Source organism: Chenopodium quinoa, unplaced genomic scaffold, assembly GCF_001683475.1.
Source record: "Chenopodium quinoa cultivar QQ74 unplaced genomic scaffold, ASM168347v1, whole genome shotgun sequence".
Taxonomy (NCBI): Eukaryota; Viridiplantae; Streptophyta; class Magnoliopsida; order Caryophyllales; family Amaranthaceae; genus Chenopodium; species Chenopodium quinoa.
This window is the reverse complement of record NW_018743518.1, coordinates 837,562-952,070: the sequence shown is the minus strand read 5'-3', so window position 1 is coordinate 952,070 and position 114,509 is coordinate 837,562. Positions and strand designations below refer to the sequence as shown.

General features: G+C 37.8%; 5 protein-coding genes and 5 pseudogenes across 7 annotated transcripts; 5 read left to right on the top strand and 5 right to left on the bottom strand.

Moving 5' to 3' along the window:
* The first annotated feature begins 631 nt into the window (after positions 1 to 631).
* Positions 632 to 8,086, top strand: LOC110740029 (probable protein S-acyltransferase 23). Of its 3 annotated transcripts, XR_002514971.1 has the most exons (14): positions 637 to 1,191; positions 1,548 to 1,688; positions 2,388 to 2,500; positions 3,371 to 3,450; positions 3,987 to 4,150; positions 4,588 to 4,726; positions 4,816 to 4,915; positions 5,160 to 5,217; positions 5,512 to 5,589; positions 5,685 to 5,783; positions 6,824 to 6,902; positions 7,001 to 7,149; positions 7,394 to 7,740; positions 8,009 to 8,086. XR_002514971.1 is itself a non-coding variant. In XM_021920510.1 (13 exons), exons 1-13 carry the CDS (start codon positions 904 to 906, stop codon positions 7,580 to 7,582), a joined length of 1,677 nt encoding a protein of 558 aa, XP_021776202.1. In that variant the 5' UTR covers positions 637 to 903; the 3' UTR covers positions 7,583 to 8,086. The 3 variants fall into 3 exon arrangements, 1 of the variants encoding a protein (XP_021776202.1); XR_002514972.1 differs by lacking the exon at positions 8,009 to 8,086 and having other exon boundaries at positions 632 to 1,191; positions 6,824 to 6,906; positions 7,394 to 7,584; XM_021920510.1 differs by having other exon boundaries at positions 7,394 to 8,086.
* Positions 8,087 to 8,924: 838 nt separating this feature from the next.
* LOC110740027 (L-galactose dehydrogenase-like) lies at positions 8,925 to 11,465 on the bottom strand. Its single transcript, XM_021920509.1, has 5 exons — positions 11,083 to 11,465; positions 10,366 to 10,594; positions 9,975 to 10,274; positions 9,757 to 9,885; positions 8,925 to 9,286 (listed from the first exon to the last, which is right to left on the bottom strand). The coding sequence occupies exons 1-5, from the start codon at positions 11,259 to 11,261 to the stop codon at positions 9,155 to 9,157; spliced, it is 969 nt and encodes a 322-aa protein (XP_021776201.1). The 5' UTR covers positions 11,262 to 11,465; the 3' UTR covers positions 8,925 to 9,154.
* Positions 11,466 to 16,714: 5,249 nt separating this feature from the next.
* LOC110740143 (transcription factor bHLH25-like) lies at positions 16,715 to 19,277 on the top strand. Its single transcript, XM_021920638.1, has 4 exons — positions 16,715 to 16,750; positions 16,946 to 17,437; positions 17,818 to 18,174; positions 19,203 to 19,277. The coding sequence occupies exons 1-4, from the start codon at positions 16,715 to 16,717 to the stop codon at positions 19,275 to 19,277; spliced, it is 960 nt and encodes a 319-aa protein (XP_021776330.1).
* Positions 19,278 to 24,201: 4,924 nt separating this feature from the next.
* LOC110739941 (transcription factor bHLH18-like) lies at positions 24,202 to 32,292 on the top strand. Its single transcript, XM_021920417.1, has 5 exons — positions 24,202 to 24,356; positions 24,732 to 25,198; positions 30,843 to 30,978; positions 31,064 to 31,459; positions 31,606 to 32,292. The coding sequence occupies exons 1-5, from the start codon at positions 24,321 to 24,323 to the stop codon at positions 31,669 to 31,671; spliced, it is 1,101 nt and encodes a 366-aa protein (XP_021776109.1). The 5' UTR covers positions 24,202 to 24,320; the 3' UTR covers positions 31,672 to 32,292.
* A 20,576-nt stretch (positions 32,293 to 52,868) lies between these two features.
* LOC110740026 lies at positions 52,869 to 66,172 on the bottom strand (annotated as a pseudogene).
* LOC110740025 lies at positions 53,871 to 57,031 on the bottom strand (annotated as a pseudogene).
* On the top strand, positions 61,371 to 63,889 carry LOC110740024 (annotated as a pseudogene).
* A 4,413-nt stretch (positions 66,173 to 70,585) lies between the features above and the next one.
* Positions 70,586 to 71,990, bottom strand: LOC110740142 (40S ribosomal protein S23-2). The gene is made up of 2 exons (XM_021920637.1): positions 71,880 to 71,990; positions 70,586 to 70,994 (listed from the first exon to the last, which is right to left on the bottom strand). The coding sequence occupies exons 1-2, from the start codon at positions 71,988 to 71,990 to the stop codon at positions 70,854 to 70,856; spliced, it is 252 nt and encodes an 83-aa protein (XP_021776329.1). The 3' UTR covers positions 70,586 to 70,853.
* A 6,840-nt stretch (positions 71,991 to 78,830) lies between these two features.
* Positions 78,831 to 86,611, top strand: LOC110740023 (annotated as a pseudogene).
* Positions 86,612 to 87,106: 495 nt separating this feature from the next.
* LOC110739940 lies at positions 87,107 to 90,050 on the bottom strand (annotated as a pseudogene).
* Between the last annotated feature and the right edge of the window lie 24,459 nt (positions 90,051 to 114,509).

Below are 114,509 nucleotides of genomic sequence, written 5' to 3'. Positions count from 1 at the left end.
GTTACTGTCATACCCTTTACTCTTTTCAACAACTATCTTCAACACGCTTATTGTCACTGTCACACCCTTTACTCTTTTCAACGGCTATCTTCAACTTCATTCCTCTGCCTCTGATCTCCTTTCAAAATACAGCTTAAATAAACACTTGATCTTCCTAACTTCCTCCCTGAACGAGAGAATTCTGCGATTTTGCCACCAGTCACCAGTGATCAGGGGCTGTTTAACGTTGTATTGTTCTTGCACTAAGAGGATAAAAAGTATGCCATTTGTATAATTTTATGTATTATTGTCTTTATTTAGGAGGTATTGTATTGGAGAGTGAAAAGGTTTGGTTCCATAATTACAATTATGATATAGTTTTAAGCTTTTTTTCATTTAGCATTTATAGTTAAATTGCATAATCATTTCTCACATGTGTCATTCCTAGTGTCTGTCTTAATATTATATATTGATTGATGTGGTACAAATTTTAGTTAAGTAATGGTGTATAAGGTAGAGATTCTCTTATCCTTCCTTCTAATTTCAAGTGCTTGACCCGCAATATTTAGCTAAAACTAAACGAAAACAAAACATATAATTCGATCCATTCTTATTTACAATTACAAGTACTCCGCATTTGCTTAAATAAGTTGAATGGAACATAATTCATTCATGTTGACTTGTTTTACCTCTCTCCCCAAATAATTGAACCATCTATTAATCCATGTTCCATCACTTCACCAACTCCATCACTTGGCTGCGCCATTTCTCTAATCCACCGACAAAATCCCCAATTTCGAATCTTCCAACTAATTTTAACTGAACCCCTTTAACCCCAATTAAAAACCCCAGAAAATCCCAAATCCCTAATTTCCATTTTCCCGATGATATCAACCCTAATTTCAATGTGATTCAAAAGTTAAAATGGTATCATCTTCATCAGAAATTGAAGTTGTTTCAGATTCAATCTCATCGAATCACATCAATCAACAACAACAACAACAACAGCAGCAACAACAACAACAACAACAACAACAAGTGATTGTTATTAGTGATGTTTTTACTGCTTCAGTTCATGGCGATTTGATTAAACTTCGTAAATTTGTTGAAGAAGATGGCGCTTCTCTCTCTCTTCCCGACGCTAATGGTTACTACGCTTTGCAATGGGCTGCTCTCAATAATTTCCCCAATATTGTTCAATATATTATTGAGGTATTTTTTACTGTATCAATTTTTGTCGCTTTTTTTTGTAAGATTAAAGCTGAAATTTTAAATTTGCTGCTCTTTTTTATGACGTTTGTATTAGAAATTTGCTTAATTATATTGGTTTCACAGTTATTATACCTTTAACAAATACAAATACTATATACTGGATATGTGTGTTGATTGTGATTTTCTGTAATTTTAATATGATATAATCTTGATTTGTGTATATGCTTTGATTCAGAATTATATAATGAGGTTGTTGAAATTGGGATTATAACTGGAAAATGAGCTTGTTTTATTGAATGTCTTTTGCAAATAGGGTGCTATTTGTTGAGCTTACTATTGTTTGTCTGTGATTAAAGCATGGTGGAGATGTGAATGCCACAGACCTCAGTCGGCAGACAGCGTTGCATTGGGCTGCCGTTAGAGGTTCTATCGTGGTTGCGGACCTGTTGTTGCAGAATGGGGCACGTGTTGAGGCTTCAGATGCTAATGGGTATAGGGTAATTGCTTTGCTGAATTGTTTTACAAGTTAGTACATTATTTGTTTGCGAGTAAAGTTTATATGAATGTCGGTTTGTGTCATCTTTTGGGTATAAGCTGAACTGCTTCCAGAACTAGGCAGTTCTTCGTGACAAAACGTCTATATTTGCAAGGCTAGGTACTTGCAGTTAGGGTGTTATGCATGTCATAGTATACTTTGCAGAATGTTGTTTTGACTATATCCTTTTTCCGGCTTTAAGAGATTTCCTTGGTGTTTCCTTAGTGAAGCAGTGTCGATCTACTCTTTTGTGTCTATAAATTAGGACTCCTATTCCTATAATATGGATAATATTTTCCCTTGTTTGAATTGAAATTGGTACTTTTTGAAAAAAGAAAAAAGAAAAAAGAGAGTGGGTTTAAGTTGAAGGTTCTTACATGTTTCTAAGGAGAGTGTTTAGGCCTAATATCAGATGTTCTGCTGTTGATAAATTATTCAAGCATCTACAAAGAACCTTATGTTAACAAGTTGTTGGAGAATGGCATGTGTATTATTGATATTTCTTCTTGGCTCTCATACGTTTTTTCTTGTTTGTGAATGCTCCATAATTTCTTTATAGTCTTGGTGATTTCTGCAGTAAAACACCTTAAACGTAAAAGCAGATTTTCTATTTCTGTTTGAGCCTAACTTTTGAAGCTTTTGACAATTCTACATTTCACAGGCAGTTCATGTTGCTGCTCAATATGGACAAACAGCCTTCTTAAACCACATTATTGCAAAATATAATGCTGATTTTGATGCACCAGATAATGATGGAAGGAGCCCACTGCACTGGTGAGTTTGAGCCTTGAGGCATATATATGGGAGTTTACTTGGCATGTTTGATACAATATATCAATGTATAGTGGCCTTCCATTTTATTTCTTCTTTCTTTACTCTATAAAGCATCATCAGCAGTGTATATTATGATTGAATTCTTTGCAAATCTGCAATTATTTGGCATATAAGGTGTGGTTTGGTTAAGGGCTGATGGTGCCACTGGTCTTTGTTCAGAATATGAACATAATCCTAGCTCTTGTATCGTCCTCTTGTGATTATTGTTCAATTTCCTGTATAGTTAACAACAAAGCTTCAACCTTGTGGTTCTTGCTGAATTGGAGTTGGCTATAGTAAGATGTGCTTTTGCATAGGCACAGATGACCCAAGAAAAAGGGGTGGGAGAGAAAGTGTGGGGGAGTTTTATTAGACCTAGATACACCTTAAGTACTCTTTCTTGAGTTTATCATATAGGAAGATCTGCGCATCAGTTGCCACCCCCCCCCCCCTCTCTTTTAATTTTGGGTTAGATTAAATAATGCATAGTTCATTAGCTTGAAGGCTCCCTAAGGTCTCCTTTTGCAAAATTCTATTTCACTTAAACTGTTGTCTGATGAGCCAAGTGGGATCTGTGGGTTCTATGTCTTGTCATATCTATTGCCAAGCGTTAGTTTAACTCCCGGCAAGCCTAATTATATCTTTAATCTTATTTTGCCACATTAAGGGAGCTCAGTTGGCATTTGATTTGAACTCGCTTGCTCTAGATTTTTCTTTGTTGCCATGATCTAATATTTGTTTATGATTGTAAAAAATTTATTGTCCCCTTTGATGAATTAAAAAAAGTGTTTAACAGTTTTTTAACCAGGGCTGATAATTTCCTTTGACCAGGGCTGCTTACAAGGGATTTGCAGATACAATCAGATTACTTCTGTTCAGAGATGCCAACCAAGGAAGGCAAGATAAAGAAGGTATGTCAATCATAAACTGTTCTGTTGTTATTTCATTTCTTGGTTTAAGGTCGCTCACTGATGCTACATATTAGACTAATCTTACTCTCTGGAGTATGAGCAATATCGGATGCTTAGTGTTATATTTGTACATTATGTGATTTAATTACCAATCTACTTCTGGAAAAAAGAAACACATCCCAGTTAACATATATCATATAGGTTAATACATATGTGAATGTGTAATTACACATACACGTATATCACTGTAAAATTACTTTAATAACTCTAACAAAGCACTATTATAGCTGGATAGTGGTAGTTGTATGTAGCATTGTTGTAGACGCAGTGGTACAATTTATAAGAAAAAGTGCGTAGTTTGAGAGACATTTTATTTCCAAAAGTGCTTCATCCTCTCCATTTTTTTCCTGCTCCCCAACATGTTAATAAGCTTTTATGTTTATGGTGATATTGATCTTATTCGCATCTTCGCCGGCTTTTATGCGTTATTGTGGACTTTAGATTGTCTAATTTGACGACTTTCTTTGCGTTGTTAGGTTGCACCCCTTTGCATTGGGCTGTTTTAAGGGGACATGTTGAGGCATGCAGCATACTCGTGCATGCTGGCACAAAAGAAGAATTATTGGTGAAAGATAAAGCTGGATTTACCCCAATCCAGCTAGCATATGATAAAGGTCATCGGCATGTCGCCCTTTTGCTTGTACGTGATAACAAGGATATAAATGAGACTGTGGCCTTTTTTTTTTAGAGCTTAATCAGTTCTCATTATTGTTTATTCTCTGCTCTTTTTCTTTTTATCCTCTGTAATAGTTTTCTAGCAAAGAATTTATGTTCTAAATTTCTAGTTCACGTGGGAATATCATTTGTCAAAATTCAAACCATACTGAGAGGGCTAAGAATGTCGTGTTGTTTACTTTCCCATCTCCTGACAACAAAATCAAACAAATGATGACTTCATTATAGTATCTCCTCCCCCCTTTTTTTCTTGTTTATTTCTTGTGTTTGGGAAAGGAAATGGTGAATATAATTGCATCATGCTTTGAGAAACTCTCCACTTGGGAAAAGATGACTTCAATTTTGTAGAATATAAAGATTGCTGTTTTGTTGATTTGGTGACATTTATGTTGTTCGTTTCAGTCTAAACTTCAGCGGGCTCATAATAAGAGTCTAAAAGGCACATTTTTTACTGGGAAGATTGTTGGATCTGGCTATGCTCCGTTCTTGTTTTGCACCATCTTCTGTTGCATGATCCTTTTCATTAATTCAGTTCTCTTAGGTGAGTAAGATCCATTTTTCCCACTTGCATCGGTTGAGTTTTAGATGACCTATTGCTTATCATAACTGACTTATCATAACTCAATCTAGCTCCAAGTCTTGCGAAGGTTACTGCTGCTGTTGCACTCTGGGGATGGACTGCTGTAACTCTATGTATATTTGCATTGATAATGTTTTATCGTTGTAGCAGGTATCTTCTTGATCCATTGTTTGATTCTATTTTATCATTGATATTCTAAAATGGAGAGAACATAGTTTAAATGAGAATCATTATCTTACATATGGAACCCCACTCTCTGGGCTTTTTGCTGCACATACAGGGATAGATTTGATATGTGGTTACAATATCTGTTTTATAAGTCAGATATAATACATATTCATGTTGGCTTTCTTGTTATGCTCAATTCATTAATTGGATATCTGATATATTGCAGTAAAGATCCAGGATACGTCAAAAGATCTGATAATTCTGGTGATCTTAGGAAAGCACAGGTACAATAGTTGTTTGTCATGCAATTATTATATAATAATTTTCTTTTAACATTTATAGATATTTTGATTCAAAATACTCCCTTTAATTTTTTAAACTACCCACTTTATGTTTTATTTCTGCACACCACAATATTTACACCATCCACTCACTCTGAGAGGGTAGAACAAAGCAGTCAGGGGGTATGTGGATTAAATTCCTTGAAAAAAAAAAAAATCTGAAATAGCTGTTTGAATATGAACATGGAGGGAGCATGAAGACTGAATTTCTTTTTCCTTTTTTCTGGGAATGTTCAGGATCCTTTATTGAATCTTGATATGATAGACTCCTCTGTTTGGACCGGAAATTGGTCTCAGCTTTGTCCAACATGCAAGGTAAATTTCATTGGAATTTGATTCTTTAGGTTTGATTTGTTTGCTAACTTGTTAAGTTGCTTCTGATATGTTTAGCATCTCATTTAATCTAACAGATTATTAGACCACCCCGTTCAAAGCACTGCCCTACATGTAAACACTGTATTGAACAATTTGATCATCATTGCCCTTGGATTTCCAATTGTGTGGGGAAGGTAAGTACAGTCGTACAGATGCTGGCTTCTCTTATTTTAATTTGATCATTTGTGAGTCAATTGACACTGTCTTTGTTTAGGTCTCCATTATCATGTGCTCTTATAAAAAAACTATTACCAATTGTGGGTATGACAACATAAATGTTGTGTTTATTATCTTTTTATGATTGAATTCAAAAATCATTGAACAATTACTGTTAGGCTCATTTTAATCCCTGGATGTTGCAGAATAGTGCGAATTTTCCATTTTTTATCTCATGTAGTGGACCAATCTATTCTCTCCAAATTAAGCTTATTAGATCTGAGATGGAAAAGTTGCCGTGGGATGTCATGCCATAGGTGTTATTTTTGATGCCTTGATGGTGGGTGGATTGGTGGAATATATTATCTATTCAAGATTTGGAATAAGTCAGAGAAGATAACTTAAGCTGAATGTCATGATTCATAATTTATTAAATGAGTGAACACATGGGCAAGAGAGAAAGGGTAACAATTTAGTTCATGCTGGAGAATCCTGATATTAGCTGAAAGTTGTTCCTCACTACTGTCATTTGGCCTCTGAGAGTATATCTTATTGTTGTTTATGATAGAAGTTTTATCATACTTCAATGTCCTGGCTTATTTTTGCACCACTTTCAGACTTAGAATAATTTGGTTTACTTGTGTGTTAGCTCAGTGTAATTCATGCTTGTTACGGCATAAAAAATTATGTGCGCAAATTCACTGCAAATTTGCAATAGAATGAATAGATAGTTGTTGGTTAAGTGCTCAATTTTCTTTTTTTATACTATAAATTGGTGTCATTGGTACATGGCTTTGTCTGATTGTGGGGAACTTGGATAGAAAATTAATAGTATTATTTCAAAAGGGAGGATGATGCTTACATGCTTTAGTCATCATTTCAAGTACTTCTTTTTTGTAAGGTTTTGGCTATCAGTGCTTAAAAATATATAACAAGTGCATATGTATGATAGAAATAGGATTCATTATTTTACTTAATCTTCCGCATTTTGATTCTCTATGGTCTGTCTGTGTTGCAGAGGAACAAATGGGATTTCTTTGTTTTTCTGTGTCTTGGAACAGCAACATCGTCTATTAGCGGAGTGATAGCTGTTTTAAGTATGTGAGTTTCAGTTACAATGAGCTTTTGAATATCTGCTGTACTACATTATGATGCTACATCATTCTTGGATCACAGATGTATATTTATATTACAGGAATTTGGACTGCTGTACCCGCAATTCCAACTAGTGAAACGTGGACGCATTATGTGATAACTCATTATTACGGAGTTACGGTCTTCTTGGTGATAAATTTCTTAATATTCGTCTCTGCAACAACTCTGGCAGTTGCACAAACAAGCCAGGTATGGTGATGCATAAGGCATACTTCTTGAAGCAGTCATAGCTTTATTAAGCAATTTGTAATGTTTGTTAAGAAAAAAAATTCTGTCAATTACAAAATTTTGATCCAATTAGGTGGCCCAAGAGACGTATGCTATGTCGATTACAAAATGTTGATCCAATTAGGTGGCCCAAGAGACGTATGCTATTAGCCTATTAGTAATCTTTCCTCAATATATCACAAACATCTTTCCTTTCTTAATGCAGATAGCTCGGAATATCACCACAAACGAATTGGCAAATGCCTCCCGCTACTCATATCTTCGCGGTCCGGATGGCAAGTTCCGTAATCCTTACAACCACGGATGCAAAAAGAACTGTGGTGATTTTCTTATCCAAGGCTACACCGACGATAATGAGGTCCCGTGGCTTCCCTTACATGCAGTTGCCCGGTAAAACAAGTCACTGTATCTTTACACTTGCATCCGTGGCTTCCCTTACATGCAGTTGCCCGGAAGAGCTCCTGCTGGTTCACGTTCACCAAGCACTTACCATTCTTGCGTGCGCAACATACTTCTTTACACTTGCAAGATGTCACCGCATATTCAAATCCTGTAACTTTCTCATGATTCATTCAATTGCTTTTTTTTATTTTTTATTTTTTATTTTATTTTATTATTATTATTATTATTATTATTATTATTATTATTATTATTATTATTATTATTATTATTATTATTATTATTATTATTATTTTATTTATTTTTTTAAACAATTGATCCAGTGTACAGTTGATATGTATTTTCATGTCATAAACTGATAAAAGGGAAGAGAATATGAGATGCCATGAAATTTGATTCTGCTACTTTTTTTCCCTTTCAGTTTCGTGGGGGAGAGGATTGTAACCTGTAATAAACTGTAAAGCAAGGAAAGAGAAAGAGATTTTGGACGTTTTTGCAATTATGCTGGTTGACTATGGTTACATAATTCGAGCTGTAATTTATTTGGTGATACTTTTTTTTCCTCTCTCAATTGTTAGACCAAGAGGATATATTCTATGTAAAAGTTTACAGCATGCTTTAGCTGGTAACAGGAAAGTGCACATATATCCCAGCTCCAATATATAGAGAGGTAGATTCAGACCTCGTATTTTCGTTCCAAATGCCAAGAAACTTTTCAAAAACCTTAACAACGTAAAGATTAAAGGAAGGTTAAGCCCAGTAGAAAGTGTGCAATGGAGTCTATACGCGCTTTTTAAAACCTTAGAAGATATCGTTTAATTAAACAGGAAAATACCTATCTTACCCCTCTACAAAGGTCATTAGTTGCAAATTAATGCTTTTGTGAATGAATGAAAGCAGTATGTTCAGAGTGTACCTATGATGATATTGAATGCTAAGTTCAAACCCTAATCACCAAGTTTAAGGTTTGTGTCTTCGGCTTAAAGGACAATAATCACGAAAGCAGATGGTCCTTTGAAAAATGAAAGGGACAAAAGCGAGTTTGAATCTTGAACTCCTTACAGCCTTTCATGGTGGGCAGGGTCCAAGCTTTATATTATGTATGATTATGGATCTAATATGGTCCCAAAGACCTGTGAGACTCTTTTGGCATCTAGGTGAAATTCAAATCATATATTGGTGATAATTTCGGACAATTCCAACTTGGTTTGGGTAATTCTGTTTTTTTAATCGAATACAAGTTTGTTTTTCTAGGTTTATCATGAAGCTTTCAAATTGTGGTAATTAACTAATTATTGTAAAAATATAGTGTGTGTTAGTTATGATCAAAACTGTTGGATATAAAAGCAGAAGTAAAAGTTATTGCTCCTGCAAAGGTCATAAATAACCTCTTGGAATTGTTGGGGTTTTACTACAAAAAAAAAATCATACATTTTTCTGAGTCCAAACATGAACTTTTACATGAAACAATTTCTCCGAAGATTTACACAATGCCTTCATTATTTGGTGGCGATAAAAATGAAATTCACAAGAAAACACATCTACTGCCTGCAAAGTGCAAACAATCTCAAGTTTGTTGTATACCACTGGGCCAAGTTTGATTCTTTATAGGCTTCAGGATGTTCTCTATTTCTGCAAAAGTTTTCTCATCCTTTCCTTCAGCTTCGAGTTCTAAAGCGGCAGCAACATTTTCCTCTACCTGAAATGTCAACCAAGAAAACAAGCTTACAATCCACCGGCATTTTCATGAAATGTTAAGAATCCAAGAGAATGTCATTCAGTGAGAGATTTTTCAAATCAGACTAAAAACTTATAGTGTATGTATATTTCAGGACGGCTAACAGAGTGTAATATGAAATTCTAAGGGTATAGTGTTTTTGCAATAGACTCCATACTCGAGCTATTCAGAAAGCTACAACTGGTGTTATACAGCGTTCTTCTCTGAGACTACCTTGGAAAATTACTTGAAACATCTATCTCCTAGATGATTGTTGATGATTTACTTGTTTTGTATATTGATATCCTTCACAAGGTGGCTATGCAAGACAACCGTTTTCTAAAGAACTTCGCAACCTATAGTCTTGATTCGAACAGTTCGGGAACAATAAGAAACATTAAGCTTCTCTACTTGAATATAGATAGGATGATAAGGCAAATAGGAACACTGACCTGCCTAACAGAGTTCATGCCAACAAGGGTAGTAGAAATGTCTTTGTTTGACAGGCTGTACTGCAAAGCCAACTTTGAGATATTCTTTCCATTCTTCTTACAATAATCAGCAGCAGCTTTACATGCAGCCTGCAAACAAGAAATCACAAAGATAATATGAATAACAAGGGCATAATATCTTGGGCCGATTACCGAATACTGATGAAATAGATATATACCTTAATCTCTGTTGAAGCTGGATGCCACTCTGGGGGACCATTTTCGGTATGAAGCCCCATTGAAAGTGGAGAAGCATTGATCACACCAACACCTTTGCTCTTCAAATACGGAAGCAAATCTTCTAAGGTTGAGTCATTGATACAATAGTGGCAATATGACAGAACAACATCAATTGTCCCAGGTGGAACTCGGTCAAGAACATACGTATATATTTCCAATGGAAGTCCAGTTATACCAATGAACCTAGTCTTCCCAGATTCTTTAATTTTCTGAAGGGCAGGAATCGTCTCATTGACAATCTGCATACGGAAAAACAAATGAGCACAAAGTGAATGCAGATAACACTTGTAAACCAGGTAGATGAATGAAAGAGTAACCCTGAACTCGAACCTGATCAAGAGAACCGAATTCAATATCATGACATTGTAATATATCAACATAATCAAGTTGCAACCTCTCTAGGCTTTCATCAATGCTCCTAGTCACCCTTTCAGCACTAAAATCAAAGCCTTCGGCATAACGGCCGCACTTAGTTGCAACAATATACTGATCTCTAGGTGCACCAAGTGCTTTCAAACACTTCCCAAGCACCTTCTCTGACAATGTGGCACCATAGTACCTAAACATAATTAGGTGAGATCAATTGACAAATCCCACAAAAAAAGATTCATCTTTACACTTTATCAACTTCAAAAAATGGGCCTGGCTGCAATGCGCCAGTTAGGTTCCATCCTAAAACTAATCGGACGTGTCATACATTAGCAATAATCACTCCACGTCTCCAATGTAGGACAACTCAATGTTGCATTAGATAAGTCAATAATTTTATTGCATAGAAATATAGAATAGATACCTACACTATCAATTGGTTTACAAGAAATCAAATACTGATTAATTCTGTCAAAACCATTTTAACCCTTGAACAAAATTTCAATTTTTTTAGACAAATATAAAGGATTATGGAAAAAAATTGATGCCCCAAATAAATATCACCAATCAAAATTCCAACCATTCCAAATAAATAAGCTTCAAGATAGCAATAAAATTGGGGAGAAAAACAAAAAAGGGTCATTAATATAAATGAAATTAATAGAAAGATGAACTTACGGAGAAGTGTCAAAGAAATTGATACCCAAGTTAAAAGCTTGAGTAATAGTAGCAATGGATTCTTCTTCAGAAACATCACCAAAGACTTTGCCAAGAGGAGAAGCGCCGAAACCCACACAACTGAGATTGAGGCAAGTTTTGCCCAATTCTCGGCGCTCTAATTTTTGGTGGGTATTCATTGCTATAATATGGGTTTTTGGAAGGGATGTTTTTTTGGGATGATGAAAGATAGGTGAGATCAAATTGGAATTATTCTGGTTTGGTTTTAGACCGATTACTTCAATGTGCAGCGAATTATTCGGAATTCTGCATGATTAATTTTGGTAGAAACATAAATTGTTCATTAGTGATGAAGAGAAGTTAGAGAACTAGTGGTTGTACATAGTCCAGTACATATTGGGCCTAGTAGCTGCTTCAATTGCATAGATATCGAGGTTTCATGCGATCAGCCGGCCAACCCAACACACTTCGAACTTTGTAGTCCAAACTCTTTTTTCTTTCTATTTGAGACTAGATTTAAGCAGTGGGTTGCAAACATGAGTTACAACGATGAAGCTGATGTATCGAACTATCGAAGACAGCTTAGACAAGGTGTCGATATTAAGGTCATGGGGTGTTAAAAACCATACTAGACTGGGTCGTCTTGGATAGTTTAAGGGTTTTGTACTATTTTTAAAAATTGGATCCTTATAATTGAGATAAAAATGTAATACGAGTATACAAAGCAAAAAACATGCATAGCACTATTAAGCGTTAATTAAAAAGATTGTTTCCTTGATTACGAAAGGTACTTGTATGTAGTAATGTAGAAGCTAGTTTTGTATGTTGAGTTTTATTAAAGGTTAGACTAAGCTCACTTTCATGTATGAGAGGCCAAGTCACCATACTTTTCAAAGATGTAGACGAGTTTTGATCTTATTAAATATCACTCTCAAAACTTTATCAACTAAGGTAGCTGTTATCTACATTTTAATGCAGTTTTGTGCTACCCCAATTAAATACATACGAAGTACATTTATAAATACCTAAATTTGAAAATTAGATCGATTCATATGATATCAGGGACGAAAATCAAGTCATATCAATCGATAAAGTTAAACTAAATATAACCCTTCTAAATTTGTCTATATATAGATTTATCTTTCTTCGCGAGTAAGGTGAGACGCCTAACTGCTATAGGTTACTAAACCTATCACAGTTGGGTGTTAAGACTTCCCCCTTTCTTGGCAGACTCAAATTAAATTATACACGCAATTACATGATATACAATTTGTTATAGTAAAAACATACTACAATTTATGTACTGTAAGTCAAAGTACAAGAAACACCGTTAAAAATATTACATGCATTCATAACTATATCATGCATGCATGTTCTTTAATTACAGTTTCATGTTCCTTTGTTCCAAATTACTACCTCTGTTTTTTTTAGTTTACACGTTTTGACTTTAACATTATTCACACAATTTTTTTTAACCGTGTTTTGTAATTTATACGTAATGAAAAATATAGTCATGCGGAGTCTTGTTAGATTCGTCACGATATATATTTTCAAAATATCAACTTCTTATAATTTTTGATAATCGATAATTAAAAATATTAACGGTTAAATTTATGCATTGACAAACGTGACTAATTAAAAAAACGTGTCAACTAAAAAGAAATGGAGAAAGTAACTACGGATTAGTTTATAAAAATAATTCACATCATGCTATCAAGTTTATGTCTAAACACTTTGGTATACCTATCGATATTAGAGTTTTGTTCCTCAAAGCATTCAAATCAAGATGCCAATGACAAGGATCGACAACGTATATTATTTGTCATATTTATTATTAATTTATTACATATAAACCTATTACAAGTTGCAAATGTATATAGTACATTTTTAATTAAAGTTTTTATTTTTAATACTCTATGCAAATGAATTTACGGGGACCAACCGACCAATAATGTCTCTCAATAAAATAATGTTTCGATATTCTAATTAAAATGTGCATAATTGGTACGTGGTTGTGTAAATTGATTGATGAACAGGTGATAGCGTGAGGGAAATATCCACTTTGGGATGTATGTCGTCATCTTATAGCGTGAGTTTGACTGTTTGAGAGAACAGTATCTCACAAAATCAGATGTAAATTACTTCCTCCGTTCTTTTTTATTTGACCCGTTTTGACTTTTACACTATTCATCACCTCTTTTTTGACCGTCTTTTATAAATTATATATATGTAAAAACATATTCATGTGAGATCTTGTTAGATTCGTCTCAGTAAATACTATCATAATATATATTTTCTATAATTTTTACTTATGGGGAATTAAAGTTATTGATCGTTAAAGTTATGCATTGGCAAGCATGATAAATAAAAAAGGTCAAGTAAAAAAGAATGGAGGAAGTAATATTTAATAAATAATAAATTAATAATAGTATAAGTATAATACATTCACAAAATTATGGTGGTTTAAAGCTAATGGTTAGAGTCCTAGAATTGGATTTATAAATTTATAATAGTCTATCAAAATTCGTAGAGGCAAGCTATTAGCAATTTGTTTGTTAAAAAAACTCCGTAATTGCCTAATAAAGTAAGTATTTTATATTAAGGCGATAATTAAGAAGATTAAACACAATCCAGCTTAATGTGGACTATGTGGATTATTGTTGAGCACTTTCTCTTGTGGAGTACTTTTTGAGAGGAATGGGCTAAGAACACTTTTAATTTATTTGCCATAATTTCCAAAAAAAGACATGCATCAAATCAACAAATTTTATTCCATTCCCAAATTATTTCAATTTAGAGAGTGTATATATTTTAATTAATGAGTAAATACAAATATGCTTGCTTAATTTCAAATAAATTTAGATTGATGATTCCATATAAATTCATTCTAAATTTCTAATAAGTTCAATTTCTCTATTATACTGAATGTTGCACTACTTTATATCTTAATTTTTGCTTATGTAATCGTAATGCCTTGTTGGATAATGTGCATCCTAAATTTAAGTATTAATTTGGAAATTTTTACACTCCGTACAAAACCTAATTTGCTCGTTTTATTCCTACTCGACTTCCTATATCCCTTGTCAATTTCACCAAAGGCCGATCTATCTAGTCAACGGTAATTTTTAAAGTTTGATAGCATGTGTTTTCCTATACATAGATTGTAGATTATTTAAAGAGCGTAGTAGAATATATATAAAGTGTACTTACTAAGTTACTATACAAAAAACCCTACTTATAATAACCATTGTTACCAAGCTAAATTTGGTTTACTGGTTAAGTTTGTATTTCACAATCAAGAAGTTGTGAGATCAAACTCCACTAGAGACATTTTGGGGGTGGAAATTCCCTTATCCTACCAGTATAAGAATACAATAAAAAAAATAACAGACGCTAAATACCGACTGAATATACCTGGTAGGAGTAGTAATCTTTGTTGTATTTAGTGGTCATCGCATGTAAAACAAAAGGCCAAAAAAAAAGTCAAATAGAAAGGAATGGCAACTCCTAATGTAAAGGAAATGGAAGCAATATAATGATACGTTTTGCATGGAGAAAGTCGAGAAACTTCAACATCCGAATTCACACACGACAGTCCAGATATTTCAATTCTGTTTGACCATTTCTTCACCAAATCTGACTGACTTTTTTTTTTTATTTTTATTTTTATATCAACCTTATTTATTAAGCTTACTACTATATAGCATATACTTTGTATATAATAGGATTATACTATATGATACAAGTATTTTCTAGCATTATTTTGTGTGTATGCCGGCCAAAATATGGCAGATTTCGGCTGGATTTTAAATTCTAATTACTTCTTAGCTTCTAGAAAATTAAATTAACAACTGATTAGTTTTTGATAAATTTGCCACTTTCAATTCTTACTTTCAGACTATTTTTCTTCTGTTTTACTTTTTTAATTAGACCATATTTTCATGTACGTAAATTAAAGTACGGGTTGTATTCAAGAAAAAGGTGAACTTTATTTTTTTCCTCTTCCAATAGTTTAGGATTGGAACAATTTATAAAGGTGGTATTCTCCTACTTTGATTTGACAATTTGATAAACAGTTGAAAAATGTTAAAAAGAGAGATTATAATAAAATTATTTCCTTTTTATTTTAATAAGATATTTCTTCTAGTCAAAGAATGCATAAATTATTGTCACTACCATACCTTATCCTATTTTGATTATTCTAAGTATCAATATATACAAGTGCAAATTTATAGATTTGGGAAGATCATGAAAATGAAATTATTTTGTGTACTTGTGTTTATTTAATTGAAGGAAAATATTGTCTAAGAAAAAAATACACGTTTGTTAGTTGTTGAAAGCGAAATATATAATTTTGACTACTATAAGAAGCTAAGACATGTATGTCATGAATTATTCTCACCTTAATAATGCATATTTTGGGAAAAAATAATAATTTCGGAGTGACACGTATCCATTGCATACGGCATACCCCTTTAATTTATACAAAATCCTAAGTTCGATTTTGGTTAGTTGATACTTCAACTCACAATTCACAAGGAATGTATGTTCTTCAAATTTAACTCTTCTAGAATTGATTGCATTTTTGGCTGGCCAATAAAATGATCGATGAGTTTTTGACTTGCATGTTACAAAATTATATAAACTAATCCATTTTTTATAACATAAATTGAGTTACCTAATTTGGATACAAACTTTAATTGAAACTAATATAAGTACCTTGATTAAGAATCGACTTAATATAAAAAATAAAAAATACTACGTCATTCAGTTTACATAAAAAATGTGTTTTAAAACCCAAATATGACCTAAGCACACTGCAACTAATTCATCACATGATGTGATCTCAACTGAACTAATTAACTAACTATTGTGCATACTTCACATTTACACATTGATGTGATGTTATTCTAATTTAAGAGATATACATACACATAATAACTATTTTTTCAGTCCCATTTTACTTGTTCAGATCCATTTGTTAGTCAAATGAGACAAATAAATTGGGACTTACGAGAAGGCCATAGAAAATATGTATCATTTGATGTCCATTGGCTTTTTTTTTAAATTTTTTGATAATGTGAAAGAGTACCTAATAACCAATCTATACTAGTGTAAAATACTAATGGTATATATTACTGCAACAAAAGATAGCATAACCTAATAAGAACACAATTGTAGAGAAAGACAAATATTTGGCGCGTGTCAACAAAGAGTAACTAGCCGCGTACGTTATGACTTACGACTTGTCAAACCTAAGTAAAATTAATTACTTTAATTAGCAACTAATTCAACGTCTATCTGAGTAATCATCATCTTAATTTATTATATCACACACATTAATCATATGAACCCACTCAATATACTATATTTTACTCAATATGTCCATCTAATAAAAATTCAATTAGATATATAAAGTATAACATATTATATAATCTCCATGATTTATGGTGTACCCATTACTAATAATTGTGCAAATTATAACCCATGTTCACATTATTTCGATATGTAACCCATTATATATAACAAGGTGTACGCATTAATTTCTAATCAAGATTATTATTAAGTATTATTAGCAGATTTTAAGCTTGGAAATACAATTTGTGTCAAAAAACTTGATCGAATATTATATATGGAGGCTTCCATGATTACAGGCTTCACTGATATGGTAATTAATTATAAATTTATAACTATAGCTATACAAAAAGTTAATTTATTTGTTCGTTTAAACATTTTTAATTTTTTAATATATGTCTCTAGCATCTATCTAGTCCAACCGTTGTATATCCAGCTATCCTATACATAAGACGTAACCATTTGTATGTTTGTGTGTGTCGTCTCATGCTTTGAATTTGTTTTTCAGGAATTGGATGATTTTAGCTTTATTGATCATCTGCTGCAAGTCAACTCATCATCACTTGAACAAATAGATTTATTTGGACCACCATTGTTACCTTCTTATGAAGAAGATACTTATAAAAAAGATACAAATTACAACCAATTGCAAGTTAAGAGATCTCCACAAATCGATCATCATACAATCGTCGAGGAAAAACCTCTCATCAAACAACACATAACAAATAATTGGAACTCATCATATGAGATTGATCATGCATTCACTTCACAAGATGATGATTATTCTAATATGAACATGTTATCTTTTTCATCATCAAGTTCTTCAATTAATTCACAAAATTGCATTCCTAAAGCCACTCAAGTTGCTAAGAAAAGTAGCGCCGCCTTGGCTAGCTTGTCACAACAACCTAAGGATCACATAATAGCTGAGAGGAAACGCCGAGAGAAGCTTAACCAGAGGTTCATTGCCTTGACAGCCACTATTCCTGGACTTAAGAAGGTACACATTTTATATACTCAAATTCCCTAGTTAACCCTATTATTATTTAGTTATTCGCGATAATAATATATATATATATATAATAAGGTTGTTGTTTACGTGCTCTTCCTATATAGGTAGAATTTCTCATAAAAAGTACATAATTTTCGCAGTTATTATCCAAAATGGGTTTTACCACTCTCATGAATTGAAATAAAAGTGTAAATTGTAAAAAAATATGGAAGTAATACTTAGCTTTCTAGTTTAATTTATTAGTTATACATGCTAGCTATTCGACTTGCTTCTTCTTATATGATTGTATGTCAAAAATAAAAACCCTAATTATTATTATATGATGTCACGTCTTTTTAAATATATTGGAGTGATTATTCCATGGACAGATGGACAAGGCTTCAGTCCTTGGAGATGCCATCAAATACGTGAAGCAATTGGAGAAGCAAGTGAAGAAACTCGAGGAGGTAACTAAGACAAAAACAATAGAATCCGCGGTGTTAGTGAAAAGGTCTAGGGTTTTTGAAGAGGAAGAAAATGATCAGTTTATAAAAGAAGGTCCATTATATCCAGAAATCGAAGCCAAATTCTCAAACAAAGATGTTCTTATAAGAATAAATTGTGAGAAGAAAAATGGAGTCGTCGAAAAGATCATTTCTCATATTGAAAACCTTCATTTGGTTGTTATCAATAGTAGTACCTTGGTTTTTGGATGTTCATCTATTGATGCTACAATTATTGCTCAGGTATGGTAATCACTTCTTTTTCTCCTTATGAAAAGAAATTTTCGAATTTTTCAACTGCTTACTTCCTCCGTTCCAAATTATATGACACGCTTCTTTTATCACGCTTGCCAATGCATAAATTCAACCGTAAATATCTTTAATTCTCGATAAGTAAAAATTATAAAAAGTTGATTTATTAAAAGTACACATTAAGAGGATTGTAACAAGATCCCACATGACTATGTTAAAAGCTTGTCAATGTTGCATTGTGAATAGTGTCAAAAGTCAAAGCGTGTCATCTAATTAGGAACGAAGGAAGTATTTGTTACCTCGGTTAAATTTTGTAACACCTATACATAACATATAGATAATAGAAATGATAATTTTCTAAATTAAAGTTATTTTGAAAGTAACCCTAATTGGATATTTGGATAGATGATGCACTACTATTACTATGTCTAAATAATTATTTAGACTTATCAACTTTATAAATAAGAGAGTGAGGGATATCTCAAGTGGTTTTTCTCCCAATTTTAGGGGATCTTGAGATCGATTCTCATCATCCGTCCTTGTAGTTCTCTAAAATAACAACAACAACAACAAACAAAAAAAAAAAACTTTATAAATAACTATTTGAATTAAACTGATTTTTTTATATTAAATATCCTAAATTTATTTATTTGATTTCGTTATATATGTCTAAACTTTATTTTTTTCTCGCCTTTAAAAAAAAAAAATTTACTAGCATCATCGGTGTTGTCATTATTCATAACTAGCTTAGAGGCACACGCAATGCGTGCGCGATTATCTTTTTAATTTGCTCTAATAATTAGAAAATATAACACGAAGGACTAATAAGCGAATATTACAAAATAGTGATATTCCCTCTGTTCCTAGCTAAAAGTTGACTCACTTTGCGTTTGACTCATATTTTACCTTTTCTAGTTTTTCTAAAGTATATTAAAGCGAATCAATGGTAATTAATAATCATGATAATTAAAATAAACAATTTTCAATGTCTCACAATTTTTTTTCCCTGATTAATTTAGATGGATGCTGAATTCAGTATGACAAGCAAAGATCTAGTCAGACATTTACATGCTGCTCTTAAACGTTTACTGTGACCGAATCACTTCTTACACACACAAGGAAGACTCAGATTTGCTGCTTAATTTTTTTAACTGCCTCTTTGGACTGTATTACGGAATACGGAATATACTACGAGTAGTATACGGAAAAAGCTCGAATTCTGTCGGTCATTAATAGTCGTGTGGATAATGTAATTTAGACAAGTAACGTCATGAGTTAAAATTTAATTTCCCTATAGACTTTGATCATATTTCTCTCTTTCACCCTAATTTATCGTTAAGTTTCATATTTGTACTTAATTTGCCATTTAATTAAAACAATGGTTCCGCAAACTCTAATGCTAAATCATTTTTAATTAATGATTTATCAGATTGCTAAATTTATACACCGGTAACATACATGTAAGACTATGGTTTATTTCTAAAAAGTTTTCTAATTTAAATTAAGCTTAAATAAGTGTTTTACAATTTTACTTGTTAAGTAATTTGTAACGGTCAAATTAGGCTTACAGTAATCTATCATTCGGAGTAAAACACTGGCTCATGAAATTCGATCATCAAATTGATAGAAGTCACTCTTGTCTCACAAGAAAATTAATTAAATCGTCTCATATAAGACTTTGTCTACCTATTTACAAATCTAAGGAGGATGTTTGAAGATCGACGGTCAAGATATTCTTTTAATTTGTCAAATAGAGTAGGAAAGTTGGGCCAATAATATACAACAAATGCTGAAATAGACGAGCAAATAAGGACCAAATTTAGTTAAATATTGTAAGAGATCAAGCCAACATACAAGATAGGAACATTTTAAGAGTTTCATCATATTTTTAATTTCTCTTTTGACGTTTTTTTTGTCTCAAGTGTATTAGAAGTTCTTTCACAAAGACAAGCCAAATTTTGTTGGAAAAAGACCTCAAATTTAATATAATTAACAAATTTGTTTTTTCTAGCTAATTTATGTCCTTAATAAAAAATATCGTTTACTTTTTTTTTTTCCCTTTTACCTTATGTTTCGGGTAAAAACAATAAGAATTCTAAAGAAAGTCCTTAGTCAAATGGGGTGAAGACGAGCTCGGTCCAATTACAAATGCTTAAATTATGAGGATGTAGGAGATGGAGGGATGATTAGTCCCTCCATCTCTCCCCCCCCTCCCCCTCTCCTCCCAAAGTGGTTGGGGATTCGACTCCTCATCCCCCCGTTCCTATGATAGGATGGGGGGCACTTCCTCGTATACCTTACTGATTATAAAAAAAAAATTACTAGTGCTTATACTTTGACATTCATAATTTACTATCACTCTTTTTTTGCCGCATTATTTAGCCCCAGTTATTACTAATGCTTATACTTTGACATGCGTAAAAATTGTTCACTTGATTGCCGACTTGACGACTTCCATCAATTGGTAGACATAATACACACATAAAGACAGTACATAATGTTATCCAAATGAAAATGATAATTGGACTTTACTAAATGATAGAACATAACATTAATTAAACTTCTATATTAATATTTGCAAATTGTAATTATTAGATTAATTAATAAATCAATGATATGCCCTAGTTGAGGAAGATCGATGTTAAGGGACCCAACTAGATATTGGTGACCGGATGAATAAATTAACAAGTATACATATAAGTCCATTTAATTTATGTTAGAAGAACCTAAAAACAACAAATCAGTTTAATTAATTAATTTATTTAATATTGAAGACAAATCTGCGGAAAGACAGTGGAATCTTTTGAAGCCCTTCACAAGAATACTTATCACTGCCTATATACTAAGCATATAATTAATTATATTGTATATCTGTATGAACTAAAATGATTAATTTCTCAATTTAACACATGGTAAGATAGGAGCAGTACTAATATATGTATATAAACATGCATGATCGAAAATTACAACTTTATATGACGGATTTTAGCCTTGTTACATGATGACTTAATTGAGATAATCGAAAATTACAACTTTATATGACAGAGTCCCTTCTCCCCTCGATCTCAAAAAGTGTTTGACCCGCAAATATCGGACCAAAAAACCGTGAAGGTTGAGGTACGGTCAGGGTCCTTCTCCTTACCTTTAAAAAAATACAAAGTAAAACTTTAGAGCTACAGAGTACATTAGGCATTTTTTGAATGTAGTTGTTGAATATATACATCAAATATGTTACTATGTATAAAGACTAGATTTATGTTTACAAAAATGAACTTTTATTGTATATAAGGCTGGGTAACTTTAAATAATTTTAGGGTAATTTTTAGCCGTCTTACAATAAGTTAATGAAAATCCGTTTTATTCAAGAATTTGTGTTAATTTTATTTTCTTATTGCTAATTGGGTCTATAATGACATATCGTTATGTAAACCTCGTTTTAATTTCTCATGTATGTATTGATCTTTTTCCTTCAAACTTCTTGCATGTACGACAACTCGTGTAATGAATTTTTCATTTGTTTGACTTAATTGTAAAAAGTCAACTGGAGGTTTACCTACTTGGTTGATAGTTGATACGTACATACGCTTGATAGGCTCTCTAGAAATTAAACAAAAGTATATACCATAGCGTGGTCCTTTGTAAGTAACTTAATTCCTTAATTCTCTATGAATAATGGGTACGAACATAATTAAAAAAAAATTGTACTAAATACTTCTAAATTTGTTGTCAATATTTGTAACATTCTCGAGTTTGATCTCAGAATGTTAAGTTTCGATTCAAGATGTAAATCTTACTTTTATCAATACTGAAATATTTTTTAGCACACATCATATTCTTCTAATGTGTCTTCTGAATCTACTTTCTTTTTCATTAATTACCAATAAAAAATGCAGTTCTTTTCAAATAAACAATGATACTCAAATTGCAAATAAGAACGTAATCTGAATCTCATTAAGTTAATTTGACAAAATAAGTTAAGATAAATTCCAAGTAATATCCTTACTTAACCTTTCTTGGATGGAGAACTTCTTCCTCAGTTCCTCCAACAACTCCCACTTATTTTCTTACAATTTTTAGGAAAGGAAAATAGGGGGGGGGGGAAGTAAGATAAAAAAATTAAAAAAATCGATTGTCTGTTGATATGAGAATTCAAAGTCAACACCGAGGTTCTAACCACATTATCCAACAAAAAAGGCAAAAAAGAGTGACTTTATTTGTTGCTACAATTGACGTATCTGCCGGCCTATTATTGGAAGACTTGCTCTTAATACTCGTTTTTATGGTTTGTTATACTTTTAGACGATTCTTCTTATTTTTAGGTTCCATTTTCATGTACTAAAGTTTTTTTTGGTGAAAAGGTATAATATGATTTACCAATATTTAATAAAATAGTTTCGGTTTTAGTACGGAGTATATCTTCTTCCAATATCATAATTCAATCAAGGATGTCTAGGATTGAAGGAGTACGTGAAAGGCATATATGTAACTATATAAGGACTCTGTAGTTGTGTTTTAATATAATGTGATAGCTTTGCGTACTTCCTAATATAGTATGCACACGAGCTAATCATAATAATAACAATTATTATTATTGTTTGTAAAAGTTAAAGACACTACATGTTATCACGCCTGCTTGACACATTATCTTTATCTTAGTTAAACGTACTATATGCATGATGCCATACCTGATCCAAGTTGTACAATGATGAGCATGAAAATGGCCTAGTTGGATACAAACACAACATCATATGTATGTAATACTATTGTAGTTAAAAATGGGGGATACGAGTACTATATAGAGTATGAATTATATTTTCAAAATAAAGATTTTATGAAACTCAATACGGAGAAAAATTTACTCTAAAGAATATTCAAACAATCAAGATGAAAAAATCATAAAAGTAACATAATTGAAAAAAAAGTTAGTCCAAAACGTAAAGTAAAAAAAAAAAAAAAAAAAAAAAAAAAAAAAAAAAAAAACTCAAGTAACAATATACGGAGTATCTAAGGATTCGACTTCTATAGTGTACGTACTATCATACTCTGTGTTCGATATAGATACGATGATCAATTGAAGTAACTCATGCTTAATAGCTTCACATAAATGATGACATAACGGCACCAACACACTATTATGGCTCACCATAACACAGAGAAATAATCAATATTTAATTAGTATACTTGAGAAGCATAATAAACTCATGTTGTTTAGCAATTGAGCATTCACACACAGTCGCACTACTCTCTTGGTTATGAAGTAGATATATTAATGCGCGTTTCAACTATGTATGATCAGCGCGTAATGACTGTATTACTTACTAATTACGTTAATAATTATTAATTATTAATTATTAATTACCACATCTCATAATTACAAACATTAGAGCAACTTCAATGGTCGTAGCTAGGGACTTGCTTGCAATTTCCAAAAGTCTCTAGCTATTAGCTTCACCATTGGAGCTAAAAAATACGCCGACTAATTTGCTAGAGAAAAAAGTTTCTAAAATTTTAGAGATTAATATACTAATATAATTAAACTTTTAAATATAATTTAGAAAGTTAAGCTCATTTGAATAGCAAGCCATTAGCTAACCATTGGGGCACAAAATAGCTACACAAAATTAGCTTAAAATCTTATGTGGCATGACAAGCTTATTTGAGAATTAGCTTACTATTAGAGATGCTCTTATCATCAACCAACCCTGAAAATAATAAGTACTTGTATAATTAATTGTATATTTGTGTGTATTTCAACATCTAGCTGGTATAAAATAGTATTTAAAGTTCAACTTTATATACACACATTAATCATATGAACCTCTTTTAACCAATTAGAGTGTTAATAACTTTATTAATTTGGATCTGATCCTTCAAAGTGGGACCTACACTTGTATATTTAATTTAATAAAATATTAGTAACATTATTATATTAATATAACCTCCATAATTTATGATTAAACTCTCACCAATTCAATAGCATAAAACCCAGTTCACATTTCAACTAAAGAGTCCATAAAAATCCCAACAATATTTGCAATCATATCACAATTTTAGCAGCTCACTTCTTTGTCTAGTTCTTTCTCTTTCTCTCTCTTCATTTCTTGGCCATTTTTAGTTAAGAATTAAGCGCAAATATTATGGAGGTCTCAATGTTTTCTGGCTCTCCTGATCTGGTAATTATAAATCCATTTTTCTTGTTTAAATTTTTATTTCTCTAGTAGTACATTTATTTTTGCCTATCATATTATCGGCGTTTTAAAAATAATCATTTTGTTCGAATGTTAATTACTGTATATATGTACTCAACTTGACCATCCTGAAATAAATGTTCATTTTTCTTTTTTATGGTTTCAAAATAAAAATAATCGCTAAATACACCACAGACGATCTGGCCTTATTATGGGTGTTGAACATGGAAGCTAAGGGTGTACGAGTTACCACCCTTCGCTTCCACTTCATGATTAATATTCATACATATGTCATACAATATACATCTCTAGTTGCTATTAGTATATGATTATTAATTTTGTTACATACAATTTTTGCAGGGAACGTTGAACAATGATCTTAACTATTTCCATAATCAACTACAAGTCAACTTACTCGACGAGCTATTAGGATCATCTCTACTACCTTCCTATGGTGATAATATTTTTTATCAAGTCGAATCGAATCAAGGCCTAATTAGCTGCAAGAGATCACCACAAACTGATCTGCATCAAGCAACCATCGTCGAAAATCCCATGAAAAAGGCCAAGACAAACAATTGGGACTCTTATGATCATCAAATGAATCATGTATTGTATTCACAAGATCAACATGACTCCAATTCAACCATGTTGTCTTTTTCGAATTCTTCCAACTCTTCTATTAGCCAAACTTCAAGCCTTATTACACCCAAAGAAGAAGCCATCTCGAATAATAATGTTAATAACTTCTCTTTTCATCATGAAATGATTGTTAATCAAGCTTCTAAACTTGACAAACAAAGTTGCATTTTCGAGTCCCGGCCTCATCAAGTTGTTTGTTGATAAGTATATTAGGTGACTCGTACTTCGTAGCTTTGTCCGCCCGATCGGGCGGACATTGCCCGGTCTGACCGGGCGGAAGAAGAAGAGGTGCCTGGCAAATTCGTTGAAGAAGCTGCTCTCGCGCCCGACCGGGCGAGCCTTCGCCCGACCGGGCGAGCCTTCGCCCGATCGGGCAGACCTTGCCCGGTCTGACCGGGCGGTGGGGGTTGGATACGTTGAAGCATTCGTATGGAGTTTTCTTCTCGCGCCCGATCGGGCAGACCTTGCCCGGTCTGACCGGGCGGAGAAGGAAAAATACGGAACGCGGATTTTGCGGTTTTAGGTTATCTTATTTTATTATCTTTTTGCCCAAGTATCTTTTAATTAGGGATTAATATAAAACCTCCCTAATATCAGTATTAGGGTTAAGAGAGATAGAGTGAGAGCCGTTCTTGAGAAATACAAGAATCATCTTTGTAATCTTTGCAGTTTATAGTGAAATCATTCGATCTCGGTGCCCGTGGACGTAGCTATCACATCGATAGTGAACCACGTAAATTCTTGGTGTTGTTCTTATTGTTTGCATTGAATTTCTTTATTGTTTTCTTGTTTGTTTTCGACCTTTGCTTCCGCTGTCGCACAACAATTGGTATCAAGAGCTCAGGTTCAATCCTTGGATAGTTTCTTGAAGATAACAATGGCAGGAGATTCAACAATAAGAATTGAGAAGTTTACCGGGAAAAATAGTTTCGGGCTATGGCAAATTAAGATGAAGGCTCTGTTAAAACAACAGCAGATATGGCGTCCGTTGGCTCCAAAGAGTACTACTTCGGAGTCAGGAGACGGACCGACTGACTCGCAGTTAGAAGTTATGGAAGAGAAGGCACACTCTACCATATTACTTAGTCTTGATGATCAAATCATCACGGAGGTGGCTGATCAGGAAACGGCGGCTGGATTGTGGCTGAAGCTGGAGTCATTGTATATGACTAAGTCGTTGACCAACAAATTATTACTGAAACAGCGGTTGTTTAGCCTCCGGATGCAGTCAGGTACTTCCTTACGGGAACATCTAGAAAAACTTAACTCTATTTTGCTTGATTTACGTAATTTAGATGTTAAAATTGATGATGAGGATGCTGCGTTGATTTTACTTGTATCTCTACCGTCTAGCTTTGAGAATTTTGTAGAGTCTTTTGTTGTTGGTAAGGATTCTATAACCTTAGAAGAAGTGAAGGCAGCACTTCATACTAGGGAACTCAGAATGAAAGCTACGAGTGATAATGGGGATAATGGTAGTGGGTTATTTGTTAAGTCCGGAAAGTCTAAAAAGAATAAGGGGTTTAACAAGGGGAACAATGCTGGGTCGGGTGCTGGAAACGGCAAGGATGGATCTAGTAAAACTACTACTAAAACATGTTATTACTGTAAAGAACCGGGTCACTTTAGGAATAATTGTCCGGTGAGGAAAAACAAGTCCCAGGCTGCTGTAGTTGAAGAGAAACCGAATGAGAGCTATAATTCAGAGGAAGATTTAGCATTAGTCAGTTCTGCTAGGTCTGATGATTTATCTGATAACTGGGTTCTAGATTCGGGGTGTTCGTTCCATATGTGTCCACGTCGAGATTGGTTTGATACATATGAACCTCGCAATGGGGGTATGGTTATAGTCGGTAACAATGCTCCATGTAAGGTCACAGGTATTGGTTCCATGAGGTTGAGGACTGTTGATGGGCGGAGGTTAACTTTGACTAATGTACGGCATGTTCCTGCTTTAGGAAAGAATCTGATTTCATTGGGTACCCTGGATGACTTGGGGTACAATGGTGTGTTTTCAGATGGGGAGTTGTGTATTTTCAGAGGTTCTGAGTTGGTACTTAAGGGTATCAAAAGGAACACCCTCTATGTTTTTGAGGGTGTTACACTGCCTAGTTCTGCGGTTTGCGCATCTGTATCTCACCAGGAGATGACTAAGATTTGGCACATGAGGCTTGGTCATATGGGGGAGAAGGGGATGCAGCTATTGTCCAAGAGGGGTCTTCTATCCGGGGTCAAGGTTGCCAACCTTGAATTTTGTGAGCATTGTGTGTTTGGTAAGAAACACAGGTCAAAGTTCAGCAAGGGTGCTCACATTACTGATGCAGTGCTCGATTACATCCATTCAGATTGCTGGGGTCCATCTAGAGTTGAAGGTATGGGAGGTTACCACTATTTTGTGTCATTTGTTGATGACAAGTCCCGATACACATGGCTTAGGTTGCTTAAGTCAAAGGATGAGGCCTTCAAAGTTTTCAAGCAATGGAAAGCTTTGGTGGAAAATCGACAAGGAAGGAAGATCAAGAAGCTACGAACGGACAATGGGCTAGAGTTTTGCAAAGACGAGTTTAATCAGTTCTGTGCAGATGAGGGTATAGGTCGGCATCATACTGTCAGGAAGACACCACAGCAGAACGGTGTAGCAGAACGGGTTAATCAGACACTGCTAGAGAGAGTTCGATGCATGCTCTCTAATGCAGGGCTTGGGAGGAGGTACTGGAGTGAAGCTGTGTTAACAGCTTGTTATGTCATTAATAGGGGTCCTCATTCTGGAATTGATTCCAAAATTCCGTTTGAGATCTGGAGTGGTAAGTTGCCTAATTTTTCGAATTTGAAGATTTTTGGTTGTGTTGCTTATTATCATGTTATTGAGGGTAAGCTGGATCCACGAGCCAAGAAGGGGTGTTTTGTTGGGTACGGGGATGGTGTGAAGGGGTTTAGAATTTTTTCACCTTCGGAGGGTCGGGTCATTCTTAGTAGGGATGTTACTTTCGATGAAAACACCATGTATTCAATTAAAAATGCAGAGATTTCAGATTTGAGAAGGGAAGGAGACAATTTATTACAGACAGATGGGGTACTTGAGGTACATCAGTCTACCATTGCTGATTTACCTCGGGTACAATATATTGATGATGATGCTGATGTTCCAGTGCCGGGTACTCCTGAACCTGAGATTACTCCTACTCATTCTAACTCTGGGGATGAGGTGGAGCAATCTAATCAGGGGTCATCTAGTCAACCTGACACCATTCTTGAGATGCCTAAACGAGTTATCAAGAAGCCTGTTAGATTGATTGAAGAGATGGAGGGAAGAAATTACTGTGTTGATGCGATGACAGGTTATGCATTGAGTGTAGCTGATGATGTAGAGTCATTTGAACCTGCCACATATAAACAAGCAATTAGTTGTAGTGAGTCTGCGCAATGGCTTGCCGCAATGGGTGAAGAGATGCAGTCTCTTTACAAGAACAGAGTGTGGGAACTGGTAAAGGTACCGGAAGGGAGGAAGCTTGTGGGTTGTAAATGGATTTACAAGAAGAAAGAAGGGTTGTCGGAAACTGAGCAAATACGTTTTAAGGCTAGGCTAGTTGCTAAGGGGTTCAGTCAGGTAGAAGGGGTTGATTTTGTTGAGATATTCTCACCTGTGGTTCGACATACTTCTATCCGTGTGTTATTGTCAATTGTAGCACATTTTGATCTTGAGCTGGAGCAGTTGGATGTTAAAACGGCTTTCCTTCATGGCGATTTGGAGGAGGAGATTCTGATGAAGCAGCCCGAAGGATTCGAAGTTCCTGGAAAGGAACACTATGCCTGCAGATTGCTAAAGTCATTGTATGGACTTAAGCAATCCCCCCGACAGTGGTACAAAAGGTTTGATTCTTTTATGGTTTCACAAGGTTTTGACAGGAATTCATATGATTGCTGTGTGTATCATAGTAAGCTGGATAATGGTTCCATGATTTATCTTTTGTTATATGTTGATGACATGTTGGTTGCCACAAAGAATAAATCTGATATTGCTAGATTAAAGGAGATGCTTAACTCGGAGTTTGACATGAAAGACTTGGGTGCAGCTAGGAAGATTTTGGGTATGGAGATCTACAGGGATCGGGCTAGAGGTAAGCTTTTCTTGACTCAGAAAAGCTACATTGAAAAGATTCTGTCTCGTTTTGGGATGGAAAAATCGAAGCCTATAAGTACGCCAACTACTGTTAGTTGTAAGTTGTCTTTGTCTATGTCACCTCAATCAGAGGAGGAGTTGTCTTATATGTCTAGAGTTCCATATGCAAACGCGGTTGGTTGTTTGATGTATGCTATGGTCTGTACTAGGCCGGATATTGCGCATGCTGTTAGTGTTGTAAGCAGGTTTATGGCTCGACCTGGGAGGGAACACTGGCAAGGGGTGAAAAGGATTTTTCGCTACCTGAGAGGGACAGCTGATATTGGTCTTGTGTACGGGAATGGTAAGGAATGCTTGGTCACTGGGTACAGTGATTCTGATTATGCAGCTGATGTGGATACCAGGAGGTCTGTGACTGGTTATGTGTTCACTTTGGGTGGTTCTGTGGTTAGTTGGAAGTCTACATTGCAGTCATCAGTTACGTTGTCAACTACTGAAGCTGAGTATATGGCTCTAACTTCTGCAGCTAAGGAGTCTATTTGGCTCAAAGGCCTAGTAGGTGAACTGGGTATTGCACAGGATTTTGCTACAGTGTATTGTGATAGTCTAAGTGCGATTTGCTTAGCTAAAGATCAAGTACACCATGATCGGACGAAGCACATTGATGTCAGGTATCATTTCTTACGTACTGACAAGAGGATTAAGGTGAAGAAGATTGGGACTGCTGACAACCCGGCTGATTTCTTCACTAAGCCTGTTCCGTTTAGCAAGTTTAAACATTGCTTAGACTTGCTAAATATTGATTACTACGTGATGTAGTAGGCCCTGAGGGGCGAAGTTGGGGAGCTCCTGGTGTAGGTGTGTTGGCATTAAGGTGGAGCTTGCCCGGGGCTTGTGATGCAGGTGGAGCATTATGAGTTGTTATACTTGGAGACGAGTATGTGATGGGTCTTGGTTGAAGACTTATCGGGATGTATGGCTTATGCATGAGTCCTGCATCGGGTTTGGCTTGAGATGTTTTTTCACTATGTCTTGATGGGGTCGTTTGCTGACTACGAGTTCTCGTCAAGGTGGAGATTGTTGATAAGTATATTAGGTGACTCGTACTTCGTAGCTTTGTCCGCCCGATCGGGCGGACATTGCCCGGTCTGACCGGGCGGAAGAAGAAGAGGTGCCTGGCAAATTCGTTGAAGAAGCTGCTCTCGCGCCCGACCGGGCGAGCCTTCGCCCGACCGGGCGAGCCTTCGCTCGATCGGGCAGACCTTGCCCGGTCTGACCGGGCGGTGGGGGTTGGATACGTTGAAGCATTCGTATGGAGTTTTCTTCTCGCGCCCGATCGGGCAGACCTTGCCCGGTCTGACCGGGCGGAGAAGGAAAAATACGGAACGCGGATTTTGCGGTTTTAGGTTATCTTATTTTATTATCTTTTTGCCCAAGTATCTTTTAATTAGGGATTAATATAAAACCTCCCTAATATCAGTATTAGGGTTAAGAGAGATAGAGTGAGAGCCGTTCTTGAGAAATACAAGAATCATCTTTGTAATCTTTGCAGTTTATAGTGAAATCATTCGATCTCGGTGCCCGTGGACGTAGCTATCACATCGATAGTGAACCACGTAAATTCTTGGTGTTGTTCTTATTGTTTGCATTGAATTTCTTTATTGTTTTCTTGTTTGTTTTCGACCTTTGCTTCCGCTGTCGCACAACATTGTTGATAGGAAAAATTTCAAGGTTGGAAGCGTGCCGTCACAAGCTATGGATCATATTATTGCTGAGAGGAAACGTCGAGAAAAACTTAGCCAAAGATTCATTGCTTTGTCTGCTGTTATTCCTGGCCTTAAAAAGGTAAGCGCATGATTTTGTCATGAATTCCTGACTTAATACTGCAATCGCGAAACCTATCTTACACCTGTGATTGACCTTTCTACAGATGGATAAGGCTTCAGTACTCGGAGATGCAATCAAGTATGTGAAACAAATGCAAGAGAAAGTGAAGAAACTCGAGGAGGAAGCGAAAAAGAAATCAGTAGAATCAGCTGTTTTTGTGAAAAGATCTTATGTTTCTGCAGAAGAAAATACTACTGATGATCAATTATCAGCAAAATCAGCAGTTACTGATGCTGCAGGTTCCTGTTGTGAAGGTTCATTACCCGAAATCGAAGTTCGATTCTCAGATAAAGATGTTCTTATTACAGTTCACTGTGAACAAAAGAAAGGAATGTTTGAAAAACTCATTTCTCAGTTTGAGAAACTCAATCTAGCTGTTATCAGCAGCAGTTCATTAGCTTTCGGAGGCTCGGCTCTTGCTGTAACAATTACTGCTCAGGTAATTAATTCCTTCTTCCCTAACTAAATTATTAGCCTTTAATAATATTTTGCTATAACTTTTGATCAAAAATTTCTGATACATAAATATTCTGAGTATACATGTATCTGACATGAAATGTTTATCTTCCTGTAACTTTTGTGCAGATGGAATCTGATTACAGTTTGACAGCAAAAGATCTTGTCAGACATTTACACTCTACTCTCAATTGATGTTTCATATGAACAGTTTAGCTAGCTCTTTTCCAGAATCTGTCACTAGCCATGTACAAATTCGCGCACTTTACACGTCGTCATCAGATAGTCCACCAGACCATCATTTCTCTGATCCACCCTTAACATCAACCGTCTGTTTGCTCCGAGGTTCATTCAATTTGCAGGAGGGTTTTTTTCCAAGACAAATTTTTTGCATGGTTTTTTTGGTAAATCATGTTACAAGTTAATTACCCACTTGTTTTTAGAAATGATCTTGAGCTTTATTTTTTAGACATAATTTTATGTTTTTTTTAACCCATAGTTTATTTTGGGTGTTGTTATTGTTATGTAATTGTTGTTTTAGAGGTGATTAAGTAAATTTCCTAGCCTCTTTTCTTTTTTTTTTATTCAATAGTGTAAAATTTGGGAGACATAATATTATAATGTAAAATATATAATTAAATATATATATCGGAAATTTCACCATATACCACTGAGTTTAAGCATAATTCACCGTATACCACCAAAAACTTTCTAATACACCATATACCACTCAGTTATTGTATATTAACACAAAATGCCCTTTTTGCTAACTGCCGTTAGTCTGCCGTTTGGGGGACTTTACTAATTCACCATATACCATTAATATATAAGTAATTTCACCATATACCATGTAGTTTAAGGTTAATTCACAGTATACCACTTTTTTAAAACGGTAACTTTTTTTGAAAAAAAAATAGCCGTTGCACATTGATAACGGCTACTTTGTCTATATAAAAGCTGGGCGTGAGGGATTCGTGTTTCAGGTCACTCTTCTAAACACATTTGCAAAGATTTCCACACACTCGAAATCATCGTCGTCCGGATTTGTAAGAGTGCCTAACAAAGCGTGTTCTTGTGGTAGGAAGTTTGCAATACGGAGTTCTGAATCGGCAAAAAATCCGCAACGATTGTACTATAAGTGTGATGTGTGTGACACATTTAGATGGTGCAAGGGCAATGTCGAGCAAAATGTCCAATCGGGTTATGAAAATCAAAGTAGGGGAGGGATAGACACCCAATACTATGGAGATGAGAGGTTGTTGAAGCAAGAGTTGAAGGACCTCAAGCGAAGAGTAGTAAGGCAGCAAAAGATAGTTGATCTAGCAATAAAAATAGGAGTACTTATGTTTTTGTTAATTGTATTTGTAGCCTTGAAATGATTAATGTAAACAAAGTGCATTAGTTATATGTAGCCTTGAAATGATTATTGTAATCAAAGTGCATTATCATTCCAAAAATTATGGCCACATAATTGTGCATTAACACTTAAGGTCAAATAGTAATCCCTAAAAAACAACCAAGTACTTAACAGTTTGTTGAGCAAAAAACCAGAAACTTAACAAAATTTTTTAAAAATTATCCTCAAACAAAGTTGACACATCATGCATGGCAGCTTCAAGGTTACTGACTGTCAGCCTTTCTCTTCCTCTCCCTTCCTTTGGCTTGCTGTGAAGAGGTTGCTGCATCTTGTGCCTTTTTTGCTGCTTCCTTCCTTGCCTTACAGGTTAAGGCATTGTGTCCTAATTCCTTGCAAACACTGCATTTGTTGTTCTTGTGCCTCTTTCCTTTCCTTGCTTCATGAGGGGCTCTTCTTCTCTGCTTAGCTGGTCTGCCTGCAGTTCTTTTGACAGTTGGTGGTAAAATTTCAGGTACATCAAATGCAGGCCAATGAGTAGGATCAGCCATAGGGTGGATATGGTCTCCATAAGTCATCTTATACGCAGCCCCCTTGTAGTATGGTGACACAAAATCTGTTGGCTGTAGTCTCTGGCTGTAGATGACCCTAAGACCATGCCTGCATGGTATCCCTGATCCCTGCCATTTCCCACACCCACATGTCATAGTCTGGAGTGTGACAGGGAACTTGACATGGCCATCCCTGACTTCAAACTCTCTCCCACCAGCTGCTGTTACATGGCACAACCTTGACTCTTCACTTCTTGTCTCCAAAACCTCTTTAGCATGTTCTGTCAGCTCATTAGGGTCCATGTCAATTGCTTTGTCAAACCTGGAACCTATTCTTTTTATGCACCAATTCCTGACAGCTGGTTTAGTTTTTGAAAAAAAAAACAAAAAAAAAAAAAATACAGCACAAACAAATTCACAGATATCAGAACAAGAAATAAAGTACCAACTGAACTCATGAAATAAAGTGTCAGTTAATACCTTCCAGTAAAGTGAACACAGGCATGTCTCTGTTGTCCTTTGTAACTGAGTTGAATGACTCAACAAAGTTTGTTGTGTTATGATCACAACAAACAACTCTGTCAAACTTGTGCCTAGTCCACTGCTCTTCAATATTTGTCAGGTACTCAAATGCTGCTGCATCATACTTCTTTATCTTTGATATTGCTTTGTCATACACATACTCATTATAGGCATTGGCTGCAATCCAAAATAGCTTATGGAACTCTGTCCCACTCCATCCAGCAGTCTTGCAATTTGAGTACAGATGCTAACAGCAGACTCTCCTTGTTGCCCTTGGGAACACTTCAAAAAGGGCTGGTTCAACACCCTTCAGGGAAGATTAAACACTTGGTTAGTGGTCATTCACATAAGAGAAGCAAAGTTGAATTACAAAAAAAATCAAGACACTAACCCTCATCCTGTCACTTATAAAAGTCCAATCTTCCTTCTGGCAACCATTCTGGGCAAATAAGTGTCTTAGGTTTCTGAAGAAATAAGACCAGCTGTCTATGCTCTCTGTATCCACCAATCCATAAGCTATTACAAAAATTTCATTGTTACCATCAATGCCTACTGCAGTGAGCATAATTCCTTTGTAATACCCACTTAGATGTGCACCATCTATCCCTATAATGGGTCTGCAACCACTCAAGAACCCTTTCACCTAAGCTGCAAAAGAGAAGAAACATGCCTTGAATTTGGTACCATTAACCCCATTGTCAGTCCAAGTGATCAGAGCATATGAGCCAGGATTTGTGGCTTTAATCATCTCTGCATATTTTGGTAAAATTGCATAAGACTCTGCAAAACCACCATGAATTTGCTCCCTGGCTAAACACTTCACTTTATAAAACAATCTGAGCTTCACTTGGATCCTAAACCTTTCCAGGCACATTCTTTGTAATGATTCAACTGGAGTCTCTGGGTTTGCCTCTAAGTCTTGCCTCAACTGTCTACAGAGCCATGCTGAAGAGATCATGGGGTTCTCTTCCAGCCTCCCACAAGTACTATGTTCACCTTCTAGCTTCTTAATAGCCTAGCTCACCTTATCAACAAGAACTGCTGCATGAATCCTCCAATTGCAGTCACTGATCAGACACCTAGCTGTATATCTGTAATTATCAGCATAGTCAACTGACACTGCAAAGCCTTCTTGTATGCAAAAATCTCTGAATACCTCATGAAATTGTGTTTTGTTTTCAAAGATTAACCAAGGTTCTAGCTGAATTGACCCAAATGGTAAGTTAGCCCAAACCTTGCCACTTTTGTACATCTTGTCCAGAGCATGAGATCCATCTAGGTAATCTTCAAATGTCTTCTCTGGTATGTTATCAGCTAGGTCATCCTCTTCCATAATGTAGTCATCATCAAGGTTCAAGTCCATCTCCATATCACCCTCATCTTCAGAAAATTCATAGTCATCATCATCACTATCATCAAATGGCCATGGATCAGACTCACTGTCAGTTTCTTGAACATGCATAGGTTTTTTGCTCCTAGTATTGATTTCCCTCCCTCCTCTTTTGTTTTTCCCAACCTCAACACCATACTTCTTTGCTGTGCTTCTAGGCACCCTCCATTCAGCTGGTTTAACCCTTGTTTGTTCTTTGGGCTTTGCTGCAGAACTAAAAGCACCCCTAGTTTGGGTTGGTTGCCTTGATGCAGCTGTATTTGGTTGAGGTGGTGGTGGGGGTGGGGGTGGTGTAGGTTGCCTGGGTGGGGGTGGTGGTGTAGGTTTCCTGGGTGGGGGTGGTGGTGTAGGTTGCCTGGGTGGGGGGGAAGCATGGTGTGTTGGTGTTGTTGGTGGAGAAGGGTGCTCTTGAGAAACATTGGTGGAGATGGAGGCTGAGTTGGTTGAGTAGATTGTGAAGGTTGGGTTTTTTTCTTCCTTGGAGTTACTTTTTTCCTTCTAGGATTTTTTTTGGGTGGTGATGGTGTCTTACTTTTTTCATTTGAGGGTTGACATGGTTCATTTTGTGAAGGTTGAGGCTGAGAATCTCCTGGAAATGACTCATTAGCTGTTGTAGTGTGGAATACCCTCACATATTCAAGCACATCATCTTCTGCATTCACAACAGGGACCTCTACAACAACAGTATATGGTACTTGAGCATTAAGCTCCTCCTCAACTTCTTTAGCCTCTGCAATTTTCCTTCTCTCTTCCTCCTTCTGCCTAATTTGGTCAGCCCTATTCTTCACAGTTCTAGCCCAACTAGCTTCTGCAGACTGAAAGACAACAGATGGGTTTTGTGTCTCTTCTATGAACACTTCAATTTCATCCTTCCCTTCATTCCACTCCCACATTTTCAACATTTCCCCATCATCCACTAACTCCAGCTTACGATTAGTTCTAGGTTTACTCACAAACAAAGAGAAGTACTTAGTGAGGAAAACATTCTGCTTCACTGAATCCTCAAACATATACTCAAATAACTCCATCAAATTTGTCTTATCAGTATCATCTACCCTAACATCAAAAGTACCACCTGGCGAACGAACTAACAGCCAAAGTGCACTCATCCTATTCATGAATAATACACAACAAAAATTAACAACACACACCAACACATCATACAAAACACATCATTCTTAACAACAAACTTACTTATAAATCGCATGCAACACATCATTCGCACATAATAACATAACAACCACACTCACATAATCAATGTCGAACAAACCCTAACCCTAACTCAATTTCGCAATAAACAGAAAAATCAGGCCTCGAAAAACAAATTGAAAAGGATAATTTTACCTTTAGAAAGCTTGATCGAGCCCAGGTGCGAATTACGACCGAAATTCAGTCAAGAACAACTTCCTCTCTCTCAAACTTCACCAAGTTCGTTCTTTTTCCAATCACAAGCCCCAAATTGAAAACATACTGGCAACGTCGACCTTGGATCGATGAAAGTTTGAAGCTTTTTGATTGATTTTGGGGTTCGATTTTAATGGAGAAGAACAGAGAGAAGCTTCAATGGAAAGGGGAAATGGGGGGTCAATTTTTTCAAACTAGAAAAATTATGTTTGGGGGAGTCAACCCTATCAATGGCGCCAGTTAGATGTATAAGGGCATAATGGTAAAGTCCCCCAAACGGCAGACTAACGACAGTTAGCAAAAAGGGAATTTTGTGTTAATATACAATAACTGAGTGGTATATGGTGTATTAGAAAGTTTTTGGTGGTATACGGTGAATTATGCTTAAACTCAGTGGTATATGGTGAAATTTCCGTATATATATAGACACGTTTGGAATTGTTATTAATACTAATCAATCTTACTCAAAGTGATAAAATTAATAATTAACTAACATTAGTAGTTATCAATGTGTAGCATTATTATCGTAAGTTGCGGCCTTCATGTCCACATTATATATATTGTTATTATAAGTATATACATCAGTGTTTATATATATGCTTAAATTATTAAGAAGAATAAACATAAATCATGGTGACATAATCTTAGACGTCCATATTGCTATATCTCTCCAAAATATTTAAATAGTGAAGTCTCAAATTTCATAACTTATAATATAGATTTTTTTTTTATAGCTTATATTATAGGTGAACTTAAGATTACGATGTCTTTGTAGATTTGATTGGCTCTTCCCATATGTTTTATTCCGTCAAAAAAGCTAGTAAATTATAAATATATTGAGCAGCTACCAATTCTAGTATAGGATGGATGTGTTGGGTAAGTCGTACGACTAACTAAAAATTACTATCATATCATGATTGAGTATATACCACTCTATTTATGAATTAAAGTCATCCCGACCCATGCATATATGTAAATAAAAAATCATCGCATATGAAGTTAAAAGTAAATGTTCTCTACAACGAACTTGTATAATGTCATGGGTGGCCCATCATACATATATATTAACGTATACATCTAAAATTATCTCCAAAATTTGTTATGGAGTATGCAGGAATCAAAAGATATAAACGTACTATATATATATACTACAAGCTTTTATCGACCTTGCTTCTTATGAGGCAACTCCATTTCAAAATAGGTATATATCATCATATGCATTGGAAATTCTTTGTAGTATGTATCCATGATGTAGCATAAAATTGAGTGCTAATCAATTAAATTACATTTTTTTGACAAGGTGATAAAGCTTTAAAGGGTTTTGTTATTAGAAACAGAAATTGGAGTCATAGGATAAGAATGGACTTATTCAAGACACTATATATAGGTGTGCCACAATGGCTAACCAATACCATCATATGAGTAATTAACATTTCAACTTTTAACATCTTATTCGTGGTCTAAGGATTATTACATGCCTTTGTGTAGCAATATCCATTTTAATTAGATCAGAGATACATTGAAATTATATTTTTGGATTTATACACTCACTACACGATGCATGTGTGAAATTTCACAATATATATGTACATCAATATTTAAGATATTGTGCTGTACTCTTAATTAGAGAGTAGAGAAGGATCGGACATTTTATGTAATTCAAAAGACGATCAAGATAGATGTAATAGGAGGAAACTTTTAGTTGTCTTCTTGAGCATGTGAAGGGTCACCTTAGCTTAGGCCCCTAAGAGTCAAGGGGATAAGGGAAAATCCTTAAGAATGAGCTAGTTGAGAGTTGAATTCGAGCCTCACGTATATACGTCGTAATTCAAAGAGGTAGCCATTAGCTAATTGCTCCGATCCTACTTCCCTTCTCGATTATTTTAGTTGATTTACTATTTATAAATACAAATAGGGTTAAGTATTATGATGCATACATGATTGTTAGAAGATGCTGTGATTCTATGAAGATTTCATCAGATTCATGAGATTTATTTGATCTATAAAATGACAACAACACGTACAAAATTAGAATCTAATCACTAAATTATTATCAAAATCATGAAGACAACTCGATAATAATAGGATACATGAACTACAATTAAAATAAAAAATATACAGATAATACAGCCATGCACAATTAATTATTAAGTGGCCTTAAATTAATGGTTTCTTGGTTGATGTTTAGTTGTCAGCCAGTTGTTAAGAAGAGAATAAGCGACCTTAAATTGTAGGGTACATTGTAAGAAAATTTAAACAATTTAGGTTTGAAATTCTATGATATTAAGAACAAATCTTCTAAAGATTCCAATTGTCTTTGACCAAATTATTTGTCTTTGTCTTCCAATTTTCTTGTCTTCCAAATTTGTTGGGGATATATTTTTCAAAGGTAATCATCATTTTGTACTAATATACTGTGTGAAATTTTTCAGCATATTTTTGAACTTTGACGGTGGATTGACTTTCTTAGACAAAAACACGTTCGTAAATGTTCCCTAAAGGTGTTAATTTGTCAAAAAGTGTACCAAAAGTGATAGTGTGGATTATCTAAGTCTTTGTACCGACCTTTATAATACATTGACTATTAAATAAAATAAGTGAGGAAAATTGAGGCAAAATTTACTAGAAAGTATTTTTTTTCTTTAGAAGGTACTACGTAAAAGATATTAGTGGAGTGTTTCATAACGATGGAATAATGTTGAGAGACATATATATAGTTTTTTTTTTGTTGGTAAGGAAAAGGATTTTACCGGGTCGGAATCTCTTACAGGTCCTCCAGACGAAAATATAGTTGATGACTATAGATTCAATAATAAGATGATTTGCTATTTCGCTACTCTTTTAGCTGCTCTATTTTGTTCTTGAAATACATGTAGAAGAATATAAGAACTACTTTAACTAAAGTATCAATAGTCCACTATAATTGAATTGAACTTCCTGTTGACAAAGTTAATGACAACAGAAGATCCCATTTATGATTTATCCAATCTTTTATGATAAACGAAACTCATTCAGGAAAAAAATCTAATGTAATCTGTTTCGGGTGAAAACAATGGGACCTTGCCGAAGGTCCGCTGAAACGGAGAAGACTGGATTCGGTCCAAGTTATGTTGGGCCGAAGGTTTCCTGCACAGTAAACACACGTAAACTAGCCTCGGGGGTGTTGCCGAGGAAGGCCCCTCCGATGCTAAAGTCAGTAAAATGTGTAGAAAGAGAACACTATGCAAGAGAATTAGTTGCTTGAGGCTTTGCTTGAATATATGAGAATGTATGAATCTATGAATGAATCAATCTACTGAATGTATGAATATTGATGGCTTTTATACCTCTTCATACATGGAGAAGTTGGGCCTTAGCCCAATTGGCTTGCTTTGAGGGCTGACCTTTGACTTTAGCACAATTGGAGAGTTGAACCTTGACCTTGGGCTTTTAATTGGATCATTTAATGCCTAGGCCCAATTGGACTAAATTGGACCCAAACAACTTGCCCCCCAGACCCGATTTGGAAGGATGACGGGTCGGGTTTGATTTAATTCAGAAAAGGAGGGAATTAAATGATTTAATTAATCCAAAAATTTGAATTTAAACCGTAATTAATGAGATAACAACGGTTAAGGCGGATGATTGTGGAAGTTGGACGGATAATGGGCAGTTTAATCACAAGATCATGTGTTTAACGGTTACTTAGTGGGGTATTTTAAGAGAAATTGAAACGCGGACTCCCCGTATCCCATTCCTGGAGATATAAACAGAGGCACGTCATCTCTCCTCACTTATTCACCAACACAAACCCAGAATTCTCGAGAGAAACCAAGAACCCGCATCAAAACTTCGCAAATTCCCCGAGCATTAAGCTTAGAAACTGAGACTTGCCACTACGAACTCGTAAATCGGCAACTTTCGCTTCAGATTAAGGTAAATTCCTTTGATTTCAGTTTATTTTTCTTCGAATTCGAACTCCTTCCCTTTTTTTTCGACTTTTTTCTTCGAAATAATCAATGGCAAGAGGAGTTAGAGGTAGAGCCCGTGCTCCAAGAAGAGCAAGGCCAATTCCCGATCCTAGGAACAGGATTGGGACCTGGAATGGACAAAGGCCAGAGTCTGACCCTGCTGAAGGGATTAGGGCGACTCCAATTTCCTCGGCTCCTCCTCAGAGAACGGAGGGGCCGAGCGCTTCTGGACGGGACGATGAAGTTCCCGCTGTCCTTTGGGATATCCTCCCCGGGTTTTCAGAGTGGGAGAATGCCGAAGTAGCTTCGGCCATGATAAAGAACCGCCCCTACTCATGGTGGGTGGAGAATGCCGAACAATATCGGTTTGCCGAGCAAATTGAGTTGCATTACGACATTTTTGAAGCTGATGGGTATTGGTGCCGAATGCCCGCGGCATCCGATAGAATCCATCGTCCACCCCCGGGGTATGTGGGGGTGTACACAAGACAGCTTCAGTACGGGCTGAGGTTCCCTTTGGACGTATTCGTCCGAGACTTGCTGATCCATTACAATATCTCCCTATGCCAGTTAACGCCCACCAGCATCCGAAGGGTGATGACATACTTATGGGTCTGCAAGTTCTTCAAGTATGTGCCGAACCTGCACTGCTTCAAAAAGCTTCATCGGCTAGTGCCAAATATTCAAAGTGGGCACGGAAGCCATGGTTGTGGGTGGTACCGGATTGAGTCCCGGCCCCAGTACCTAACCATGTGGCCGAACGACTCTTCAGACAAGGACTGGAGAGGTCAATGGATTTGGGTTAGGGCACCCACAGATCCGGGCCACCCTTGCATCTTCAGCGCTCCCCGGTACCTTGCTGAGCCTGATCCCGACATGGGAAGTCTAGGTCCCCCCGCAGATAACGGGCCGGATCCGAACCTTGATCAACAACATATCTTCGGCAAGCTGCCGAACCGGGGGGGCAGCGGCCGAATGCAGCATATCCCGGAGACTTGGCTCCCCGATACGCATTATGTTTTCCAAGAGAACATGCTAGCAGCTGTTGGCCTCAGCCGAAAGTTTAAGGATGGTAAGCTTCTTCGGCTGGGGCCGAGGCTTTTTAATTATCTCTTTTTCTTCTCTCATTTCGCTTTTTTATGCTGTGCCAACCTATCTGAACTGACCTTTCCCCTTTTCTTTTTCAGAGCGGGACGAGACCAACGTTGGCATTACGCTCGTCTTGGTGTCAACCGAGAACGAGTTGTAACTGAACGGGCCCCGTCTATCACTGAACCGAGGCATAGGGAAGTTCATCTAGACTCTTCCCACTTCCAAATTGAGGTTGTTGCTCTGTATCAGAGGCAGAAGCCTTGGTGGAAGAAGAGAGACCCCTGGTTTCAGCTGCTGGACGAAGAAGCTGAAGCTGCCCGTACAGCCGAAGAGGTTGCACGGGTTCTCGAAGCTTGCGAAGGAGGAGAAGGGTCCTCCAGAGCTGCTGAAGAAGAAGCTGCAGCTAGGGCAGCTGAAGAAGACGAGGCTTTGCTGAAGACCTCGGTGAGCTTTCGGACTTAACTTTGTCTTCTTCTCTTTTTTTTTTTTTTTTTTTTTTTTGTACTCACATTCCTCCTCCCCCCTGTCTTTTACAGTCTGAAGAGAGTAACAGACACAGAGAAGGGAAAGCCCCTGTTCGTCCCGAAGACCAAATACAAGAAGAGTCTTCAGACTCAGATATGGACGAGCAGCCCCTTCAGAAAAAGGCGCCGAAGGATGGCCATCATCGGGCCGCATGACTTTCAGCGGAGGCCGATGACCATCGGCGTTGAAATAAGGGAACCCGAGGAAGGCAATGGATCGCCGAGGGTTCCCCGGCCACAACCTCAATCACCTCAAAAGACCCCTCCGCCACCTTCTGAGATGGAGGTGGATAAAAAAACTCCTGAATCAAAGGGAGGGGTCCAAGAAGAAATTCAGGAGAGTGCTGCTGAGCACAAGAATAAGGATGCCGTGATGCCCAGTGCTGAGGATTTCACGGCGGACATCGCAAGAGAGGTTGAGGCTTTCGTCCTCACCCTTGAAGAAGAGGAGGTCATAGTAATTGACTCCTCTGAGAAGGATGATGCTGAGCCATCCAAAGCTAAACAAGCTCCATCGTCATCCTTTCCCTCCTTCCAGACTCTGCAATCTGGAGAAATGGGTTTCTCGGCCCCCCGAATTCCAATCCCAGATCACATCTGGGACCTCATATGGGGTCAGAACCGAGAAGGAGCTGCAGCCTACTTCGGCGATTTTGCTGGCATGTCCGAAGTAGATAGGGCAAGAATCTGGTCGCTGAAGGCCACTGCTGGGATGGGCGAATCCAGCAGATCAGTTCCTGACCCAGCCAAGTCTAACCAACTGCTGATGATGCAGGTGATTTTCCTTGCCTTTATTTCCTCTAAAATTCAGCTCTATTTTTATTTACCTTTATTATTTTTTTAACTTGTGCTCCTGTTTTCAGTTTGTGCACAATCAGACTCTCACTGTAGAGCTGATAGATACCCTACAAGATAGGGTAGACGCTGCTGAGCACGAAAAGAAGGTAGCTGAAGAGGAATTAAAGCTTGCTAAGCTGAAGCAAGCAGCAGCAGAAGGGTGAGGAGTACGAGAAAAAAGCTGCTGAAGCCCTCAAAACCTTCTGCGACGCTATGGAGAAGGAAGTTTTTCCCCCACTGATGGAAGGGGAAAAATTCCTCCAGGAGCACATGGGAGTGGACGTCTCCAAGTTCAAGGCTGCCGTTGAGAGCCGTATTCAGGAAGGAGCTGCTGCACAAGCTGAAGTGCAGCAACGAATAGAAGCTCTTGAAGCCAGCCGAATGGCTGCTGAAGAGCTGCTCCAGGCCAGGGATGTCCAACTCTTAGAGGCTGCTGCTGCTGCTGAAGCTCAGAGAGCTAAACTCCATGAGGCTGAGGATCAACTGATGGCCAAAAAAGTTGAAGTGGCCCAGGCTCAGACAAAGGCTTCCCAAGTTCAGCAGGAGCTGAATGAGCTGAAAGGTTCCTCCTCCGAGCTCGCCGATGAGCTGAAGAAATCCAAGGAAGACTTGGAGGAGACCCAGAAGAAGCTGGCTGATGCTGAGGCTCTACTCAAAGTCCGTGTCTATACCCAGGAAGAATATGAAATGGGTTTCAGAAACGGGTTCAGAGTATGCCGAAGAGTCTGCCTTCATGCTGAGCCGAAGCTGGACTGGTCCAAATGTGCTGAATGGGTCCAGAATCCCGAAGACCCTCATATGAAGTATGCAACTCCAGTCGAAGCTGAAATTCTTAAGGCTGAGGAAGCCGAAGAGGAAGCTGAGAGAATGGAGTTAGAGGCTGAACAGAGGGAAAGGGAGGCTCGGCAGAGTGCAAAGCCTGCTTCTTCTGCTGCTGGGGCTGAGGCCACCATGGGGCTCAACAACGCTGATCAGTCTGATCCTCGGGCTGAAGCATAGGAACTCGGGCAGTCGTCTTCAGAATCTTGCGGTTCATCATGCGCTTAACTTTAGACTTGCCGCTTTCTGAATTTTTTGCCTTGTTTTTTGCTTCAGCTTGCCTTGTCGTACAACAGTTTATTTTTTTTGCTTATGTACGTATTTCGGCAGCTGTTATTTTCCGCTTGTGGGCGGCTGCCGATACAGTTTAATTGAACTTGTAGCTCAATTTCTGAGCATGAATTATTAATTTGATGCTCTTTTCTTCAGCTGCTTTGTTTTTGAATGCTTTACAGTTTCTTTCATTCTGTTGAACATAAACTTGCACTGATTGTGCTTCTTGCCCTCCCAGAAATTGAAGTATGGCTTCAGCTGAATAAACAATTTCTTCACTTCTTTAAAATGGGAATCCGAAACACAGGGCCTACTGAAGGCAGTGCTTCTGGAATACAAGTCTTACTGAAGATTGACTTCAGCTGAAAAATGGATACCCGAAACACAGGGCCAACTGAAGGCAATGCTTCGGATATTAGCTTTCTGGGATACAAGGCTCAGTTAAGGCAATATCCCAGAATTGTCCATGGACTCATGACTTTGGAGAACAAATCTTACTGAAGTTCTACTTCAGCTGAAAGATGCATATCCGAAACACAGGGCCAACTGAAGGCAATGTTTCGGATAATGGCTTTCTGGGATACAAGGCTCAGTTAAGGCAATATCCCAGAATTGTCCATGGACTCATGTCTTTGGAGAACAAGTCTTACTGAAGTTGGAATTCAGCTGAAAGACCAATGTTCTTTAAAAAGACGAGTTTTGTCAGCAATCTGAAACCCAATTACCCGAAGACGAAGGTTTCAGACGAGGCTGATTAAAAAATTTTCAACTGTTGCTGTTATCCTTGATTTTCTGTCTATCTTTGAAAAATGGATACCCAAAACACAGGGCCAACTTAAGGCAATGTTTCGGATAATGGCTCTCTGGGATACAAGGCTCAGTTAAGGCAATATCCCAGAATTGTCCATGGACTCATGTCTTTGGAGAATAAGTCTTACTGAAGTTTGACTTCAGCTGAAAGACCAGTGTTCTTTAAAAAGACGAGTTTTGTCAGCAATCTGAAACCCAGTTACCCGAAGGCGAAGGTTTCAGACGAGGCTGAATAAAAAACCCTTAAAGAGTACATAGAACCGAGAAAACTTTAAAAGGATAAAAAGTTGTAAACATTTATATAAATGGCGGCTCCAAGGCCTTTCATTAGTTCAAAATGTACTTACAAAGATTGTTCTGCCCCGAAGGGTTTACACATGATATTTTTTCAGTACATCAGCGTTCCAGTGATTTTTCAACTCAGTTCCATCCAACTGCCGAAGTCGGTATGTCCCTGGCTGAAGCTCATCATAGATCTCATAAGGTCCTTCCCATGCAGCTGAGAGTTTCCCATGGATTCGGCCTTTCTGAACTGCAGCAGCATTCCGAAGGACAAGGTCTCCAATTTTGAGAGGCCTTGCATGGACCCTTCGGTTATAAAATTTGCTGATTCTCTGCTTATAGGCGGCCATTCTGTCTCGGGCTGAGTCTCTTACTTCGTCGAGGAAATCGAGAGATTCCCTCATCAGTCGCTCATTCTCAGCCGAGAAGTGGTGCACTCGAAGGCTCTCAGAGCCAATTTCCACTGGAAGGACGGCTTCGGCACCATACACCAGTTCAAAAGGTGAGTGGCCCGTTGCCTCTTTTTTAGTTGTCCGAAGGGACCAAAGGGTTCCAGGGAGCTCCTCCAGCCACTTGGACTTTTGATCTTCCACCCTCTTCTTGAGGGCATTTAAGATCTGTTTATTTGCAGCTTCGGCTTGTCCGTTACTTTGCGGGTGGCATACCGCTGAATATGCCAGTTTGATGCCGAACTGATCTGTATACCGCTTCAGCGGTAAGTTATCAAATTGCCTCCCATGATCGAAGACAAATACTCTCGGGATGCCAAATCGAGTGATGATATTCTGCCAGATAAATTTTCTGACAGTTTGCTCTGTAATGTTCGAGGCTGCTTCGGCCTCGATCCATTTACTGAAGTAGTCGACACCAACTATCAGCCATTTTTTCTGGTACACAACCTCTGGAAATGGTCCCAGTATATCCAGTCCCCATTGGGCAAACGGGAGTGGATTGAGGATCGGCTGAAGATCCCTTGTTGGCCGATGGATAACTGGAGCGTATTTTTGACATTTTTCGCATTTCCGAACCAGCTCCTTAGCATCTGCGATCATGGTGGGCCAGTAATATCCAGCCCTCAATGCCTTGTGGGCTAAGGTCCTTCCCCCAATGTGGTTCCCACAGATGCCGAGGTGAATCTCCCGTAGGATATAATCTGCATCTGTTGGTCCCACGCATTTCAGCAATGGGGCTGAGAAGGACTTTTTCAGAAGTTCCCCCCTGAAGACAATGAACCTAGAGCTGGTTCTCTTCATCTTGGAGGCCAAAGCTTTATCTTCGGGAGTCTCTCCCCGAAGCTTGAAAGCTAGGATGGGGTCCATCCAGCTAGGCTCTGGGTCAGCGCAGCACACTTCAGGTGCTTCGTCGACACTTCTCTCTCGACGCACTTCTACATATACAGATCTGTTCAGCTCGGTAAGAGATGAACTGGCAAGTTTGGAGAGTGCATCGGCTTGAGTATTCTGACCCCTTGGGATCAGCTGAACCTCAAAAGTTTTCAGCTCTGCAATGACTGATTTGATCTTGGCAAGATAAGCTATCATGGAGGGCTCTTTGGCCTCGTAGCTGCCACTGATCTGATATGCAACTAGCTGAGAGTCTGTTTTTAGGCAGACATGATCGGCTTCCAGGGAGATGCACAATTCTAGGCCGGCGATTGCTGCCTCATACTCGGCTTCATTGTTTGAGGCCTTAAAAGAAAACTTTAGTGCATACTCAAAGGATTTGCCTTCGGGAGAAGTTATCACTACTCCTGCCCCCGAACCGTTTTCGGTGGAAGATCCATCCGTAAACACGGTCCAGACTTTCTTTTCACTGTCTAGCGCTTCTTGGTATGAGCATTCGGCCAAGAAATCCGCTAGAGCTTGAGCCTTAATGGCAGCCCTCGGACGGTAGTTGATGCTGAATTCGGTGAGCTCAAAAGCCCACTTGGCTAGCCTACCAGATTTTTCAACCTTGCCGAGAACTTTTTCCAACGGCTGATCAGTTAAGACCACTATCTGATGGCAATCAAAATAGGGTCTCAGCTTCCGAGCAGCTACTACTACCGCGAAAGCAACTTTCTCGAGTAGAGGATAGCGAGTCTCGGCATCCGTCAGTGTATGACTGACGAAGTAGATCGGTTGCTGACTTTTACTTTCTTCCTTCAGCAATACTGCGCTGATGGTGGCTGGGCTAACGGCCACATATAGGTACAAAGTTTCTCCTTCAGCTGGGCTAGCCAGCGTTGGGAGTTGAGCCAGATGCTCCCGAAGCTGTTTAAAGGCGTCTTTTTGCTCTTCCTCCCAAACGAGCTCTTTTGTTTTCGGGAGTTTCAGGGCTTTGAAGAAAGGTAACCCGTTATCCGAAGCTCTGGAAATGAACCTCGAGAGGGCTGCCATTCTTCCGGTGAGCCGCTGAACATCCCGCTTCGTTTTCGGCTCAGGAAGGTCGAGCGCCGCTTTGACTTTAGAGGGATTGGCATCAATCCCCCTTTTGCTGACTATGAACCCAAGGAATTTCCCTGACTTCACGCCGAAGACACACTTCTTCGGATTCAGCTTCATTTGATGCTTTCTCAAGGTGGCGAAAGTTTCAGCCAGGTCCTTTACATGGTCCTCTGGTTTTTTGCTTTTGACGATCGAATCGTCAACATAGACTTCCATGTTTCGGCCCTTTTGATCGGCGAAAACTTGATCCACCAGCCTTTGATAGGTTGCCCCCGCATTTTTCAATCCGAAGGGCATCATTTTGTAATTGTACACCCCAGCGTTCGTGACGAATGCTGTCTTTGCTCGATCGTCGGGGTGCATAAAGATCTGATGATACCCCGAGAATGCGTCCATGAAACTAAGCAAGGCATGGCCACTTGTCGAATCGACTAGCTGATCGATCCTCGGCAAGGGATAGAAATCCTTTGGACAAGCCTTATTTAGGTCCGTGAAGTCAACGCACATCCTCCAGGTACCATTGGGCTTCTGAACCATCACCACATTTGCCAGCCATTCTGGATATTGACAAGGTTCGATGAATCCTGCCTCCAACAATTTTTTGACCTCGGCTGCGATGTCTCGGTTCTTATTGGCGGAGTAATTCCGCTTCTTTTGCTTAACTGGTCGACACGTCGGGTCAACATTAAGCTTATGGGAGATGAGGTCTGAACTTATCCCGGGCATATCAGCTGCCGAGAAAGCAAACACATCTCTGTTGTCCCGAAGGAGCTGAATAAGTTCACAACGGGTGTTCGGATCAAGGTCCATCCCGATTGTTACACATTTCTCAACGTCTCCTTCGGCCAACTCAACTGTTTCAGTCTGTTGGTCCATGTCCATTGCTGATGGACTGGACTCTTCATAATCTGGCCTGCTGCCAATGTCGGCAGGTGTCCCAGTCTTTTTGTTCTTCGGCTGGCTCTCTGAGTCTTGCGGCTCAGCTGAAGAGCTTGCCTTTTCCCTTTCGGGCCCTTTACCTCTGGGTACAGATCCTTGGGCCGAAGCACTTAGGCCTTTCGGCTTTTTTGTGCTCGGCTCTCTTTCTTTTTCTTTCTCCTCCTCATCCTTATCATCTGGGCGACTATTGGATGGTTTGAGGTAGTTGCACCTTCGGGCGTCCTTTTGGTTGCCCTGTATCCTTTCGGGGAAGCCGGCGTCTGAGACGTAAATCATCAGCTGATGATAAGTTGAGACGACCCCTTGGATCTCATGAATTATGGGTCTCCCCAAAATCACGTTGTACACTGAAGGAGCGTCAATTACCAAAAATTCAATCATGACGTTCCTGGCTGCCTCATCGCAGCCGATGGTGACAGGAAGTGTCACCTTCCCATCTGGATAAGTTGAAGCCCCATTGAACCCGGATACCGGGTAGGGTACCGGCGTAAGGTGCTTGGGCTTCAGCTTGATTTGATTGTAGGCCTTTCGGAACAGAATGTTTGCTCCACTGCCACCGTCAACAAGGACCTTACTGACGTCGTGGTTGGCCACCGTGGCGATGATCACCAACGGATCCTCGTGAGGGAACGTAATCCCCCGACAGTCGGCGGCTGTGAACGTCATGTTCGGCACCGGCGACTGGGGAGATTGAATGTCAGCGTTGTTTACCTGGTGAGTCAAAGCTCTAAGGTGTCGTTTGTGCTCCCTCCGAGAGTATATTCCTCCCGAGATAACATTGATCGGAGGGAATTTCCCCTCCGGCTTTTTACTGTTTTTCCGGGGGAAGTCGAGGTCTTGCTGAGAGTCCTTTGCTGACTTCTCGGATTCTTTTTTCTCGCGGTGATCCGCGATGTATTTTTTCAAGTATCCCTTTCGGACCATGTCCTCTATCTGGTCCTTCAGTTGGATAGACTCCTCAGTGTTGTGTCCCGAAGACTCGTGGAACTCGCACCACTGATTTTTATTTTTTCGCTGATACCACTCTGGGAGTGGTCTCGGCTTTCGGTAACTCTGCTCCTCCTTCGTCACGCGTAAATTTTGGCGCGTGGAAGAGAGAGCGGAGTGTAGGACTCGTATCTGCCTGTGTATGAGGCAGATCTTTCCTTCTTTGGGTCGCTGGCCAAAGATTGCTCCGAGGCCTTTGACTTTCCCTTTGCCTTATGGCCTTGGCCTTCAGACAAGGGTATTTGCCTTTTTTTCCCTCCCCCAAATTGAGGTTGGGTTTTCGCTTTGTTCCATTCTTCAGCTCGGATGAACTTATCCGAGGCATTCAGAGCTTCCTCCAAGGTCTGCGGGGTATGCATGACCATGAAGTCTAGGAACTTTCCGGGCTGAAGGCCATTCTGCATTGCAAAAACAGCTAGCCCCTGGTCCAGCTGAGAGACGCTGGATGACTCGTTACTGAAACGGGTCAGATAGTCTCGGAGGCTTTCGGTTTCCCCCTGTTGTAGACTCATGAGCTCTGCAGTAGTCTTCTCTCGGCGGTTTGCCGTGGAAAACTTGCTCCTGAACTTGGAGGACAGATCATCCCACCCTGTTATGGAGCCTTGCCTTACTCCCTTGGAGATCCACGCTTGCGCGACCCCCTTGAGAGTGGTTGGGAAATATTTGCACCAAGTCGTCTCGGATCTGGGGCAAAGATGCATATGAGTCTCATACGAGGCCACGTGATCCTTCGGATCCGAGGTCCCGTCGTATGTGATGTGCGACGGTATTTTAACCGTGGGTACGCGCTCTTCCAGTATCCATTGCTCGAATGGTGAACTGGCGGGTAGCATAACGGCCTTGCCCTTGTTCCTGGCCGAAGGGACCGCGCTCCGCCCTCTTAGAGAGGTAGGAGTGGTTTTCGTCCCTGGCTGGGAAGTCTGGGCCTCGGCTGCAGGGAACGAGAGGCGACTGCGCACGCTCGGTTCCTTGCCGCCGAGTCGGTCAAGGACGCTTCGGCGAACAGTCTCTGGTTCTCGGTGAGTAGATTCTGGCCGAGAAGCTGAGCTGCTGCTCTTATGCGCTTCTGGTCTTGAGGATGAGGATCCTTTTAAAAATTGAGGGTTCTTTTTCCTCTCTTTTTCATTTTTCCAGGAATCCTCTTCCCACTCTTCCAGTTCCCGGAAGGAAGGAAGCTTCCCACCATCATGGTCTAACTTCCTCCGCTGATGCCGGGTATGCGGAGGAGTTCGATCACGAGGTGGTGGCATATTTTGTGCCCTCATCGCCTCCATGAGCACTGCCAGCGCTCTTGCCACCTCTTCCGAGCTGGGCCCCGTCAAAGGGGTCCTCGGCCGAGTATGGGAATGAGGGCGCACAGCCGATGGTTGGCTTTGGGGCACTGAATGTGTCCTATGATTGGATTCACCCCTGCTAGACCGAGAGTGACTCGGCCTATAATGAGAGTCATGAATTACGGGAGAAAGGGAATCCTCCTTGTATGATCCTCCCCCCGAGCTGGCACCCTTGGGAGAGTTCCGGTCCGGCGAGGGTGATGGTGTAGGGGTTTTAGGCTTTTCGCCCGCTCCTTGACGGAGGCTTTTGCTCTTGCGGTTCTTAGCCATTGCTACTAAGATAATTGCAAGATGATCTTGGTTAGAAATTTGGCTTAAAGATTTTTGAAAGTCTTCCCCACAGACGGCGCCAAATTGTTTCGGGTGAAAACAATGGGACCTTGCCGAAGGTCCGCTGAAACGGAGAAGACTGGATTCGGTCCAAGTTATGTTGGGCCGAAGGTTTCCTGTACAGTAAACACACGTAAACTAGCCTCGGGGGTGTTGCCGAGGAAGGCCCCTCCGATGCTAAAGTCAGTACAATGTGTAGAAAGAGAACACTATGCAAGAGAATTAGTTGCTTGAGGCTTTGCTTGAATACATATTCATTCAATGATTCATTCATTCAAAGATTGATTCATTCATAGATTCATACATTCTCATATATTCAAGCAAAGCCTCAAGCAACTAATTCTCTTGCATAGTGTTCTCTTTCTACACATTGTACTGACTTTAGCATCGGAGGGGCCTTCCTCGGCAACACCCCCGAGGCTAGTTTACGTGTGTTTACTGTGCAGGAAACCTTCGGCCCAACATAACTTGGACCAAATCCAGTCTTCTCCGTTTCAGCGGACCTTCGGCAAGGTCCCATTATTTTCACCCGAAACATAATCTAAAACTCATAAAATATCAGTCATCTTATAAAATCGTTGGATATACTCACTAGTAACTACTGTACTTTTTCAAAGCCCATAACACCAGAGAAACAGAAGCGTTAAGAGGTTAGGCCAAGTTGTGCTCCTTAAAAAAATAAGCCCACTCAAGTCCATTAAATGGAAAGGCGAAGTCCCTTGACTTTTCCTTTGTTTTTTCTGTGGTAAAAACATTGCAGAGTACTTTCTTCATTTTTATTACGGAATAGTAGTACTTTATTTTGACTTTTACATTATTCATATATATTTATTAAATCAATATTTGCTTTATATACGAATATAATATAATATTAAATCTAGTTATATCGATATTAATTAGAATTGTCTTAATATATAATTTTCAAATATCAATTCTTTTGTAAGTTTTTAGTTAGTGTAAATTCTTTCGCATTTGTCAATCAAATCGGTGATATATACAAGTATATAATTACGAAAGCCTTAATTTTTTTTACTCCTTTAAATTGACCTTTACTGTTCATTTTGATGCATAACCCAAGGCCTCTGAGCTCTGGCCTCTGGGTGTGCATTGTGTAGTTTGGGGTCGTGTAGGTCAAGGCTTTCAAGCCTTTAATTATTGAATTGGGGTCTAAAGTTAATTTAAATCGGTTTGGGTTATATTTTTTTTTTTTTTTTTTTTGAGTGTTTAGAGAGCCATAAGGGTAATCAATTTAGTTCAATCAATAGATACTATCATGGGACTATTAGGTTTCTATGAAAAGGAAGGAAGGAACAAAGTAGAAGAATAGAGAAATGCTTTACGTTTTAATCTTAGAGCAATTAATGTAGCTCAATCAATATATATATTATCGTGTGGGAAGACACGATAGGTTTTCATTAATACGAGGCTGGGCCACCCCAGCAAACCAAGAGAAAGAGTCCACTTTACAAGTCCAAAGGAGATTCCATCCCAAAATCATATGGTAATAGGAGGAGTAACCCCTTATCCTTATAAAGTGATTAACTCTCTCTTATTCAACCATGTGGGACACTTACATGTAGTGATAATTGAGAGGTATATTCTTCAACAAAATGTTTAACATACTTAAGTATCACGATAATTATTGTTTAGCATAACGAGTATGCTATTTTGTGAATGAATTTGATGGAGATTGTTACATTTTGTCTTTCATACCTGAATATTGTAAGTAGGTCATATATATACTTCCAAGTGTTAAATGCAATTTGTTATACACGTTGGAGTTGATCATATATTTCCATATTGGACATAACACTGTTATATATCTACACAAATAAGATATACCTCAATGATATAAAAAATGAATTTTGACAAATTATAAACATGTTTATATCACACAATGCTTTAATACTTGTACAACTCTCTGCACAATGTCACTTATTTTTACAACTTTAGCCTAAAACATTTTACCGATTTAGTTGGCTTGGGTCCGAAAATTAGATTATGGACACACGTAATTGATGTTCAACGAGCATAACCTAATCTCAATATCTATACTATAGATTAAAAAAATATTTACAAGCTTACGTGTCATGTGACACTCTCCTCATAATTTAATCGAGTGTTTTGTTTCATTTGCTTGAAAAGCATGGATTATACAAGATTCGAACCTCAACCTCAAATGTAAAGTGTTATCTACTAAGCTATTGTCTTGTTACATGTTATCATACCAAAATTAAACATATTTGAATCATGATATTAATGTGATAACTCGGGACATTGTCCACGCCTAATAACTAATACGTAGATATTATCTTAAATACACGTTTAACTTAATTTGTCTGGTAATTAATTCAAGTTGCGGTTTACCTCAATATGTATTTTATAGACAATAGACATACTTCCTCAACATATATATACGGAGTAGTTGAAGATATGGCTAACACTATAATTATTGCTAAGATTTGAATAGGACAACTCGTAATTATATAACCAAGCAAAGTACCTTAAAAAGTATTATTCAAGCAAAGTACCACATAAGTTACAAACATAGTACAATGATAAGAGTACGTACATAATATTGTCTATAATAGCAAATCCATTTTCAAATATATATATATATATAAAGTTCGCACCAATAATCAAACAGAAAAAGTAGACTTTTTTTATTTTTTTTTATTTTTTTATTTTTTATAATAACTTATTAATACCTTGGAATTGGAACAACTTGAAGAGGCTTAACGTTCTACAATATAATTCCGAACTTTTCATCCATGTCCAAATCATTAATAGTCATACCATCTCCAAGTTTCCAATTGTAGTTGTGAAGTAGATTAGCCAACATCAAGTTCAACATTCTATATGCCAAATTAAGTCCAGGGAATATCCTTTTACCAGCTCCACAGGGTAAAAGTTCAAAATCTTGTCCTTTCAAATCGATCTCACAATCTAAGAACCTCTCTGGTGAAAATACTTCTGGATTTTTCCACACCTTTGGGTCGCGACCAATAGCCCATAGATTGACAAGAACTTATGCATTTTTTGGAACTACGTAGCCACATAACTCTACATTGTTGTCTGCTTTACGTGGGAGGAGAAACACAGTAGGAGGGTGCAAACGTAACGTTTATTTGATGATGGCTTGCAGGTAAGGCAATTTTGAGATATCAGATTCTTAAATGCTCGAACCACCTCTTCCAAGAGCTTGTTCAATTTCATTTTGACATATGACCATGATTTTTGGATCTTTAATTAGCTCTGTCATTGCCCATTCTAAAGTGCTTGCGGTTGTGTCTGTTCCCGCATTAAAAATATCCTGCCATATGGTAAGATTTCAAAATATAATTTACATGAAGTCTTTACCTAATTGTAATTGCATGCTAGGCCAGTGAGAATTTTTATTTCATATGGTCTATCAAACAACTTTGTAAAATTAAACTTCCAAGATATTATAAACCATCTAATTGGTACAACTATATCTTTAAAGCGTATCTTTTCACGTACATTTTAACTAAACAATAATCATTCAATATCTAGCCCATAACAATTGTATTGCTATTTTTTGTGTATAATAATCTATATGTTAGAATTGTTACTCTTGTTGTCGTACACATAATTCTATTTATGGCTAGTGGACCATATGCATACTTCAAATTATGTCTTTTTTTTATTATTTTTTTTAGAAAATACTTCAAATTATGTCTTATGTAAGCTCTTAATGGTAAAAAGAAAAGATTTTTGAAAGATTTCTTCTTCCTAATTCTTTTCCTGAAACCCTCAAAAGTCACATTTGACAATCAATTGATGTCTCCATTGAATTTTTGGAGTACATTTTTATAGGTGCCATACATTGACACAATCCAATTACATTTTACTTGATATTATATACTCCCTCTAATTTTTATTTATTTATTTTTTATTATTTTATTATTTTTATTATTTTTTATTATTATTTTTTTTTATCGCACCATCTAGGTTTGACACAATTTTTTTGGTAGTGGAAAAAAGAAGAATGAGGGGTAGAAGTACAAAATTAACCATGTGGTGTAAGCATAAATTAAATAATCAAGTGTTAAAAGTAAGAGTATATTGAGTATTTGCAATGTGAACAGATACATTTTGTTTCCTTAAATGTATATAGTGCAATATTTGTGAAATTTCCTTAAAAGGCAAGTGGTGCAATAATTAAAAAAACGGAGGAAGTATATGTATAATGTATATTAGATTGTTTTTATGGTCATTATAATATAAGAAATAAATGTAAAAGTGGATCAATTAATTATCAAAGAATTAATTAAACTGATTATTAATATGTATGTGTTTGGTACATATAGTAAAGGAAGAAAACTAGCTACCTAAGAGCAAAATTATGGGAGCAAGTTGGAAAAAACACACACACACAATGAAAAAAAAAAAAAAAAAAAAAAAAAAAAAAAAAAAAAACTACAACAAAAAAGACAAATCTTATATGAAGAAATCATAGTAAGAATACTCACAACAAGGAGATGATTAATTTCATCCGTACTCAACTCATTCTTGTCGTAGAGGTTGAGAAGGGTGTCTAGAATGTCACTTGTATGTTTTGCACTTGAATCATCACTTGATCGAATGTTTTGCCTTTCACGAATAATGTTTCGAAAAACAGCTATGAATTCATCAAAGTAAGAAGCCAAACGACGCCTTATGCCAAATGCATCAACATAGCCAAGAATGGGGAAATAATTTGCATAATTAGGTCTTCCAACTTCCTCCATTATGTTCCACATGAGTTGCTTAAACTCTTGTGAAGTACTAGACTCGTGGCTAGCTAACTCTATTGAGAAAAATGTGTTTGATAACAAGTTTAGGGAGGTAGTGAATGCTGCCCTCCCTTGTTAACGGGTTGCAATTTTTTAGAACAATCTTGCACGTATGAAAGTAGTTGTATCACCTTGGCTTGCCTTAGGGCTTGGCTAGCATCAAGGCGATATGTTGAGAGTAAAAGAATTGCAGAGATCTTTATGAGATTCCGCCATTGCGGAGATATATGCAACCACGACATGGAGAGTTTGTCATGGTTGCCTGCTCGAACGGAATCAAGAATGGTTCGATTTGCAAATGCTTGGTCATTTTAGAAACATCTCTTCAGCTACATAAGAGGATGACACAATAATGGTTGTGACACTTCCTAGCTTTAGGCTTATCAAAGGGCCGTAAATTTTTGCTAGATTGGCAAAGGATCGATGGGACTTTACTCCAAGATCGAAAATGTTGCCAAAAATTAGCTTTATTTTGGGCCAGGTGGAAGCTTGTGATAAAAATAGCTGGTGAAAAAGGATTTGACATGATATAATACAAACACAAATACAATAGAAATAATCATAGCAAGTGTGGTGTTATTCATAGTTGTTATTTGAACGATATCAAAATGCTATTAAAAAAAAAAAAAAAACTATGAAGCTCGAAATAGCTAAGGGAAAAAGAATAGAAATCAATTAAGCTTACAATATTAGAGTAATTTGAGGCTTAAGACTTATGAGCTAATGCTTTGAAAAGAGAAGATTTATGTAAATTTCTCTTCATTCATTGGTTGAGTGGTCTATAGATCATGCGTGAGATATATCACACACAATATGTATTTTATACACCTGTACAAGCCGTAATAACAACTGTTGTATTGTGGTTGGTGGAAATTTGAATTTATTAATCTTGATGTTTTAATTATAGAGGCTACATATCCTTTTCACTTTAATTATTCTCCACATTTCAAATTCAGGCAAAGTGAGAGTATATTTTTTTTTATAAAAAAAAAAAAAAAATGGTTCAGGGTTAACTAGACAAATTTAGCAACACTACTTGAAATTGAACTGAAATTAATATGTTAGCTGAAGCTGATAAGGTGTTAAAATTGATAAATAGTTAAATTCATTAAATATTTGTTAGACTAGTTGCATAAATACCTGAAATTATTTGGTGTTTTGATTGATATCCTTTGCATTTTTAGATTTGAATATTTTCTTACTCTAGTATATTATAAATTACAAAAATACCAATATAATTCTTAAAATTTAAGTTGAAGTTACGTGAAACAAAAAAACAAAAAAAAAATAAATAAAAAAAAAATTAAGAAAAGGAAAAATGACCGTCAAACTATATATATACTACTTCGTGTGATTGCATTGATAAATTCACAATCCATATAGAAAAATCACAACATGCAATTACAGCTAATATTATCTTCCAAAGTTGAATTTTTTTTTTTTTCTTTTTTGGTGCAAAAAATCGAAATTACTTCAGCTCACAGGAAATTGATACGGAATGAAGGATAAGACTATTTAATGATTTACAACCTTGCTAAATTTAAATATTAGGAAAGATATGTATTATTGTATAGTTTTCTTATTGTATTAGGGTTATGTTGACCCTGCTTGTGATTAATAGATGAGGCTTAAGACCCACCCAGTGTCTGTTGGATTATTTAGAGTGTTGTAGTGGAGAGATCGCTCCACTTTTTAGCGCGCTCGTGAAATACAAGCGCGGACCGCTCCAAAAGCGCGACAAAATCGCGCTGAGTTTCTGGAAAATCTGTCAAGTTTTGGAGGCGCGCCCGCGCCAAAATCGCGTCAGTTTTCTGGAAAAGTTGGAATTTTGGAAGAACGAGGAGGAGCGCCCGCGCGCAGGGGTGGCGCGCCCGCGCCTCCTCGCTCGTCTTCGGTTTTTTGCGGTTATTCCCTTTATATCGTTGGGGGGCCTTTGTTTTCGAGATACAGAAAAATACCTTCCTCTCTGAAATTCTTCCCTCTTTACACCTTTATTGAAGAAACTTGCAATCTCTTCATTAATTCTCCATCTTTTAAGTCTTTTGTTTGAGAATTTGATCATCTTTCTACACATCTAAGTGCTTAGTGTGTAGTGTTCGTCTATTGTATCTCAAAGGGTGTTTCTAGTTCAACCCAAGCACCGTTGTGGGGGAAATTAACGCTTTAGGAAAGTGTTCTCACGCCTTCGACGAGTATCAAGAATCGAAGACTCACGTGGTCCATGGTATTCTCGTGTTCTTGGTTGTTCTTTTGGCTTGGAGTGAGGCAAGTATAGTCTTTCATACTTATAGTTTAGTTTGATTCTCTGTATTTTTGTATCTTCTAAACTTGTTGGTGTTTGGTTGTTGGTGTAATTTGTATTAATTTATTTTATATTTTCTGTTTTCTCAAATTCTAGGGTTAGAATTTGTACTAGCACTTTATTTCTTTTAACAGTGTCTCGATACAATGAACTCCAACAAGTAAAATTTCAAAGCCTTAATTATAATATAGAAGAAATTAAATTAAGACAAATAAAAAAAAAAAAATCAAAACTTGATTTTCAGATGCAAGTTTGAATAGCATCTAGCTCAATTTCAGTTAATCAAATTAAACCACCTTAAATTTTTTTAACAAATTAAACACTCGTAAACATTTAAGGTAGTTGATTTGAAATAGGTTATATGTCAAACAAAACCTTAATTTAGATGTATTTTTGAAAGAATAGAAAAATCTAAATAAGATATTAGCTAGATTAAAAAAAATGCTCTAAAGATTTACCTATGTGAGCTGAGTGTCGTGCCCCCTCGATTAGGCTCTCTATGGAAAGGTCGTTGATTGATGCTTAAGGGCATGTTCGGCATTAGCTATTGAGTAGCTTTTAATGATTTGACTTATTCAAACCATTGCTTTGTTAAAAAATATTTGCGTTTGACAATGTAGTGGTGGGAGCAACTTCTATGAAAAGTTAATATTATTAGCTTTTGTGAAAAGCTAAGTAGCTGTTGGAATTTTTCTTATTTATTTTTAGAATTTTACAGCTTATAACTAGTCAACATCTAGTTTACCGAACACTCATACTTAATTATTTATTTTCATAGCTAACATCTATATATCATCACAACTAGCAGTTGCATTTTGTCGAACACGCCCTAAGTTTTTCAAAGGCTCATTAATTACTATCATTTAAAAAAAAAAAATCAAACCAAAAACTTCAACAATATTATTAGTTGATCTTAAACACAATTAGATTTAAAAACACACACCTTATATATTCCAAACAATAAATCGACCTTGAAAAAGAGATCTCATTAACCATAAATTAACTCTGCAAATCACCTAAAATACCCTTTAAAAGTTTCTCTCAAAAAAAATAAAAACAAAAAGGGAAAAAGAAGATGATGGTCAAGCTAAGTAGCTAAGGGAAGAGGAAAGGAGTCAAACAATTAAGCTTAAAATCTTATTAGGGCAGTTTGAGGTTAGCTCTATATAAGAGCTTTGGTTACGTAAGCCGGTAAGCTTCTCTTCTTCATTCACGTCTATGCATTATGCATGAACATGAATTATAGAAACATCCCACCATCTGATCTCTACATATACAAGTTGAATTAACAACTGTTGTAAATTGTGCATGGTAGAATTTTGCATATTCTATCTTGATGTTGTTTCTATAGTTATATGATCGAGTAGATTATTGCATGATATAGAAGCTACATATCCCTCGATCGCATGATATTAAAGCTAAATATCATTTTTACGAGTATTTTTCTTTAATCTATTTTGAGTATTCTTTTCGTTTTAAATTTGAGCAAAGTAATAATGAGTACGTACTTAATAAATTTAAGGTTATGTTTAATTAGGTGTATTTTTTTTAAGGACAAAAGGGAACTGAAATATTGACTAGATCCAATTGCTCTAAAGATTATCCATGATTTGCCACTGCCAAAAGAAAAAAAGAAATCCAAACAAACAGGTGACGTGTCCTCTTAAACTCTCTCCTTTGTTGTGGTTTAAATTTTCGAATGGCTCATTGATATCAATGTCACTCAAAATACAAACTCTTGCAAAAATAGTAACTGTGTTGTCAAATTAGGATACAGTGGTAAAGTTAAATTAAGACTAGCCATGTCAAATTACTCCGTACTCGATTAAGTTTATGCATATCAAATTGTATCACACCACTTTTAAGTTGAATTAGGTCATTTTTTTTTCCACCTAGGGATGTCAATGGGGTGGGGCAGGGTGAATGTTGGCATTCTCATCCCCATCCCCATCCCCATCCCCATCCCCACCTAAATTTTTCATCCTCATCCCTATGGCGGGTCCAAAATTTATCCTCATTCCCGCCCCGGCGGGTACAATTCTAAAACCATCCCGCCCCACCCCCACTTGAATATCCACCCCCACCTGAATATCCACCCCCATCCAAGACCCGCTTAATCCCCACCTCCCAACTACACAATCCTACATAATTGATATAAGGTTTTTTTTTTTTTTTTGTTTTTTTTTTTAAGTGTTATTACAAAGTATTATATTTACTATTTTATTTACATAACTTTTTTATATAAAAAAATAGTATAAAGTATAATTTTGTTTTTAAAATTATATAGATGTGGGTATGGGGCGGGTATGAAGTGGGGCGCGGCAAGTACAACCTAAAATCCACCCCCGCCCCATCAACTATGGGGGATATATTTTTATCCCCATCCCCGCCACACCACTTGCCAAACCGAGACCACTAGGGTGGGGATTAGACAGGCCTCCTACTTCACCCGCCCCATTGACATCCCTAGTTCCACCCGCTTCACCCTATGGGCTAATCTGGGTGATTAGGTTCCAATCTCCTCCCAATTGTTGTTGCGGAGGATCGAACACACAATTCTCCCTATCAAGTATAGGCCCAATCACCACTACATCAACAATCAATTGGTAGTTGAATTAGGTCAATACTCGTTTTGATAACTCCAATTACAAGTACGGAGTAACATTTTACAATTGAATACGGAGTAACTAAAGAAAAATGCACAGATTACCGTATTGTAAAAAAAAAAAAAAAAAAATCAAAAAAAAATCCTACGGAGTATTAACGAATAACTAACTTCACAAATTACCTAAAATACCCTTCTCAAATTTTTTTTTTTTCTCTCTGCTAAAAACAACAAAGCATAGCCAATCACAAAGCTTCGCCATATCACAATCACTCATACCATTTGTCAGTTATTTGACTTATTTCCACGTCATCTTCCTAGAACATTCTTCCCTGAAAAATCTAGAATTTCACCTCCTTGTAATATTATTTATTTAACGATCAATTCCCTAAAACAGTAAAACAAATCCCAATATTTTCCATAAATTATAAATTTAAAATACGAATTCTTGATTTTCTGTAACTTTAATGGCGTCCAGATTTTTTTTAAGAGCTTTAGCTTCAGCTCTAATTCTATCAATGACGGTTTTACCTTTTTCTTCCGCCCTCGTTTCATCTCCTAATGTTAATCCCCCGTTTCCTAAAGCTATTTCTGTAAGTTTCTCTTTTCCTCCTTATTATTTAGGGTTTGAATTTGTTCTTTGATTGAAGTTTTAATTCTGTTGAAAAATCGATTCTTATCAATGAAAAATCTTGAAATAGGGTTTGTTTCTGTTTGATTTAACAAATTGATTGATTAGTTGATGATAAGCGGATCGTAAATTTGATAAACTCTAATGTAATCGTGAAATTTGTTTGTTGAGAACCCTAAATATTGTATTAATTTTGAATGAGTGTAATAATAAAATTTATGTGATTGGAGCTTATTAGATTGTAATAATGAGTTTGGAATTAATAAAATTAGGAATTGGAAGTTTTGTAACTGGCAAATAAATTAATTGATGGTAGATTGATTGTTTTCTAGGATTTGAAGGAGGCTGTAGTGAAGGAATTAGGGTTTCAAGCAGATGACTTCAGTATTAGCGGGTTTGATTTGAGGGATACTTTGGTGGGGCATTCGGTGGCGTATGAATTCGATGTCGAAATCGATAATAAGGTGCTTCCAGTGAAGCTTTTGGAGGATGTGAATCGATGGGAATTCGTCGATTTGCCCATTTTTAGAGTGGAGAAGCCTATTAGGCCAGGGGAGGAGAATGGGTTGATTGTAAAGAAGAAAACAGAGGAAAATATGAGTCCAGTTTTGGCACCCTTTCAGCTTGCAGGTCCTATGGAGCTGTGGATTCAGGATGCCAAACACATGAGGCTTTCATTGCCGGTAAGTTGTTTTTCGTTGCTTGTTTGATTATTTGTGATCGACAAATGATGCATATAGAATTAGTAGGGGCAAATCCATGCACATTGTATAATTATACATGGTATAGGCAGAGAGCATCATGAATTGAAAGACGTTTAAATGGCAGGTAATTGTATAATTGAGTTGTGGTTGAATCTCGCTCAACGACTAGGAGAGAACAAATGCAAGGGTTTCAAACTGTCACGTATCATGTTTAGCCCCTGTTGCCCTGTCTTTATGTTTGGTGTGTTTTTGCATTTAAATTTATGAACTTGGAAGAGTAAAGAACTACTGCAACCTATTCAAGTATTTCTTTTGCTGAGAACTGTTTGTTATAGGAAGGCTCATTTGACAGTATGACTGAGAACTATAAAAGAGGTTGAAAAAGGCGATTCATTGTAACTTGAAGAACTGAACACATAATAATGTATTAATGTGGTTGGTGATTTTCAGTTGCAATATGCATAATTTGAATGATTAATGTTTCTGTTATCTTGTACTTTGTACATGCTATGACTAGTACTACATCTCATTCAGTCTATATGGACATCAATGGAGACACTTTTTCTGTTATTTCGCAGCATGATGTGGATGCTGGTGTATTGAGGAAAGTAATTCTTGCAGAGGGTGCTGTGGTAACTGTCAAGGGTGCAAAATCAGTAAGCTTGCGCCAGCCTCTTGATCTTCCACTACCCCTGAACCAAACTCAAAATGGTTTTGCCTCTGGTCTCCTAAGTCTAGCACAGCACCTTCACCGTGTATCTGGTGCCAAAGATGCTACCCTGCTCTCTCTTCGTGTTGTAGGCCCTACATCCATCACGTCCCCTTCTCCTTCCTCACCTTCATCTTCCAACCGCTTGAAGCTGAAACGCCTTGCGCCTGGCCTAGTTGAATTGTCTCAACCATGAAGGATAAGCCTGTTGAAATGGCCACTGCCATTGAACTCCCAAGTGAAGTTCCTACTCTTATAACACCTGACCAGTTTACAACATTGTGGCCCATGACCTCTTTGAATGGCTCACATTCGAATTTGCTTGGTCTTGAAAAACTGCTGTCTTCTGTGTTGGGTCCCAAAGCCAACAAAGAAGGTTCCTTCAAGCTATTGAAGGCTGATGTTTCTGCTCAGACATACTTGAAGATTGGGTTTAGGGTTGAAAAACAGCTCAAAGAAGAAGATGGAATCAAGTTGGAGGGCTTTCCTGAGTGGAGGACCAAGCCCGAGAAAGTGAAGCTGCATTTCGAAGCCCTTGCTAAGGTTGACGGGGATAGAGTCATACCCGAAAAAGTCACTCAAGTTTACCCTGTTCTTTTGGAGGATACAGTGGCTCCTAGTGTGTTGCAGGGCAATGTAACAATGTCCAAAATGCCTGTAATGTATCAACCATCAAACCCTTTTACTATCTAATGTATACAACTCCTCTCAAGTATAATTATACGTTAATTAGCTGTAGATATGAGATTATGCGTTCTCTGGTTAGGTCCATGGATATTGTGTAGTTCAACTTCAACATGTAAAATTTTGATATACGAAGTACTGGAAAATTATATTGTTAATTCTTCCTCTATCGTTATTTTTTTGGATGTTTAGAGAGCCATAAGGGCGGGTGATGAGAATCAACATCAAGATCTCTTGGAATCGAGAGGGATGCTCTAACCATTTGAGCTATACCTCTCTCTCTTCCTCTTTATCTTTTTGATTGCTGTACTTCACTTTTTGTAGAGGTAGGTTAAGTTGAGTTAAAGTCTAGCAGAATGTTATAGATTTAACCCAAATATGGATGAAATTAGTAAATGGCTTGGTAGCACTGTTGCTATCACAGCAATTGCTCATCCTCTATCTGATTTTGATTTACGGAGGTAAGGCTTTACGTATACTTTACCATTTCTCTCTTTACTTAATTGATCTGAACTTGTTAGATTTGATTAAACTTTGTCTACATTTTGAACCTAAACATACTTGATTAAACGCAAAGTGTTTGTTACCGTGATGCTAAGTTTAATTTGTTGTGCAACTATAATTTCTTTTAAACTTTTCTACTTGTGATGTTCAAGTACCAATGTTATCATGTTGATATACTATTTCTTTTAGACATCTTCTTCGCGATTTGTACTTTCATGGTAGGTGTGGCTGCTTTGTTGCAATAATGATTGATTTTTATGTGCTTGTTTGTTATAAAATTTGTCACGTTGGGGCGGCCGCTATAGCTTACTATATAAGTATATATCCGGGTATGCCAATATTATCTTTGTTCAATTAATTACCTATGTTAACCAAGCAAGATTGGTGTACGTAAATAGTGGAAAACGCATCTTATAACATTGAGGTTGGTTTTCAAATGATTATCAAAAGAACAAGTGTTTTAAGGTTACACTAAGAATGGCCTTACTCACTTCACAAGTTGTCTTATCATTAGCTCTTCCATTCTTCGGGTATCTCATGTCACTTACCGGAGCATTGCTTTGTGCCACGGCTTCAGTTACAATGCCGTGTTTGTGTTACATAAAAATTTCAAGCGCTGATAGTGGCTCTAGCCAAGCTCGGTTCGTTGTTGAACGGTTCTTCATTTGGTGCATTGTTTGCTCAAGTATTGTGATACTGATATCCGGTACATATACCTCTTTGGATGATATATTAGCAGAAATTACACATTGAGTAATCAGTCTATATGAGTATTTTTGCTCTGATTTTGTTAGGATGTTTTCATTGACTTATCAAAGTCGTTTATTAATGCTATGTTTTGTTTTTGGAACCCACGCAACTGCTTCTTAACTAACTCGTACGCCAAATCTAACCTCTCTAATTGATCCCTAGTATTGTGATTGTACAAAAACAACCCATGAAAAAGCAAACCTCCCCATCCGTTTATTCCGGAAACGGGTCCGAACATAGGATGAGTACATAATAGTAGTATTTGATTATTGCTAAGATGAATAGGACAACTCTTATATTAACCAAGCAACGTGCGTTAAAAATTATTCAACCTATTCATATGATTTACTTTTACTAAATAAGTTACGAAGTACAAGCATAGTACAATGATAAGAGTACGTAAATAATATTGTCTTTTGCCAATTATAGCAAATCCATTTTCTCGAGATAGTCTTATTCGATCTAACAATATTTTTTTTTTTAATAAATAAAGTTTGAACCAATACTCAACTCATTCTTGCCGTAGAGGTTGAGAAGGGTGTCTAGAACATCATTTGTATGTTTTGCACTTGAATCATCACTTGAACGAATGTTTTGCCTTTTGCAAATAATATTCTGAAAAACAGCAATGAGTTCATCAAAGTAAGAAGCCAAACGACTTCTTATGCCAAATGGATCAATGTAGCCAAGAATGGGGAAATAATCTGCATAATTAGGTCTTCCAATTTCCTCCATAATGTTCCACATGAGTTGCTTAAACTCTTGGGAAGTACTAGACTCGTGGCTAGCTAGTTCGATTGAGAAAAATGTGTTTGATAATAAGTTTAAGGAGGTGGTGAATGCTGCCCTCCCTATGTTAACGGGTTGCAATTTTTAGAACAATCTTGCACGTATGAAAGAAGTTGTATTACCTTGGCTTGCCTTAGGGCTTGGCTAGCATCAAGGCGATATGTTGAGAGTAAAAGAATTGCAGAGATCTTTATGAGATTCCTCCATTGTGGAGATATAGGCAACCACGACATGGAGAGTTTGTCATGGTTGCCTGCTCGAACGGAATCAGGAATGGTTCGATTTGCAAATGCTTGGTCATTTTGTAGAAACATCTCTTTAGCTACATAAGAGGATGACACAACAATTGTTGTCACACTTCCTAGCTTTAAGCTTATCAAAGGGCTTAGATGGCTCGATCAATGCTCCATCTCCTCCATGTACAAAGTCCGATTGGACTGCAATCAATGCCATGCTCATCTCATGGATCACTAACACCATAGATCCCACTTTGAAATCCACCTTAACCAAATTTAGAGAAGCAAAATCTCTCTAGGATCACCTTAAACAACGGTTTTCTCAAACCAATAGACCTATCATTCAACAACTACGTTCCTTGATTGCGAGATGTGACCAACCCAAATCCATGACAGTTTCAGAGTAGAGGTGATCATTGGGCGGGCCGGGCCGAGGCTAAAAAATTTTGCCCATTTTTCGGGTCGGGCCAAACTTCGGGTCGGAAATTTTGTGACCAAACCCGCTCAAAGTGGTCGGGCCGAACGGGCTTTTCGGGCCGGGCCAAAAAAATTAACTAAAAATGGATAAAAACGCATTCCCAAACCCGCCCAAAAAGAATAATTTTTTGGGCCGGGCCAGAAAAATATGCCCAAAATCGGGCCGGGCCAACTTTGATCACCTCTATTTCAGAATACTATGGCAAATTACATACTCTATGGCAGGAATTGGATAGACACGAACCTATAATTTCGTGTTCTTATTATGTGTCTTGCACCGCCAGCAAACAACACGAGGAACGTCGTTCCCAGTCACGCCTTCACCAATTTCTGATGGGTTTACAGGCGGAGTTCTACTCGTCCCTGCGCACTCAGATTCTCTACCAAGATCCCCTTCCAACCATAGATCGAGCTTACCAATTGATAATCCAAGAAGAGCGAGTCCGTTTAGCCACAAAAGAACCCGATTCATCAATCACCGACGCCGTTGGCTTCGCTATGTCAACCAGTCTGGAGGCGGCGACTGGTTCAACGCGTGGTAGAGGCCGGACTAGTGACAAACCGGTCTGCACCAGGTGCCGGCGAACAGGGCACGAAGCTGCAACTTGCTGGGCAGACAGTCAGACACCACCTGTAATATTTGTAAAAAGAAAGGCCACCCAGAATCTCATTGTTTTGATATTAAGGGTAAGCCCAACAACAACAAGAAACCAAGCCCAGGACGTGGACAAGCCCGTGCAAATATGGCTGCCAGCCCATCTCAAACTCAGATTGGGCCTGCGTCTACCAATTCCTCTGCCAGCAGTCTCTTCACACTGGAACAATGGAAGGCCATTGCGGGCCTTTTCGGTAATTCTCAAATTCCTAGTTTGACCGATAAGTTCGATATTTCTTCTTGGATTATCGACACCGGTGCCACTCATCACGTCACTGGAAATAGCTCTTGGTTATTCGATACTCAAAATTTTTATTGTCCCATCGGTTTACCAAATGGTGCAAAAGTAGAAGCTACCTTCATGGGTTCTGTAAAATTATTGAACAAAATAATCCTCACCGGAGTTCTTTATGTTCCGCACTTAAGTTGCAATTTACTTTCGGTTTCTCAACTTACCGATGATTTACACACTATTTTCCAATTTTATTCTAATGTTTGTGCTATACAGGACCGAACGGAGGAGCTGATTGGAACAAGAATTAGAAGAGATGGACTATACTACTTTAGCAAACCGGAGTTTGTGTCACAGGTGGACGCTACGTCAAACTTGGAATTATGGCATCGCCGACTTGGTCATCCCTCTGATAAAGTAGTTAAGTTACTTCCGCATGTTCATAGTAATAAACATCACGTAGATAGTGGTTGTGAAGTGTGTCCGTATGCTAAGCATCCAAAAAATAAATTTTCTTTGAGTGAAAAAAAAGCCTCTAGAATATTTGAGAAAATCCATTGTGACTTGTGGGGCCCATATCGATCATAAGGGCCCTGGTAATTTTCAAGAGAATACGATTTTTTCATTCAGCCACTCCATTTTGTTGTGGGGTATCGGTATAGGTAGTTTGGTGTAGCATGCCATGATCAGAGATAAATTTTTTTCATATCTAATGTAATGTATTCACCCCCATTATTAGACTGTAAAATTTGTGGTTGGGCTTGAAATTGAGTAATAAGCATGTTATAGAATTTGACAAAGATAGTATTGACTTCAGACTTATGTTTCAAGAAGTAAACCTACCTCATGCGAGTGCAATCATTCACAAACAAAACAAAATAAGAAAAACCATGGAGGTAAATTCTGGGGCAGGACCCCATACATCAGAATGTATTAGGGCACATGGACGAGTGGTATGGGTCATACTAGGGTAATAGGAGTGTTTGTGACTTTTAGCTAGCACACAAGTTTCACAATCAAGATTAATGGAGACATTCTTAAGAGAAGGAAACAAGCGATTTAAATAGCTTAAAGAGGGATGACCTAACCACCAATGCCACGTCTAGAGTTGATGTTTAGGAGACCCATGAGTAAGCATAGCCTGGCCATGTTAAGTTGTCTCATCCACATAGTATAAGCCTCCTCGTTCCGTGCCACGTCCAATGACCGTCCCGGTTTGAGCATCCTGCACAAGACAACCATCAGAAGTTAAAAGAACAGTACAATTGAGTTCTTTAGTCAATTGACTAACAGAGAGTAATTTGTAAGAGAGACAAGGGACGAGGAGACAATTTTTTAAATGTATAGAGGAGGAAATATCAACAGTCCCGGCTTGAGTAACATCAACACATTCCCCGTTGGCTGTTTGAATATGGGTTCGGTTTGTGTGAGTGGGAGAACTAATATCGAAGGGATCATAAGTCATTGTGTCGGTTGCCCCGCAAACGAAAATACAAGGAGACGGGGTATTTGTACAAAGAAGGCCTAGTTTTTCTTTGGATTGGGAAGAAAAAAGGGTGATTTGGGCTGTGTCGTTATGGGTTAAATGTGAGCTGGGCTCGCGAGTCATGGGGGGATCCGTTAGCTTGGGTGCGTTTGGGGTATTTATGAGATGGTAGGGTTAAGCATTTTCCTGCCTTCCTATAAAAACACGTTGCGGGTTTGGTGGGTGAGTTCTTAAAATCGGTAAGGATGGTTTATGGTGGTAGCTAGGTGGCCGAACTTGCAGCCATAATTCCCCCTTTCGCCACCCTCTGTCTGGTGGCTCTTTATCGGAAGTTGTAGCACTGGCTAGATGTGCCTTGCCGCCGGTCTGGGTTGCCAGTACCTTGGCGGCGGCCATCCACCGGTGAGGAAAAGCCATGCTTTGCCGGAAGGTAAACGAGCTATATGGTAGGGGTAAAGGTCAAAATCTGGGTTGTTTTTGCCGTGTGAATTGGGTTGTTCTCCCAATACTGTTTATGAGGTTTTTAATTTGAAAAAGGTTTCCGGTTTCGGAGACTCCATTGTTGGGGTTTAACCATCTGGGTTGCAACAATGGAGTCGGTGATGTCAAGTGGATACCATTTTCCATTTTAATTAGGTAAGTTCTTTTCTTTGGGTAAATGATGAACGCTGATATGGTGGTCCGGTGAAAAGTCGCCGGAAAATACCATCGGCTCTGATACCATGATAAAAGTATAAATGCAGAAATAAGAGTGTTGGGTTTGAATACTTATTTTGTATTGAATAATTATGGTGTTATAGTCCTATATTTATATACATGAGCCTAACTAGGGGTGTACACCGGTCCAAAATCGGACCGGACCTGGACCGGACCTGTTTGGACCGGGGACCTGAATTGGGTAATTATGAGGACCGGGCACCGGACCTGAATTAACAGGTCCGGTTCCGGGCTAGACCTGAAAAATCAGGTCCGGTCCAGGTTTGGACCTGAATGGACCTGTTTTGTGATTTTTTCGTTTTTTTTTATTTTTTTTAATAAAAAACTTGTTGGACCTGCGTATGGACCTGTTTTGTGATTTTTAGACCTGTTGCATAATTAAATAATTACATACAAACCAAAATTATTAATCACAAAAGTACAAAACTACATAAAGTCTATAAAAGTATAAAGTCCCAATTCTCAAACACCAAAAATACCAAAAAAAAAAACATAAATTCGATATGAAGTACTTTTGGCTATCTGAAACACAGGAAACACTCTCTTATTATCCTTCATGCTGCGCCTATAACACTCTGCCATCTTGGAAGCCCTTTTCTTTTCTCCAGGTTTAAGATCCCGCCTATTCGATATGAAGTACTTTTGTTTCCACTCCATTGTCACGAACAAACTGTTTCCATCCATCTGTAAACACAAATGGCCTTTCATCATATGTACTCGAGAGTCTGATTTTCCATTTGTGTTTACTTGGCGCTATAAGTGTACACCACGGGGAGAGTTTCTCCTTGAAACACTCCATGAACTTCTGAGGAATATTCTGCAAGAAATGTTCACCAAAAAATTCAATCAAGTGAGCTAATATATATTAATAATATAAGTGCAGTTGCTTTCATAACACTCCATGAAGCATACCTGAATACAAATGCCTAGTTAAGCATCATCTTTGAGAATGAATGAATGGTTAATTTTTGTGTTTTAAAGCAGTTTTTAGGAGATCCAAAGACCTTTTTTTTTTATAAATGCAAGATCATTAAAAAGCTGATCTTGTTAACATAAATTCCGGAAATTTTCATGACATCGTTAAGAGAAGTAAATAAACCAATTGAAAATATAAGCAAATAACTAAGAGTATAGAAAATCATCTTGAATAGACACGGATAGAGCACAAAACAAAGTAGGGAGGGTGTCTCTTTTTAAGGATGCTCAGTATTCATTTCAAGACGGTACAAGTTTCATTTGAGTAGGCAAAATTTAAGACAAAACCAACAACCTTAACCTAGGACCTGGGTTTTTCCTTCTTTTCCTTGAACAGAGCTAGAAGAGAGACACCAGCAACCTTGACAACCTTAAATCGGACTCCAGGAATATCTCCCACAGCATGTCCTTTACGACCAAATCCAGCAATCAACACCTCATCCTGCACAAACCACATTTTCTTAGTATGGAAGGAAAAACAGAGCTAGATAATATCAATTTCAAAGTCAAATACAATATAATCAGGTAACAAATATTAGACAAAATTCCACAAACTTCTGCATGATCCACAATTTCAGCATGAATCTACACCCAAACACAACATTAAACTACATACATATAACAGAAGACCTTGACTTCTTTTACCAATCAGGTAACTTCTTTAGTAAAAGGGAACAGTTTATCGTTCTTTGATAAGAAGTATGAATTAGCATTATCTTAGAACAGCTTTTTCCAGATGATTTGCTTATGAAAGGATAAAAAACCAAATGTGTATGACTGATCTTAATTGCTCAAGCTATATACTATCCACCGCAATACTGTTATGATAGTCTTAAACCACAAAAATAAAGCTGCACATGTACTGAACAGGAGTGGGTGCAGGAGTACTGACAGAAGAATCAGATAAACCAGCACAGAAAGAGTGCGCACTATCATGTTTTATATGTTTCTGGATAAACTGTTATCAAGAGTTTATGATATGAGTATAAGAAAAGCATTGTTACTAATGTTAAACCTTCAGTAATCAGATGCCAGTATTTCTCCAAAAAATCCACAACAGAATTGACATTATTTCTACAATGGTTAACAAATAACTGGAGTTGTTTAGACTTTAAGAGTTTCTACAAAGGTTAACAAATAATTGGAGTTGTTTAAACTTTAACAAACAACATTATTTCTAACACGGTTAACAAATGACAGTTAACAAACTGCTAGTGTATCACTAAGTTTGTGTTGAAAGGCACAAAATACCAGCAAATTCACAACCAAGCAATTTATGAAACAGTAAGTGCATATATGCTTGCAGACATTAATAGAACGGACTTACATTTTCCTCAATGAAGTTCAAACAACCATCATTGGGCACGAAAGCAGCAATCTTTTTTCCATTCTTAATCAACTGCACACGAGCACATTTTCTGATAGCAGAGTTGGGCATTTTTCTACAATGATAAGTTTATGCAACAACGCTTATATAATGACTAATAACATAGAATTTATGCATCCGAATGCATAAAATTAACTATTCAATTTGAAGCCATGCCAAAGGTCAATGCAAAGTACTAGATAAACACTAGACTACTAGATGTTTACAATCTAATCACTACTTTCTCTGCTCTTCTGATTTTATTAAACCCTAAAACCCTAAACTTTAAACTAAAAAAAACCAAAAAAAAAAACATAAATTCGAAGATAAACCATACTTGTTATCAATTCTAAACATTAAACCCTAAAACCCTAAACTTTAAACTAAAAAAAACCAAAAAAAAAACATAAATTCGAAAGAAATTCGAAAATAAACCAAAAAAGAAAAAACATAAATTCGAAAACATTGAAGTAAAAAAAAGAAATTCAACATGCAAACATCAAATAATCATTATAAGCAATTGAAACATGAATAAACATATAAATTCTAACACTTAATTCATTATTTCGAATACAAAATACCCAAACATAATTAGATAATTTAGATTTACATTAAAAAAAAAATAACTTACCGGAGAAATGGAAAATCGCGCAGTAGCTGTCTCATGCGGTGGTCGGTGGGCGCCTGGGCTTCGCCTGAGAGAGTGAGGAAGGCAGGAGGTGTCGGCGGTGGGCGTTGCCGCGTTAGGCTGAGACTGGAGACAGTGAGCGTGACTGCGTGAGGGAGAGGGGGAGACAACCTGTTTGTTAGGGTTAGAATGAAATGAAAGAGAATTCAAGCGTCACTCAAGCAGCAACGTTATTTTGATTTTTGAATTTTTTTTTTTTTTTTTTTTTTAAAAATACAATTTTTCCGGGTTTCAGGTCCGGACCTGAAAACCCCGGGTTTAGACCGGGTCCGGACCGGAACCGGGAACCTTGATTTTTAAGGACCGGGACCGGACCTGAATCAACAGGTCCGGGTCAGGTCCGGTCCGGATCAGGTCGGTTCAGGTCCGGTTTCAGGTCCGGTCCAGTTTTTGTACACCCCTAAGCCTAACAATATATGGAAACTAAGTATACACAAAATCCTCCTATAATCAAGGAGAATAATTCTATATTCCTAGAATGAGTCAAGGGAATATTTCCCTGTTTACTACTCTAATGTGAAGGTGAAGCTGCATTTCGAAGCCCTTGCAAAGGTTGATGGGGATAAAGTTCTTTTGGAGGATACAATGGCTCCTAGTGTGTTGCAGGGCAATGTAACAATGTCCAAAATTCCAGTAATGTATCAACCATCAAACCCTTTTACCATCATCTAATGTATACTACATACTCTCAATTATAAAAATACATCAATTAGTTGTAGATATGAGATTGTGCGTTCCCCTGTTGGGTCCATGGATGTTGTGTAGTTCAACATGTAAAATTTGGATATACAAAGTACTTGAAATTCAATTATATTGCTAGTTCTCCCTCCTTTTTTAGTTTTTTTTTTCCACCAGAAGATCGGCTGGCCACCAGCAATCTGAGTGGGTTGATCTTCCTCCTCGGTTGCTTAAGAAGCCCCTAACCTGCTGCAATAATCCAAAGCCATTGCGGCCTCCATATACTCTACTCCAGTATCTCGGTATGCTTATTAGTGTTATCTTTGGTCGATTGATGGCTATGTTAACCATGCATGTTTGGTATAAATAGTAGAGAATTTACGTCATAATTTTTTTTGAAAATTTTATACTGGTAGAAAGACATGTGAAGTGAGACCAATAGCTAACGTGACTGACACTCAACCCAATTATTATTTTATTTTTATTTTATTTTTATTTTTATTTTTTTTTTTGTTGTTGTTGTTGTTTAGAGAGCCATAAGGGTATGAGTGAGAATCGATCCCAGGATCTTTTGAAATCGAGAGGAAATCTCTAACCACTTGAGTTATCCCTCACTCTCACTAACCCAAATTAATTCATTGTAAAAGACACATTTATTTTGTAACTAACATTTAATGGTCTAAACAAAGAGGCTTATTAGTTACTTCGTATTTCATATCTAACTTTCTCTCTCTAAATAATCTTTACCGCTTACTACCACTTTATATAATTCCTCCGTTTTTTTTATTGCATCATGGGGTTTTGGGGGCAAAATTTGGTAGTGAGAAAAAGTAAGAGAGAGAAGCGTAAAAATACAAAATTGTCCATGTAATGTAAGATAAAATAAAAAGTAAGTGTGAAAAAGTAAGAGTATGTTGGGTATTTGCAGTGTGAACATAGATATTTTTTATCCTAAAATGAAAAATTGATGCAATATTTTGTAGAGTTCCCTAAAAATCAAGTGATGCGATATTAAAAGAACTTAGAAAGTACATATGTATTATATACGTAGTATATATTTTTGATTTGTTGTATCTAATCACATAATCCAAAGCTGTTAATGTCACTCCATTATTAATATAATGTGTTGTCAATTTTACAAGATATGTGTCAATCATACAAATATGATGTATGATTGGTATGAAGATATTACCCTATACTTCCTTTCTAAAACCTTTGCTAACCTTATGTTTCTATTATAACCCTTGCCTTTCATTAATCGTTAGCTAGTTGTACTTCTATCCCATGTAGAGATTCAATTAGATCCACTAAATAAAAGCAATTCATCAATAAGTACGTATGTAAGTTGTGCTTGATAGAGTGACACATATATGTGGGAGGTGTCTGAATTTAATCTACTTGCATTGAGTTACATGACATATACTCAATCAAAAATTAATTCATCGTAAAAGACAAACTTAATTTGTAAAGCACTCTTAATGGCCAAAGTAAAGAGGCTAATAAGATAATTCCATATCGGGTTAAAGGACCTGCAATATGATGCATGATTGGTTTGACGATAATATTACATTGTGTTTTACTTTCTAAAACCTTAGCTAACCTTATCTTTCTATTATAACCCTTGCCATCCATTCAATCTTTATCTCGTTCAGAACTCTTCTATCCCATGTATATATATATTTAATTAGATTCGATAAATAGTCACAATTCAATAATTACAGTGTGCTTGACAAAAATAACATGTATGTGAGAGGTTATTCAATTTAATCTAATTGCATTGGCTTATGTGACATATACTCATATGTATACTGAATAGAATCTCTTTCATCCTAAGGCTTCCATCCTCTCCCCTCCTTCCTCTCTCCAAAACCCTAGCCTCCATTGTTGAATTTTGAAGGGGCTTCCATCGGTTTTAACCGGTGGAAAGCCCCAATCCTTGTTTCTTTAAAGTTTTTTTAGGTTTATAATAATGCTTCCTCCTTTTGGGAGAAATTTTTCTCCCTTGAAAGAAAGGGTTTCCGATCTCCTTCGAAAGACAAGGGTTTTTCGACCTCCTTCGAAAGACAAGGTTTATCTCCTCTTTTCGGGAGAGGAATTTCTTAGTTTTGAATCCATGATATTAGATCTAATGGATTGTCGTGAAATTATTTCGTTGATGAAAAATTTATCAAGTTTTCGAATACAGACATATGAATCAGAAGGAAAACATTCTCACGGCTACAAAGGATCGCTAGATTGTCTTTCCAACAAGGCTGAATTTTCCAGTGATATTAGCGGGAGATGTTCCGCAATGCAAGATCTACTTGACGATCGTAGTTTTTATAAGGGAAAATTTTATTTGATTCAATATCTTATGTATTTGTTAGCGTCGAATCTTTATTGTAGATGTCGTATGACTTTTAATTAATGAAATATTTTTGCTATTCAAAAAAAAAAAAGTGACATATACTCAATTATTAAAAATTAACTAGGTTAGGTCCCGTGCCATGCACGGTAATTCTTAATAACTATTTTTAACATTAATAATGAATTTTTCTAAAATATTATACGGAGTAATGAATTTATTATAAAAGAGCCTATAATGCATTTAGTTATTATAAAAGAGTTTATTAGCTAGATAGCTATTTTTAAAATACATTTGACAATATGTGTTGTTCATATATTTTTCATCCAAATTGGTACAGATTTCTTGTTGTTAACCAAATGAATTTCTTACAAATATTGTACATTGCACTCTGTAGTCCATATGTATGTCACAAATTATGTAAAGAAACTGCTTTTTTTCCCCTTAAATTTATAGTTGTTACTTGTTAATATTTATTTATAGAAGGATACATCAAATCTTTTATATTAACTACTTTTTTAATATTTGAAGTTCAAATTACTTTCTTAGAGGTTTAAACACATAATTAAATAAAAAAATAAAATTATTGTTATAATAGGTAGTACATAACATTCTAGCACAATTATGTTAAAAATCTGATTTAATATTTATTTTTTTTTACTTAATTTTATATTTTTCTCAAAAAAATAAAAAATATATAGTTGTCAATGTATATATTATGGAAAGACATATCAAATCTTTTATTTATGTATTATTTGCAATATTTTTCATTTATGTATAAGATTTGTCAAATATTTTATTTATGTTTATTTTGCTATCTTTTTATTTATGTATAAGATTTGTTTTCTAAAGATTATTTAAAAAAAATTAAAATAAGAGACACACCAGAAAATGACACGTGTCATTGCTGGTGTGTCTTTTAGTATATAGTTATTGATTCATTGTAAAGGACACTTAATTTGTAAGTTAGCAACATTAATGGACAAAGTAAAGAGGCTAATAAGTTAATTTCATATTGAGTTTAAGGACCAATATGATGCATGATTGGTATGAATATCTTTCTATTATAACTTTTTCCTTTGTTTTAATCTTTATTACGCTATAGAAATCTTTTATCCCATGTCTATATATATATATATATATATATATATATATATATATATATATATATATATATATATATATATATATATATATATATATATATATATATATATATATATATATATATATATATTTATTTACGTTGATCTTGATAGAGTAACATGTGTGTGATGGGAAGTGTTTGAATTTAATCTACTTACATGACATATCCCCAATCAAAAATTAATAATTTATTGTAAAAGTCACACTTAATTTGTAAGTAAGCACTTTTATTAATGGTCAAAATAAAGAGGTTGATAATTTAATTTCATATTGGACTTTAGGATCAATATGATGCATGATTGGTTTGAAAATATTACTCTAATTTTGACATCTTAAACCTTAACTAAACCTATCTTTTTATTATAACCTTTGCCTTTTATTCAATCTTTATCTCATTATAGAAATCTTAGCTTGTGTCTCATGTATATTTTAAACTTTTAAATATACTTGGTTTGCATTAATTTATTGTGGGCCACTAGTATAAGGGTCACCATGTTCAAATAAAAGTTAATATGTTAAATTTTAATTCATCGTGTTCTAATAATGATCATAAAAAATTAGTATATACGTACTGTACTTCATTATTATTATTATTATTATTATTATTATTATTATTATTATTAAATTAGAAATAATAATCCTAACTTTCATGAATTTTGCTAGAATAAACCCAACTTTGAATTATTCTGGAATAATCCAAACTTTGGAGATTCTTCTTTTTCATCAATCTCAAATACCGGTTATCGGTTAAATGGGTTAATTTTATTATTTTGGTTAAAGTGACACATGTCACAAATTAGTTGGTTAAAAAAGTATTAAAAAAAAGTGACTGAAACTTTACCCTAAAAACCACCACCCACCCACCAAACCCTAAAAACCACTAGCCCCACTCCTAAAAACTTTAAAAACCACCATCGCCACTCTCGAAAATCTCTCAAAGCCACCAGCCCCACTCGAAAATCCCCAGAAACCACCACGTACCCCCACTCGAAAATCCCTCAAAACCACCTTTCCCACTCTTGAAAATCACCAAAAACCCCTCTACTAGGGTTTCGAGGTGGGGGAGGAGTGTTTGGTGGTTTTCGGAAGTGGGAAAGGGCTTTCTGTGGTGGTTGCATGGGGGATAGGAGGGGATTTCGGGGAAGGGGGAAAACGGCAAGGGAAGAGTAGCGTCCATCGAGGGAAGAACGGCGGTCTGGCGATGGAGAGGCGGCGGGCTTTCTATGGTGGTGGAGGTTAGGGTGGGACGGTGGGGGAGGGGAGGCTGGTTGAGTTTTTCTGATTTTTTTTTTTTGTTTTTTTGGTTTTTATTTTTGGACCAATCATGACTAGACATGTGTTAAGTGACCTGATATAACACGTCATTGACTTTTGTTGATCGGTTAGGGATTGAAGAAAAAGAAGGACCTCCAAGTTCGGATAATTCCAGAATAATCCAAAGTTGGGATTATTCTAGCAAAATTCATGAAAGTTGGGATTATTATTATTATTATTATTATTATTATTATTGTTATTATTATTATTATTATTTGAATGGCTAAACTTATCTTATACTCTTATAGTGAACCTTCCTTTCATTTGGTTATTGATTCTAGAAATTACGTGGAAATTTTTAACAATCAATAAAACAAATAATTTTTGCAGAATGTTTGATTATACTGTATTATACAACCACCACCCGATATTTCGTACATATCTGATTGCGTATTTGCATGTACAATTTAAAGTTGTTAATGTCACTCCGATCCATTAAAGAGGTGTTTATGTTAAACGATGTATCTTTATTTAACTTCCTCCATTTATGAAATTTCAATTTAATTGGTAAGCTTCCTATGGCCTACGAAGATTTACTAGAAAGATTTAAAGTTGATAAAATCAGGATAATTGTGGCCTTAACTGTATGTTTGAGCAATGCGATCTACTGTCACATAACTCACATTCGTGACCTATATATATGGGTCACTGTCTAGGTCCACTATGATAGTATGATTGTCTGAAATAATTTCAGCAAAATAGATGGTTTTTTTTTTTTTTTTTTTTTTTTTTTAATAAACCCCTCAGCTCTATATTATTTTTTCTAGTTTTTATTGGTTGTTTATTTATCTATGTACTTATATTGCGTGTAGTTTAGATAGAACACAACAAGTTGAGCCATAAAAAGTCTAGGAAAATTCATGCCATGACCAATTCATGACAATCTTATGAATCTATCTATTATGAATAAGTCCCTAAATAGCCTGATTCTCATGTACAAATTTGAACACGTAAGCCATATACAAGCACACAAATCGAGCACATTGACATTTTCAATGTGCTCTCTTATTTTATTATGGGCATACAACATGCTCATGTTGGGTCATAGTACCAAGTTTTTCTAACAGATTGCGGATTCGGTCCAAACTCAACTCACTTTGACTAATGTTTCTAACAGAGTATCAAGTTTTCTAAAAGAATGCGAATTTAGCCCAAACCCAACTCTAAACTCAAATATGAACTAGTAATGTTTAACCAATGCACATATATGAGTAAATCGTATAATCCTTCAATAACCACCCAATTGCAATTCATATAATAAAAATATAAGTTGACTATTTTTCTCAACAAATTAAAATTAAAATTCTTTCAAAAAAAATTAAAAAAAATAAATAAAGTTGACTTTATATAGTCTCGAGCCTCGTCACTTTTACATAATGTGATAGAATAAGTTCCATGATAAACTTTTCCAAATTATAAAGTCTTCCCTCAATTTTATTTTCTTTCTTCATAGACAATTAAGGAGGATGAAGGGTGAGTACAGCAGCATATCCTCTCTTACGCAACCACTTGTGGAGGAGTTAGAGGCGGCGACCGAGGCGAATGACAACGATGTTAAGTCATCTCTTCAAGAATCCAACACCTCTTTCTTCAAGACTCTCTTCAACTGTGCCAATACTATCTTAGGTAAGTTCACTTCTTTCCGATCACTTTCTCATTTTCTTTCCTTTTGAGTATATAAACTAGGTGTATCATTATTATTCCGTAATTTAGTTGATGTAAGCAAATTAATTAATCAAAATAGTTTTCAATCCATTTTCTTTTACTAATAATTTAATATATATATATATATATATATATATATATATATATATATATATATATATATATATAAATAAAGCTAATACTTTCTTTGTTTTTTAATATTATTTGCATCACTTTGATGTATGTAGAGGTGGCCAGTGGGCCGGGTTGGACCCAGCCCACCCTAACTCGCACGGCTGGTGGGTCACGTGGGTCCGACCCGGTTTCAATCCGGCACAGCCCGGCACAGCTCGGATTTAATCCGGGTTGTGTCGTGGGTCCAAAATTTTCGACACAACCCATTTCAACCCAGCTCAGTTTAACCCGTTTGATTCGACCCAAATCGCACAACCCGTTTTGACTCATTTAATTCGACACACCTAGCCCGTGAACCCACCTAACCCGACCCACCTGGCACAACCCAGCCCGCACGGCCCACCCGCACGAATGACCCACCCAACCCGCACGAGCCAACCCACCTAACCCGCACGCATGACCCACCCAACCCGCACGCATGACCCACCCAACCCGCACGGCCGGCACAACCCGCACGGCCCGCACAACCCGCACGGCCCGCACAGCCCGCACAATTCGCACGACCCGCACGGCCCGCACGGCCTAACATCCATTTTAAAAAAAAAACGGCTAGTTTTTTGTATCTAACGGCTAGTTTTTTGTATCTAACGGCTAGTTTTTTAAGTGTATGATCATCCATTCTATTTTTCCTATAAATACCAATTCCATTTCACTCAAATTTCCACACAAATTCAAGCTTTCTTTCTCTCTTACTTAAAAATTCTTATTGTTCTCAAATTCTCAAGTGTTATATAGAATTATATTTTTGTTAAAAAAAATCTCCTTAATATTATTATTAGTATTCTTAAGATTCTAAAAAAAAAAAGTTCTTCTCCATATTATAATTAGTAATCATACAAAAAAAAAATGAGCTCAAGAGGAGGAATGGGAAGGAGTCAAAGTGGTGGTCGAAGTGGTAGCCAAAGGAGTGGTGGTGCAAATTTTTCGTATGAAATTAATACGGAAAATTTAAACCAATTTGTCAATGAATATGGAGATTATGGTTTAGGAGATAGGCAAAATATTCAAACGTCTCCACCACAACATTTCTCCCACGAGTCCCACCAATCATCAAGTTCAACTATGCCACCTCCATCGCAACCAACATCTCAACCTTCATCTCAAGGTAATTTCTAATTAAATTTTTATTGTTATGAATATTTAAAAAAACTATTATTAATGATTATAAAGTTAGTTTAGTTTCCAATTTTCTATGATTTACAATTAGTTAATTACCATGAAAAATGCGTTTAAATAAGTATAATTAAAATATTTAAAATTTAAAAGCTTATTTTCATGAATAGCATTTAAAAATTAATTTTAATAATTTGATTTATGAAAGGTGGTGGCGGTGAAAGTAGAGGTCGAGCACATTTTTCTTGGGTGTGGAAACATTTTGAACGAGTTGAGGTCACACCCCCGGGATGGCAACCTGGTCAACCAAAGAGGTTCACGTGTACATGCCTAGTTTGCAAGGCGCTAGGTGCAAATTTCAAGTCATATAATTGGAAAACGGGAGATGGAACCGGAACCTTGAGTCGGCATTTGCAAAATAAACACGACTTGTTCGAAAATGGCCCCCGTCCTTCGGGGGGTGGCGTCCAAACACAATTGGGTGGATACATGAACCAACCCGGCGGAGGTACACCTTTCATTTATAATAAAGATAGAATGATTGATGAAATGAGTACTTTAGTTATTGCTAATGAATACCCTTTTAGTTACGGTGAAAATGCAAACGTTGAGCATTTTAATAAAGTTGCATTACAACCTGCATTTACTCGTGTCCCCCGAAATACCCTAAGACGTTATACACAAACTTCTTATTATAAGTATAGGAGTGGTTTGATTGAATTATTTCGTACTTTTGATGGTCGTGTTAGTTTTACAAGTGATACATGGACTTCTAGTTTTGGCGAACCTTTTCTTTGCATTACTGCTCATTGGGTGGATGATGATTGGTTTATTCAAAAACGTATACTATGTTTTCAAGCTATGGAAGAAAGGCATACCGGTTTTAACATCAAAGTTCGTATTTTGGATTGTTTAAAAGAATTTCACTTGAATAATAAAGTTTTTTCTTTGTCTCTTGATAATGCAACTGCAAACACAAAGTGTATTGACTATTTGAAAAATGACTCCGAGTTGAATTTGTTGTTGGGTGGTAGTCTCTTGCATGTTAGATGTTGGGCTCATATTTTGAATTTGTCTGTTCAAGAGGGTCTCGCTGAGTTGCAACCATTGCTAAACCCAATTAGAACAGTTATAAAATGGATTAGGATTACTCAGTCAGTTAGAAGAAAGTACATAGCTATGTGTAAAGAGAGAGGTCTTAAGAAAAGACAATGGTCTATTGATACCCCTACCCGTTGGAATTCTACTTTCAAGTTGTTGAGTGATGCTATAAAGTATCGTGATATTTTGACCCAACTTTACAATGAGACTCGTGTTGATCCTACTGAGTTAATAACCGAAAGTCATTGGACTAATGCTTCTTTTGTTCGTGATGTTTTAAATGCTTTTGATAGTGCAACTCATATTTTCTCTTATATTTATGAGCCTAACGTTCATTTAGTCATAATTGAGTGTGTTAAAGTTGTTCACACCATCGAAGAGCATATGAAGATTGATGGACTTCGTCCCGTTCTTGATAGCATGAAACGTAAGTGGCATACTTATTTTAGTGAATTTCCAATCATTTATGGAATTGCTGCTATTCTTGACCCCGGTGTCAAAGCTGAAGGTTTGGAAAATCTTTTAGAATTTTATTATACAAGTTTAAGTATCGATTATGATGTTAGTGAATATATTAACAAATGCAAATCTGTTTTGGGAGACCTTTATGATCATTATGCATCTATTTATGGTTTTGATTTGGCAACACCAACTACTACTAGCACTTCCGATTCTAGATTTGGTTTTCTTGATAAAGTTATGAAAAAAAAACACAAAGCATCTACATCATTCTCATCATCATCTTCTTCAACACTTGCTATTAATGATTATTTGTCATATCAACATGAGACCAACAACAACTTTCAAATTATAAAATGGTGGCAAGAACATAAAAAAAGTTTTCCTATATTGGCGAGAATTGCAAAAGATATACTTGCAGTTCCCGCTTCATCTGTTGCTTCCGAGTCTGCTTTTAGTGCAGGTAGAAGAGTGTTAGATGAAAAAAGATCTCGCTTAACTCCGGAAAGCATTCAAATTTGTGTTTGTAAGAAAGATTGGGATCAAGCTGAAAGAAGAACTCAAGGTTTAAAGGAAGACGAAGACGATGAAGATGATCCTGTGATGATATTGGAGTCGTCAACGGATGATGCAGCTTCCGGGGATGATGATGCAACAAACATGGGTGGCTAGAAAAGTCTAAATCAGGTACGCTAAGAACTACGTGGGCTTTGATTCTTTCGGGATACGTAGGCAACTTATTTTTCGAAAATTACAATTTAATTGCAAAATTAAATTTTAGTTTTCTAAAGATAGGTCCAAGCCCCCCCCCAAATTTCAAAAGAAGTACAATATAAGAACTACGCTGGCTTTGATTCCTTATTTTATAATATAAGGATACGTAGGCATCTTAATTAAGAGCAAGCCATCAAATTGTTAATTTTGTAAAAATTAAAACACCACACAACCCACCCGACCCTAACCCACGAACCCACCCGACCCTAACCCACAAACCCACCCGACCCTAACCCACCTAACCCACAAACCCACCCGACCCTAACCCACTAACCCACCCGACCCTAACCCACCTAACCCACAAACCCACCCGACCCTAACCCACTAACCCACCCGACCCTAACCCACCTAACCCACAAACCCACCCGACCCTAACCCACTAACCCACCCTTCGACCCACCCTAACTCACTAACCCACCTTGACCCGTCTAACCCACGAACCTAGCTCGACCCACCCATGACCCGTCTAACCCACAAACCCAGCTCGACCCACCCACGATCCGTCTAACCCACAAACCCAGCTCGACCCACCCACGACTCGTCTAACCCACGAACCTAACCCTGGTGTGTCCAACTTCTCCGACCCAACCCACGACCCGGCCCACCCTACCCTACGTGTGTCGTGCCGTGTGTCATGAAACCCCAACCCGCGACCCACCTAACCCTAACCCAGCTCGCACGACTCGCACGGTGGACACCTCTAGATGTATGCAATATTTACGTACTCTTTTGACTTAATTTTTTTTTATTATAATAAAATAAATAAATGTTATTAAGTAGGAATGAGATTATAGATATCATATATTTCTTGATATCATGGTTAATATCCTATCTTGTTATCTTTGGTATATTAGGATATTATCATAAATTCATATCTTTGATTTTATATTATTGTTTGTAATCTTTTAGCATCTTTATGATTTTAAAGTATCTATGTTAGCCTTTTATACTATTTTGTAACAATAATTAATTGTATAATAATACTTTCCCACATTCTCCTTATCATACCTCTATCACCTAATTAATTCTTCCTTATTATTCTCAAAATTAAAATTATTTTGATAGCAAAGCAAATTATATTGTTCATTTATATTTATACACAAGAGTGGTCCAAATGAACACCAACTATTAAACCAATACGAGGAGATTTTGCATCTCAAGAAAAATCTTTAATTTTTGCTCCCAACTTAACTGGTCAAATAAAAATTGCACTAAATGTCTAGCCTTCTTATTCAATGCTTATGAGAGTGAGGGATAGTTCCTAGTTCCAGGAGATCCTGAGATCGATTCTCACCCCCGCCCTTTGTGGCTCTCTAAACACCAAAAAAAAAAATTCAATGCTCATTACACGTATCAACCTACAACCTGCACAATTAAGTTTTGAACACTAAACCTCATGGATGTAAGATAACATTTCTTACCATCTTAGCCAATTATAATTAATGTACTCTATCTACACATAAATAAATTTATCTTTACTTAAACACAAAAAAAATAAAGAATACTTATGTAACCTACAAAAATGAATAAAGCGGAATAGCCTTAACAATTCCAAGTCAATTGGGGATTATTCTCATTAAATCCTCTTTTTTATTTGTATTTTTTTTTAATTTAATGTTGTGTGTTTAATTAAAGTAACACTCCAGTGCAACGGCGTTGCACCGGGCCACACACTAGTTTAAAATCATAATAGTGTAGTATAGTTGACTTTTGAGGGTCTATTAATATTTTGCCACTGACTCACACGACCTTATTTTTACAATTCCTCGTATTACTCCATCTGGCCCTTATAATGCTCGTTATAAATTATAATATAGTTTTGTCAATTGCATGTATCATGTTACCGTCCCTTATTTTATTTTTTTTTGAAAAATTTAATCATCAACCATTATGGAGTGCTCCGTAACATCTAAAGAATCATGACAACTTATCTTGACATGTTTAGTCGATATGTTTATGTGTTTCCAGGAAATGGAGTACTAATAGTCTCGTATGCATTGGCTTCCGGAGGTTGGTCAAGCTTAATCTTGCTTTTCGCAATATCCGTGGCATCAACTTACACAAGCTTGCTAGTAAAGCGATGCATGGAATCAGATCCAAGGATTAAAACATACACTCACATAGGAGAGTATGCTTTTGGTAGAATTGGTAAAATTATTGTTTCCATTATTCTATATGCAGACCTTTATATGGTCAGTACAAGTTTTTTGATCTTGGAAGGAGATAATCTACACAATTTATTCCCAAAATTATCATTTAAAGCACTTGGAATTGCAATTGACGGAAAATCAAGCTTCATAATCTTGGTTGCTCTTGTTCTTATTCCTATAATTTTGTTGGATAACCTAAGCATTTTGGCCTACGTCTCTGCAACCGGAGTTTTCGCTTCGGTACTGATACTTGCATCTGTTGTATGGGTTGGAGCTGTTGATGGGATTGGATTTCACCATGGAAATGATCCGGGGACCGGTCTTATTAATTGGAAAGGAATACCAACCGCGATAAGCTTATACATGTTATGTTACAGTTCTCATCCTGTTTTTCCTGCCCTGTATACTTCAATGCAGAGAAAACAGGATTTCTCTAAAGTTTTACTCCTGTGCTTCACATTCTCTAGTATCATATATTTTCAATGGCAGTTTCCGGGTACTTAATGTTCGGGTCAAGTGTTGAGTCGCAGATAACTTTGAACCTTCCAACGAACAAAGTGAGCTCACAAATTGCAATCTACACAACTTTGATCACTCCTTTGGCTAAATATGCACTGATACTGAAGCCTGTTGTAATATCAACAGAAGGTTGGTTTTCAAGTGATTATCAAAAGAACAAGTGTTTTAAGGTTACAGTTAGAATGGTCTTACTCGCTTCACAAGTTGCCATATCATTGGCTCTTCCGTTCTTTGGGTACCTTATGTCACTTACCGGAGCATTGCTATGTGCCACGGCTTCACTTACAATGCCGTGCTTGTGTTACTTGAAGATTTCAAGCACCAATTATGGCTCTAGTCGCGGGCAATTCTACGTTGAAAGGTTCTTCATTTGGTGCATTGTATGCTTAAGTATTGTGATACTGATATCCGGTACTTACACCTCTTTGGTTGATATATTGACAGAAATTACACATTGAGTAATCAGTCAGTATAGCATTTTTGTGGTGAATTGTTTTGTTAGGATGTTTTAATTGACTTGTTAAATTCATTTATTAATGCAGTTTCATGTATTTGCATTGAATATACATACTATCATTGGCAGGGGAGGATCTTTAATGGGGCTCATAAGGGTCTGACCCTTTTAATTAATTTTTGTACGAGTTATTATACATGCTTTTTCAAGCAATAAAAATATTATGTTTAGTGGCAGATCCAACAACTTAATTAAGTGGGTTCAGATAAATAAAAATTAAAATTTAATTTAACTTAGATACTTTTACTACTTAATTTAAAATATTAACATTTAATTTTTTTTTTCGAGACCTTAAATTTTTACGCTCGAATCATAACATTACACATTTATTTCTCAACTCATAATTTATCAACTACAAATCCAAAATGGTACTTATTTTTAAATTATATTATTTTTGTACATATTGTTTGCATTTATTGGTCATATAAGTTTAAATTAAATTTTTAGATCAAACTCGCATATTGTTTCCTTATAGTGATTAGTTATTTAATTATTATATTTTAATTGTATGTAACAAGCTTTTACTGCATAAGAGTTAAGTGGGGTTGATTGACTTCATTGTTTTATACTTGACCTCGGTCAGATTTTTATTTTTTTAGTTAATAATAATATATCTATAATTTTAATTAGAAGTTATTAAAGTTCAAACTTAACCCCATACCTTGTATAGTCTAAGATCCGACACTAATCATTGGGGCTCTCTTGTCACATACCTACTGGTTCTACGTAATACAGATAACTCTCTAGCTCAAAAATTAAAATAATAATAAAAGAAGACATCAAAATAAAAATAATTAATGATAAAGTCTCTATGCGACAAATGAGTCTTCCATAACGGTAACCGCTTCACCAGCAATAAGCACACTTTGTATGTCTGTATCCACATTTAGCCTTAAAATTCCTCCTCTTGGAGAGGCCTGTCACCCACACAACAAAAAAAACATTAAATTCTATATATGTCAATGTTGTTGATTTAATTACATGTATACTATGTCAACGTAGCTATTGAATTTCGATGGATAGATTTAGTTGTTACGTAGCTAGTTCAATTTAAATACCATGTATGCCTTGAGGTGAGATTTTCCAAGTTTTTTGCTCCAATATGGCGCCACTACACAATGTATACTCCCGCATACTTGATCTTGCTCAACGTTATGCCCACATTTATTAATTAGCTAAAATTTTAGTTTATAGCAGGTCAAGTATAACGAATATGTAGTATTAATTAATGCAAATAGATAAGGGAAGGGAGTAAAGAATTTTAGTAAATTAATAGTATGAAAGGGGGAAAAATATCATGTATACCTCATCAATTCCGAAATTGGGACTAAATAAACGTGTAAAAAAATCGAATTCAGATTCGGGTGGAGCTAATCCTGTAATAGCAACACCTCTACCAGGCCACTTTCTTATTTCATCCATATTTGGTTTATAATCTGTTACATCCTTGCTAGACATCAACTCAACCTGCATATATAATATAACGTAAGTGAGAAAAATAAAGTATTAATGCTTTAGATTTTAGATTTTGGTAGCTCTATCTAGCAAATTGTTCAAAGAGCCAATAATAATATTCATTATGTAAACTAAAAATAAAGTTTTACTAAAATAAACCCTTAAATTAGAGTTTTTTAACCCTAAAATAAACACTTGACTAACTCTATATTATGTTTAAGAATTGAAGTATTATGCAATGGCAAACGTGCAGATGTGTTGTTTAAGCTTGAAAGTGATTTGAAACTTACAATGAGATCGTTCTCTCGAGGCATTTTTCATTATATTCAATGTGGAAGGACCTTTGAGCGATGGAGGCACCAACTTCATCTCATTTGATTCAAGTTAAACGGTTGGATATAGAGGAAAACGCAACTGAATTAAGAACTTCTTGTGTCCATTTTCAAAGATTTTATCATTTTTCGAAATTTCATGACCATTAATTTGACTCTCACTTCTATTATTCTCTACAATCCTCTTAGCCAAGAAAATTCCTGATAGGGTGTCAAATTCGATCTCATTGCCCTGGACTGCCTCCGTCGAAAATATTGCATGCGTGCATGCTATAGTTCCATGGCCGCAAATTTTTACCTAGTGATCATAACAATAAAGCGATATATTTTATACAATTTTACGTACGTAAAATGATAAAGTGATCGATATTCTTTAAATTGTTTCATACGAATACGAAGTATTATAAATAATATATTAAGATCGGACTATGTAGAATGTACGATATGATACCTCTGAAGCGGGGGCAAACCATCTAAGGTTATATCTAGGAGTCTTTGATGCCTTCAAAGTTGTCACCTTTGTCACATAACAAGTTAACAGATTGAACTCTTGAGCCATTGCTTGCAAACATTCTTGATCTTTCTCTTCATCTAACAATAATACCACTGCAGGATTTCCCTTCAATGGCGAGCTCGTAAATGCATCGACCTATATATAAGGAACATAGGGTAATAATACTAATCTAGTAAACAGGGTCGTCTTAAACTTTTTGGGGGCTTTGTGACAAAAAGTATGAAGTCATGCCCCCATAACTAAAAATATTTTTCATTTTTTGGTCATATAATAAATAATAGATAATGAGTTTTATATATAATAAATTTTTATATCCACTAATTTAAAATAATACAAATAAAAAATTGAAAATTATCAAATGGTGTGAAGGAAAATATAAATAAAATAAAAACAAAAAAAAAAGGCTTATCAAAGATTCAAGGGTATAAAAGAAGAAAACTTAAGGAAAGGGTATAAAGGAAAAAAAAATAAAACACTAATGGTTGCATTTAAGTGCATTACCATCTTAGCCAAGTTGTTCTTTAAACGTATAAGCTCATTAACTAAATTTTATACTTTATTTACAATTTCTTGTTCTGGGGCCCAATTAATGTGAGACCCTATGCTGTTGGGCTGTTTGCAAAGCCCAATAGCCGGCCCTGCTAGTAAATATGAAAGGGGGTCAAAGAATATACGGAGTATTATACATGATTGTTTCTCTTTTACCATAAACATAAGCTTAGCTTTAACATGTTTATGAAAAAATGTGGTTGATTTTTTATGACGTTTTGTACTAGAAATTTTTCATGAACTAACAATCATTGCTGCCTCTTTGTACTCGTTGCCTAATTTTGTGTTTCATTGATATAACGATGATTGTCAATTTGTCACTAATAATGCATGGATGAATGGGAGGAGAGTTTGCACCATTTATTAGCCTAATGGAGGTTATATCTTACTATATCGGCCTATTTTGTCAATAGGAAGAAAACTCATGGTCTCAAATACAGTGGTTCAGAGCTATCAATTTAATTCAATATAAAACAGATGGAGTATAACTCATTAGTATATTTTTCTGTCTCAACCGTACATATACATTTCAACTATCACTTTAGAAATTTTATTTTTTTAAATTACTAATCAAGAAAAAAATTTAAGATAGAGCAAAAAAATGTACCACAAAGTATTTCAAGGATGCTTTTACTCCAACCATTTTCCTTATTGCTTGAATAATATATTCCCTGCAACATAATATATATATATATATATATATATATGTAAGAAAAGAAATATATACAAAACAAATTATGATATTTCCAAAATATATACCTTCACTCCTAATTAAAAATAACTCCGAATTTGTTTTAAAAAAAAAAAGGACGGGGGGGGGGGGGATATTAGAGAAGCATTACCTTTCAAAATATCAAGGGTAAAAATATAATTAAATAGAAGCTAACTTAAGAGTGAAATATAAGTAGATAATCAAAAGCGATGTGCTTACTATCTTACTATATTGACTATTTGACTCATAATATGGAATATTGCTAAAGTACTAACTTCTTTTGCAAGAAAAATTTCCATGCGCCCTAGAATTTTGTGGACTAAACTCACTAAACACATTGGTCATGTATACAAGGATTCTACAATAATAAACCATTGTACGTCGGTACGTTTTCAAATAAATATCTTAATTATTTGCTTTTGAAACACATATGTTACGAAGTTAATTAAAAAGTAAAATAGTAAGTTTGGTTGATTATACGTGAATAGTACATATAATGATATAAATATTAAGATGGTGAGGTTTGATTAATTAAAAGGGGATTACAAAAATGGTAAGGTGTGGTTAAATTAAATAATAAAAAAAATACTATATGGATAATTAGGTAAAATGAGATACTTACTCATATTTAGGGATGATGAGAATACTATCTGACTGTATCATTACACTACTTGCTGCCAAAAACAATGAATTGAATAAGAAAGTATAGTAAATTTTTATTGTAGAATAGCTTAATCATACTTCTACAACCTAATAACAATTTCACCTGAAAATGAAATTAATTCTTTTAATTTTAAGGAATAATTTGTGTAACAAATTAGTCTAATGTTATTTGAATGTACATATTCTTGTTTCTCGACAGTGGCATTATTTTTTAATTAGTCAATTCTGTTTTGCTTAAATTCCTAAAGTAAAGGTTAACTTTAGCAAGTAGTATATATCTTATATGACTATCATATCTGTGGTAGTTTGTTAAAAATCCTTAGTTACCTCTGTATAGGGTCATATAAGTATCTCATTAATGAAAAATATCTAATACTCATATTTTCGAAAAATGAGACATAGTGCCGGGGTTAAAATTGCAAATTATTTATGGGGCTTTGTTCAACTTTTTAAAATGGGGCCTTCTACTCGATAAATAATACCCAATTTTTATTTGATAAAAAAATTCGTTACATCAGAAAATTCGTCAAAATTAAATTTTCCTGCTTAGCACTGTGCAAATGTGTTGTCTTCTGATTTTTATCTGTAGTGCATCCCACTAACAATATTTTGTTGATGTTATGCTTCTTGATTCAAAATGTGATACGAAGTATTAAAGTTCTGTCGTATTAGTTCTAGCCCTTCACTTTTTTTATTTGCTATGTTGTTATTATGTACAGTAGAATACTAGAATGTTATTTTGGTTAGTAGAGACCTTTTTATATCTAGTCTTTAAGTCACTAATTTTCTGGGTAAAATGAAGTTCAATCAACAATTTATCAACCGAGTTTTCTATTTTAAGAGAGAAAGAGTGAAAATAGAAGAATCACAAAGAACTTGGCAATTTAATTAAATGAGAAATTCTCTCTCATATAACAACAAACAAAAATTCCCATTTAAGCACAACGTACATTGCATTTCCTCATTTTCAATTCTACCCAGTTCGGTATTAACCTCAAATTCAACAATACTGCACTAAAAATTCCCCAGAAAAAAAATAAATAAAAACAATAAAATTAAACCTGTTGACTTGTTTTAAATTGCAGAAGCCTTTGTACACAGCAAGCGTCGAATCGAAAGTCATCACCAATGACAAAACCATTGAAATTATGAACTAATATGGGGAAAAGTAATTTTGAGAGATGAAAAAATTTGAAAATTAATTGAATAATTGAAGAAAATGAAGATAATAATAGAAAGTAAATAAGAAAATATAGACTTTTAGAAGATATAGAGTTTTTTTGGAATTAGAATAGTAGATTGAAAATTTTTTGGGAAAAAAGAAATCTGAATTTTTGGGAAAAAATTTGGGTTTGCTGGTTTAATTGGGCGGAGGTTTCTAGAGGGAGGCTACATTCAATGTATTTCGAAGCTAGCTTTCAGCTCCCAAAAAAATTAGAAAATTGTATCATGCATGTCTCGAACCCAAAGCATATACACAATACAATTCCTCTAACCATTACACCTACTGCAATTTCATAATATTATATCAAACTTAATTACATATATGTAAATTTTGGGGCCCTTCAAATTTGGAGGTCCTATTCCGTCGACCACGTGCTCCGGCCCAGAACCGCCTATGATATTGAGACATTAATTTGAGGACGGAGAGAATAATTTCTAACAATATTGTTACACTTGCCAAAACAATAATAAGTATACTATAATTTGATTGCTTCACTAAAGTATGGTATAATGTGGACTAATTTTGATTTGATAGTCTAGTTTGATTATACTATAATCGTTTTTTTTTTTGAAAAGTACTATAATCATATTTTTATGCATTAGTAATAAGGTTTAATTTTATTTTTTATTATTTCTTTAAAAAGCCGTATAAAACAAGATCATCACAGTTTCGATTATTTAATACTACGAGTAGTATTTGTTCAAAAGAAAAATAATAAAAAAAAAAATACTACGAGTGGGATATATAGAAGATATATAATTGATGTATTATTTTCTTAATTAAAAACAGAATAATGTACAGGGTATATATAGATATACATAGAGAAAAGGATAACATCAAAAGCTATACAATAGGAAGATAAGTATACTAGCTACGGTTAACAACAAGATAAAATCAACTCCTAGAATGAAGGAGGACGGATAGCAGGGAAATAATATTTTAAGGTCCACAATATATCTTTTTTTATCACAACCAGAATATTTCCCAGATTTTGTTACATGTTCATTTTAGAATCAAGGAAATAATAATACTACACTCTATCAGTATTTAACTTCAAGAGTATCCCTCAAAACAAAAAGATATTGCTTTAGTTAGTTTAATAAATGTACTCAAAATATATCTTACTCTTTTAATTATGTATAAATTTGTTATACTTTATTTTTGTTTAAGATTTGTTTCCTAAATGATTTTTTTTTTAAAAAAAAAAAAAACTAAGGGACACATCAGAAAATAACACGTGTCATTGCTGGTGTGTCTTTTAGTATATAGTTATTGATTGATTGATTTAACGGGTAGTTAATGTAAACAATTACTCCGATAAAAAAACATGATACTTTGATAGGAAACTCTGATGGGAAACTTTTGATCAATTTATGTGGCCAAAATAAAACATACTTGTATGATATTATTTTAGGTCAGAAACAAGTATTATTGATAGGGTTTGTCTCTGATCTCGAGATCTTACGTAAGATATTATTAGTCAAACTTGTACATTAACAAGTGTGTCAGTTAAATAGCGTACTTAAATAAAAATAGAGGGGTACTAGCAAATGGCAATAACATTTGGATCTTAAAAATAGCGGGCTTTGAGCCTACTGGGCTAATATCTATTTATGGCTATACTCTTTTTGGGCTCATTTAATTGAGGCAATGAGCAAGTAAGCAACCAAACAAATATCAACACTAGCTTGTAGAAAACTGAAATTGTAAAACCTTAAGTCTCTAACTCCCTTAAATCGAAATCCCTAGAACCCCAGCCGCAGCCCCGCCGTCGTTCACCGGCCTTATCGCCGTCGCCGGTATAAGGTCCGTCCGTCAGTGTCAGTCTGTGGCTCGTACTTTGTGGAAAATGGCTTTTTTTTAGGTTAGTTTTAATTTACATAATTACATTGCAATAAGATTATAAGAATGATTAGATTCTGTTTGGGTCCAATTTAGTCCAATTGGGCTTAGGCATTAAATGATCCAATTAAAAGCCCAAGGTCAAGGTTCATCTCTCCAATTGTGCTAAAGTCAAAGATCAGTCCTCAAGGCAAGCCAATTGGGCTAAGGCCCAACTTCTCCATGTATGCAGAGGTATAAAAGCCATCAATATTACATTTGTACATTCATTCAAGCAACGCCTCAAGCAATTAATTCTCTTGCATAGTGTTCTCTTTCTACGCACTGTACTGACTTTAGCATCGGAGGGGCCTTCCTCGGCAACACCCCCGAGGCTAGTTTACGTGTGTTTACTGTGCAGGAAACCTTCGGCCCAACATTACTTGGATCGAATCTAGTCTTCTCCACTTCATCGGACCTTCGACAAGGTCCCATTGTTTTCACCCGAAACAATGTGGCGCCGTCTGTGGGGAAGACTTTCAAAAATCTTTAAGCCAAATTTCTAACCAAGATCATCTTGCAATTATCTTAGTAGCAATGGCTAAGAACCGCAAGAGCAAAGGCCTCCGTCAAGGAGCAGGCGAAAAGCCTAAAACCCCTACACCATCACCCTCGCCGGACCGGAACTCTCCCAAGGGTGCCAGCTCGGGGGGAGGATCATACAGGGAGGATTCCCTTTCTCCCGTAATTCATAACTTTCATCATAGGCCGAGTCACTCTCGGTCTAGCAGGGGTGAGTCCGATCATAGGACACATTCAGTGCCCCAAAGCCAGCCATCGACTGTGCGCTCTCATTCCCATACTCGGCCGAGGACCCCTTTGACGGGGCCCAGCTCGGAGGAGGTGGCAAGAGCGCTGGCAGTGCTCATGGAGGCAATGAGGGCACAAAATATGCCACCACCTCGTGATCGAACTCCTCCGCATACCCGGCATCAACGGAGGAAGCTAGACCATGATGGTGGGAAGCTTCCTTCCTTCCGGGAACTGGAAGAGTGGGAAGAGGATACCTGGAAAACTGAAAAAGAGAGGAAAAAGAACCCTCAATTTTTCAAAGGATCCTCATCCTCCCGACCAGAAACGCATAAGAACAGCAGCTCAGCTTCTCGGCCATAATCTACTCACCGAGAACAACCTGAGATTGTTCGCCGAAGCGTCCTCGACCGACTCGGCGGCAAGGAACCGAGCGTGCACAGTCGCCTCTCGTTCCCTGCGGCCGAGGCCCAGACTTCCCAGCCAGGGACGAAAACCACTCCTACCTCTCTAAGAGGGCGGAGCGCGGTCCCTTCGGCCAGGAACAAGGGCAAGGCTGTTATGCTACCCGCCAGTTCGCCATTCGAGCAATGGATACTGGAAGAGCACGTGCCCACGGTTAAAATACCGTCGCACATCACATATGACGGGACCTCGGATCCGAAGGACCACGTGGCCTCGTATGAGACTCATATGCATCTTTGCCCCAGATCCGAAGCGACTTGGTGCAAATATTTCCCAACCACTCTCAAGGGGGTCGCGCAAGCGTGGATCTCTAAGGGAGTAAAGCAAGGCTCCATAACAGGGTGGGATGATCTGTCCTCCAAGTTTAGGAGCAAGTTTTCCACGGCAAACCGCCGAGAGAAGACTACTGCAGAACTCATGAGTCTGCAACAGGGGGAAACCGAAAGCCTCCGAGACTATCTGACCCGTTTTAGTAACGAGTCATCCAGCGTCTCTCAGCTGGACCAGGGGCTAGCCGTTTTTGCAATGCAGAATGGCCTTCAGCCCGGGAAGTTCCTAGACTTCATGGTCATGCATACCCCGCAGACCTTGGAGGAAGCTCTGAATGCCTCAGATAAGTTCATCCGAGCCGAAGAATGGAACAAAGCGAAAACCCAACCTCAATTCGGGGGAGGGAAACAAAGACAAATACCCTTGTCTGAAGGCCAAGGCCATAAGGCAAAGGGAAAGTCAAAGGCCTCGGAGCAATCTTCGGCCAGCGACCCAAAGAAGGAAAAATCTGCCTCATACACAGGCAGATACGAGTCCTACACTCCGCTCTCTTCCACGCGCCAAAATTTACAGCGTGACGATGGAGGAGCAGAGTTACCGAAAGCCGAGACAACTCCCAGAGTGGTATCAGCGAAAAAATAAAAATCAGTGGTGCGAGTTCCACGAATCTCCGGGACACAACACTGAGGAGTGTATCCAACTGAAGGACCAGATAGAGGACATGGTCCGGAAGGGATACTTGAAAAAATACATCGCGGATCACCGCGAGAAAAAAGAGTCCGAGAAGTCAGCAAAGGACTCTCGGCAAGACCTCGACTTCCCCCGGAAGAACAGTAAAAAGCCGGAGGGGAAATTCTCTCCGATCAATGTTATCTCGGGAGGAATATGCTCTCGGAGGGAGCACAAGCGACACCTTAGGGCTTTGACTCACCAGGTGAACAACGCTGACATTCAGTCTCCCTGATAGGCTTATCGCGTACCTAACAAAAATAACCTAACTATTCCTTCTAACTGTGTAGTAGGGCAAGTAAGGATCGAATCCCAAGAGACTATGGTTCATTCAATTAATCAGACTCAATTAATCACTAAGCACGTCACCAATCAATAATGGATGATAATAATCAACTAATATATTAAATAACACAATTAACTAGAGGAAATATTAATCAATAAACTAAAGCATCCAAGATCAAGCATTACCACGATTATGATTGATAAACTAATAAATCTACCCCCAATATATAAATCAATTGACAAGAAGAAAAGCAATCCCTAATAATAATACCAAAGGTCTCTTCCAAGTTATCAATGGCTTCCCAAATTAACTATCAAGCCTACTTCCGTGGAATCAAGCGAATAAGGGACATTAAACACCATGCCTAGATTCCTAATTATTCAATCATCTACTTCCGTGATGATCTTCAAACCCTTAATTGGAATAACCTAATCCCGTTAATACCCAACTTCCGTTGCAATAAGAACAAAGGGATGATAACAATACTAATTATTCCTAATCTAGTATTGGCATAAACACAATCAATTAAGCATGTCAATTGGGATTATTATTGGGGAATTTAAAGATCTACTTTATACATCAATCATAATCGGGCTTAGCAAGATCCCGGATTAAGGAAACTACTCACACATCATAATAAAATCAAAATCAAGTTCAAAAACAAGAAACAGTAAAGAAAACATATTTAGAGAACAGTGAATATCAGAAAAGAGTGAAGTAAGATAAATACCAATTACTCCAATTGAAAGAACTCAAATTGTTGATGAACAATTGATTAATCTGGGATTAAAAGATTGAAATTGCTTAAAGGAAATAAAACTAGGGTTCTTGAGAGTTTTCTAGGGCTTAAGGAGAAAAACTAATGAAAAACTCCCTCTAAGAGTTAATTACAAAAGGGTATTTATACCCCCAAAAGATAGAAATTCGGAAATAGCTGAAATCGCGCAATCTTGAACATCGCCCGGTCAGACCGGGCAGATCTCGCCCGATCGGGCGGAGGAAGGCTGCGTAAAATACGACAGTTTTCCTTCTTTGCCCGGTCAGACCGGGCGAACCTCGCCCGGTCGGGCGCGCGTAACACGTTTCCAGAATTGCATCTTCATAACTTGACTTCTTCATCGCCCGGTCTGACCGGGCGAAGCCTGCCCGATCGGGCGCGCGTTGCACCGTTCAGAATTGGGCTTCTTCCTGTGAACTCTTCATTGCCCGGTCTGCCCGGGCAAGCCATGCCCGGTCGGGCACTCCACATAAATTGCAGTTCTTGGCTATCAACTCTTCCGAATCTACTAAAAACACGTCCAATTGCCTAGAAACGCTTCATATTCCTGAAAAGCTTACTAAAACAATCGAATACACTAAAGAAGAGATTGTTAGCAAGAAATGGCTCCGTAGAGCTCAAAACCATATAAAATTACTAAGTAAAACCGGGGAAAACCATTGTATAAAACACGTATATCAAATTCCCCCAAGCTAAACCTTTGCTTGTCCCTAAGCAAAGCAATGAATAAATAAATCAATACTTCACCCCAAAAGCAATTCAAATCAATAAATACGATTAAAGGTAAACTCGACAGTTATGCATCAAAGTCAACCAATCAAATCCATCTGACTACTCATCCTGTCTGACAATAGTCAAATAGAGCAAACCACAAGAGCATATAGAATTCAAGACTAGTGTTCACACACTCAACTCTCATTTATGTGGCGAGTAAAAGATATACTCGATCGCTCTCCATCCAACTCCTTTAAATGTGAACAATGCCCTCCCAAACTCACGCACTCGTGTGTTTAAAGAAAACAAGAACTCAACCTAGCAGTCGACTCGAAATATATCAAATCATTCTTTGCATTGGAAAACAACTAATTTCACATTCACACAACTCTATGCACAAAGGTCAGAAGGTCTTCAAAGCTTGTAATGTAAGGCTAGGATAAAAGGTAGGAAATATTTGGGAAAATGTAAGAGTAAAGCTATGCTTAAGGGAGCCAAAATCCTAATAAATAAAACCAAGATCAAAATGAATTAATGACCAAATCATCTCCAACACAACTCAACTCTACCAAAAATTCACCAAACATCCAATTATATTAAAAATTTCCAACACTTAAAATTTCACTCATATATACAAAATATAAAATTATAGAACTTGAGTGAACAAACAAACTTTGAACTCTCCTTTTTTTCTTGAGCAGCCTTCAATTAGAACACTTGAACATTGAAACAATTTTTTTCTTTTGCTCTTTCTTTTCCCTTTTTTTCATCTCACATTGGAATTTTTTCTTTGCACAATAAATTTTCAATTTTTTCAATCCACAACAATAAGAACAAATAAAAACTTCTCAAATCCACCCAAAATTGTGCAGATTACATGCACACTACAACTCCCTCACCTCACTCACTATTAGCTCCCCCAAGCCAAGCTTGGGACTAGTAACCAATGGGGCTTAAATAGGCTTGTAATGTGGCAAAATAAACAATAAAAGGGCACAAGCAACAACATGGGTAGCAAGAAGGGAACAAATGTATCTAATATCGTCTGAAAGCCACCTAGAGGAACAAATGCCTTCGTCCTCCTCAATGTGCATATTAATGAGTCATGCAAACATTACTCAAAGTTATAAACCAATACTCAACTTCATTGACATACCAGGAACTAACACACATTCCTAACCAAATCAACTAGTCAAGCACTATATTTACAAGTAGTTGGGCAAAATTGACTCATGTTAAGACATCCAAGTAATCAAACATCAAATCATGGCTAACCTATCCACAATACTCGTCATCATATACCAAGAATTAAAACAATTTTCATGAATGGGGCACAGGGAAGCATGATTTATTATTCATTGGATCGTATTTTTTGTATGTTTTTTTTTTTTTTTTTTTTTTTTAAAAAAAAAAAAAAAAAAAAAACTAAAATAACTACACTAAAATAAAACAAGAAAGATAAGAGAGATAAGGAGAGAGAGAGTACCACATGTACGAAGCAACTCCCCCAAGCTAAATGCGGCAATGGCCTCATTGCAGCGTAAGGAGAGCATAGGAATCTCGACGGCTCCTCAAAAAGAATCGGGTTGCCTCCCGCAAGCGCTTGTTTAGAAGGTCATTAGCTTGACCGTATTCATCCTCATTGAGTTTGTGGTGAGGAAGAGAATGTGATATCTGACTTTTCTTCAATAGGATCTCCCGCTCGATAGTGCTTCACCCTTTGTCCATTGACTTTGAAGGTGCCCCCGGTGTTGTTCCATAATTCAATGGTGCCATAAGGATATGCTTTGTAGACCGTGAAAGGGCCCGACCATCTTGACCTGAGTTTCCCTGGAAATAGTTTCAACCTTGAATTGAATAGAAGGACTTGCTCTCCTTCTTTCACAGAATTTGGAGGGGGAAGTTTCTCTATTACCTCTACTTTGGCTTTGTCCACCTCAATCCCTTTGTTTGAAACTACATGGCCTAAAACGATTCCCTGTTGTACCATAAAATGGCACTTCTCCCAGTTCAATATCAGATTGACATCCTGGCATCTATGGAGCACCTTTGTTAGATTATCAAGGCAAATATCGAAAGATGAACCATAAACAGAAAAATCATCCATAAAAACTTCCATAGAATTTTCTATGAGACCTGAGAAAATAGCCATCATACACCGTTGGAACGTGGCTGGGGCATTACACAGTCCGAATGGCATTCTGCGATATGCGAAGGTGCCATATGGACATGTGAATGTAGTCTTTTCCTGATCACAAGGGCGGATGGGGATTTGAAAAAAACCGGAATATCCATCCAAGTAACAGAAAAAGGAATGGTTAGCCAATCGTTCGAGCATTTGATCAATGAAAGGCAAGGGGAAATGATCTTTACGGGTGGCTTTATTTAATTTTCTGTAATCAATGCACATCCGCCACCCTGTAACAGTTCTTGTGGCAACAGGCTCGCCTTTGTCATTCTTGACAACTGTCATACCTCCTTTCTTTGGTACTACTTGTACAGGACTAACCCACTTACTATCTGAGATAGGGTAGATTATTCCTGCAGCAAGCAATTTGAGAACCTCTTTCTTGACTACCTCCATCATAGTTGGATTTAGCCTTCTTTGAGGTTCTCTAGAGGAGGCATGATCGTCCTCAAGAATGATCTTATGCATACAAAAAGAGGGATTAATACCCTTGATATCATCAATGGTATACCCAATAACATTTCTATATTTTCTTAAAACAGCGAGAAGTTTCTCTAATTCAATGTTATTAAGCTCAGCATTAACAATAACAGGGTATGTATTTTTAGGACCAAGATATGCATATTTAAGATTAGATGGAAGGGGTTTCAACTCTACCTCGGGAGGCGTCGAACTCTCCCCAACACTCGATGTACTAAGGACTTCCTTGACTGGAGCGATGATTGGATTAGCTTTTGCGTCTTCTAGTAGCCTCGTGTACTCCCTTACTTCCCAATCTTCATCATGGATACTCCCTATCAACACCGTTTCAAGAGCATCTTCCTTTTTGATCAGGGGAAGTTGTTCTTGTTGTAGATCATCGAGGACATCCACTTGACAAATAGTCTCACCCATAGACGGATTTCCCATAGCATTCAGTAATGAATACTCCATTTTCTCATCCCCTACTTCAAATGTTATTTTCCCATTCTTCATGTCAATAATTGCACCTGCAGTAGCTAAGAATGGTCTACCAAGAATAATAGGGACATGGGCATCTTCTTCCATTTCCATAACAACAAAATCACATGGAATAAAGAATTTACCAACTCGCAATGGAACATCTTCAAGTATACCGAGGGGAAATTTAACTGACCTGTCTGCAAGTTGCAGAGATATCCTTGTAGGCTTTAGCTCACCCATTTGAAGCTTTTCGCAGATGGAGAGCGGCATAAGGCTTACACTTGCACCAAGATCGCATAGCGCTCTATTGATCTCTATATCTCCGAGCTTCACTGGGATTGAATAGCTGCCTGGATCACCTAGTTTCTTAGGAAGAGTGTTTTGCAGAATGGCACTACATTCTGCAGTTAGAGAAACAGTAGCATTCTCTGCAAGCTTCTTCTTGTTAGATAGCATGTCTTTCAAAAACTTTGCATAAGAAGGCATTTCAGAAATTGCATCCAAGAACGGTATATTAATGTGAAGTTTCTTAAGGATGTCTAGAAATTTACCGTACTTTTTCTCTAACTTAGCCTGGGCTAACCTCTGTGGGAAAGGGACTCTTGGCATGTATGGGGCGAGAGGTGGGATCGGTTCCCGTGGCTTTTCTTGAACATCATTCCTTGGAATTAGGCTGTCTGGATCTCCCGCCCGGTCGGGCAGTGATTGCCCGGTCTGACCGGGCGAAGAAGAGCTGCTTATGTTCTTCTGTTTGTCTGGAATTTCTTCTTGCGCCCGATCGGGCGGACCTTGCCCGGTCTGACCGGGCGAAGAAGAAATTCGCACAGTCCCCTGTTTTTCGTCGACTGCTTCTCGCGCCCGATCGGGCGGACATTGCCCGGTCTGACCGGGCGAAGAAGAATTTTGCAAAATCCCCTGTTTTTCACTCATTCCCTCAATATCTATCGTTGATGGTTCCCTTACGGGAAGGTCTTCCAACTGTTTTCCACTCCTTAAAATTACAGCATTCATGTGCCCCTTTTGTGGTTGCTCTGTTTGGCCAGGAAACGTACCTGGTGTTTTTGAAGATTGGCCGACTTGATGAGCAAGTTGGCTTATTTGATTTTCCATGAGCTTATTCTGGGCTTGTAACTGTTGGATGGAATTATTTGTGGTGTTGATGAAGTTCTCCATCATTAGTTCGAGATTGGATTTTTGAGGGAGTGGTTGCATAGGTTGCATGGGTTGTTGTACTAGGGGTGGTCTTGGTTGAAAACCAGGTGGATTATAATTGTTGTTTCGAGGTGGGGGCGGAGGTGGATTTTGCTGAGCCTGGGTGTTTTTGTATGAGAAATTTGGGTGATTCTTCCAACCTTCATTATAAGTATTAGAATGGGGATCGTATGGTCTTTTAGGGTTGGAATTGTAGAAGGCATTGGCTTCCTCAATTGATACCTCATTCGAATTTCGTGGGCAATTAGGTGCGATGTGACCTTGAGTATTACACATTTGACAAGTTTCTAGCACATTATTAGAAGATCCAGTTTGTAATCTATCGAACTTGCTTGAAAGTGCCTGCACAGAACTAGTTAAAAGAGTTAGAGCATCAACATCTAATTTACCTCCTTTCTTGACACTATTTCGGCCGCCTGGGTGATAGTTGTCATTGGCTGACATCTTCTCAACCAGCTCCTTTGCTTCGGTTGGATTTTTAGTTAAAAGGGAGCCTCCAGATGCGGCGTCGATATAGATCCGGAATTCATGGGTTAGACCGTTATAAAAGGTTTGGATTAACATCCATTCAGGTATGCCATGATGAGGGCACTGTCTCTGTAATCTCTTGAATCTCCTCCATGCGTCATATAAGGATTCTTCATCTGATTGCCTGAAAGTGGATAGCTCGTTCCTTAATCTTGCAGTCTTTTCTTGTCCCAAGAACTTGACCAGAAAAGCTTTTACTAGTTTATCCCATGTATCAAAGGAACCAGAACCCTCATCTCTTAACCATTCCTTCGCCCTATCCCGTAATGAGAATGGAAAAAGGCGAAGTCTAAGAGCATCATCTGTAACACCATTCAGCTTCATAGTGTCACACTTTTCCAAGAAACCATCTATATGATTCACTGGGCAATCAAGAGGTGTGCCAGCAAATGAATCATTGGATATGAATTGAATAAACTGCGGTTTCAATTCAAAATTCTGAGCGGTGATAGGTGGTCTAACAATGCTAGAAAGGAGTCCGGTTGTTGTGTCAGGGATACCGTACTCCAAAAGAGACTTTGTTGCTTGGTCTTCCATATTTCTGTTACCTGCTCTTCTTCTACTTCTTCGTCTTCTTGCAGTCGCTTCAATTTCTGAATCGAGAGGCACTAAGTCGTCTGACCCTGAGCGACGTGTTTGCATACAACAAAGAACTAGGCAAAGAACATCAAAAACACAGGAGGCAATAGCCGAAGCAACAAACAACGCTTAGTAAAAACGAATCACGGAAAATCAATATGAAACCGTTAGTCCCCGGCAACGGCGCCAAAATTGATAGGCTTATCGCGTACCTAACAAAAATAACCTAACTATTCCTTCTAACTGTGTAGTAGGGCAAGTAAGGATCGAATCCCAAGAGACTATGGTTCATTCAATTAATCAGACTCAATTAATCACTAAGCACGTCACCAATCAATAATGGATGATAATAATCAACTAATATATTAAATAACACAATTAACTAGAGGAAATATTAATCAATAAACTAAAGCATCCAAGATCAAGCATTACCACGATTATGATTGATAAACTAATAAATCTACCCCCAATATATAAATCAATTGACAAGAAGAAAAGCAATCCCTAATAATAATACCAAAGGTCTCTTCCAAGTTATCAATGGCTTCCCAAATTAACTATCAAGCCTACTTCCGTGGAATCAAGCGAATAAGGGACATTAAACACCATGCCTAGATTCCTAATTATTCAATCATCTACTTCCGTGATGATCTTCAAACCCTTAATTGGAATAACCTAATCCCGTTAATACCCAACTTCCGTTGCAATAAGAACAAAGGGATGATAACAATACTAATTATTCCTAATCTAGTATTGGCATAAACACAATCAATTAAGCATGTCAATTGGGATTATTATTGGGGAATTTAAAGATCTACTTTATACATCAATCATAATCGGGCTTAGCAAGATCCCGGATTAAGGAAACTACTCACACATCATAATAAAATCAAAATCAAGTTCAAAAACAAGAAACAGTAAAGAAAACATATTTAGAGAACAGTGAATATCAGAAAAGAGTGAAGTAAGATAAATACCAATTACTCCAATTGAAAGAACTCAAATTGTTGATGAACAATTGATTAATCTGGGATTAAAAGATTGAAATTGCTTAAAGGAAATAAAACTAGGGTTCTTGAGAGTTTTCTAGGGCTTAAGGAGAAAAACTAATGAAAAACTCCCTCTAAGAGTTAATTACAAAAGGGTATTTATACCCCCAAAAGATAGAAATTCGGAAATAGCTGAAATCGCGCAATCTTGAACATCGCCCGGTCAGACCGGGCAGATCTCGCCCGATCGGGCGGAGGAAGGCTGCGTAAAATACGACAGTTTTCCTTCTTTGCCCGGTCAGACCGGGCGAACCTCGCCCGGTCGGGCGCGCGTAACACGTTTCCAGAATTGCATCTTCATAACTTGACTTCTTCATCGCCCGGTCTGACCGGGCGAAGCCTGCCCGATCGGGCGCGCGTTGCACCGTTCAGAATTGGGCTTCTTCCTGTGAACTCTTCATTGCCCGGTCTGCCCGGGCAAGCCATGCCCGGTCGGGCACTCCACATAAATTGCAGTTCTTGGCTATCAACTCTTCCGAATCTACTAAAAACACGTCCAATTGCCTAGAAACGCTTCATATTCCTGAAAAGCTTACTAAAACAATCGAATACACTAAAGAAGAGATTGTTAGCAAGAAATGGCTCCGTAGAGCTCAAAACCATATAAAATTACTAAGTAAAACCGGGGAAAACCATTGTATAAAACACGTATATCACTCCCCAATCGCCGGTGCCGAACATGACGTTCACAGCCGCCGATTGTCGGGGGATAACGTTCCCTCACGAGGATCCGTTGGTGATCATCGCCACGGTGGCCAACCACGACGTCAGTAAGGTCCTTGTTGACGGTGGCAGCGGAGCAAACATTCTGTTCCGAAAGGCCTACAATCAAATCAAGCTGAAGCCCAAGCACCTTACGCCGGTACCCTACCCGGTATCCGGGTTCTACGGGGCTTCAACTTATCCAGATGGGAAGGTGACACTTCCTATCACCATCGACTGCGATGAGGCAGCCAGGAACGTCATGATTGAATTTTTGGTCATTGACGCTCCTTCAGTGTACAACGTGATTTTGGGGAGACCCATAATTCATGAGATCCAAGGGGTCGTCTCAACTTATCATCAGCTGATGATTTACGTCTCAGACGCTGGCTTCCCCGAAAGGATACAGGGCAACCAAAAGGACGCCCGAAGGTGCAACTACCTCAAGCCATCCAGTAGTCGCCCAGATGACGACAAGGATGAGGAGGAGAAAGAAAAAGAAAGAGAGCCAAGCACAAAAAAGCCGAAAGGCCTAAGTGCTTCGGCCCAAGGATCTGCACCCAGAGGTAAAGGGCCCGAAAGGGAAAAGGCTAGCTCTTCAGCTGAACAGCAAGACTCAGAGAGCCAGTCGAAGAACAAAAAGACTGGGACACCTGCTGACATAGGCAGCAGGCCAGATTATGAAGAGTCCAGTCCATCAGCAATGGACATGAACCAACAGACTGAAACAGTTGAGTTGGCCGAAGGAGACGTTGAGAAATGTGTAACAACAGGGATGGACCTTGATCCGAGCACCCGTTGTGAACTTATTCATCTCCTTCGGGACAACAGAGATGTGTTTGCTTTCTCGGCAACTGATATGCCCGGGATAAGTCCTGACCTCATCTCCCATAAGCTTAATGTTGACCCAACATGTCGACCAATTAAGCAAAAGAAGCGGAATTACTCCGCTAATAAGAACCGACACATCGCAGCCGAGGTCAAAAAATTGCTGGAGGCAGGCTTCATCGAACCTTGCCAATATCCAGAATGGCTGGCAAATGTGGTGATGGTTCAGAAGGCCAATGGTACCTGGAGGATGTGCGTTGACTTTACGGACCTAAATAAGGCTTGTCCGAAGGATTTCTATCCCTTGCCGAGGATCGATCAGCTAGTCGATTCGACAAGTGGCCATGCCTTGCTTAGTTTCATGGACGCATTCTCGGGGTATCATCAGATCTTCATGCACCCCGACGATCGAGCAAAGACAGCATTCGTCACGAACGCTGGGGTGTACAATTACAAAATGATGCCCTTCGAATTAAAAAATGCGGGGGCAACCTATCAAAGGCTGGTGGATCAAGTTTTTGCCGATCAAAAGGGCCGAAACATGGAAGTCTATGTCGACGATTCGATCGTCAAAAGCAAAAAACCTGAGGACCATGTTAAGGACCTGGCTGAAACTTTCGCCACCTTAAGAAAGCATCAAATGAAGCTGAATCCGAAGAAGTGTGTCTTCGGCGTGAAGTCAGGGAAATTCCTTGGGTTCATAGTCAGCAAAGGGGGATTGATGCCAATCCCTCCAAAGTCAAAGCAGCGCTCGACCTTCCTGAGCCGAAAACAAAGCGGGATGTTCAGCGGCTCACCGGAAGAATGGCAGCCCTCTCGAGGTTCATTTCCAGAGCTTCGGATAAGGGGTTACCTTTCTTCAAAGCCCTGAAACTCCCGAAAACAAAAGAGCTCGTTTGGGAGGAAGAGCAAAAAGACGCCTTTAAACAGCTTCGGGAGCATCTGGCTCAACTCCCAACGCTGGCTAGCCCAGCAGAAGGAGAAACTTTGTACCTGTATGTGGCCGTTAGCCCAGCCACCATCAGTGCAGTACTGCTGAAGGAAGAAAGTAAAAGTCAGCAACCGATCTACTTTGTCAGTCATACACTGACCGATGCCGAGACTCGCTACCCTCTACTCGAGAAAGTCGCTTTCGCGGTAGTAGTAGCTGCTCGGAAGCTGAGGCCCTATTTTGATTGCCATCAGATAGTGGTCTTAACTGATCAGCCGTTGGAAAAAGTTCTCGGCAAGGTTGAAAAATCTGGTAGGTTAGCCAAGTGGGCTTTTGAGCTCACCGAATTCAGCATCAGCTACCGTCCGAGGGATGCCATTAAGGCTCAAGCTCTAGCGGATTTCTTGGCCGAATGCTCATACCAAGAAGCGCTAGACAATGAAAAGAAAGTCTGGACCGTGTTTACGGATGGATCTTCCACCGAAAACGGTTCGGGGGCAGGAGTAGTGATAACTTCTCCCGAAGGCAAATCCTTTGAGTATGCACTAAAATTTTCTTTTAAGGCCTCGAACAACGAAGCCGAATATGAGGCAGCAATCGCCGGCCTAGAATTGTGCATCTCCCTGGAAGCCGATCATGTCTGCCTGAAAACAGACTCTCGGCTAGTTGCATATCAGATTAGCGGCAGCTACGAGGCCAAAGAGCCCTCCATGATAGCTTATCTTGCCAAGACCAAGTCAGTCATTGCAGAGCTGAAAACTTTTGAGGTTCAGCTGATCCCAAGGGGTCAGAATACTCAAGCCGATGCACTCTCCAAACTTGCCAGTTCAACTCTTACCGAGATGAAAAGATCTGTATATGTAGAAGTGCGTCGAGAGAGAAGTGTCGACGAAGCACCTGAAGTGTGCTGCGCTGACCCAGAGCCTAGTTGGATGGACCCCATCCTAGCTTTCAAGCTTCGGGGAGAAACTCCCGAAGATAAAGCTTTGGCCTCCAAGATGAAGAGAACCAGCTCAAGGTTCATTGTCTTCAGGGGGGAACTTCTGAAAAAGTCCTTCTCAGCCCCATTGCTGAAATGCGTGGGACCAACAGATGCAGATTATATCCTACGGGAGATTCACCTCGGCATCTGTGGGAACCACATTGGGGGAAGGACCTTAGCCCACAAGGCATTGAGGGCTGGATATTACTGGCCCACCATGATCGCAGATGCTAAGGAGCTGGTCCGGAAATGCGAAAAATGTCAAAAATACGCTCCAGTTATCCACCAGCTAGCAAGGGATCTTCAGCCGATCCTTAATCCACTCCCGTTTGCCCAATGAGGACTGGATATACTAGGACCATTTCCAGAGGCTGTGTACCAGAAAAAAATGGCTGATAGTTGGTGTTGACTACTTCAGTAAATGGATCGAGGCCGAAGCAGCCTCGAACATTACAGAGCAAACTGTCAGAAAATTTATCTGGCAGAATATCATCACTCGTTTTGGCATCCCGAGAGTATTTGTCTTAGATCATGGGAGGCAATTTGATAACTTACCATTGAAGCGGTATACAGATCAGTTCGGCATCAAACTGGCATATTCAGCGGTATGCCACCCGCAAAGTAACGGACAAGCCGAAGCTGCAAATAAACAGATCCTAAATGCCCTCAAGAAGAGGGTGGAAGATCAAAAGTCCAAGTGGCTGGAGGAGCTCCCTGGAACCCTTTTGAACTGGTGTATGGTGCTGAAGCCGTTCTTCCAGTGGAAATTGGCTCTGAGAGCCTACGAGTGCACCACTTCTCGGCTGAGAATGAGCGACTGATGAGGGAATCTCTCGATTTCCTCGACGAGGTAAGATACTCAGCCCGAGACAGAATGGCCGCTTATAAGCAGAGAATCAGCAAATTTTATAACCGAAGGGTCCATGCAAGGCCTCTTAAAATTGGAGACCTTGTCCTTCGGAATGCTGCTGCAGTTCAGAAAGGCCGAATCCATGGGAAACTCTCAGCTGTATGGGAAGGGCCTTATGAAATCTGTGATGAGCTTCAGCCAGGGACATACCGACTTCGACAGTTGGATGGAACTGAGTTGAAAAATCACTGGAACGCTGATGTACTGAAAAAATATCATGTGTAAACCCTTCGGGGCAGAACAATATTTGTAAGTACATTTTGAACTAATGAAAGGCCTTGGAGCCGCCATTTATATAAATATTTGCAACTTTTTATCCTTTCAAAGTTTTCTCGGTTCTATCTACTCTTTAAGGGTTTTTTATTCAGCCTCGTCTGAAACCTTCGCCTTCGGGTAACCGGGTTTCAGATTGCTGACAAAACTCGTCTTTTTAAAGAACACTGGTCTTTCAGCTGAAGTCAAACTTTAGTAAGACTTGTTCTCCAAAGACATGAGTCCATGGACAATTCTGGGATATTGCCTTAACTGAGCCTTGTATCCCAGAAAGCCATTATCCGAAACATTGCCTTCAGTTGGCCCTGTGTTTCGGATATCCATTTTTCAATGATAGACAGAAAATCAAGGATAACAGCAACTGTTGGAAATTGTTTATTCAGCCTCGTCTGAAACATTCGCCTTCGGGTAACTGGGTTTCTGATTGCTGACAAACTCGTCTTTTTAAAGAACTCTAGTCTTTCAGCTGAAGTCAAGCTTCAGTAAGATTTGTTCTCCAAAGGCATGAGTCCATGGACAATTCTGGGATATTGCCTATCCCAGAAAGCCATTTTCCGAAGCATTGCCTTCAGTTGGCCTTGTGTTTCGAATACCCATTTTTAAGAAATAAAGAAATTGTTTATTCAGCTGAAGCCATACTTCAATTTCTGGGGGGGGGGGGGCAAGAAGCACTACCAGTGCAAGTTTATGTTCAGCAGAATTGAAGAAACAGTAAAGCACTCAAAAACAAAGCAGCTGAAGAAAAGAACATCAAATTAATAATTTATGCTCAGAAATTGAGCTACAAGTTCAAATAAGTTAAGAAACTATATCGGCAGCCGCCCACAAGCGGAAAATAACAGCTGCCGAAATACGTACAGAAGCAAAAAAATAAACTGTTTTGTACGACAAGGCAAGCTGAAGCAAAAAACAAACAAGGCAAAAATTCAGAAAGCGGCAAGTCTAAAGTTGAGCGCATGATGAACCGCAAGATTCTGAAGACAACTGCCCGAGTTCCTATGCTTCAGCCCGAGGATCAGACTGGTCAGCATTGTTGGGCCCCATGGTGGTCTCAGCCCCAGCAGCAGAAGAAGCAGGCTTTGCACTCTGCCGAGCCTCCCTTTCCCTCTGTTCAGCCTCCAACTCCATTCTCTCAGCTTCTTCTTCGGCTTCCTCAACCTTAAGGATTTCAGCTTCGACTGGAGTTGCATACTTCATATGAGGGTCTTCGGGATCCTGGACCCATTCAGCACATTTGGACCAGTCCAACTTCGGCTCAGCATGAAGGCAGACTCTTCGGCACACTCTGAACCCGTTTCTGAAACCCATTTCATATTCTTCCTGGGTATAGACACGGACTTTGAGTAGAGCCTCAGCATCAACCAACTTCTTCTGGGTCTCCTCCAAGTCTTCCTTGGATTTCTTCAGCTCATCGGCGAGCTTGAAGGAGGAACCTTTTAGCTCATTCAGCTGCTGCTGAACTTGGGAAGCCTCTGTCTGGGCCTGGGCCACTTCTTCCTTTTTGGCCATCAGCTGATCCTTAGCTTCTTGGAGCTTAGCTCTCTCAGCAGCAGCAGCAGCCTCTGAGAGTTGGACATCCCTGGCTTGGAGCATCTCTTCAGCAGCCATTCTGCTGGCTTCAAGAGCTTCTCGCCGTTGCTGCACTTCAGTTTGTGCAACAGCTCCTTCCTGGATTCGGCTCTCAATGGTAGCCTTGAATTTGGAGATGTCCACTCCCATGTGCTCTTAGAGGAATTTTTCCCCTTCCATCAGTGGGGGAAAAACTTCCTTCTCCATAGCATCGCAGAAGGTTTTGAAGGCTTCAGCAGCTTTTTTCTCATATTCTTCACCCTTATGCTGCTTCTCTTCAGCTGCTGCTTGCTTCAGCTTAGCAAGCTTTAACTCCTCTTCAGCTACCTTTTTGTCGTGCTCGGCAGCGTCTACCCTATCTTGTAGGGTATCTATCAGCTCTACAGTGAGAGTCTGATTGTGCACGAACTGAAAACAGGAGCACAAGTTAAAATAAAATAAAGAGCTGAATTTTAGAGGAGATAAAGGCAAGGAAAATCACCTGCATCATCAGCAGTTGGTTAGACCTGGCTGGGTCAGGAACTGATCTGCTGGATTCGCCCATCCCAGCAGTGGCCTTCAGCGACCAGATTCTTGCCCTATCTACTTCGGACGTGCCAGCAAAATCGTCGAAGTAGGCTGCAGCACCTTCTCGGTTCTGACCCCATATGAGGTCCCAGATGTGATCTGGGATTGGAATTCGGGGGGCCGAGAAACCCATTTCTCCAGATTGCAGAGTCTAGAAGGAAGGAAAGGATGACGACAGAGCTTCTTTAACTTTGGATGGCTCAACATCCTCCTTCTCAAAAGAGTCAATTATTATGACCTCTTCTTCTTCAGGGGTGAGGACGAAGGCCTCAACCTCTCTTGCAATGTCTGCCGTGAAACCCTCAGCACTGGGCATCACGGCATCCTCATTCTTGTGCTCAGCAGCACTCTCTTTAACTTCTTCTTGGACCCCTCCCTTAGGTTCGGGAGTTTTCTGATCCACCTCCATCTCGGGAGGTGGCAGAGGGGTCTTTGGAGGTGATTGAGGTGGTGGCCGGGGAACCCTCGGCGATCCATTGCCTTCCTCGGGTTCCCTTATTTCGACGCCGATGGTCATCGGCCTCCGCTGAAAGTCATGGGGCCCGATGATGGCCATTCTTCGGCGCCTTTTCTGAAGCGGCTGCTCGTCCATGTCTGAGTCTGAGGACTCTTCTTGTATCTGGTCTTCGGGACGAATAGGGGCTTTCCTTTCTCTGTGTCTATTACTCTCTTCAGACTGTAAAAGACAGGGGGGGAGGAAGAATGTGAGTAAAAACAAAACAACAAACAGAAACAGACAAAATTAAGTCTGAAAGCTCACCGAGGTCTTCAGCAAAGCCTCGTCTTCTTCAGCTGCCCTAGCTGCAGCTTCTTCTTCAGCAGCCCTGGAGGACCCTTCTCCTCCTTCACAAGCTTCAATAACCCGTGCAACCTCTTCGGCCGTACGGGCAGCTTCAGCTTCTTCGTCCAGCAGCTGAAACCAGGGATCTCTCTTCTTCCACCAAGGCTTTTGCCTTTGATACAGAGCAACAACCTCAATTTGGAAGTGGGAAGAGTCTAGATGAACTTCTCTATGCCGCGGTTCAGTGATAGAGGGGGCCCAATCAGTTACAACTCGTTCTCGGTTGACGCCAAGACGAGCGTAGTTAATGCCGACGTTGGTCTCGTCCCGCTCTGAAAAAGAAAAGGGGAAATGTCAGTTCAGTTAGGTTGGCACAGCATAAAAAAGCGAAGTGAGAGGAGAAAAAGAGATAATTAAAAAGCCTCGACCCCAGCCGAAGAAGCTTACCATCCTTAAACTTTCGGCTGAGGCCGACAGCTGCTAGCATGTTCTCTTGGAAAACATAATGCGTATCGGGGAGCCAAGTCTCCGGGATATGCTGCATTCGGCCGCTGCCCCCTCGGTTCGGCAGCTTGCCGAAGATATTCTGTTGATTAAGGTTTGGATCAAGGCCGTTATCTGCGGGGGGACCTAAACTTCCCATGTCGGGATCAGGCTCAGCAAGGTACCGGGGAGCGCTGAAGACGCAAGGGTGGCCCGGGTCCGTGGGTGCCCTAACCCAAATCCATTGACCTCTCCAGTCCTTGTCTGAAGAGTCGTTCGGCCACATGGTTAGGTACTGGGGCCGAGACTCAATTCGGTACCACCCAGAACCATGGCTTTCGTGCCCACTTTGAATATTTGGCACTAGCCGATGAAGCTTTTTGAAGCAGTGCAGTTTCGGCACATACCCGAAGAACTTGCAGACCCATAAGTATGTCATCACCCTTCGGATGCTAGTAGGAGTTAGCTGACATAGGGAAATATTGTAATGGATCAGCAAGTCTCGGACGAATACGTCCAAAGGGAACCTCAGCCCATACTGAAGTTGTCTTGTGTACACCCCCACATACCCCGGGGGTGGACGATGGATTCTATCGGATGCCATGGGCATTCGGCACCAATACCCATCAGCTTCAAGGATGCCGTAATGAAACTCAATTTGTTTGGCAAACCGATACTGTTCGGCATTCTCCACCCACCATGAGTAGGGGCGGTTCTTTATCATGGCCGAAGCTACTTCGGCATCCTCCCACTCTGAAAACCTGGGAAGGATATCCCAAAGGACAGCGGGAACTTCATCGTCCCGCCCAGAAGCGCTCGGCCCCTCCGTTCTCTGGGGAGGAGCCGAGGAAATTGGAGTCGCCCTAATCCCTTCAGCAGGGTCAGACTCTGCTCTTTGTCCATTCCAGGTCCCAATCCTGTTCTTGGGATCGGGAATTGGCCTTGCTCTTCTTGGAGCACGGGCTCTACCCCTAACTCCTCTCGCCATTGATAATTTCGAAGAAAAAAGTCGAAAAAAAGGGAAGGAGTTCAAATTCGAAGAAAAATAAACTAAAATCAAAGGAATTTACCTTAATCTGAAGCGAAAGTTGCCGATTTACGAATTGGTAGTGGCGAGTCTCAGTTTCTAAGCTTAATGCTCGGGGAATTTGCGAAGTTTTGATGCGGGTTCTTGGGTTCTCTCGAGAATTCTGGGTTTGTGTTGGTGAATAAGTGAGGAGAGATGACGCGCCTCTAATTATATCTCCAGAAATGGGAATACGGGGAGTCCGCGTTTCAATTTCTCTTAAATACCGCACTAAGTAACCGTTAAACACACGACCTTGCGATTAAACTGCCCATTATCCGTCCAACTTCCACAATTATCCGCTTTAACTGTTGTTATCTCATTAATTACGGTTTAATTACGGTTTAAATTCAAAATTTTGGATTAATTAAATCATTCACTTCCCTCCTTTTCTGATTAAATCAAACCCGACCCGTCATCCTTCCAAATCGGGTCTGGGGGGCAAGTTGTTTGGGTCCAATTTAGTCCAATTGGGCTTAGGCATTAAATGATCCAATTAAAAGCCCAAGGTCAAGGTTCATCTCTCCAATTGTGCTAAAGTCAAAGATCAGTCCTCAAGGCAAGCCAATTGGGCTAAGGCCCAACTTCTCCATGTATGCAGAGGTATAAAAGCCATCAATATTACATTTGTACATTCATTCAAGCAAAGCCTCAAGCAATTAATTCTCTTGCATAGTGTTCTCTTTCTACGCACTATACTGACTTTAGCATCGGAGGGGCCTTCCTCGGCAACACCCCTGAGGCTAGTTTACGTGTGTTTACTGTGCAGGAAACCTTCGGCCCAACATTACTTGGATCGAATCTAGTCTTCTCCACTTCATCAGACCTTCAACAAGGTCCCATTGTTTTCACCCGAAACAGATTCTATTAATTATCAGTACTTTGATGTAATGTTGCAGACTAGCAGTTTAGTATGAGTTGTTTTTTTTTTGGTGAAATTTCTTGATAGCAAATAATCTGATAATTTGGGATAGATCACTATCTCGCAAGAGATGAAAGAAATAAGATGTAGTTTGCTTCTCTTTCAACAGAGAAAGCT

What these genes read in the sequence shown, in the direction of transcription:
- LOC110740143 (XM_021920638.1), top strand. Translation starts at nt 16,715, where the DNA reads ATGGAGGCTTCCATGATTACAGGCTTCACTGATATG. An exon ending in TTACAGGCTTCACTGATATG is followed by an intron (nt 16,751 to 16,945) that starts GTAATTAATTAT and finishes TTTGTTTTTCAG; the next exon opens with GAATTGGATGATTTTAGCTT. An exon ending in ATGCTACAATTATTGCTCAG is followed by an intron (nt 18,175 to 19,202) that starts GTATGGTAATCA and finishes TGATTAATTTAG; the next exon opens with ATGGATGCTGAATTCAGTAT.
- LOC110740027 (XM_021920509.1), bottom strand. Translation starts at nt 11,261, where the DNA reads ATGAATACCCACCAAAAATTAGAGCGCCGAGAATTGGGCAAAACTTGC. An exon ending in AATTTCTTTGACACTTCTCC is followed by an intron (nt 10,595 to 11,082) that starts GTAAGTTCATCT and finishes AATTATGTTTAG; the next exon opens with GTACTATGGTGCCACATTGT. An exon ending in AATTCGGTTCTCTTGATCAG is followed by an intron (nt 10,275 to 10,365) that starts GTTCGAGTTCAG and finishes TTCCGTATGCAG; the next exon opens with ATTGTCAATGAGACGATTCC.
- LOC110740142 (XM_021920637.1), bottom strand. Translation starts at nt 71,990, where the DNA reads ATGCCCAACTCTGCTATCAGAAAATGTGCTCGTGTGCAGTTGATTAAG. An exon ending in TGAACTTCATTGAGGAAAAT is followed by an intron (nt 70,995 to 71,879) that starts GTAAGTCCGTTC and finishes TGGTTTGTGCAG; the next exon opens with GATGAGGTGTTGATTGCTGG.
- LOC110740029 (XM_021920510.1), top strand. Translation starts at nt 904, where the DNA reads ATGGTATCATCTTCATCAGAAATTGAAGTTGTTTCAGATTCAATCTCA. An exon ending in CAGATGCTAATGGGTATAGG is followed by an intron (nt 1,689 to 2,387) that starts GTAATTGCTTTG and finishes TACATTTCACAG; the next exon opens with GCAGTTCATGTTGCTGCTCA. An exon ending in CATTAATTCAGTTCTCTTAG is followed by an intron (nt 4,727 to 4,815) that starts GTGAGTAAGATC and finishes AACTCAATCTAG; the next exon opens with CTCCAAGTCTTGCGAAGGTT.
- LOC110739941 (XM_021920417.1), top strand. Translation starts at nt 24,321, where the DNA reads ATGGAGGTCTCAATGTTTTCTGGCTCTCCTGATCTG. An exon ending in ATTTTCGAGTCCCGGCCTCA is followed by an intron (nt 25,199 to 30,842) that starts TCAAGTTGTTTG and finishes GTCGCACAACAT; the next exon opens with TGTTGATAGGAAAAATTTCA. An exon ending in CTGTAACAATTACTGCTCAG is followed by an intron (nt 31,460 to 31,605) that starts GTAATTAATTCC and finishes ACTTTTGTGCAG; the next exon opens with ATGGAATCTGATTACAGTTT.